Source organism: Pipistrellus hanaki (genome assembly GCF_964339955.1).
Source record: "Pipistrellus hanaki genome assembly, chromosome: 5".
Taxonomy (NCBI): Eukaryota; Metazoa; Chordata; class Mammalia; order Chiroptera; family Vespertilionidae; genus Pipistrellus; species Pipistrellus hanaki.
Genome location: NC_140507.1, coordinates 89,041,735 through 89,179,476, shown reverse-complemented (window position 1 = coordinate 89,179,476; position 137,742 = coordinate 89,041,735). Strand labels below are relative to the sequence as shown.

At 52.8% G+C, this 137,742-nt stretch overlaps 10 protein-coding genes across 20 annotated transcripts in view; 5 read left to right on the top strand and 5 right to left on the bottom strand.

The window, feature by feature from the left end:
* The window catches only part of LOC311623222 (uncharacterized protein), a 54,164-nt gene extending 50,937 nt beyond the window's left edge, over positions 1-3,227 (bottom strand). For 2 of the 5 annotated variants that reach the window (XM_084885175.1, XM_084885171.1), the window contains exon 1: positions 2,978-3,179. The gene's annotated coding sequence lies outside the window, so the exon portion shown is untranslated. Of the gene's footprint in view, positions 1-2,977 lie in introns of all 5 variants that reach the window. The other 3 variants (XM_084885174.1, XM_084885172.1, XM_084885176.1) reach the window with 3 other exon arrangements.
* Positions 3,228-14,730: 11,503 nt separating this feature from the next.
* LOC311622900 (CD209 antigen-like protein C) lies at positions 14,731-17,813 on the bottom strand. Its single transcript, XM_084884391.1, has 8 exons — positions 17,668-17,813; positions 17,440-17,517; positions 17,229-17,315; positions 16,919-16,978; positions 16,573-16,638; positions 16,172-16,323; positions 15,651-15,763; positions 14,731-15,287 (listed from the first exon to the last, which is right to left on the bottom strand). Exons 1-8 carry the CDS (start codon positions 17,786-17,788, stop codon positions 15,146-15,148), a joined length of 819 nt encoding a protein of 272 aa, XP_084740517.1. The 5' UTR covers positions 17,789-17,813; the 3' UTR covers positions 14,731-15,145.
* Positions 17,814-39,167: 21,354 nt separating this feature from the next.
* EVI5L (ecotropic viral integration site 5 like) lies at positions 39,168-71,886 on the top strand. Of its 2 annotated transcripts, XM_084884807.1 has the most exons (20): positions 39,168-39,344; positions 50,729-50,913; positions 54,884-55,073; positions 55,492-55,716; positions 55,830-55,904; positions 56,541-56,666; positions 58,055-58,198; positions 58,318-58,407; positions 59,437-59,534; positions 59,611-59,671; positions 63,798-63,851; positions 64,701-64,733; positions 65,734-65,874; positions 67,671-67,799; positions 69,389-69,529; positions 69,613-69,768; positions 69,860-70,006; positions 70,089-70,184; positions 70,261-70,356; positions 70,470-71,886. In XM_084884807.1, exons 2-20 carry the CDS (start codon positions 50,762-50,764, stop codon positions 70,746-70,748), a joined length of 2,433 nt encoding a protein of 810 aa, XP_084740933.1. In that variant the 5' UTR covers positions 39,168-39,344; positions 50,729-50,761; the 3' UTR covers positions 70,749-71,886. The 2 variants fall into 2 exon arrangements, with proteins under 2 accessions (XP_084740933.1, XP_084740934.1); XM_084884808.1 differs by lacking the exon at positions 64,701-64,733.
* A 2,323-nt stretch (positions 71,887-74,209) lies between these two features.
* PRR36 (proline rich 36) lies at positions 74,210-78,118 on the bottom strand (the record flags this gene model as incomplete). The annotated part of the gene is made up of 6 exons (XM_084885380.1): positions 74,210-74,991; positions 75,227-75,631; positions 77,146-77,258; positions 77,513-77,572; positions 77,688-77,965; positions 78,050-78,118. The coding sequence occupies 6 exons, from the start codon at positions 78,116-78,118 to the stop codon at positions 74,480-74,482; spliced, it is 1,437 nt and encodes a 478-aa protein (XP_084741506.1). The 3' UTR covers positions 74,210-74,479.
* On the top strand, positions 76,117-93,329 carry LRRC8E (leucine rich repeat containing 8 VRAC subunit E). Of its 2 annotated transcripts, none has more exons than XM_084884188.1 (3): positions 76,117-76,201; positions 88,761-88,903; positions 90,201-93,329. In XM_084884188.1, the coding sequence occupies exons 2-3, from the start codon at positions 88,766-88,768 to the stop codon at positions 92,442-92,444; spliced, it is 2,382 nt and encodes a 793-aa protein (XP_084740314.1). In that variant the 5' UTR covers positions 76,117-76,201; positions 88,761-88,765; the 3' UTR covers positions 92,445-93,329. The 2 variants fall into 2 exon arrangements, with proteins under 2 accessions (XP_084740314.1, XP_084740313.1); XM_084884187.1 differs by lacking the exon at positions 76,117-76,201 and adding an exon at positions 84,916-84,980.
* Positions 93,330-94,866: 1,537 nt separating this feature from the next.
* Positions 94,867-105,029, top strand: MAP2K7 (mitogen-activated protein kinase kinase 7). Of its 4 annotated transcripts, none has more exons than XM_084884793.1 (13): positions 94,867-95,094; positions 96,782-96,829; positions 100,408-100,549; positions 100,703-100,769; positions 100,878-100,991; positions 101,075-101,194; positions 101,348-101,455; positions 101,531-101,710; positions 101,809-101,889; positions 101,992-102,134; positions 102,663-102,708; positions 102,824-102,954; positions 103,041-105,029. In XM_084884793.1, exons 1-13 carry the CDS (start codon positions 94,971-94,973, stop codon positions 103,219-103,221), a joined length of 1,485 nt encoding a protein of 494 aa, XP_084740919.1. In that variant the 5' UTR covers positions 94,867-94,970; the 3' UTR covers positions 103,222-105,029. The 4 variants fall into 4 exon arrangements, with proteins under 4 accessions (XP_084740919.1, XP_084740921.1, XP_084740920.1 ...); XM_084884795.1 differs by having other exon boundaries at positions 103,033-105,029; XM_084884794.1 differs by lacking the exon at positions 96,782-96,829.
* Positions 105,030-105,164: 135 nt separating this feature from the next.
* Positions 105,165-109,017, top strand: TGFBR3L (transforming growth factor beta receptor 3 like). Its single transcript, XM_084884798.1, has 6 exons — positions 105,165-105,529; positions 106,355-106,491; positions 106,587-106,877; positions 107,775-107,892; positions 107,984-108,142; positions 108,270-109,017. The coding sequence occupies exons 1-6, from the start codon at positions 105,460-105,462 to the stop codon at positions 108,404-108,406; spliced, it is 912 nt and encodes a 303-aa protein (XP_084740924.1). The 5' UTR covers positions 105,165-105,459; the 3' UTR covers positions 108,407-109,017.
* A 782-nt stretch (positions 109,018-109,799) lies between these two features.
* On the top strand, positions 109,800-112,087 carry SNAPC2 (small nuclear RNA activating complex polypeptide 2). Its single transcript, XM_084884797.1, has 5 exons — positions 109,800-110,044; positions 110,555-110,665; positions 110,800-110,868; positions 111,093-111,351; positions 111,440-112,087. The coding sequence occupies exons 1-5, from the start codon at positions 109,862-109,864 to the stop codon at positions 111,769-111,771; spliced, it is 954 nt and encodes a 317-aa protein (XP_084740923.1). The 5' UTR covers positions 109,800-109,861; the 3' UTR covers positions 111,772-112,087.
* Positions 112,088-114,632: 2,545 nt separating this feature from the next.
* Positions 114,633-116,285, bottom strand: CTXN1 (cortexin 1). Of its 2 annotated transcripts, none has more exons than XM_084884866.1 (2): positions 115,956-116,285; positions 114,633-115,641 (listed from the first exon to the last, which is right to left on the bottom strand). In XM_084884866.1, exon 2 carries the CDS (start codon positions 115,599-115,601, stop codon positions 115,353-115,355), a length of 249 nt encoding a protein of 82 aa, XP_084740992.1. In that variant the 5' UTR covers positions 115,602-115,641; positions 115,956-116,285; the 3' UTR covers positions 114,633-115,352. The 2 variants fall into 2 exon arrangements, with proteins under 2 accessions (XP_084740992.1, XP_084740993.1); XM_084884867.1 differs by having other exon boundaries at positions 114,633-115,621.
* A 240-nt stretch (positions 116,286-116,525) lies between these two features.
* On the bottom strand, positions 116,526-135,575 carry TIMM44 (translocase of inner mitochondrial membrane 44). The gene is made up of 13 exons (XM_084884832.1): positions 135,418-135,575; positions 129,080-129,181; positions 126,850-127,020; positions 125,844-125,924; positions 124,811-124,939; positions 123,213-123,352; positions 122,838-122,923; positions 122,091-122,183; positions 121,859-121,983; positions 120,430-120,480; positions 118,294-118,383; positions 117,417-117,527; positions 116,526-117,066 (listed from the first exon to the last, which is right to left on the bottom strand). Exons 1-13 carry the CDS (start codon positions 135,460-135,462, stop codon positions 116,947-116,949), a joined length of 1,344 nt encoding a protein of 447 aa, XP_084740958.1. The 5' UTR covers positions 135,463-135,575; the 3' UTR covers positions 116,526-116,946.
* Between the last annotated feature and the right edge of the window lie 2,167 nt (positions 135,576-137,742).

Sequence of the window (137,742 nt, the reverse complement as noted above, 5' to 3'; positions counted from 1 at the left end):
ACCTGCCGGCCTGGTCACCCCTAACTTCCCCCACCTGCTGGCCTTGTCACCCCCAACTGCCCTCCTGCCAGCCTGGTTGCCCCTCACTGCCCCCCCTGCCAGCCTGGTTGCCCCTCACTGCCCCCCTGCCGGCCTGGTCATTTCCAACTGCCTCCCTGCTGGTCTGGTCAGCCCACACACCCTGCTGTTCAGTCGTTTGGACATCCCTCACTAACGCCCCTGCTGGCCTGGTCGCCCCATGCAGACTGCTGTTCAGTTGTTACTGTGACAGTGTCCTGGACAATTTGCATATTCCTCTATTATTAGTATACATGGGGGGGAAGAGTCAATGGAACAAAAAATCCTAACACAAACAGTTCAGGAAAAAAATTATATATAAGAATTCAAAATAAGAAAAAAGTGAAATTCAGCCGAAACCGGTTTGGCTCAGTGGATAGAGCGTCAGCCTGCAGACTGAGAGGTCCTGGATTCGATTCCAGTCAAGGGCATGTACCTTGGTTGTAAGCACATCCCCAGTAGGGGGTGTGCAGGAGGCAGCTGATCAATGACTCTCTCTCATTGATCTTTCTGACTTTCTATCCCTCTCTCTTCCTCTCTGTAAAACATCAATAAAATATATTTTTTTTTAAAAGAAAGAACGAAAGAAAGAAAGGAAGGATTATTCAATAATTTGGAATAAGAGCTTAATGTTTGGGAAAGAATAAAAGTTTACACATAAGCCAAAACTGGTTTGGCTCAATGGATAGAGCATCAGCTTGGGGACTGAGAGGTCCGGGATTCGATTCCGGTCAAGGGCATGTAACTTGGTTGCGGGCATATCCCCAGTAGGGGGTGTGCAAGAGGCAGCTGACCGATGACTCTCTCTCATCGATGTTTCTAGTTCTCTATCTCTCTCCCTTCCTCTCTGTACAAAATCAATAAAAATATATTTTTTAAAAAAAGTTTACACATAAAATGCAACTAAAGAACTAGAAGAAAATGCAGGTGAGCATTTTTGTGATGATAAAGGACTATGAGGCCTAATGATGCTATAACCCCAAATATGAAGAGAAGGTATTCTTGTCTGACCACATGAAAATATGACATTTGTGCACAGTAAGGAAACACCTGTGCATCAGATAGAAAATTTTAAGACAAAAAGCAAATTGCATAAAATAGTTATTAATATTCAAAATGCAAACTTAAACAAACCTATCATTTCCACCTCTCAGAAAGTTAGAGAACAGTTAAGTAATAACCAGGTTTGGGGTGGATCATTCTGGCTCAATTGCATTGCAAATTCTTAAAACTGCTACTTTTCTGGAAAAAATAAGATAAGAGGTAACAAAAACCCCAGCCAGTGTGCCTCAGTGGTTGAATGTAGACCCATGAACCAGGAGGTCACAGTTTGATTCCGGGTCAGGGCACATTTCTGGGCTGCAGGCTCCATCCCCAGCGTGGGGCATACAGGATGATTCTCTCTCATCATTGATGTTTCCATCTTTCTCTCCTTCTCCCTTCATCTCTAAAATCAATTAAAATATGCATCAATACATATCCTATCTAATAAAGGGATATGCTAATTGACCATCATTCCATCACAAAGATGGCTGCACCCACAGCTGAAGCGAAGTTACCATAAGGAGCCTTAAAGAGCAATCAGCAGGGACCTTAGGCTACGCCCTCCCCCATCCCCACAGGGCTTGACAGGGGACCTCAAGGCACACCCGTTTGGGCTGGGGAACTTCAGGCCATGCCCCCCATCCTGGCACCAGGCCAGGGGACCTGAGGCTACATCCTCTGCCTGGCAGGGCTTGACAAGGGTAGGACTGGCCAGGTCTGGATCTAGCCCAATGGGGGTAGGGGCCGGCCAGGTCTGGGTCTCACGTGATTTTGAGGCGCTTGTGGGTGGGAGGGGACTTGACCCTGGGTCCCATGGTGCGCCCCAGACTCTTGACAGGAGGAAGGTTTTCATATACATTTTACTAATTTTCTTTCATCTCTGACACTTCTATTATAGAGAAAGGGAAAATAGCAATATTAAATTATTTCCTCTAATAAATCCCCTTTTAATGTGCATGAATTTTGTGCACTGGGTCACTGGTATATACTATAAAGTCCCAGAAATTTCACTTTAAGGGATTTATAGAATGAGAAAAGAATGCAAAGATATATGTAACGGGGTGACCCGTGTTGTTTATAATCCTGAAACAAAACAAAACCTAATACCAGAAAAGCCTAAAGAAAGAATTCAGACATGCTTTTCCTCACACTCATTAAAATGACAGTTTAGCTATTTTTAAAAACTGCTATATGTAATGCTTTCAATATTAACTTCTTTTAAAATGTATTCTCCATGTTGATTGAGGGGTACATTCATGGACAACAAATACATAAACCATGGAGCTTAAGATCTGTACACTTTAAATTCCATACCAAATGGATTTCACAACTCATGGAGAAAAGGATATTAATAGCCATAGCTTTAAGAACAAAGAGTTTCGATGTTCAAACACATATATACGTCGACATGCAGATTTTGACAGTTTGCAAATAATTTTTCCCTTTTGCTCCTCGGAGTTTTCTGGATGTGAACATTTTTTTTTCTTTGTAAGATTTTTTTTTTTTTTTTTAATGCTTACATAAAAAAAGAAAGAGAAGGGGATTCTCTGAGGTAAAGAACCTGCACAGGGTTGACCGCCCGTTCTTAGGAAGAAATGGGTCCCGGAGAGGCCACGCCGAACGGGAACTCAGTGGGCGCACTGAGTGCTGTTTACACAAAGGGCAAAGGCTGGAGCCGGCGCCCCGCCGGAGGCCAGCATCCCCCGGCTGCCGAGCGGGTCCCGGGGAGAGCCCGCGGCGGGAGGGCGCAGCCGGGGACCCGCACTGGCCCTCGGACCGCGGCCGCTCCTGAGACCGGAGGGGGAGGACCGCGTGCGGGGACCTCGGCGGGAGCCCCCCACCCCCGGCCCGGCTCCCGGGGCGCGATGGGGCGCACCTGGAACCAGCGGCCCGGCGCTGCGCAGGGGCCCGTCCGCGCCGACCTCCCTTCGCCCGGCGTCCAGGGCTCGTCCCATCCGGGCCACCGCCCGGCGCCCGCCACCCGGCCAGACGCAGCGCGGCCAGCCGCTGCCCGCACTCACCCTCACCCCGGAGCTGCCTAAGCCGAGCGCCGTCCCGCCCGCCGCCTCCCCGGGGCGCCGGACTACATTTCCCACAAGGCAGCTGGGCAGCGGCGCGGCGTGGAGTGCGCCGAGCCTGAGGGTGGGGGCGGAAGGGAAGGGGCGGTGCCAGCCGACAGAGGGACTGATGGACAGCGTGGGTTCCCACGGTGGGGTTGCGGCTCGCCTCGCCTGGAGAGGTCTGTACCGAGATCTTATCCTGACTACCCTAAAGCAGCACCCCCGTTAGAGTCTGAGGTTCCTGATCCTTGGGGAGGGCGAAGGAGACAGCCTCGGCTAAGCCTCACTTTCCTCCTCTGCAGGAAAGGGAGCCCAGAAGAGCCTCTTGCGGAGCTGTCAGAAGAATGAGAAGAGGTAGTAACGTCTGGAGTGATAGTGAGCACTCCATGAATGGTGGTGGCTGTGCCCACTCCCCTAGCCTGCTCTTAGGGCTTCAAAATCATCACTGTATAGAAGGCAGACAAAATCTTCAATGAAATATGTGGCCAGAGTTAGTTTCAGCTAATTCTGCTGCTGGAACTTGGAGAAGACATGACTTTGGGGGCAGAACAATATGATAAAGTATAATACTGTGTTTTCTAAAATTAACCTCTGCCTGTTTCTGTTGCTGTGACGAAGACTGTAACCTTGACCAAACTTTAGACAGGTTCCTCAGAGCCCTCTTTTCCACTATTCCTGGTTCCTGGGCCCTGTCCTTGGCCTGTGGGGCTCCGTTTTAGCAAGAATCCTGCTAAGCCGAAACCAGTTTGGCTCAGTGGTAGAGCGTCGGTCTGCGGACTAAAAGATCCCAGGTTCGATTCCGGTCAAGGGCATGTACATTGGTTGCGGGCACATCCCCGGTGGGGGGTGTGCAGGAAGCAGCTGGTCGATGTTTCTCTCTCATCAATGTTTCTAGCTCTCTATCTCTCTCCCTTCCTCTCTGTAAAAAATCAATAAAATATTTTTTTAAAAAAAAAAGAATCCTGCTAAATGAGCCTCGGTAGAATCCCCACTCTTTTTGTTACTGTGAGGGTGTCCTGACCAATTTGCATATTACCATTTTATTAGTATAGATTAATTTAAATTACTATTTAATCTGCAATTTTCATTTTTCTAAATTTGTTTTGTACAAATTTGTATAGTTTTTCAACATTAGATAGAAATCTTAAATGTATTCGAAAAAATTAGACCTCAAACCAACACATATCGTCAAATCTACTGGGATACTGTTCAAGAAATCCACTGTAAGACTTGGTCCTCAAAACAACACCAAAACAGTAGATATTGTGAACTAATTACAAAATCAAACTGGCCCATTGATTGAAAGCTTCTTCAATGAGACTTTGAATCAAGAATGCGCTTAAAAGACAAAAGTGATCCAATCCCTTGACTTCAAACCCAGTAGAGTTTATGTTTAGAAACACTTTTAAAAAAAAACAAACTGTTTCATTTACAAATATAGAAGGAATGAAAACATCACTGCATCAAGCCACAAAGAATTTTTTAAAAAAAGTTGAGGACAAGAATACAAAATTTAGTCAATTGCTGTTTTCTAGTCTACTTAAATCTCATAGTATTTGCAAATATAGCTAAAAATGGCAACTTTTGAAAGCCTTTATTTCTAGTCATTTCCCACTGGCCAATTGGAGTTGTGTATGTTTTTTTTAACATATATTTTATTGATTTTTTACATAGAGAAAGGAAGAGGGATAAAGAGTTAGAAACATCGATGAGCGAGAAACATCAATCAGTTGCCTCCTGCACACCCCCTACTGGGAATGTGCCTGCAACCAACGTACATGCCCTTGACCAGAATCAAACCTGGTACCTTTCAGTCCGCAGACCGATGCTCTATCCACTGAGCCAAACCAGTTTCGGCTAGAGTTGGGTATGTTTTGTTTTATGGACAGCATTCTGCTTCACTGTGCATGTCTGAATAACCTGAACAGTTCTCATGCTGGTCATTCACAGGATCCTCTGAAGTTATGGTGAAAGAAACACCCCCAGTAAGAGGAACACATAAAGTCAGAACACTACATCACAAAGTCACAGAACTTCAAGCACAAGACGGCAAAGATATTGATGCCACTCTGAAATAAAGTTTATGGTATATTATTAATGCCAAATAGTGGAAATGGCTCCTAAAATAAAAATTAAGGTGCATGATTTTATTTGACTTACTGAAACCAGTACAACCTTTATCTGAAATTGCTAATAAATTTAGTATAAAATTTCTTATTCTACTGCTTAGCAAGTTAGTAAAGACATGGTCCTCATGATAAGCTAATATTATTTACTGGAAAGCACAGAATGGCATACAGTTCCCTTATAGTTCTGCCAGTATATTCTAATATTAATCTGCATATCTTCCTTGCTAATCAACACTAGAAATTTGTTTTTGTTCACAATCTTCTAAAAGAGCCAATGCCAATAAAAAAGAAGCCAAACTCCTTTGACCTTAAAAGAAAATTAAAGCCTAGGGCCCATCCTCCTGCCCCCTCTGGGGTATAAGATTAGCTTAAACCCACCATGTAACAGAGTTGCTTTATTGGGGTGAGGTTGGGAAGGAAGATGACGAGGAGTAAAATTGATAAACCATCAGGCAAACTCATCAAGAAACAAAGAGAGAGGATCCAAATAAATAAAATCAGAAACAAAGTGGAGGAGTGACCACTGACACCACAGAAATACAAAGGATTGTAAGAAAATACTATGAACAATTATATGCCAACAAGCTGGACAGTGTGGATGAAACGGACAAATTCCTAGAAAAATACAATCTCCCAAAACTGAATCAGAAAGAATCAGAAAACCTGAATAGGCAAATAATAACTGATGAAATAGAAGCAATTCCCAGCAAACAAAGGCCCAGGACCGCGTGGCTTTACAGGGGAGTGTTACCAAACATTCAAAGAAGAACAAACACCTATACTCCTCAAACTATTTCAGAAAGTCCAAGAGGAAGGAACACTGCCAAGTTCTTTTTATGAGGCCAGCATGATCCTAATTCCAAAACCAGAGAAAGACACTACAAAGAAAGAGAATTATAAGCCAATATCCCTGATTAGCATAGATGCTAAAATCCTCAATAAAATATTAGCAAATCACATCTAGAAATATATTAAAAAGATCATACACCATGATCAATTGGGATTTATTCCAGGAATGCAAGGCTGGTACAATATTCACAAATCAATAAATGTGATACATCACATAAACAAATTGAAAGACAAAAATCACATGATCATATCAATAGATGGGAAAAAGTTGGATCAACAATATCCAACACCCATTTTTGATAAAAACATCTCAGCAAAGAGGGAATAGAGGGAGCATATCTCAACTTGATAAAGGCCATATATGACACACCTACAGTGAACATCATACTCAACGGGCAAAATCTAAAAGCATTTCTCCTAAGAACAGGAACAAGACAGGGATGTCTGCTTTCACTACTCTTATTCAACATAGCACTGAAAGTCCTAGCCACAGCAATCAGACAAGAAGAAGAAATAGAAGGCATCCAAATTGGAAAGGAGAAAGTAAAACTTTCATTATTCACAGATGACATGATATTGTACATAGAAAACCCTAAAGACTACACCAAAAACTACTAGATTTAATAAATGAATTTGGCAATGTAGCAGGATATAAAATCAGCACCCAAAAATGTACGGCTTTTTGGTACACTAATAGTAAATTTCAGAGAGAGAAACTAAACAAATAATCCCATTTACCATTGCAACAAAAAATTAAGATACTTAGGAATAAACTTAACCAAGGAAGTAAAAGACTTGTATGCACAAAACTACAGGACAATGAAAAAAGTGGTTAAGCCAGTCTGGCGTGGCTCAGTAATTGAGCATCAACCTATGAACCTGGAGATCACGATTCGATTTCCAGCCAGAGCACATGCCCGAGTTGTGGGCTCAATCCCTAATGTGGGGAATGCAGGAGGCAGCCAACCAATGATTCTCTCTCATCATTGATGTTTCTATCTCTCTCTCCCTCCCCTTTCCTCTCTGAAATCAATAAAAACATTTTTAAATAAAAATAGATAATGGAAGATATAAACAAGTGAAAGAATATACCAGGTGTAGTGGATTGGTATAATTAACATCATTAAATGTCCATACTACCGGAGGCAATCTACAGATTCAACACAATCCATATTAAAATACCAATGGCATATTTCACAGAGCTAGAATACATACTCCAAAATTTTTTATGGAACCAAAAAGACCCCAAATAGCTGCAGCAATCTTCAGAAAGAAGAACAAAGTTGGAGAAATCACAATACCAAGTATCAAGTTATACTACAAAACCACTATAATCAAAACAGCCTGAGACTGGAACAAGAATGGCATAGATCAATGGAGCAGAACAGAGGCCCCAGAAATCAACCCAAGCCAATACGCTCAATTAATATTTGACAAAGCAGGCAAGAGCATACAATGAAGTCAAGAGAGTCTCTTCAATAAATGGTGTTGGGAAAATTGGACCAAAAAGAATGAAACTAGATCACCAACTTACACCATACACAAAATAAACTCAAAATGGGGGGGTGGGGGGGAGACTTAAATATATCTTTTTAATACTAGTATATTGCTGGATTCAAGCAGCAAAATCTCAGATATCTCTTGTAGTAATATGTTTATGAATACATCTCTTAGGGCAAAGGAAACTAAGGAGAAAATAAACAAATGGCCGAAGCCGGTTTTGCTCAGTGGACAGAGCGTCGGCCTGCGAACTGGAGGGTCCCGGGTTCGATTCCGGTCAAGGGCATGTACCTTGGTTGCGGGCACACCCCCAATGGGGGGTGTGCAAGAGGCAGCTAATCGATGACTCTCTCTCATTGATGTTTCTGGCTCTCTATCCCTCTCTCTTCCTCTCTGTAAAAAATCAATAAAAATATATTTTTAAAAAAAGAAAAAATAAATAAAATAAACAAATGGACTACATCAAAATAAAATGCTTCTGCATAGAAAAAAAAAATGCCTTCAACAAAAAAGAGAAGAGAGCCCACTATATGGGAGAACATATTTGGCAATGATACATTTGATAAATATATAAGAAACTCATACCACTTAACAAAAGGAAGACAATCCAATTTAAAAAAAAAAAAAAAAAAAGGTAAAGGACCTCTTCTCCAAAGAGGACATACAGATAAATGGCCAAGAAACGTATAAAAAAAAATGCTCAAAGTCACTGATCATCAGAGAGATGCAAATTAAAATGATGATGAGATAACTCCTCACACCAGTCAGAATAGCTATCATCAACAAATAAACGAATGACAAGTGCTGGCCAGGATGTGGAGAAAAGGGAACCCTAGTATACTGCTGGTGGGAATGAAGACTGGTGTAGCCACTGTTGAAATGATTTTTGGAGTTTCCTCAAAAAAATGAAATATGGAACTGCCATTTGACCCAATGATCCCACTTCTAGGAATATATCCCAAGAAACCCAAAACACCAATCAGAAAGAATGTATGTACCCTCATAACAGCACAATGTATAATTGCTAAGATCTGAAAACAGCTCAAGTGCCCATCGGTAGATAAGTGGATAAAAAGCTATGGTGCCGAAAACCGGTTTGGCTCAGTGGTAGAGCGTCAGTCTGCGGACTGAAAGGTCCCGGGTTCGATTCCGGTCAAGGGCATGTACCTTGGTTGCGGGCACATCCCCGGTAGGGGGTGTGCAAGAGGCAGCTGGTCGATGTTTCTCTCTCATCGATGTTTCTAGCTCTCTATCTCTCTCCCTTCCTCTCTGTAAAAAATCAATTAAAAAAAAAAAAAAGCTTTGGTATATTTATACCATGAAATACTATGCAGCAATAAAAAAGAATCTCTTGCCCTTTAAGACAGCATGGAATGAAAGGACCTTAAAAGTATCATGATAAGTGAAATAGGTCAGTCAGAGAAAGACAAGTATCATCTGATCACACTCATATGTGAAATCTAACAAAATAAACTGATGAACAGAGTGGGCCCAGAGACATGGAAGCATGGAACAGAGTGCAGAATCTTGGAGTGAAGGCAGGGGAGGATGGGTCGATGGGAGGTAATCAACCAAAGACCTTGTATGCATATATGCATAGCCCATGGACATACACAATAGGGTGGTAATGGCCAGGGGAGAGGAGGTGCGGGGGCAGACAGGAGGGAGTCAATGGGGAAGACATGTGTAAAGAAAAAAAAAACAAAAAAAATTTAAATATATTGTATTTTACTGATTTTTTACAGAGAGTAAGAGAGAAGGATAGAGAGTTAGAAACATTGATGAGAGAGAAACATTGATCAGCTGTCTCTTACACACCCCCTACTGGGGATGTGCCCGCAACCAAGGTACATGCCCTTGACTGGAATTGAACCTGGGACCTTTCAGTCCACAGGCCAAAGCTCTATCCACCGAGCCAAAATGGTTTCGGCAACAACAAAAATTTCTTAAATGGGTGTTGGATTTTGTCTAATGCTCTTTCTGTGTTTATTGATATGATCATGTGACTTTTGTCTTTTAATTTATTTATGTGATGTATCACATTTATTGACTTATGAATATTGTACCAGCCTTGCATTCCCAAAATAAATCCCACTTGGTCATATTGCTGGATTCAATTTGCTAATATTTTTGTTGAGGATCTTAGCATTTGTGTTTATCAGGGACATTTGGCCTGAAGTTCTCTTTCTTTGTGGTGTCTTTATCTGGTTTTGGAATTAGGATCACACTAGCCTCATAAAAAGAACTTGGAAGTGTTCCTTCCTTTTTGATTTTTGGGGGAAGTTGAAGGGGAAGACAGGCAGTTGTTTGTTTGTTTGTTTGTTTGTCTCCCTTAACAAAGAAGCCAGCCATCTCAAGGTGCTTCTCATTAAAGTAAAAAGGGAACTTGAGAATTTGATACCTATATTCAGCAGGGTATATAACACCTTGAACCCCCACCCAATTTGCTCCTCAGATTAGCTGATACCTATCTACACTACAAATGAAATAGATTCACTTGCCTTCCTTTTTTAATAAATTGCTTGCTTTAATAAGTTGGCATTATCACAGCACAATCAGAGTCTATCATTTAAATTCATTTGTTCAAGAACCGGGAGGGGATATGCCTCTCCCTCTGACTCGGTTGGCTGTCCAATGACACCTTTTCTAGGGTCTCTGGGCTGCCTGTACCAAAGCCATCCTATTGCTTACTTTAGGTCTTTGAGTTTGTAAGGCTGCCATGCAGGCCTCCCCGAGCTTGTCAAGTTTAGTGTGTGGCCACACTATCTTGCACGCAAGTTACTGCTGTTGTTCCAGAACTTAAGGAGGAGGTTGGGGAGAAGAGAGTACAAGGAAATGATTAGTCACTCTTAAATGTCCCAATCTGGGCCCCAGTCACTGAGCCACTGCTGGGAACTCAGCAACCTTCCCCTTCAGGCCCCCCCCCCTTCACTTTCTGCCTGCTCCTTCACACACACACACACACACACACACACACACACACACCCTCTGCTGCAGCCTTCCGCCAGCCGTTTCTACCGAGGAAAAGGAATCATGTCATATGTCCGCTAATCCAGAACCTCCACTCTTTCAACCCCTTTGCTGATGCAAGTAAGGGCAATACACCCAAGTTACTGTTTTTGTTCCAGAACTTCCAGCTAGCCCTGAGGATTATATTCATACAAGAATTCAACAGAGAAATCGCAGGAAGACCCTTACTATTGTCCAAGGGCTCACTGATGACTACAATCAAAAGAAACTAGTTGAGGCATTTAAGAAGAAAATTGCCTTCAATGGTACTGTAATTGGGCATATAGAATATGGAGAAGTAGTTCAGCGACAGGGTGACCAGCATAAGAACATATGCCAGTTCCTCGTAGAGATTGGACTGGCTAAGGACACCAGGTGAATGTTCCAGCTGAGTTTTAAGTACTTTTGGCTCACAGAAGCTTAAGTGAGGATTTCCTTGCAATGAGTAGAATTTCCCTTCTGTCCCTTGTCAAAAGTTTAAAAACTCACACCTTGTATAATGTAACCATTTAGAGTCTGCTTTTAACTTGAACTAGTGTAACTCCTTCATGCAATAAGCTAAAAAGAGCCATAAAAATAGATAGATAGATAGATAGATAGATAGATAGATAGATAGATAGATAGATATCCCAGTCTGGAAATGACATGGTTCATCCAGTCTCTGCCAATCCATTCATCAGGCAGATCCTTTCATGGTTCTAGCCCACCATTCAAAATGAATCACGAGAACCCCCAGCCTGGGCTGAACCCCCGAACAGGCAGCGCTGAGCCCCAAGTTATGGGCCAGACCCTGGGGACCCAGGCTCCGGCAGGGGGAGACGGGGCTGTGAGGCAGAATTCCGGGGGATGGCGAAAGGCGGGGCCCCCGGAGTCGCGCGCACTTGGCGCGCAGAGGACTGAATGTTGACTCTGATGCTGGACTACCCTAGCCGGAAGAAACAAAGCCTCAGGCGGTGGCGCTGAGCCTCAGTCCAGACCGCCCCGAACTCCAGGTCTGGGCCAGTCCCTGGGGACCCAGGCTCGGGCAGGGGGAGACGGAGCTGTGAGGTGGAGTCCTGGGAGCGCGGCGAAAGGCCAAGCCCCCGGAGTCGCACACACTGCGCGCAGAGGACAGTCTGTTGACTCTGATCCTGGACTCCCCTAATGGGAGGGAGAAAGAAAGTTCCAGTCTGGAGGAACGCGATGAGGAGCAGGAGCCCCTGCCGGACACCGACCAGCCGGGCGCCAGCAAGGAGCCGGGCGACGGGGCCCCCAGGGGCGGGGGGTGCCCCTGAGCCTTCGACTGCTGAGCGCGGGCAACGGAGCCAAGGACGGGGGCTGCTTCCTGGGCGGCGCCGACCCTGGTAACAGGCTGAAGCAGCGCAGGAGCCTGCAGAGAACAAAGGGGTGCCACAGGCCAACCTGCTGAGCTCCCAGGACAAGGAGGAAGAAACCAAAGAAGTTCTTAATGTGAAGAAATCAAGTGAGAGCAAATGATAGTAAAATTACTTAAGAATACAAAGAAGATCTTGAAAAATCAAAGACTAAGTCAGAACTCAACGCACCAGCCAACATTGCAACATAAATGCGTTGTTTTTTTTTTTTAAAAAAAAAAAAAAAAAGAAAAAAAAAGAGAAAAAAGGGACAGAATGTTGGAACAGCGGCGACCAGGCCTAGAGTGGCCAGGCACAAGGCAGTGGCAGCTGGGCCCGGAGCAGCAGTGGCCAGGCCCCAGAGCAGCAGCAGCCAGAACAAGAGCATCAACGGCCAGCACTGGAGCAGCCAGACCTGGGGCAGTGGCAGCCAGGCCTGAGGCAGAGGCGGCCAAGCCCAGGGTGGCCAGTCCAGGAACACCCAGACACGGAGTGGCCGGGCCCGGAGAAGCCGGGCCCAGAGCAGCCGGGTTGGGAGCAGCCAGGCCCAGAACAGCAGTAGCCAAGCACGGAGCATCCAGGCTGGGAGCGGCCAGGCTCGGAGCACCCGGGTCGGGTGCGGCCAGGCCCGGAGCAGCGGCTGCCAGGCTGGGAGCGGCCAGGCCCGGAGCAGCCGGGTCTGGTGCGGCCAGGCCCAGAGCAGCCGGGTCTGGTGCGGCCAGGCCCGGAGCAGCGGCTGTCAGGCTGGGAGCGGCCAGGCCCAGAGCAACAGCTGCCAGGCTAGGAGCGGCCAGGCCCGGAGCAGCCGGGTCTGGTGCGGCCAGGCCCAGAGCAGTGGCTGCCAGGCTGGGAGTGGCCAGGCCTGGAGAAGCGGCTGCCAGGCTGGGAGCGGCCAGGCCCGGAGCAACCGGGTCGGGTGCGGCCAGGCCAGGAGCAGCGGCTGCCAGGCTGGGAGCGGCCAGGCCCGGAGCAGCCGAGTCTGGTGCGGCCAGGCCCGGAGCAGTGGCTGCCAGGCTGGGAGTGGCCAGGCCCGGAGCAGCAGCTGCCGGGCTGGGAGCGGCCAGGCCCGGAGCAGCCGGGTCTGGTGCGGCCAGGCCCGGAGCAGCAGCTGACAGGCTGGGAGCGGCCAGGCCCGGAGCGGCCGGGACCGGAGCAACCGGGCCCAGAGCAGCCGGGTCGGGTGCGGCCAGGCCTGTAGCAGCAACAGCCAAGTCCAGAGCAACTAGGTCGGGAGTGGCAGTGACCAGACCCGGAGCAGCTGGTTGTGGAATGAACCAGAGCAACAGAGGCCAGGCCCGGAGCAGCCAGGCCCGAAACAGCTCACTCCTCGCCTATCCCTGCCCACGGCTGCCTCTCAGACATGGCTGGAAACTTTTGCGGGAACTTGAGGGTCTGCTGAATCAAGTGATGAAGGCTTAGATCTGGATGTGTTGAGTTAGTATAGCGCTGGGGTGTTGATCTGTGAGTGCCTTGGGTGGGGCCTGGATGAGGCTGGTTGACCTATTTGGAAATGTCTTTTGTGTGAAATGTATCATTGGGCATGTGGAGGTATTATTGATATGAGAAAACGCTAAGTAACAGATTTACTATCTGAAAAGGGATTTACTATCGGGGAAAGGGAGGGAGGAAGAGACTGAATATAAACTGTGCACCTATGGATGAGGACAATGGGGGATGGGGAGGGGGCAGAGGGTGGGGTGGGAACCTGGTGGAGGGGGGAAGAAATGAGGAACCTTTGTAATAATATGAACAATAAAGATTGATTAAAAAAAATAAATAAATAAATAAAAAATTTTAAAAAAATGAATCACATAAACAACCTGAATTTGCTTAATTTCCCCTGGATACTAAAGACAGGATTTCAATGCAAACAGTATCATCCTCAGACAACACCAGGAAGGAAGTGGGAAAGTAACACAGGGAAGACAAGGACACCATAAGAAAGAATTGGCATTGTTAAGCAGGTGGCTCCTAAAGGCCTCTGGGGCAATCATGTGGAATAGGCCTCAGAGTTTTCTAGGCCAAGAGCAGAGAGTGTTGGGTTCTTGTCCTCTAACTCACATCTGTCATTGAAATATATCCCATTCAGCACAACAATAATAACACAATATGGTGAGCAGAATAATGTCCCTTTAAAGAGGCCCATGTCCTAATCCCCAGAACCTATGGATGTATTAGCTACGTGGAAAAATGAGAATGAAGGTTCCATATAGAAATAGGGTTCCTGATCCACTGACCTTAAAATAGTAAGGTCATATGAAATTATCCAGGGGCCCCAAATGTAATAGCAAGTGTCCCTTAAATGTGGAAGAGGAGACAAAGGGTCAGTATTTGAGCAGTGCAAAGAAAGAAAGATCCCTGTCGCTGTTGGCTTCGAAGGTGGAGGAAGGGGCCACCAGCCAAGTAGTGCAGGCCACCTCCAGGAGCTGAAAAAGCAAGAAAACAGAACCTCTGGAAAGAAACACAGCCTTGTCAACACCTTGATTTCAGCATTATGAGGCTTGTTTTGGGTCTGACTTCCAGAACTGTAAGATAATAAATTTGAATTGTCTTATGTCAATAAGTTTGTTGTGATTTGTTACAGTAACAAATTGAAAGTGAATGCACATACCTGAAATAATGTTTTTTCAAAATGCATATGAAGAAAATCATAAAATTTTGCTGAAGAATATTTTAAAGGTACCTGAATAAATAACTGGTTCATGAATGAATAATAGACAGACAGACAATGTATATACACATGTATATTCCCAACCAAAATTACAAACTGACTCAGAATTGTATCGAGGCAATAAAATGCACAGTAATAGAAAGAAACATCGAGAGAAGACAATGTCATGGTGTAAATCAACCATCTTATAGAACTGTAGTAACTAAAGCATTGGCAAAGAACACAGTAAGTTCAATGGCAGGCTTAATGCAGTGTGTGACTTTATTAAGAGGATATCATGGGGGCTGAGTTGGGGCACTAAGCCTTTGGAGGGAGAAAGGATTCTCAGAATCTCAAGATCTCAAATACTTCAGTTCAGGAGGAATAAAATCAGAAGTGGGTGGGACCAGAGACTAACTAGCAGAGGGCATGACCAAACTGCCCAGTCCTGAAGAATGCACAGGGGGCAGGGGTGAGAGTGGGGGACAGTGGCCCTCAGAGGCCTGGGCACAGAGCTGAGGGCTTCTCGCAGATCCAGAATTGTTCTTCATTACATAAGCTATCATTCCAGCCATCACCGGACAGTTCCACACAGTCCTCATCTCCAACATTGTTAGGTTCCCCTTCTTTCCAGAAGCTGTGAACACCATCAAAGCTATGAGTTCCCTCCCTGACCCAGAGCCACCCTTGGACCAGTTGGTCTATGGCCTTTGGTAGCAAATTTCTAAGGACCAGCTAGAGAGGATGGTGAATTCAGAGACAGAAATGTGGGTTCAAATACCACCTCCCTCAATCAGTGCTAGCAAAATAAAAATACGAATTCCTATGCTCATACATAGACTTAGAGAACCAAACCCCCTATGCCACCACTCAGGATTCTGCATCTCAGCCTATTTTCTCGGGTGATACTTTCCAACCCCAGAGTCTGGGCAACCCTGGCTTTAGGTACAGGTCTTTTCCCTACCCTCCCCCTCCCAGGCCATTGTCGCTGGCAAGTCACCTGATATGTAAGGAGCTGTTGTCCACCCATTTCCAGGACCCTTCACTGTGCTCATCACTGAGACCAATCCAGGCGTCCTTGTTCTTTCTGATATCCCAAGATTTCAGGAATTTCTGGGGGTGGGGAAGGGATGGGTTATCAAGAGGAAGATTGGTGAAGGCCACCCATCCCATGTCTGCCCACATTCTCATGGTCCCCTGCCTCCCACCGAAGTCTTTCTGGGTCCTAGACTGCATCCCCTACTTAAGTTGTATGTGTTCACATGTGCATTAATGCTGTGAATGTGTGGGAATGTATTAACTTATGTCTCAGTTCACTTATATGTCAAGAGAGAAATTACTCTGAGTTTCCTTTCTTTACATACATGGGTTCCTTTTACATGACCTTCCCAGGTCCATCATGGTTTCTCCTCCAGGAAGCCTTCTCTGACTGCATCGCCCCCAAACCTCCATCTCTTAGAGAGCAGAGGAGGATGGCAGAAGGCTTTTTGTTGACCCAGACAGGAACCATGCCTGGCCTACCTGCTCCTCAGCATTGCTAATGACCACCAGCTGGGCCCTCATGTCCTCGCAGGCAGAGACAGAAGCTTTCCAGGGGCTCTGAATCTTGGAGAAGAAATAGCAGCTTCCCTGGAAGAAGTCCCAGTTCCAGGGGCAGTGACGGCACAGGCCAGCTGGGGAGCAGGGACGAGATTGGAACAGCTGGGGAGACAGGCTGCTAGGTTCCCAGGCCCCCAACACAGGCATCAGATATGGGAAACCCAGGGCCAGGCCCCTGTTCAGCTATCAGCGCAGTCTCCAAGAAGCCCACGAGAAAGATCCCATTCTGCCATGCCATTTTCAGAATGGCAGCCATGGGAGGTGAGCCTCAGCCCCACCAATGACTCCACATCTCCCTCCTGACCTTGATGCTTGAACCTTACTCAGGGTGGCATTCATCCTGGTCAGCTGATGGACGATCTCCTCCAGGTCTGATTGCAAAACAGCCACTGGAAGAAGACGACTTCAGTTATTAAGCACCTACTGTGTGTTTGGTGCAGGGAGGGCCCATGATTTCTGCATCTCATGGTAACCGCAGCAGCCCATTAGGCAAACAAGAAGTGTGAGCCTTTGGCAGTGACTTGCTTGGCATCCTGGCCCCTAGGGCCTCACACAGGGGTCTGGTCTCCTCCCCCAGTCCTGCCTGCCCTCCACCCCACAGCAGTGACTCGTCCAACGTCACCCAGCTCAGAGCCCTTCCCATTCCAGAACCCAGCCTTCAGCCCTCACCCGGGTTGTGGCTCTCCTGGTCTTCCACCTTTCTTGGCAGAGATTGTTGGATCCTGGAGACTGCAACAGAGCAGAGAATTCCCCTTAACTGAGTGCCGACAGTATCTCTGATCCTGTGCTACCTTTGGTTTCAAGATCTGAGAACCTAACCCTTGAGAGAAGTAGTAACCAGCCTACCGTCACACCGGAGATGACAGAGTCCAAATATCCCAGCCCTAGTGGTTTTGAGGGCTGTGGAAAAGGGCAAAGACCAACCCAGAGGGAAAACCCCAAGAGGCTCAGCACTCCCAGCCCCTAGCCCGGAACTCACCTTGAATCAGGGTGATCAGCATGAGCATGAAGAGACCCAAAGAGAAGAGGACCAGTATCAGATGCAGAGGGGCCCGGGTTAGACACTCTGTTACAGAATGGGCAGAGCTGGGAGTTAGGGACAGAACCTGCCTCAACCCACCCATGCTAGAGGTGGCCTCCCAGCTGCCCTTTTCCCCGGGTACTTGTTCCTGAACCACCCATCCCAGTACCTGGCAAACTTCTTGAGCTCCTCGACAGCCAAGGGTCTCTCTCAGATGATCTCTGGCTTTGAAATATCTCCCTCTCCTCTGAACAGGACAGAATGTATTCATCTGAGCTTCAAAGCCCTGATGGAGACCAGACCCTCTTCCCTCCTTGCAGGCTGGAGGCCAGACCTGGACTCCCCCAGGACCCTGGAGCCCTGCCCTCCCCACCATTACCCCATAATGGGGGCTCACCTGGTTCTTTGGGAATAAACATCTCTGCCATCTTCTTCTCTTCTCTGTTCTGTCCAGCTCCTCCCTGGACTACGGTTTTTATAACCTCATGTATTGTCCTAGGCACCCCTCCAGGGGACATTCCTCCCAAACTCAGGAAGAAGAATGAGGAACTATGTGGGGAAACCCACTTCCTCCCAGAAAATTTGGGTAGAGATGAAATGCCTGACACAGCTATGAGATAAATCATTTAGGGTGGGACAGAAGTTTGAGGTCATGCTAGTTGAGGAGGCACTGCTCCAACCCCCACATAATTCTGGAAACTTCGGCCCCACCTTATCAGAGCCTCAGTTTCCTCAGCTGTAAAATGGGACAATTACCCTGCTTTGTACTGTAATGTGAAGTCTAATACAGTGCACTAGTAATGGTTATGAATTTCCGGTCGCAATGATAAATACTCAGCAGTAATGGCACTTAGCGCACACACACCCCAGAACCCTGTGCTGTGCTGTGCATTCATTCTACCTTGCTGCAACAAATAAGAAGCCACAACTGTGCCCCTGGTGGTCTTTGGCTGAGGAGCACTGACAGAAAAGGGTAGTTAGGCCAGGATCGGTTTGGCTCAGTGGATAGAGCGTCAGCCTGCGGACTGAAAGGTCCTGGGTTCAATTCCAGGCAAGAGTATGTACCTTGGTTGCGGGCACATCCCCAGTAGAGGGTGTGCAAGAGGCAGCTGATCGATGATTCTCTCTCATCGATGTTTCTAACTCTCTATCTCTTTCTTCCTCTCTGTGAAAAATCAATAAAATATTTTTTTTTTTTTTTAAGAAAAGGGTAGTTATTATCCTGCTTTAGAGCTGAGGACAGAAACAGAGAGAAACTGCCTGGGGTCACACAGCCTGGAAGTGATGGGCTGGGAGCTAGACCAGGCAGGTGGACCTCTGAGTCCCTGCTTAACGACTGCACGAAGCGGGTACCCTTTCTCGTTTGCAATTACTATTTTGTAGAGATTTACTTTGAAACTATGTGTACCAAGTTTTGAATTTATTTATGTATGGACGCCTGCCTTCCTATCTGGTTCAAGTCAGTTTTATGTTACTACCTTTAATTTTTAAAATATACTTTTATTATTGATTTCAGAGAGGAAGGTAGAGGGAGATAGAAACATCACTGATGAGAGAATCATTGATAGGCTGCCTCCTGCATGCCCCACCCTGGGGATCAAGCCCACAATCCGGACATATGCCCTGACTGGGAATTGAACCATGACCTCCAGCTTCAAAGGGTGATGATCAACCATTGAGTCATGTCAGCAGGGCACTCTTTAATTTTAATCTAAAGTGAATTTCTTTGTCCAATAGTGGGGTAAAGATGTAATGACTACTCTAAGGAGAAGTTCTCTTCAGACCAAAAAACAAAGCAGGAAACTCCATAGAAATAACAATTTATTATAGGGTTATTTACTTACGGGAAGATTGGGCTAGAGCAGAGCAGACAACCCAGAGGTCTGTGCAAATTATTCTTTACTACTAGACCCCTGTCACAGTGCTTTTTTATGGTATACTCAGGTACTGATGACTGACAAGACAAAGGGACAAAGAATGCAGTAGTGCCATATCACCTGATGGTCTTGGGATAGGTGATTTCTTAAATCAGCACTATCACCAGTTGATATTTATCTCAGTTGTCATGCCATTGTGGCCATTACTAGCAAAATTTTATGGCTACATTTTAAAGAACACATATAATCATCAACTAGAAGGCTTTGATATGCTTGCTAAGGATAGTGAGGTTGGTCACAGCATGAAACTTAAAAATGAAATGAAATCTGGCCGGGACCGGTTTGGCTCAGTGGATAGAGCGTCGGCTTGGGGACTGAAAGGTCCCGGGTTCGATTCCGGGCAAGGGCATGTACCTTGGTTGCGGGCACATCCCCAGTAGGAGATGTGCAAGAGGCAGCTGATCGATGATTCTCTCTCATCGATGTTTCTAACTCTCTATCCCTCTCTCTTCCTCTCTGTGAAAAATCAATAAAATATATTTTATAAAAAAAAAAAAAAAAGAAAGAAAGAAATGAAATCTGGACACAGAGATGGAATTAATTTTGTTCACATCTAAATCTATATACTCTATAGACAGCATATAATTAGGTCATTTTTATCCATTCTGTCAATCTCTACTTTTAGAGAGTTTAATCCACTTATATTTATTTTTTTTTATGTATATTTAATTTTTATTGAGGTAGAATATACAGCACATAACATTTACCATTAGAGATATTTTGTACATTCACAGTGTTATGCAAGTATTACCACTAGTTCCAGAACATTTTCATTATCCTTAGGCTTTTCCAGCTCCTCCGTGCTTCCTTCTGGTTTTCTCCTTGCTTCTTGTTGTAGGATTTCCAGTCAGTCGACTTTCCTGTAGTTCTGGGTAATGTCCATTTTATATTTTAGTTGTATTTTATTAAAATTGTTGTGTGCGGCTGCGGCTAGTTGCCTACCCGAGCAGCCATCTTGGATTCTCTAATCCACTTATATTTAATGTTATTACTGATAAGGAAAGGTTTATATCTGCCATTTTGCTATTTGGCTTTTATATCCCCTACTAGCGGCCCGCTCTGCTGCATGAAATTCACATCTGGGTAGGGTCCATTGTGTAAATGTACCACAAGTTATTTTTATCCACTAATCTGATGGGCAATAGGGCTGTTTCCAGATCTAATGCTGCTAGGAACATAGGGGTACATATATTCTTTCTAATTGGTGTTTTGGGATTTTTAGGATATATTCCTACAAGTGGGATTACTAGATCAAAAAGCAGTTCCATATATAATTTTTTTTTTGAGGAATCTCCATACTGTTTTCTATAGCAGCTGCACCAGTCTGCATTCTCACCAGCAGTGTACTAGGGTTCCCTTTTCCCCATATCCTCAAAGGCATTTTTGTTGTTGTTGTTGTTGTTGATTTATTGATAGTAGCCATTCTGGCAGGTGTGAGGTGATATCTTATTGTGGGTTTTGATTTGCATCTCTCTGATGATTAGTGATGTTGAGCATTTTTTCATGTCTATTGGTTATCTCTATGTCCTCTTTGGAGAAGCATCTATTCAAGCCCTTTGCCCATTTTATATATATATATATATATATATATATATATATATATATATATATATATATATATATATATTTTTTTTTTTTTTTTTTTTTTTTTTTTTTACAGAGAGGAAGGGAGAGAGATAGAATTAGAAACATTGTTGAGAGTCATCAATCAGCTGCCTCTTGCACGCCCCCTACTGGGGGTGTGCCCGCAACCATGGTACATGCCCTTGACCGGAATCGAACTCAGGACCCTTCAGTCTGCAGGCTGAAGCTCTATCCACTGAGCCAAACCGGTTTCAGCCCTTTGCCCATTTTTTAAATTGAGTTGTTTGTCTCTCTAGTATTGAGTTGTATGAGTTCTTTGTATATTTTGGGAATTAACCCCTTATCAGATGTATCATTGGCAAATATGTTCCCCCGTACAGTGGATTCCCTTTTCATTCTGAGGATGGTTTATTTTGCTGTGCAGAAGCTTTTTATTTTGATATATTCTCATTCGTTTATTTTTTCCTTTGTTTCTCTTGCTTTAGGAGATGTATTGGTGAAAATTCTGCTACCGTGTTTCCCCCGAAAATAAGACATCCTCCAAAAATAAGACCTAGTGCATGGAAAAATAAGACATCCCCTGAAAATAAGATCTAGTGCATCTTTGGGAGCAAAAATTAATATAAGACACTGTCTTATTTTCGGGGAAACAGGGTACATGAGATGTCTAAGATTTTACTGCCTGTGTTTTCTTCTAGGTTTCTTATAGTTTTGCAACTTACATTTGTCTTTAATGCATTTTGCATTTATTCTTGTGTATGGTGTAAGTTGGTGGTCTAATTTTATTTTTTTTATTTTTTTTTATTTATTTTTTTTTTTTTTGCATGTAGCTGTCCAATTTTCCCAACACCATATATTGAAGAAACTGTCTTTACTCCATTGTTTGCTCTTGCCACCTTTGTCAAATATTGACTATGGTGGCAGGGGCCAATTTCTGGGGTCTTTTTTCTGTGCCAGTAGCAGGCCTTCTTGCATTCATTATCTTAACTGATATAAAGCATGGATTTTCCTCTGGTTTTTTCCTCTTGTTTTTTGTCACCATGGAAGTGAGAGTCTTTGGGTCCTTCTACATTCTAACCAGAAACAGAAATTCCACCAGCATTCCTCGAGCACTTCTCTTGTGCTGAATGCTTTTTGGACGTGATTTCAGTTAATCCCCATGACACAGCTATTAGTGTCCTCCTTGTATCTATGAGCAAACCGGCCAAAGATTACTTCACGTGCCCATGGTCCATCAGCTTATAAACGCTACAGCTGCGTTCAAACCATGAAAGCACATTGTTTTTCATTCACCTCTATGCCCCCAACTCAAACCAGCTCAAAATAAAGTGGGGGAGAGGTAACAGTATTGCCTCTCGTATTTGGGGAGTCCAAGAAAGAGGGAAGGGCCCATATTCAGGCTTAAAATTTATCTGTTTACTATTTGTCTCCCCCATAATGCAACCTTCTCTAGACCAGTGTTTCCCAAACTTCTCTCATGATGAGAATCACCTGGTGGAGTTGTTAAAACACAGATTCCTGAATCCCAACTAAGAAGTGCTAAACTAGAATTTTTGAGAACATATAGGTAAAATTGCATACCTAACTTAGTGCTCTGTATATAAAATCTGTCTTAGAGCACTAGTTAAGTATACAATTTTACCTATATGTTCCCAAAAATTCAAGTTTAGCACTTCTTAGTTGGGATTCAGGAATCTGTGTTTTAACAACTCCACCAGGTGATTCTCATCATGAGAGAAGTTTGGGAAACACTGTTCTAGACCAAGAGTTGACAAAAATTTCCTGAAAAGAACCAGATAACAAATATTTTTTGGCCTTGTGGGCCATACAGTTTCTGCCACATCTACTCAGCTTTGCCACTAAAACATGAAAACATCACGAATATATCAGTGAATGAACAGGGGTATGTTTTACTAAATTACAGTTGGCCCTTGGATAATATGGGCTTGACTGCATGGGCCCACTTATACATGGATTTTTTTTTTCAATAAATACCTGTAGTGTTTTTTTATCCACAGTTGGGAGTTCACAGGGGCAGAGGAATGACTGTATGCAATGATCTATGCCATTATTTTTATTATCAATTCCTTTTTTTATTGATTTTAGAGAGAAGAATGAAAAGAGAAAGAGAGAGGGGGGGGAAATCAGTCAGTTGCCTCCCAAACATGCCCTGACCAGGAACTGAACCTACCACCTTTGGTGAACCGAATAACACTAACTAAACCACACTGGCCAGGGCAATCTATGCCATTTCATTGTATATAAGAGACTAGAGGATCTGTGGATTTTGGTATCCACCAAGGATCTTGAAACCAACCCCATGGATATTTAGGTGCAACTTAAGTTTTGGGAAAGTCAAAGTTACCCGTGGATGTTGACTATGTAGGTGTCAGCACCCTTAACCTCTGTGTTGTTCAAGGTCAACTGTTTTTATAAAAAGAGCTGGGGACTGGCTGTTCAGAAGGAAGAGACTGAGTCTATTTTCTTCACTGCTACCCGCCCCCCAAGTGTAAAGAACACTGCCCACCACATAGTAGGCACTCCATCAGTGTGTGTTAAATGAGTGACTAAAAGAATTATTTTTGTTTGTACGTTCTTGGTGGAGAAGAGGTGACACGGCCAGAGTGACTGGTGCTGGTGGAATTTTTGGACAGTGCAAGATCCAACTTGGAAAGATGTTACAGGTCTTTTGGAGGAATTTTATTCCTTAAAGAAGAGGGAAAGAAACAATTTTTATTTGGCATCTGTTTGGTGCTAAGGACCTGTTCTATCTCATGGCAGCCCTGTGAGGTGGTTTTATGCCATACATCAAATGTTTGTGTCCTTCAGAATTGCTATGATGAAGCCTAATCCCCAGTGTAATAGCATTTTGGGGGTGGGGCATTCTGGAAGGGACTAGGCTGTGAATGAGATGGCTGTCTATGAACCAGGAAGAGGATTCTCACCACAAATGGAATCTGCCAGTGCCTTGATCTTAGACTTGCAGCCTCCAGAACTGTAAAAACTAAATGTTGGTTACTTAAGTCACCTAGTTTATGTTATTTTGTTATAGCAGCCTGAACAAATTAAGACAATCTGTGTCCCATTTCACTTAGGGGAAACTGAGGCTCAGAGAGTTGAGAAGACCTGCTCCTGGCTGCATGGCTTGAGGCAGGGCTAGGGTCCCCAGCCTGATTTGGCATACTCTTTGTGCTCAGCTGAACTTCCTGAGGAGGTAGTGGCTTTTCCATCTCCAAAGGCACATCAGCAAAACTGGAACATCCATCCCTCAGGAAGGCCAAAGATGATACTCTCTCTTGGGTGTGCTATTCCTACCAAATTTATTATTAACCCTTCTGCCTGGTATTCCATACCTTGTAATTAGATCCCAAACTAGCATTCTCGTTTTCCTTCCTAAGGCCCTGGTGTCCTGATGAAAACTTTCAGTTCCTCTAGGGAAGTCACATTCTCATTTCCTAATCTTTGCAAGTGCTGATCAATCTAATAGAAACATTCCTTCCTCCACCCCATTTCATCTCTGCTCCAGCACTTCATTCTTCAGAATGTAACCCTGACCCTAGACTGTAACCTTCTGGAAGCTCTGGCATGTTTCCCTATATCACCAAGCAATTCTAAAATTCTAGGCCATCACTGACTGGATGTCCTATAAATGTAAGTCAAGTCTGACATTATCAACTTGGATATAGTATCAGAGCTATTTGAAAAATTCAACTGAGCTGAGCCCTAGCCAGCTTGGCTCAGTGGATAGAGCATCGGCCTGGGGACTGAAGGGACTCAGGTTTGATTCTGGTCAAGGGTATATGCCTGGGTTGTGAGCTGGATCCCCAGTAGGGAGCATGCAGGAGGCAGCCAATCAATGATTCTTTCTCATCATTGATGTTTTTTTCTCTCTCCCTTCCTCTCTGAAATCAATAAAAAATAAAATAATAAATTAAAAAAATCACCTGAGCCCTAGCCGGTTTGGCTCAGTGGATAGAGCATCAACGTGTGGCCTGCAGGATGCCAGGTTTGATTCTGGCCCTGGGCTCTGGTCAGGGTGCATGCAGGAGGCAACTAATTGATGTGTTTCTTTCACATCAATATTTCTCTCTGTCTTTCCCTCTCCTACTCTCTCTAAAAATCAATGGGAAAATATCCTTGGGAGAGGATTTAAAAAAAAAAAAAAAAGTTCCATTGAGTGAATTTTAGTAATCTTGTTGGTTTTATTCGATGATTTGTGACTCAAATGGCATCTAATCTAGCAGTTAGAGCTCTGAAAAACTATGCAAGGCAAGAGATTTTAGAGAGAGGGGAACAGAAACAAGGAAGTTGTACAATGCAGAAAAAGCAGGTTGGTTATTACAAGGTTACTTTCCGTACAGGGGATGGCTAGTGCTGATCAGGCGATTCTTGATTAAGATTCCATTTCTGAGAGAGACGAAACTATTAACTTAAGTCTCAGTTTGGTGACATAATGCTTAGCATAAGCAACTCCATTTGGGGTCTATTGTCTTGTGTGTGTTTTTAAGTATATTTATTGATATTTACAGAGAGGGAGAGGGATAGAGAGTTAGAAACATAGATGAGAGAGAAACATCGACCAGCTGCCTCCTGCACACTTCCCACTGGGGATGTGCCCACAACCAAAGGTACATGCCCTTGACAGGAATCAAACCTGGGACCCTTCAGTCTGCAGGCCAATCTATCCACTGAGCCAAACCGGTTAGGGCTGTTGTCTTGTTTTTAACAGATCCCACAGGTTAAGGGCTCAGTCCCATAAGACTGTCCCCAATTTCAGACACCAGTTGAAAGTCCAGGCCACCCATATTTCTGATGGACTGGGTATAAATCAGGGGTTGTCATGTCACCCTCCTCAGTCCAATAACTTGTTAGAACAACTCATAAAACTCCAGGAAACATTAACTAAACTTATGTTTATTGGTTGTTGTTTTTTAATGTATTTAATTGGTTTTTAGATAGAGAGGAAGGGAGAGGGAGAGATAGAAACATCAATGAGAGAGAAACATCCATTCTGCATGCCCCCTACTGGGGCTCGAGCCCTAAAGCCAGGCATGTGCCCTGACTCAGAATCAAACCAGTGATCTCTTGGTGCGTGGGATGACCAAGTGCAATTCATGAGCCACACCAGCCGGGAAAATAATTGGTCTTATTCTTTTGTTTTTTAATGTATTTTTATTGATTTCAGAGAGGAAGGAAGAGAGAGATAGAAACATCAATGATGAGAGAGATTCATTGCTTAACTGCCTCCTCACCCTCCCTACTGGGGATCGAGTCTGAAACCCCAGAATGTGTCCTGACTGGGAATTGAACCATGACTTCCTGGTTCATAGGTCAACACTCAACCACTGGACCACACCTGCCAGTTTATTACAAAGGACATGCTAAAGAATACAGATAAACAGCCAGATGAAGAGGTACATAGGATGAGGTCCAGAAGGATCCCAAACACAAGAGCTCTGTGTCTGTGGAACTGGAATGCTTCACCAATTAGCTTATTAACTCATATTTCAAGAGTTTTTGTAGAGCTTAATCTCCAACCCTGTAATCACTTGACCAACCTAACACTATAAAGTGGCCCTACTCTGGCTCATCTCATTAGCATAAACTCTGGTGTGATCAAAAGAGACTTCTTATGCCCAGCAAGTGTGGCTCAGTGGTTGAATGTCAACCTATGAACCAGGTCATAGTTCAATTCCCAGTCGGGGCACATGCCTAGATTGTGGGCTCAATTCCCAGTGTGGGTCGTGCATGAGGCAGTCGGTCAACAATTCTCTCTCATCATCGATGCTTCTATGTTTCTCTCCCTCTCCCTCTCTGAAATCAATTTTTTTTAAAAATTTTTAAAGAAAGAAACCCCATGCTTTACATCTGTCTCCCCCTCTAGACTGTGAGTTCCATGGAGAGACTGAGTTCAACAAATGTCTAGTGAACAAATGAAGTGAGTGAGCAAATGTTGGCTCATTTCACTGCCCAGTTTAATTTTATATACATCATATACAGACACATCTTTTTTAAATTTTTTTTCTTTATTGATTTGAGATCGTGAGAGAAAGGGTAAAAAAAAAATCAATTTTTTGTTGTTCCACTTTTTATGCATGTATTGATTGATTCTTGCATGTGCACTGACCAAGAATCAAACCAATTGAGCTACCTGGCCATGGCCCAGACACATCTTTTTTATTATTATTATTGATTTTTTACAGAGGGGAAGGGAGAGGAATAGAGAGTTAGAAACATCGATGGGAAAGAAACATCAATCAGTCCCCTTCTGCACACCTCCTACTGGAGATGTGCCCACAACCAAGGTACATGCCCTTGACCAGAATCAAACCTGGGACCCCTCAGTCCGCAGACTGACGCTCTATCCACTGGGCTAAACCAGTGAGGGCAAAGACACATCTTTTAATACCACCTCCTCCAGAGTGGCTTCCTCCCCTATCCACTTGGAGCTCTTTTCCAAACTACTTGAGCTGCACAGACTCTGTCACACCCCGTAAACTTTGATTGGCAGCAGGAGTTTTTTCCAAGTCAAACTATTAAGGGCAGAAATAGAATATTGGGGACTAACTATAATTATAAGAAATGTTAATCATGCTCTATTAACCATGATGGTTCTGTTCTGATTAGCGAAAGCACATTCTCACCTGGTTGAGAGTTGCACGCCATGGGACATGAGAGCTAAAATCAGAATACAGTCCATCCACCGAAACCGGTTTAGCTCAATGGATAGAGCGTTGGCTTGGGGACTGAAAGGTCCCAGGTTCGATTCCGGTCAAGGGCATGTACCTTGGTTGCGGGCACATTCCCAGTAGGGGGTGTGCAAGAGGCAGCTGATCGATGACTCTCTCTCATCAATGTTTCTAACTCTCTATCTCTCTCCCTTCCTCTCTGTACAAAATCAATAAAATATATTTAAAAAAAAAAAAAAAAGAATACAGTCCATCCGCCTGTCCCAAGAATTGCCTATCGTTATGGAGAGACCTACAAGCTCGTGGCTGAAACAATCTAGTCCCAGAGATGCCTGCCCTCTGCGACCCCCACCAGCCCACATGACTTGTAACCTGTAATGATTACACTGTGCCTACTTTCCATGCCTGTGATTCCTACTTTCCTGTGTACTTTGTCCTTCTACCCAATAAAAGCAGCTGGCGAATGGGGAGAGGCAGAGCAGATTTTTGTGGATGACCTGCTGCTTTCCCATATGCTGCTGGCTTTATTGGAATAAACGCTCATATATGATTCAACTCTGACTCTGCTTAATTGGCTCAAGTAGTGACAGACAGCCCAAACTCCTCAGTTATCCAGTTACAAGACCCCACTTACCTCCTCAATTCTTAGACACAAGCCACCTGCTGCTTTAAGGGTATGTCTCTCCTTCTTTGAAATGTGAGCCAGGCTGGGCTGGTCTATGAGAAACTTGCCCGCAATGGAAGTACAAAACCTCAGCTAATATCCGCAGATCAGAAAGAGACCCCATGGGGCTGTGGACAGGAATCAAAGAACAGCAGCCGAAATCAGCTTGGCTCAGTGGATAGAGCATCGGTCTGCAGACTGAAAGGTCCCAGGTTTGATTCCGATCAAGGGCATGTACATTAGTTGCAGGCACATCCCCAGGGAGGGGGGGAGGGGCAGAAGGCAGCTGGTCAATGTTTCTCTCTCATCAATGTTTCTAGCTCTCTGTCCCTCTCCCTTCCTCTCTGTGAAAAATCATATATATATATATATATATATATATATATATATATATATATTTTATTATTTTTTTTTAAAGAAGTGCAGGACAGCAGTGGAGCCAGCCCTTTCACCGTGGCAGCCATTGAGGAGCAGGAGCCACAGCTTTGTGCTACCCAATGGCCTTGGGCCTCAACAAGGGTCACATGGTGACCAAAAACATGAGCAAGCTGAGGCACAGCCACCATGCAGGCGCCTCACCAAACACACCAAGTTGGTGCAGGGAAATGATCCAAGAGGTGTGTTTGTGACTTTGCCCCCATAATAGGCACGCTATGGAGCTGCTCAAGGTTAAGGACAAGAGGGCTTCAGAAAAGGGGACACATGCCCTACCAGCAAAGCTCAGTGGTTGAGCATCGGCCTATGAACAGGAGAGCAAGGTTTGGGCACATGCCCTGGTTGCAGGCTCGATCCCCAGTATGGGGCGTGCAGGAGGCATCTGATCAATGGTTCTTTCTCATCATTGATGTTTCTTCTCTCTCTCCCTCTCCCTTTCTCTCAAATAAATTTTTGAAAGAAAGAAAGGAAGGGAGGGAGGGAGGGAGGGAGGGAGGGAGGGAGGGAGGGAGGGAGGGAGAAGAAGAGAGGGAGGAAGAAGAAGAGAGGGAGGAAGGGAAGGAGGGAAGGAGAAGGGAGGGGGAAGGGGGAGAGAGGGAGGGAGGAGAGAGAGAGAGAGAGAGAGAGAGAGAGAGAGAGAGAGAGAGAGAGAGAGAGAGAGAGAGAGAGAGAAAGAAAGAAAGAAAGAAAGAAAGAAAGAAAGAAAGAAAGAAAGAAAGAAAGAAAGAAAGAAAGAAAGAAAGACATGTCAAGAGGAAGAGAGAGGAACTGAACAATGTCCTCGCCAGGACAGCAGCAGCCAAGAATGACTGAGCCCCATCCCCTCTGTGTGTAATAAAACCTGTACAGGAAAAAATAAAATAAAATGCAGGCAGCCTGTTTGGGTGTCTCACCAGGCTAGACCGCGCCATCCAGAGGTTTGAGGTGGTTTCAACACAGGTTTACAGAACAAATACCTTTCCTACTTCCTTGCCTTGGCACTGGCTAGCGTCTGGCCGCTAGAACCTCAGCCTGGCCAGCCACCCTTCCCCCACCTCGCCGACCTTTTACCTGTTCTTGGTAGTGACGTCACGGTCCCCCAGATTTGCTCATTTTCCTCGTCTTGGGTCTTAGCCCCTCCTCGTCACTGCTGCCGTGGAGAGCCCGGGGAGGAGGGGAGGAGACACCTGCCCTGCAGCAGTTGGCTCCTGCGTCAGCTGTTGTTTCAGCCCCAAAGGCTCCGCCGTTCCTGAGGTTGCAGATGGGCTGTGCCCCGCGTGTTGGAACAGGGAAACTTCTAGGAGCTTGGTTATGCTTCTCTCATCTTTGGGGAAAAACCTGCCCAGTCCGCTAGGTGTCACCAAACATCTCAGAAAAGGGCTGTCCTCATTCCTGCCTTCACCTCCTCTCTCTTTCCTTCTCCTGGCTGCTCCGCCTCCCACCGCTCTCCAAAAATGACCAGTCACAGAACCTCCCTTCCCCCTGAGCAAACCGACAGAGGCATCTTTGTCTTGGTCCAACCCTGATAGGCGTGGCCATTCCCTTCTCCCTGATTGAGCCCTACCCTCACCTGGACAATTCCTACCTGCCAGGCTGCTCCTGCTCCACCTCTTTCACAGGCTCTTCTTCTGCCTCACAGCTAACATCGTATTTCTTAAAAAAGAAAAACAAAGTCAGAGGACTCAGACTTTCCAATTTCAAGAATTAATATATATTCGGAGTAAAATCTTGGACATTTCTTTTTTGAATATTTTTATTGGTTTTTTTACAGATGAGGTTTTTTTTTTTTTTTAAAGGAGAGGGATATAGAGCTAGAAACATCAATGAGAGAGAAATATCGACAGCTGCCTCCTGCCCACCCCCCCACTGGGGATGTGCCCACAACCAATGTACATGCCCTTGACCAGAATCAAACCTGGGACCTTTCAGTCTGCAGACCGATGTTCTATTCACTGAGCCAAACCGGTTTCAGATGGACATTTCTTACAGCAATATTTTTTTTTTCTGATATATCTCCCTGATCAAGTGAAACAAAAGAAAACATGGGGGGGGGGGGGAAATGAGACTAGGGGAGAAACCAAGCTGGCGGCGTGGGTAAACGCCTAACTTCAGCCTCACACAACAATTTCTTTTTCTTTTTTTTTAATATATTTTATTGATATTTTACAGAGAGGAGGAAGGGAGAGAGATAGAGAGATAGAGAGATAGAAACATCAATGACAGAGAAACATCGACCAGCTGCCTCCTGCACACCCCCCACTGGGGATGTGCCTGCAACCAATGTACATGCCCTTGACCGGAATCAAACGTGGGACCCTTCAGTCTGAGTGCCTGGCTGGTGTTCCCTAGCGGGAAGGAGATAAAAGCTCCGGACTGTGCCGACCCCCAGTTCCAACAGCACTGAACCCCAGTTTTGGGCGGGACCCTGGGGACCCAGGCTCATACGGAAGGAGTCTGGGCCAGGCTCATACAGAAGGAGTCTGAGCTATATGGCGGAAACTCAGGGAGCGGCGAAAGGAAGTCCCAGAGGCGCGCACATTGTGCGCAGAGATTGTGCCGCTAGATCACCCTAGAGGGAAGGAGACAAAAGCTCCAGACTGCTCTGAACCCCACTTCCAATCCCACTTCCAACTGCACTGAACCCCAGTTCCGGGCTCATTGGGGGAGAGCCTAGACAGTTTGGTAGCGGGCGAAACTCGAGTGCACCTTTCTCTCAGAGGTGCTTGCAGCAGAGTACCGAGTACTGAAGGACCCTGAGGAACACTGAGACTCAGGAACCTCATAGGGCGGGGCTGACAGAAGCCAAGGCTGTAGGCTCCATCCTGAAACTCCGCCCCATCCAAGCTTAGCAGAGGCTTTTGCAATTTTTTAAATCTAGTAGAATAAGGTTGTCTCCTGGCATAGATACAGCTGATTCTCACAGCCAATTGGCCTGGAGATCAGTTCCTCCCAGTGATACCAACAACAATCAAGACTTAACTACAACAAGGCTGTACACACAGTTCACAAAAGGGGGCACCAAGAGTGCCCACTAAATCAAATAGGACACCTTAGCACACAAAGCCACCCTACCAACTCAGAGAAGCAGCAAAAATGCCAAGACAAGGAAACAGATCACAAACGAAAGAAATGGAGGACAAAAGCGACTGGATATAGAGTTCAAAACTACGCTTATAAGGTTTTTCAAGAATTTCCTAGAAAAGGCCGATAAAATAAATGTAGACCTATGAGGATATGAAAAGGACTCAACTAGAAATAAAAAGGGATCAACTAGAAATAAAGAATACATTGTCTGAAATAAAAAATATTATACAGAGACTTAAAAACAGAGTGGAAGATCGCAAGAATCAAGTCAAAGATTTGGAAAATAAAGAGCCAGAAGACACTCCTCTGCAGAAGCAAGAAGACAAGAGAATCCAGAAAGTTGAAGATAATGTAAGAAACCTCTGGGACAACTTCAAGCTAACAACATCAGAATTATGGGGTTCCCAAAAGAAGAGAGAGAGCAAGATATCAAAAACATACTGAAAGAAATAGTGACAGAAAACTTCCCCCATCTGGTGAAAGAATTAGACTTACAAGTCCAGGAAGCACACAAACCCCAAACAAAAGGTACCCAAAGAGAACTACACCAAGACACATCATAATTAAAATTCCAAGAGCAAAAGAGAGAATATTAAAAGCAGCAAGAGAAAAGCAGGTATTTACCTATAAAGGAGCACCCATATGATTGTCAGCTGATTTCTCAACAGAACTATGCAGGCCAGACAGGAATGGCAAGAAATATTCAAGGTGATGATGCCGAAACCGGTTTGGCTCAGTGGTAAAGCGTCGGTCTGCGGACTGAAAGGTCCCGGGTTCGATTCCAGTCAAGGGCATGTACCTTGGTTGCAGGCACATCCCCAGTAGGGAGTGTGCAAGAGGCAGCTGGTCGATGTTTCTCTCTAATCGACGTTTCTAGCTCTCTATCTTTCTCCCTTCCTCTCTGTAAAATGTCAATAAAATATATTTTTTAAAAAAAAGAAAGAAAAAAATATTCAAGGTGATGAATAGCAAGAACCTACAGCCAAAAATATTCTACCCAGCAAAGCTATCACTCAGAATCGAAGGTCAGATAAAGAGCTTCACTAATAAAAAATAAAAAAAAGCTAAAGGAGTTCATCACCACCAAACCAGAATTATATGAATTGCTGAAGGGGGTTCTCTGTGAAGAGGAAGAATAAAAGATAAAAATTATGAACAACAAATGCATAACCATCAACAAGTGAATCTAAAAACCAAGGGAATTAAAAAAATCTGATGAACAACATTAACTGGTGAATATAATAGAATCAGAGGTATGGAAGGGGAGTGAACTGACAATTCTCAGGGAAAAGGGCAGGGGGGTGTGCAGGAAGAGACTGAATATAAACTGTGCACCTATGGATGAGGACAATGGGGAATGGGAAAAGGAAGAGGGTAGGGTGGGAACCTGGTGGAGGGGAGCAATGGAAGGGGGGGTGGAATGAGGAACATTTGTAATAATATGAACAATAAAAATTTATTTTTTTAAAAATGAGACTACATCAAACTAAAAAGTTTTAGCATAACAAAGGAAACCATCAACCAAATGAAGAGACAACCAACCCATTGCCTGGGAGAACATATTTGCCAGTGGTACATCTGATAAGGGGTTACTATCCACAATTTATAAAGAACTTATAAAACTCAATACCAAAAAAAAAAAAATCCAATTTTTAAAATGGGCAAAGGGGAGAATCCAAGATGGCTGAACAGGTAAACACTTAGCTGCAGCCGCACACAACCATTTCAATAAAATACAACTAAAATATAAAATGGACATTACCCAGAACTACAGGAAAGTCGACTGACTGGAAATTCTACAACGAGAACCAAGGAGAAAACCAGAAGGAAGCGCGGAGGAGCTGTAAAAGCCTAAGGTACGGAGACACGTGGGCGCGCGCGAAGAGGTCGGAGCCAGAGAGGAAGGGTGGGGAGGCTGAGTGCCTGGCTGACGTTCCCTAGCGGGAAGGAGATAAAAGCTCCGACTGTGTTGGGCCCCAGTTCTGACTGCTCTGAACCCCAGTTCTAGGCCAGACCCCGGGGACTCAGGCTCATCCACAGGGAGCTGGGCTGTAAGGCAGAACCCTGGGGGAGCGGCGAAAGGAGGTCCCAGCAGAGCGCACATTGTGCGCAGAGAAGGGACGGTTGGCGGTGCTGCGGGATTGCCCTGGCGGGAAGGAGACTGGGGCTCCAGACTGCTCTGAACGCCACCTCCAACTCCACTTCCAACTGAACTGAACTGAACTCCAGTTCTGGGCTAATTGGGGGAGAGCCTAGACCACATGTGTCAAACACAAGGCCCGCGGGCCAAATCCAGCCCGCCAGGCCTTGCAATGTGGCCCGCACCGCGCTGTCATCACTGCACTCCGCTGTCAGTTTATGACATTGTCAGTTTATGACTGTTCAGTAAACCATTCGGCCTGCGGTTTAGGCTGGATTTTAGATTTTGGCCCCTTCTCTGATTGAGTTCGACACCCCTAGCCTAGACTGTTTGGTAGCAGGCGAAAATCGAGGGCACCTTTCTCCCAGAGGCGCTTGCAGCGAGTACTGAAGGACCCTGAGATGCAGGAGCCGCATAGGGCAGGGTTGACGGTAGCCAAGGCTGTAGGCTCCACCCTGAAACCCCGCCCCATCAGGGAAGCTGCGAAAATGCAGAGACGAAATAGATCACAAACGAAAGAAATGGAGGCCAAAAAGCAACTGGATATAGAGTTCAAATCTACCCTTATAAGGTTTTTCCAGAATTTCCTAGAAAAGATGGATAAGACCCAAGAGGATAGGAAAAGGGATCGACTAGAATTAATAAGGAATCAACAAGAAATGATAAGGGATCAACAAGAAATAAAGAATACATTGTCTGAAATAAAAAATATTATACAGAGTCCTAAAAACAGAATGGAAGATTGCAAGAATCAAGTCAAAGATTTGGAACATAAAGAGCCAGAAGACACTCCTCCACAGAAGCTAGAAGGCAAGAGAATCCAGAAAATTGAAGATAATGTAAGAAACCTCTGGGACAACTTCAAGCGAACCAACATCAGAATTATGGGGGTCCCAGAAAGAGAGAGAGCAAGATATCAAAAACATACTGAAAGAAATAGTGGCAGAAAACTTCCCCCACCTGGGGAAAGAATTGGACTTACAAGTCCAGGAAGCACACAGAACTCCAAACAAAAGGAATCCAAAGAGGACCACACCAAGACAAATCATAATTAAAATTCCAAGAACAAAAGACAAAAAGAGAATATTAAAAGCAGCAAGAGCAAAGCAGGTAGTTACCTTTAAAGGAGCACCTATACGATTGTCAGCTGTTTCTCAACAGAAACCATGCAGGCCAGATGGAAATGGCAAGAAATATTCAAGGTGATGAATATTAAGAACCTACAGCCAAAGATAATCTATCCAGCAAAGCTATCACTCAGAATCGAAGGTCAGATAAAGAGCTTCACTAATAAAAAATAAAAAAAAGCTAAAGGAGTTCATCACCACCAAACCAGAATTATATGAATTGCTGAAGGGGGTTCTTTCAGAAGAGAAAGTAAATAAAGATAAAAATTATGAACAACAAATACCTAACTATCAACAAGTGAATCTAAAAACCAAGGAAATTAAAAAAAAATCTGATGAACAATATTAACTGTTGAATATAATAGAATCAGAGGTATGGAAGGGGAGTGAACTGACGATTCTTGGGGAAAAGGGGAGAGGGGGGTGTGGGAAGAGACTGAACATAAACTGTGCACCTATTGATGAGGACAATGGGGGGGTGGGGAAAGGGCAGAGGGTGGGGTGGGAACCTGGTGGAGGAGAGCAATGGGCGGGGGGAGGGGGAAGGAACATTTGTAATAATATGAACAATAAAAATTTATTTTAAAAAATAATAAAATAAAATAAAATAAAATGGGCAAAGGAACTAAATAGACACTTCTCCAAAGAGGACATACAGATGGCCAGTAGACATATGAAAAGTTGTGTAATGTCCCTAATCATCAGAGAGATGCAAATCAAAACCACAATGATATCACCCCACACCTGTCAAAGTGACTATTGTCAATAAATCAACAAATAACAAATGCTGTCGAGGACATGGAGAAAGGGGAACTCTATTGGTGGGAATGCAGATTGGTATAGCCACTGTGGAAAGCAATATAGAATTACCTCAAAAAATTAAAAATGGCCTGGCCAGTGTGGCTCAGTGGTTGAGCATCGACTTATGAACCAGGAGGTCACAGTTCAATTATCAGTCAGGGAACATGCAGGGGCTGTGGGCTTGATCCTCAACAGAGGGGTTGCGGGAAGCAGCTGATCAATTATTCTCTGTCATCATTGATGACTCTCTCTCTCTCTCTCTCTTTCTCTCTCTCTCTTCCTCTCTGAACTCAATACAAATATATTTTTTAAATTATAGCTTAATTTGCTCTCTATGCAACAAATATTAGGTGCAATTCACATTAATCAATATTGACAACAAATGAATTTTGAGTTCTGAAAGTTTAACCCAGAAAAAAAAATTGATTGTGCTAAAATTTGTTATGGCTGAATACTGAGAGAGAGAAAAGGTATTTCAATAAACTTAAATGTGCAAAAGTTGACTCAGAAGAAATGACAATCACACAAAACATCACAGTGATAGAATCAATAGTTGGTAAAAATTGGACAAAGGAGCCTGCTTGATAAATCAAATATTTACTTCAAAAATCACATGGGGGGGAAAAACATTCCTCATAAATATTATTTCAATCAAGTAAAAATGAACTTTGAGAAAAATTGAGACTCCTTTAACTGCACTGAATAGAAAAGTGATCTAGAAATTGAATTGGCTAAGTGCAAGTTATGATTCAAAAGTATTTTACAACAAAAATTTGCTGGATTTTTTTCCCCATCATGTTTATAAAACTGGAATCAAAGTGTCCCCAGAATTAAACTGTCCTTTGTGTGGAAATGGCTGTATAAGAATGAGGGGGTTAAATATCCTGTGCATCTTCCTGGTGTTTGACTTTTCAAAATATATTTTTATTGATTTCAGAAAGGAAGGAAGAGGAAGAGAGATAGAAACATCAGTGATGAGAGAAAATCATTGATGGGCTGCCTCCTGCACACCCATGGGATCGAGAACACAACCCGGGTAACCCACCAGAAATCGAACTGTGACCTCCTGGTTCGCAGGTTGACACTCAACAGCTGAGCCACACCCACCAGGCTGGTGTTTGATTTTATCTCCTAGCCACTAGATGTTCCTATCTCCTAGGCAAGGCCCAGAACAAACTGGTTATGACCTCTTTCCGGGGGCCCTTGTACCTCTGCAGTTCCCACATCCTGGCTACCAGTCCAGGTTTCTCTGTTCCTCTGAAGTTGTATCTCATACCAAACTGTTCTTTCCTGAGAGACAACCTTTGGGAACAAGGGCAAACCCCGAGACTTCGGCCCTCATGATGGCACCTCAGTCTTCCATGCTCAGGGATCGTCCTTCGCTAGTTCCTTGGCCCTCGACACATCCTGATGTCACCCTTGTCCTGACTCAACACCCATGTCCCATCTCCAACCTTGTCCATGGGGATCTGTGACCCCCCTCTCCTAGGCCCACCCAGAAATCAGGGGACAGTGTCCGTAAATTCATTTCAACTTCTAACCCACTAAATCCAAAATCACCTTGTAACTGTCAGGACTATAGAATGCCCAACACAAAAGCGGACTTTTAAAGGAGAGAGGCAAAGATCTCTTCTTTCAGGAAAAAAATAAAAAAGAAGAAGAAGAAGAAAGAAAATGAGGGAGGGAGCTATGGGCTTGTGAGGAAAACAGAATGCATATTTATCTTTTTAAAATATGCTTTATTGGCTTTTCTACAGAGAGAAAGGAAGAGGGATAGAGAGTTAGAAACATTGATGAAAGGAAAACATCGATCAGCTGCCTCCTGCACACCCCTTACTTACTGGGATGTTCCAGCAACTAAGGTACATGCCCTTGACCAGAATTGAACCTGGGACCCTTCAATACGAAGGTAAAACACTCTATCCACTGAGCCAAACCAGCCAGGGCTATTTTTAGCACCTGAGTTTTTAGAAATATGTTTTGGGGCTTTGCTTAACAGTTCCAGAACTTTCATAGATACAATGTAGGTAGTAAGAGAGAGGGAGAGAGATAGGAAAGTCATAAAGAGGCAAAGGAAGAGTAGAGACAGCAGCAGAGAAAGTATAGACAGAAATAAAATGTAGATGGAACAGAGTGTAGAAAGATGGACAGGGATAGGGAGCAAAGGATGTCAGTCATTGTTCCCCAAACCAGACAGAACTTCGAAGGTTGAGATTTAGACCTTGGAAGGTCCTGCAGCATCCCACCCTGGTCCCAGTCCTCCTGTTTCCAATTAGCAGTCCCATTCTGAATTTATGATGTCACTCTCCTGTGACAGGGTCATTCCCTGCCTCACCCTTGCAAGGCCTATCCCTGCATCTTGGGGTGAAAATATGTCCTTTTTGCTAAGTCTTGCCTTCTGTCAGTGACTGTCCCTACATATCCTCCCCAGCTGAGTGATCCCCTCCACCCCACCTCCACCCTTCCCTTCCCTGTTTAAAGAATCTTGGGCCCACTATTCATTTGATCATTCATTCAGCAAGCATTTATAAGCAGTTCCCATGTGCCAGGCCCCTGATCAACAATGCTGGTGAGACCTGACTTGGGCCCTACATGTCCTCTAATCGCCTCCCTCCCCCCATTCCCTGCAGCCATCAGTCTGGGAGGGTGGGGATGGGAGGAGTGTAGCAGTGATAACAGCCTGGGGAACATAAGGCAGTGTGAGCCTCAGAGAAGATCCTTAACGGGGCCAAAACAGACTAGGGCAGGGGACCAGCCTGAATCTTCCGTGTGACCCCACCCCCTACAGCCCCGCCCCAGCACTGAGTCAGCCTCAGAGACGACGTGTCCCATCATTTCTCCTTCAGGGATTTGGGGCAGCGCCTCTCCTCAGACCCAACCCCTTAGCCTCTCCCTTATCTGGCCCCGCCCCGTCGCTGTCTAGGCCCCGCCCCCAAGCCCACCCCTCCCCTATGTCATTCAGTGTAGGCTTCAAGCCCCACCTCCCGGAGGATAACCGCACACCAATCTCACGATCCCATTGGCCACAGAGTGTTACCTCATCGCCCTTCTTCAGTCGTCAATCTTCTTTATATAGTCCCGACAGTTGCCAAGGCTTGGTTTGAGGGACAGACGATAATGGACATATCAGGACGTCTCTTCATTGGGGAAAAGCCCGGTTATGGGCGGGGCTTAGTGCCGAAAGCTTGGCTGCCTCAGGAGGGGGTTCCTCAGGGCCGCAGACTTCTCTCGGGGACACGCCCCTCTTTCCTCGCTATTGGCCACGACAGGCGTAGATCAACAGGATCACGCATTTCGATAGGCAAAAGCACCCATCCTTCACTACTTCCCTAATTTCAATTCGCTCCGCTCCTCAGAGGCGGCAACCTTCTGGCCTTCCTCCGGAATGGTCAAATCGCCCGTCACTCCTGGCCTGTGGGCGGAGCCATGGTAACTGGGGGCGGTGAATTGGCTGGCTGGGCTCTGGGGGCGGGGCAGCGGCTCCTGTCAGCGGGTGAAATGGCAGCGGCGAGCCGGCCGGGGCAGCGGTCCCGGGGGGCGGCTGAGGGAGCCGGGCCAGGGCTGCTGGGCTGGCAGCTGCGGGGCTAACGGGACGGCGCGGCTCGGCACGGCGATGGAGGCGCGCTCGGCGCAGGTAGGGAGGCGGCGTGGCCCGGGCCTCCCGGGCCCCTTCACAGGCAAGTGGCTTCTCGCTGCGGCCCGCCGGGGCCCGGCATGACCGGGAGTCGGGCTGCCTCGCCCCGGAACCCGCGCTGGGAACCCTCTGCACTCCCAGCACGCACCCTGGTGGTCAGTCTCCTGCCGGACCTCCGCCCACTCCCGTTCCCGACGCTACCCGACTTCTCGGGGCCCTTTCTCGGACCCTTTCGGGCGCCTCCCACCCCACCCACCCCTCCCAGGGAGCGCCCCTCCGGCCCGTGACCCCCGCCCACCCTCCTCACTGACCTTCAGGACCCCTCCTAGGACCTTCCAGGGCCTCCCCAGCCCCGATCCCGCAAACGCGCCCAGGACACCACCCACCCCTCTGTCCCTTAGGATGCTCCATCTGCAGACGACCCCTTACCACCCTGTCCCTCCTCTCACTTCCCATCCAATCTCTGGGCCTAGACCTACCCCCGTCCTGGGGGATACCAGCCTCAGAGTCCTCCCTGCCCTTCCCTTCTGACCCCGCAGGACCCTTGCCTAGCCTCTGTAAATTAGGGTTCCTGTCCGCAGGCCTCACGTCAGCCTGCTGGCCCATCCCCTCCTCTCAGCACTCCCGGGGGCCTCTGGGCACACTCCAGTAGCCCCACACATTCCCCTGATCTTGACTCATCTTGATCCCTGTTTCCTGGAAGTCCACCCTCACCTGGTGCTCAGCACTACCCCCAATTGTTCTGAGAGCCCAGCATAGCACACACATACTGCCAACAGTTCTTACAGAGAATACCCATGAAACCCCTCCCACCCACCCACCCCCCAACCCCCAGCCCCCCACCCACCCCATCCCCCGCCGCAAAAAAAAAAAAACAAAAAACATTCAGGAGCCCTTGACATGCACATACTCACAATCAGATACTTGGATCCCCAACGTACACAGAGAAACTCAGACCTCCAACACAGACCAGGCAATGGTACCACACACACGGCTCTTCCACACCCCTTCCTGGACCCTACCTTCTCAGGTCCTCCTGAGGTCCCCAGTGCTCCCATCTCTGGCAGAGACTCAGATGTGTGAGCTGACTGCCCTGCCCCAGGCAGCCAGTCTGTCCATCCGCACCAACCTACCTGAGCCAGCACCCCCACTGGAACCTGGAGGTGGTGGGTGACCCAGAATCTCCCAACACCCGGTGGACACCTGCTGCAGGCTTCTTCCCCTTTATCTCTCTCTCCCCACTTTGCCCTTCTCCCAAGAGAAGGACACTCTCACCTCCACCCGTCCCCCTAAAAGAGCCGCTGCCTAGCCCCTGGTTTATGCCAGTTCACACTGCTCCTGGCCCGGGCCCTGAAGCCTGACCAGACTGGTAGGACCAGCATGCTGACCCCATCACTCCCACCTACTGGTCTCAGATGGCAGGGCCAGTGCTGCTGCCCAGGGGCAGCCCAGTCCCTGTGAGTTCTTTCACCCACAACCAGTATGCCATGCCAGAATGAAACCGCTTCCTCCTCTCCTGGCATGTGGGACCCGTGTGTCTGGGTTTGGCCGTCAGAAGCAGGCAGCTCTTTGTTAAGGAATATTTTCAGAAGGGGAAAACGGGCCGTTTTTTCCCCTCAGCTAGGCTGCGATGGAGCTAGAAGCCCCTGTGCTGGTGTCTTTCTGGGTTGTGTTGTCTCTTCCTGTCTGTTCCGCCACCCCACCACCCTCGCCCTTGGGTCCAACCTGTGGGTTCCCCCGAGCTTCTGCGGTTAACTGCTGGTGGTTTGAAAAAACTGCAGGTGGCTTGGCCCTGGCACAAGAATGAGGTGAGACGGAGAAGAGAGGCGATTACAGAACTGGCAAGCTGGCATGGCCAGACTGCAGGGAGTAAGGAGGGACCTCGCCCCGGGCAGATTTCCAGATCCGTCCAGCCCTAGCTTTGCCCATCCAGGCTCCTTCAGCCACATAAGCATTCCTCGGCAATCCCACCTGAACAGGACCAGGCTTCTCTGTGGATGTTCACTGGTGTCTTCTGGATGGCCTAGAGAAAAAGCACATCTTGGCTTAGGACCTCAACTTCTCCATCTGGAAAATGGGGGATAGATTCTAAGAACAGTAGTTGTACTGCAGGGAGCCAGGAAGATTAGGATGTGGCTTTCACTGTCCCTGGGCCCGGGGTGGAAGGAGTCAATGGAGTTCAGGAGGGCAGCCACGCTTTCACAGGCGCTAGAAGAAGCACTAGCCATCCTGGTCCCCTGGCTGTAATTAGTTGATGCCTCACTGTATAATGAATATCTCTGTGGCCATGCTGCCCTCAGGAAGCCAGCTTGAATCAGGGCTGAGAAATAGTCCATTGTGTTGGGGGACAGAGAGCAGTAGGAGGCCTGCTTGCTGGCAGTGTCCACACACACACACACACACACACACACACACACCACTTGGACCCCTGACGCTGGGTAGGAAGAGGTTTGCTCTGCTCACTTGCTGAAGGGAGAAAGTGAATGAGAAGATGCTGAAGGTCAGGAGGTACACAAGAAATGAACCCCTCAGGCTCCCCAGGGTGAGTCCTTGTGTGGAGGCAGTGGGGGCGGAAGACTCCCCAGGAGAGACTGTGAACTCCTTAGGAAAACACAAGAAGGCTCCCTGGGAGGGCTTGTGGACAATATCAACGCACTTTTAGCCTAGACTGGAATACAGGGCTGTGTTTTTGTGTATGTGCTTTGATGGTTACAGGGGCCAAGGGGGGACATGATCTCAGCTTCCTTGTGCAGAATATAGATACGGATCATTCTGGGGGAAGCCCCATCCTGGAAACTGAGTCAGATATTGGGGTCTGAAGGAATGTCAAAGGTAGTCCCTGCTCTGCCTCTAAAGACCCTCTCTACATCTCAAGACAAGAGGTAGAACCATGCCGAAACCAGTTTGGCTCAGTGGATAGAGCATCGGCCTGTGGACTGAGAGGTCCCAGGTTCGATTCTGGTTAAGGGCATGTATCTTGGTTGCAGACACATCCCCAGTAGGGGGTGTGCAGGAGGCAGCTGATTGATGTTTCTCATTGATGTTTCTAGCTCTAGCTCTATCCTTCTCCCTTCTTCTCTGTAAAAAAAATCAATAAAATATATCGCACCACTAGTGCACAGTGATCAGGCCCATGCCATTTCCTAGGCCCTGTGCCAAGTGCCATTTACATAGTATCTCATTTAATCCTCCAGACAACCTGGGATTCCGGCACCATGCCCTTATCCTGCTGTCTCCCGTGTAGAAACTTGAGACAGAATTGTGTATAGTGTGCTGCTGGGGGAGAGCAGAAAAGGGCCCTGAGCATTTCTGGGGTGTTAGGGAAGGTGGAGCAGGTATGATGTATGGAGCATTGTAGGCAGCCAGAGTGCTTGGACAGAGGCCCAGGAAGCAGGAGCAAGCAGGATGCATTCAGGGAAGCATGCCTCATTTGGTGGGCCTCATCCTATAAGCCTTCATGTTTCAAAGGCGATCCATGAGACATACACGATGGAAACTCCGTGGTCAGAGCAATCCATAGTTGAAAGAATCGGAAAGGCAGCAAAACCCACCTGCCTGGGGGAGTCCGCGGTACATCTGCTCTAGAAGCCAAACGGAGACCGTGGAAGGAAGGAGGTTTAGCTAGGAGGACTAACCCCCCAGAGCCAGGGAGAGATTGACCCTTGGGAAGATTTCCAAGGCCCTGTTGGCATGACTCACTACACTTTTCCTCCAGTTTACGGTGAACCACATATGTCTGTGAGATTGTTCCATCTGTGTCTGTCTCGCATTCCAGCCCATGAGTCCCACAAGAGCAGGGCTCATGTCTACTCACAACTGAGTTTTAGGCGATTCTAGGGCATATAGCAGATACTCAGTAAGTGCCTAGTTGGTTTAAAGCTGTCAGTCTTCTCTACTCACTTGCTTTTGAATTCCAGCTATTGTCCATGTTACCTTGGAGGGGGGGGGGGGTGGCTTTTGGCCCATCAATTGCCTACTCCCTGCCAAGGAAAAGGATCTGAGACACCAGGACATTTCCCCAGAGTTAGAGCCATGGTGGTCTGCTGGACAAATGGAGTCAGCCGGCATCTTTCAAGGGTTCAGATTCAGAAATGATTCTGTGTCCTCATAATCATTAGAGGTGGAAGAGCCAGGGGAGAGGAGAAGGGAGCCAAAATTAAAGGACACTTGACGCCTTTATTCCTGCCTCTGAAAATACCAAGCTCTGAACGATGGTGCATACACACTCTGTTAAAAGGTAATGACTGTGGCCCTGGCTGGTCTGGCTCAGTGGATAGAGGATCGACCTGCCGACTGAAGGGTCCCAGGTTCAATTCCAGTCAAGGGCTTTCAATCTCCACCCCCAGTAGGGGTAGTGCAAGAGGCAGCTGATCTATGATTCTCTCTCATCACTGCTTGCGTGCTCGCTCTCTCTCTCTCTCTCTCTCTCTCTCTCTCTCTCTCTCCCCTGAAATCAATAAAAATAAATAAATAAATGTTGAATTTTTTTTTTTTTTTTAAAGGTCCTGGGTTCAATTCAAGTCAAGGACATGTATTTTGGTTACAGGTTCCTTCCCGGCCAGGGCCCTGGTTGGGGCATATGCAGGAGGCAACCAGTTGATGTGTTTCTTTCACATTGATGTTTCTCTCTGTTTTTCCCTTTTTTCTTCCACTCTCCCTAAAAATCAATGGAAAAATATCCTTGAGTGAGGATTAACAAAACTAGTAATCGTATATAATAAAACGGCAGCCACCATAAGCATAATCACCAAAATGACCAAAGACCAGAACCACCATGGCCCCTGCTAAGCTGGCCCCACCCCCAAGCAAGTGGTTAGGGGCAATCAGGCAGGCAGACCAGCGGTTAGGGGTGATGAGGCAGACAGGCAAGTGGTTAGGGGTGATCAGGTAGGCAGGTCATCAGTTAGGGGCAATCAGGTGGCAGAGGGCCCTCATAGGGTTGGCCCCGCTCCCCAGCAAAGAAAGAGGGAAGCCCACTAGTGATGGCAACTCTGTGGCAGTTGTGTGGCCGTCCAGCAGTCGCCCCACAAAGGGAGGCCCAGGCCAGCCAAGCCATCACACCCCACACCTGTCCCCTGCAGAGGGAGGCCATCGGTGGCAGGGGAGTGGGGAACAGTACTGCACAGATGACAAGCAGTGGCAGTAGCAGGGGTGGGGCCAGCTGCCTGCAACCAGGGGAAGGAAAGCCCTGATAGGCCCTGATCATAGGCCAGGCCTAGGGACCCTACCCGAGGGGTCCCAGATTGTGAGAGGGTGCAGGCCGGACTGAGGGACCACCCACCCAGAGTGCACGAATTTTCGTGCACTCTAGTAATATTAATAATTATTAATATTAATAATTATTGCCATTCTAGTAATATTAATAATTATTGCCGTTCACTGAGTGCCCACTACACTCAACATGTATATTATTTCTAAAGTAAAAGGACTCAGAGAGATTGGCAGCACAAAAGATCAATGTAGGACAAAGGCTCAGGAGTCAGAAATCCAAGTTTGAATTTTTCTTCCCCTACAGCCTAGTTAAGTGATCCTTTGAGTGACCTTCTGCCCAAGATGGCACATCTCATGTGTTGGACCTGTCCTTTACTTTTCTGTCTACACTGGTATATGGTTACTTTTTTATCTTTAAAATAGACTTTATTTTTTTAGAACAGTTTAAGATTTACAGAAAAAGTCAGACAATAGTCCAGAGAGTTCCTGAAGACTCCACACCCAGTTTCCCCTATTAGCAACATCCCAGGTTAGTCTGGTACCTTTGTTATAATTAATGGGCCAATATTGATTCATTATCATTAACTATAGTCCACACTTTATTCAGCTCTCCTTAGTTTTTTCCCTAATATCCTTTTTTCTTTTCCAGGACTCCATCCTGGATCCCACACAACATTTCATCATCACATCTTAGGCTTCTCCTGGCTGGAAGAGTTTCTCAGACTTCCCTTGTTTTTTATGACCTTGACAATTTTGAGGAGGACTAGTCAGGAATTTTCTAAAATGTTCCCTAATCAGGATTTGCCACCAAATTTTCTCATAGTTAGATTGGGTGATGGGGGGAGAGGGGGAACATGAGGTCAACTGCCCTTCTCATCTCATCTTATCAAGGGTACATATTCTCAACATGACTTATTACTGTTGATGTTGACCTTGATCCCCTGCCTGAGCAGCACAGATATTTTTATCTTCATTTATTCAGCAGACCTTTATTGAGCACCTAACCAAATGTCAGTTGCTGCATTATGAGCTTGGAGTAGAAAATTAAGAAAACAGACCCTTATACTCAGAATGTTCATGACCCAGTAGGGCAGGCAGGCCTATATAGAAGTAATTGCCATAAAATATGTCTTGGGCTGGGGTGTAGGGAGTAGGTATTTTCAGGGAGAGAAAAGAGAGAAATGAGCCAGGACACCAGAGGCGGGGTGTTGGCAGGAAATATTTCACAGGGGAAAAAACCCTCAAACCAAGTCTTGGAGAATGCCTTTCCGGTCAAAGGAAACAGCATGTGCAAAGACGGGCAGGAAGAAGTAGGTGCTCCTTGTGGCTCAGTGTGGAGGGTCTGCGAGATGGGAGGAGGTGAGGTTAGCAGGCCGTGTGCACCATGCAGAAATGTTGGGATTCCAAGTCATAGAGGGAGTAGCTAACGGGTTTAGACCAAGCACCAGGAGGGTGGTACCAGGCCTTGCCTGAGCCAATGGATGGCAGCATCAGGGACCCAGGTAGGCCCACCTGCAGCAGAAGGAGGGGCTAGCTTTAGTCAGGAGAGAGTTGGCTTGGAGCAGCATCTTCACACTGCAGGTCAGGAGGATTTTCCTAAAATGCAAGCCCACTCAGGCCCTGTGGGGTTCTGGCCCCTGCCTAGTCCCTTTTTGAGTTGCACCCAACCCTCCCCCACTGCTTCTGCACCAGGTCCCTCTGCCAGCCCACCCCATCCCTTACCTGGGGTATAATTCACATATCATAAAATTCACCCTTTTAAAATTAACAATTCAGTGGATTTTAGTATATTCACAAAGTTGTACAACCTCCACAACTTATTCTAGAACACTTCATTACCCAAAAAAAATCCCATAAACAGTTGCTCTCCCACACCATTCCTCCCACCCCCACGCTCTAGTTCCTGGCAACCACTAATTAACTTTCTATCTCTAAGGGTTTACCTATTCTGGACATTTCATATAAATGGAATCCTATCACTTGTGGTCTTTTGTGTCTGACTTCTTTCACTCTGCATCATGTCTTCGATGTTCATATGTACCCAAACTTCCTTTTTTTAAATTATTCCATTATATGGATGGACCACATTTTACATATCCATTCATCTGCCAATGGACACTTGGGTTATTTTCACTTATTGGCTATTGTGAATAATGCTGCTTGAACAGTCATGGACAAGTTTACATGTGGATGTGTGTCTTCCATTCTCTTGGGTAGACACCTAGGAGTAGAATTGCTGGGTCATGTGATAATTCTTGTTAAACTTTTTGAGGAACTGCCAGACTGTTTTCCACTCTACCTTATCTTTTCTTTTTTTCTACCTTATCTTTTATTCCAAGCATTTGTCTCCATATGTAGTAGGAAGTTTGAGTGACCCTGTGTACTCTGGGTGGGAAGGGGCTCTTTGCCCACCGGCCTTCAGTCCTCAGCATAGTACCTAGCACCTGGTAGACATTCAGTAAATATTGGTGGGTGAGCAGGTTGGTTCAATTCCTTAAATATTTATCAACTCCTAGGTTGTACCAGGTCCAGCAGGGGATATTGCAGTAGCAGGGACTCAGACAATGGCGATTCCTGCCTGGCCAGGGGTATGATGGAGATGTTCAGGAGTCATTTGGCGATCTGGCAGGTGCTTAGGAGAAAGGAAAACCTGGGAATGGAGGTGTCACAATCACTAACATATATTCAGCCATTTAAGCCGAAAGAGTGAGATCACCAACAACATGAAGGGACAAGGGCCCAGCAGAGCCTATGGAGGAAGAGGCACCATGTCTAAAACCCCGTAGGCAAAGAAGCAGGAGACCCAGGAGCCCAGCCTCTTGGAAACTAGATGGGAGAGAACTTCAAGGAGGAAGAGGCATGACCGACAGTGTCCAAAATTCCCTAAGAGAGAGAGGGAAAAGGAGATGGGAGATGTCCAACATCTGGACTATTCTATCCCCATGCTCCCTGCCCAGTTCACCAGCAGAATCTTCTTCCCACTCCTCTTGCTTGGCTCAGCTTCCTAAGCCATAGACCACCCTATGGGATCAAGGTGAATGATGGTGCCAGCAGGAGCAGGGTTAGGTGGCTCATTGCCCACTCTGCAGGAGCCAGGATCCCCCTTCAGGTGGCTGAGTTAGAGTAGGGGCAAATGGCATTGAAGTTGGAACCCCAGACCTAGAGGGAGCTGTGTGTGGATTTTAGAGGTATGGCCTCTTGGACCTCTCTGCATCTCTGAGCCCATTCAGCAAGGGAGAAATGGCTGCATACCCTGTGGAGCTGTATTCTCGTCACCTCGTTCCACTCTATGCCTAGCCCTCAGTAAGTGCCAGGAAAGGAATGGTTGAGCCAGTAAGAGTCATGGCACTCTGGGGCTAGAGGGGACGTTGCTCACAAAGCTAGGACGGCAGCAAGCCAGTGTCCATCCCAAGCTACTCAGTTCCAAGGGTGGCAAGGTCTTGTCAGTGCAAGAAACATGCATGCCTGTGTGTGTGCAAGAGTGTGCATGGGTATGAGATAGTGTGTGCATGTGAAAGTGAATGTGTATGAGTGTGTGTTTACCTGTATATCAAGTGTGAGTTATGTATAAGTATGAGATTGTGTGTGAGTGTGTATATCTGCCTGTATGACTGTGTGAATGTTCATTCATCAGGAGATGGCTTCCAGGGCAAAGCAGTGTTTACAGTCTTGGGATGAGTCAAAAGAAAGCTCTTGAGGGATCATTAGTTTCTACCTTCAGGCTGCAAATTTCAGCCCAAATTGAGTCAACTTTATTTTCTGAATGAAATACACATTACTATATGATAAATTGCTGAACACCCTCTCCTAATGGATGGTTCCTTGTATAGTTTTTATTTTTAACAGAAACTCAGACCTGAATCATTTTATCAGGCTCTTTAGGGGAGAGGGTGGGCCCAGCAAGGAAGAGGCATGACTGAGAGAGTGTCCCAGGTCATGACCCTAGCTTCACATGATCTCTTTCTCTGAGGCCTCCACTGCTCCCCAAATCCAGGTGTGTTTTTGAGGCTCCTTCCTAACTCCCAACTCTGAAGCTGGGAAACCCATGCAGCCTTCCCAGCTCCTCCCTGCCCAGAGAGATCTTTCTAGGTCAGCACTTCTTGTCCACAGACTTTGACTCTGCAGGAGGCCCTGGTGCAGCCCCCATGGTTCCTCTGTCAGGAATGATTAACCCCTGGCTAGGTGGTGCATGTGGCTTGATCTTTGGAGCAGGTGGTCCCTGGCCAGCCGGTTCTGCCAGGACCTCGAGTTCATACCACTCGCCGAAAGCCAGAGCCCTTAGTACCCAACAGACTAGAGGAGCTCTCAGAAACAAGCCCTGGGGAGTCACAGAGTCCTGGGGAGGGAGGGTTCTTGCCCCCCCATATCGAGGTGAAAGAAGAATGGTACCCCCATGACAGGGCAGCATGAGGGAAGGCAGCCACAATCAAGTGCATGACCAGGATCAAGTCCAGCCAACCCCTGAGCCCTTGGGTGTTGGCTGGGGGCTAAGCTTAGGCTGCAGGGAGGTGCCAGTGCCCTGAGGTGGCCAGGCAGATGCAAGGGGTCTGCTTTCTTCCTGTTACTATCCCATGCTGCCGAGGGGACCAGTTCCCACCTCTCCAGAGACCAGGCAAGGGCTCCTATGCAGGCTGAGCTGTCAGAGTCAGGTCAGGTGGGGCCCAAGAGCACATAGAGGACTCCTGGTACAGAGCAGGCAGGAGAATGGGTGGGCATGAAGGGACTGCCCACAGTGACAGTAGGGGAGCAGGATTTTCTTCCTGCCACCATGACCCTGGGGATCACTATCTTCTTAGACCCTTTGAGCTAACCTGGGCTCACCAGAAGCAGAATGACTGAGTAGAAGGAACACCACCCCCAGCTCCTAGCAGCCTTCCCTTTCCTAGCCATTTCTGATGACTAGAACCTCCTACAGATGTGATGCCAACCCCACAGATATCCCACAACAGGCACATCAAAAACACGGAGCCCTGGTTCCCAGCTAGCCCTCAACCTTGGCCCCAGGATGGATAAAATAATTGCAGATGTTTATGGAATGATCACTAAGTATCAGGCACTGTTCTCACACACCACATGCAGTAGCATACTCAGTTCTCACAGTCACCCTCTGAGGTCTGTGAGGCTCAGAGAAGCCTACACAGTTGGTTAAGAGATGCCATGCTTAGTAGTGGGCACGCAGGCGGCAGCCCGATTGATGTGTGCTCTTGCACTGATGTTTACCTCTTCCGTCCTTCCCTTCCTCTCTCGAAAAGTCAATAAATTATTCTTTAAAAAAAAAAAAAAAAAAAAAAAAAAAAAAAAGAGATGCCATGCTTTAGGTACAGGTCTATCTGAGTCTGGAGCTGGAGCTTCGGGTATGGTGCTGAGCTGCCTCTTATGATACTGGCAGAAGGTGAGAGGTCAGTGTTTTTGAGCACCCCAGGAGGGGGGTCCCCAGGAAAAATAGGAGAGATGACCTGACGCCTGCATGGCACATGGCAAGCCAAGATCAGGATACCCATCAGAACTTACGGCTCTCACTCTGTATCCACCAGGGCACAGACTCCCAGCACTTTGATGCATCCCTGGCTTCCCAGCCCAAGTGTAGTCAATTGGCAATTCTGTCAATTGGCAGCACCAGACAATTAACAGGAGAGAATAACTGCTTCTGGCTGTGCTAGCAGCCCACTCTGGTTCATGAGACAGGGAAGTTCAGAGGCTGAAGCAGGCCTCCCAGGGCAGACCACAGCAGGAGACAAGGACCAAGGCTGTCAGAAAGGGCCACCAAAGTAGGGGCTCCTGCACCCCAAGGTCCCAGCAGGGGTCTTGAGTGACGGAAGCGTTGGCCTCAGGCTCTGCTGAAGACTCCAGGGTGTGGAGATGAGCCTTGGCCTTCATGCCCATGGACAACAGGACACCTTGGGTCCTGCTGTGGTCCTGTTGTATCTGTCCAGGCATCTGGAGTACACAGGCAAGAGTCCTGGTAGTCAGCGTCTGGAATAGAAGGTGCTGGCATGGCCATCAGCTGAGTTGGGGTGCATGGGGATGAGGGGTTCACCAAGGGTACAGAGCAGAAGTGGGAGCCCAGAGTGAGAAAATGTGCACAGGTGAACAGCAGGCTCAGCTGGCCCAGAACTGGCAGAATGAGGTGGAGACCCAACCCAATGCTGACCATGTGTGTCTCTGGTCCCCAGACAGAGCTGTGACGTGGCCCACACTTGCAGTTGATGAGCCTGCCCACCATGGCAAGCCCCACTCTGAGCCCTGACTCCTCATCCCAGGAGGCCCTGTCAGCCCCCACGTGCTCCCCCACCTCTGACTCTGAGAACCTCAGCCCCAATGAGCTGGAGCTGCTGGCCAAGCTGGAGGAGCAGAACCGGTGAGTTGGGGCTTGGGGTAGGAGGAGGGTGTGCAAGGGTACAGCTTGGGCCCCAAACAGAAGCTCCTGCTGCTCCCTCACATTCATGTCTGAGCCTAGCCCTGGGCAAAGTAATAACTCCACCAGAGGCAGTGTCATCCTCCTAACCCTGAGTGAACAGAGTTCCCCATTCAGATGAGGAGACCAAGGTTTCTAGAGGCAGAGTGAATCTGAGACCTGGCTACGTTTCTCAAGCCATTGTTAGACAGAGGAGCAAAGCCTCTGACTCTGGAGTCAGGCCTTTCCACCTTTTTTTCTGGCCCTCCCCTTGTTTTAAAATGTTGGTTTATTCCCTACTAATTGGAAAGAATATATGCACCCCTATGTTCGTTGCATGGTTATTTACAATAGCAAGATATGGAAGTAACTCAAGTTCCCATCAATAGATGAGTGGATAAAAAAGCTGTGATACAGCCGGTTTGGCTCAGTGGATAGAGCATCGGCCTGCGGACTGAAGGGTCCCGGGTTCAATTCCGGTCAAGGGCACATAGCCAGGTTGTGGGCTCGATCCCCAATAGGGGGCGTGCAGGAGGCAGCTGGTCAATGATTCTCTCTCATTGATATATTTCTCTCTCTCTCTCCCTCTCTGTTCCTCTCTGAAATCAATGAAAATACATATATATGTACAAGCTGTGATACATATATACAATGGACTATTACTCAGCCATAAAAAGAATGAAGCCTTACCATTTTTTATAGCATGGATGGATTTAGAGGTTATTATGCTAAGTGAAATTAAAGTCAATCAGAAAAAGACAAATACTGTATGATTTCACTTTATATGTGAAATCTGAAGAACAATGTAAACAAAACAGAAACAGACTCATAGATACAGAGAACAGACTGATGGTTGCCACAGGGAGGGGAATGGGGACTGAGTGAAAAAGGTAAAGTGATTGAGAAGCACAGATTGATCATTACAAAATAGTCATGATGTAAAGTATAGCATAAGGATTTGGGTCAATACTATTGTAATAACTGTGTATGGTACCAGATAGGTACTGGGAATACTGGTGGGAACACTTTCTTTAAAAAACAAAACAAAAACAAAAAACCTGCTGAAACTGGTTTGGCTCAGTGGATGGAGTGTCGGCCTGCGGACTGAAAGGTCCCAGGTTTGATTCCAGTCAAGGGCATGTACCTTGATTGCAGGCACATCCCCAGTAAGGGGTATGCAGGAGGCAGCTGATCAATGTTTCTCTCTCATCGAAGTTTCTATCCCTCTCTCTTCCTCTCTGTAAAAAATCAATAAAATATATTTTAAAAATAACTATTTGGGGGGGCATGGAGGGATAAGGACACATATGTAATACCTTAATCTAGTGTTTCCCAAACTTTTGACATATGTGTGCCCCTTCTATAATTTTTGTAACACTGAGTACCCCTTGTACTCATGAGAACGTAGAATTAGGTGCAGCTAAGCACGGTGCAGTGCATATCCCCACCAAACTCCGGTGCAACGCGTACCCCCACTAAACTCTTCCCTACCCCTGGGGGGACGCGTACCACACTTTGGGAAACACTGCAAGAAAACAATAAACAAATAAACTCATTTTTATTTTTTTAATATATTTTATTGATTTTTCACAGAGAGGAAAGGAGAGGGATAGAGAGCTAGAAACATCGACCAGCTGCCCCCTCCTGCACACCCCCTACAGGGGATGTGCCCACAACCAGTATACATGCCCTTGACAGGAATCGAACCTGGGACCTTTCAGTCCACAGATCAATGCTCTATCTATCCACTTAGCCAAACCGGTTTCAGCCTTAACTCATTTTTAAATATGTTTTTATTGATTTTTAGAGAGAGAGGAAGGGAGAGGGATAGAGAGATAGAAACATCAATGAGAGAGGAACATCTTCGATTGGCTGTCTCCTACATGGCCCTTACTGGGGACTAAGCCCACACCCAGGTATGTGCCCTGACCAGGAATCTAAACAGCAACCTCTTGGTTCTTAGGTCACTTTTCAACTGCTGAGCCACACCAGCCATACACTTTCTAAAGTATATGATTGTCTAATCACTATGCTGTACACCTGAAATTAATGTAAAATAACGCTGAATGTAAGCTGTAATTGAAAAAATAAAAAAAAATTTAAAAAGGGAATCATATTGATGCTTAGCAAACAAATACTCCTCGAAGCCCTTTAAATCTGCTCTGGCTTTCCTCCTTTAGCATGTAAGTACTTTCAATTTTCCATAGAGTTGTAGAAGAAGAATTATATTCATGAATATGAGTATTTATTAAATGAAAGATGACTAAAAATAGTAGCACTTTCTCGGTGTGTGCTTAGTGAACTTTTCTAGCTGGAACAGAGGCAACAAATGAACTACTTTTAAATAATGGTTTTTGAGCTTTTGAAGTGAGCCTGTTATATTACTTCTTATTTTAAGATTTTTTTATTGATTTTTAGAGAGAGAAACATCAGTATGATAGTAAAACATCAATCAGCTGCCTCTTGTATGTCCCCTCCCTGGGATCAAGCCCACAACCTGGGTATGTGCCCTGATCGAGAACCAAGCCAGCAACCTTTCGGTCCACAGGACAACACCCAACCAACTGAGCCACATTGGCCAGGGCTGACCTCTCCTTTTTCATAAACAATGTCTTCTTTGTTGTTGCTGTTAATCCTTATCAGAGGATATTTCTTCCATTGATTTTTAGAGAGTGTGGGAGGGAGGGAGGAAGGGAGGGAATGAGAAAGGGAGGGAGGGAGAGAGAGACATTGATGGGAGAGAAACATATCGATTGCTTGCCTCCTGCATGTGCCCCGACTGGCCCAGGGATCAAACCTATAACTCAAGTATGTGCCCTTGACTGGGAATTGAACGTAAGACCCTTTAGTTCCCAGACTAACACTATAACCACTGATCCACATCAGCCAGGGCAACAATGTTTTATAACAAGATAAGTTTGTAATAAAAGTTACTGTATTAATTTGTGATTGAAATTTTAATCAGTTATGTTTTCTTGTTTTTAAAACATGCGCCTTTTTTTCCAGAAGTATAGCTTTGAATTTAAAAAATATTTTTTTTCAAATATTAAAAAATAAAATAAAATGTAGATTTATTACCATTCAGCTATAACAAAGCCAACAGATCAGGAGAGGACTGCCACTAATGAGACAGAAGCAGGAGGCAGGACCACCAGACAGGGCCACTCGGGGAGGCTCCAGGGTCAGGCAGGAGGCAGAGGGAGCCAGGGGGAAATGCAGGCAAGTACTTCTGTTGTGGTTTCTGAAAGAAGGAGTGGGCAAGGCAGGGTGAGCAGGCCTGGGTTGGGCTGTTTGAATAGTTTCAGCCTGCCCCAGGGCACAGGGGTGGCCTGTGGCGATCAGGACACATAGAAGCCCTGAGTGTGAGAGCCTGGTGATGGAGAGGAGGGGGGTTTTGGGTTCTGGATTCATTGATTTGCACATGAAAGATGCACTAGCAGGTGAGTCCTTCTCTATCCTAGGAATTAGCTAGGTCTGGGAGCGACAGGCCCTCTAGAGTCAGCCAGGACCTCGCTGTCCAAGCATCAGAAACCCAGGTTTCATAAAGCTTCTCATTGGCTGAGTTCTCCCAGTCACCTGCTCTGAACCTCATCCCTAAAACATGATTTTTCACAAAGCCTGCCCTTCAGGGGTGGTGCAAGACTCAGTGAGCTAATCCTATGCTTCTCAGCCCAGTACAGAGCACAGAATGAGACAAACAAATGCAGCCTCTGCAGAGAACCAGGGAGATGGACCATAGCTCAGAGAAGTTAGGGTTCTGGCCAAGGTCACTAGGCAAGAACAGTTAGACCAAATCCCTGGTGGTCTCTGGAATCCCCGAGGAGAGGGGCCAGGCTCCTCAGCAGCTACCTGTTCCCGAGGAGTCACTGAAGCCAGGGACCAGCGTGGCGATGCCTGCAGCCCAGAACTGCCTCTACCCACCCTCCCTACCTAGGCTTCTGGAAGCCGACTCCAAATCAATGCGCTCCATGAATGGCTCCCGGAGAAACAGCGGCTCCTCTCTGGTATCCAGCTCCTCGGCCTCCTCTAACCTGAGCCACCTGGAGGAGGACACGTGGATCCTGTGGGGCCGAATCGCCAATGAGTGGGAAGAGTGGCGGCGTAGGAAGGAGAAGCTGCTTAAGGTGGCAGGGATGGTGGAGGTGGGTGGGCGGTGGGAGGACCAACAAGGACAGACAGCAGGTCACTCTGCCAGCACCAGGGTCCCAGCACGGGCAAAGGGACAGAAGTGGAGTTGTGCAGGCACTTTCAGGGGGCCTTGCCAGAGCAGGGGTGGGGGGAAGAGTGTGTGAGTGGGGCTGGCCAGGTAAGTAGCTGTCACACTGCCGTCTCAGGCATCTATTTGTTTCCTGCCCCACTGTGTTCTGTGACAAATGGGGGGGTAGTACCTTAAGCAGTGTGGACTCTGTCTGCAGTGCAAAGGCTCCGCGGAGCTCTTAGCCACATGCATGGCGTAGGCAAGGCCCATGGACTAGGTAGTCGTGGGGAGACTGCACTGGGACAGCATCCAGTCTGGCCTTCTGCTGCCCACCCCATCCCCAGGAGCTTATCCACAAGGGCATCCCGCACCACTTCCGGGCCATCGTGTGGCAGCTCCTGTGCAGCGCTACGAACATGCCAGTCAAGAACCAGTACTCAGAGCTGCTCAAGATGTCCTCGCCATGCGAGAAGCTGATCCGCAGAGACATCGCCCGCACCTACCCAGAGCACGAGTTCTTCAAGGGCCAGGACAGCCTGGGCCAGGAGGTCCTCTTCAATGTCATGAAGGTGAGGCCCCCCTGCTGAGGACCCCCCAGCCCCACATGAAGAAGCACTGCCACATTGGCCTGCTGTCTCTGAGCCTGGCCGGACCCTGCCCTGACACTCTCATTCCCTTGCAGGCCTACTCTCTGGTGGACCGGGAGGTGGGCTACTGCCAGGGCAGTGCCTTCATCGTGGGCCTGCTCCTAATGCAGGTAGGTGGCCTGGGCCAGGCTTATGGCAGGGGCCAGCCCATCTAGGCTCTGCTTCCAGGAGTGGACAAAAGCAGAATGTAACCCTCTATCCAGTGTTCTACCGTCAGAGCCCACCCCTGCGTCCAGCTGTGCCCTCCGGCAGTCCCAGGCCAAGCCCCAGTGGGTGCACACAGAGGGGCTGACTGCCGGTTCTGTCCGCGGTACTGTCCAAGGTCTAGAGGGGCAGGCCATCCTACTCGGCTACCTCTCAGGGGTGGACAGGGAGCTTACATTAGCCAGTGCGGAGTTTATGGGGCTGGGTTTGTCCAGAGAATTCAGCAGCTTAGGAAGAGGAGGACAGAGACACAGAGAGTGGACCAGATGGTGTCCCAATCGTGGGCTCTGGAGGTGGCCACATCTGGGGGTCAGGCCCCTGCCAGGTGGCCTGTGGTAAGTGACTTCAGCCTCGGGAGATTTTCCATCAGTAAACAGAGTGACCAGAGGTTCATTGTGAGAGTTCTGACAGGCCACACAGTCCGCGTTCATTAAGCGTAAATAGAGCAGAAACGGGCCTAGCACAGTACTCCAGGTCCAAGTATGCGTCCTCCCCGCTCCCTGCCCGCACTCACAGCCCCCTGCCCCCTGCCCATCCCCCAGATGCCGGAGGAGGAGGCTTTCTGTGTGTTTGTGCGGCTGATGCAGGAGTACCGCCTTCGGGAGCTCTTCAAGCCCAGCATGGCTGAGCTGGGGCTCTGCATCTACCAGTTTGAGTACATGCTGCAGGTGAGTGGGGCCGGGGTGGCCATCAGCACCCCCTCCTCTGCAGCCCGCAGCCAGCCCAGTGGGTCTGCTTCACTGAACATTCCAGGGCTGAGAAATCCTACCCAGAGGTCCCAGCTCAGAAAGGGGCTCTAGTCTCAGGGGGCCACGTGGCCCTGCCCCCAAGCACACTTCCCGGGAGAGGGCAGGGCCAGCCATGTATAGTGGGGGCTCCTGAGAGCTCTGGGCTTCCAGAGCCCAAGGGCAGAGGGGTCAAGCTGGCTTTTGCCAGACACACCCATAACGCCCTCACCGTCTGCTCCCGCCGTGGTCTGGCAGAGGAGGGGAGGTATTGTCTGCCTGCCTCTGATGATTACAGGAGCCGCAGACCTTTCTGTTTATAAATAGCAGCCCCCACAGGGCACAGGGGGCACTCTTGGCTGGCAGACAGCACTTTCCCTGTGCATGCAAGAACACACACACACACACACACACACACACACACACACACACACACACAGTCTGCTCCAGAAGTCTATCACGGGTGGGGCTGTAAAACTGTTGGGGGTGAGGGTTGAAGGGGGAATGGGAGGTGGGCCCTGGGACAAGCCTGGTCATGAAAGCCCCATTCCTCAGGCCTGGAAAACTGGGAGGGGCTACTGTTCAAGGGCACCTGGTAGTGCCAACAAGCAAGGGGCCCGGGGCCTGCAGAGAAGAGGTGGCCCTGCCCAGGCTGGGTAGCTGAGAGCCGGACAGAGCCAGGGAGCCCCTGGGTCTTGCAAGGAAGCCTAGGGGAGGTTGCAGAGGGGGCACCAGAGTCCCTTCTCCCAGTAAATGACATCAAGGGCGTCCTAATACTTCCTCCAGCCTATGTCTCCAGTTTCTGTCACTTTTCAGCAATCAGACCGGCATCCCCTGAGCATTGCTGGGCACAGAGCATCATGAGGGGGCTGTGGGGAGGCACAACGCCTGGCAAGTCAAGGAATGCAGGTTGACCAGCAGTAGGTTTACACCGCACCCCATTCCACCTCTCACTCTCTGGGTGACCTTGAGGAGTTATGTAAGCCACCCCAAGCCTCAGAAGCTCCTGTCGGGCTGATCGTGAGGAGCCTGTGACCAGAGAGGAGAGCAGATAGGCCACTTCCTGCCCAAGGTGTACATCCAGCACCCATGAGCTGCTGCTATTACTGTCACCCCTGCCTGTGTCCCCACCTCATGCTGCTCAGAGTTCTGGGGTTGTTTCAGCCTCACCCACGCACAGTGCTGAGGGCACACAGACCAGAGAGGGCTTCCTGGAGGCAGGAACACCGAGACGGCACCTCCAGGTGGAAGGAGCCTGTGGGCATGGACAGCGGTGCCTGGTGCCCTCGGGCTCCTCCTCAGTGCTGGGCCTCCTCCTCCAACCCCCCCAGGAGCAGCTCCCGGACCTGAACACCCACTTCCGCTCCCAGAGCTTCCACACGTCCATGTACGCCTCATCCTGGTTCCTCACACTCTTCCTGACCACCTTCCCACTGCCTGTCGCCACTCGTGTCTTCGACATTTTCATGTATGAGGTCAGGACCCCTTCACCCTCTCGTTCTCCTGAAGGCCCCAAGCTGGAAATAAAGGCCAGCCACGGAAGGGCCAGGGTCCGGGGAGGGATCGGGAAGCACTGTCCCCGCTGCCTTTGCAGGGCCTGGAGATCGTGTTCCGGGTAGGCCTTGCGCTGCTGCAGGTGAACCAGGCGGAGCTGATGCAGCTGGACATGGAGGGCATGTCCCAGGTGGGCCAGGGCCCAGGAAGGGTGGGATTGCCCCCCCCCCCCCCGTAGGGGCACCTGGGCAGGTGAAGTGAGACGCTCGGAGCTCCTGAGCAGCCTGATCCTTTTCTATCCCCTGTGACCCCTGAGGCTCCCTGGAGAACCAGGTTGGGCCCTAAGGAGCCCCAGGCTCTGCCAGACACAGTCCAGGGCCAGCAGCCTGGGGAGAGAGGAAGGCCAGGCCCTGGCTCTGGGAGGTTTCACCCCTCCTTTCTCTTGCCCCAAAAACCTTTGTGGTAAATAATTATACTAGCCAAACCACGGGGCCTTGGGTGTGGTTTCTGGTCCTAGGAACTGGGCCGGGTGAGGGCACAGGAGGGAGTGAGGGGTCTGGGCAGCCTCACTGGCCTACCCCACCCTGGCTTCCCTGCTTCTCACCGCCATGTCCCACACGCAGGCCCTGCCCCCTCCCAGTGTCCTCCAGCTGCTACTTCTGAGAAGAATACACAAAGGCCACGGTTGTGTCCACAGACACGAATGTTCGTTGTCTGCAGCTGCCAGAGGGGGCCAGTTGGGCTGGGGAGCAGGAGCCAGCCTGGCCCCAACCAACAGCAAGCTGTGTGCACCAGTGGCTCACGCTTAACCCTTTGTAGAGGCCCCAGGCCAGCAGACCCACTGAGGGGTCTTCCCTCCAGGTTGCTCCTGGCTGTTCCAGTTCTACAACCTTTTCCTTATCCTCTCACTGCCCTGGGTGCAGCACGCCTCCCCCTTCCTCTAAGAAGGTGCCCTGTGCTCAGACCCTACCCCAACACACGCCCGGGTCTCTGCCCTCAGGAGCCTCCACAGCCTGCAAACTGAAGTCCTGGCTGCTGGCAGCTTCTCCCCAGATGCCTTCTCACACTCACTCGCTTGTCCGACAATGATGGAGCTCCCACAACAGGCAGGCCAGGCACTGCTCTCCCCCCCTCCAGGGCAATGGGCACAGCAAACACGGAGGGGCTGGGGCGCCCCCCTACACACCCTTATAATCAGTGACTGCCTGTGTCCCCACAGTACTTCCAAAAGGTGATACCTCATCAGTTCGACAGCTGCCCAGATAAGCTGATCCTCAAGGCTTACCAGGTCAAGTACAACCCTAAGAAGATGAAGAGGTCAGTACCCAGGGCTCTGGTGGAAAAGGGGTCCCTGGTGGAGGGATAGTGACCATGTCAGCCTTCACCTCTGCAGGCTCGAGAAGGAATACGCGGCCATGAAGAGTAAAGAGATGGAGGAGCAGATCGAAATCAAAGTGAGTTCCTAGGGAAGGGGGGCAGGAACCAGAGGCCATTAGGAGCTTCTGTCCCAAGGCAAGAAGTGGGTGGCCACTAGGGGGCATCCCTGCCCAGCACATGAGGCACACCAGCCTGTCCTTAAGCTCTGAGGGTTGACTACATGTGAGCAAGGGCTCGCCTGGTGGACAAGGTGGACCTGCCCTGTGGGGCTCCCATTGCAGTGAGGATGCAGTCAGTGAACCAATAAATACAGAGTATGAGCTCTAGAAAGATCTCTGGAGAAAATGTGTAGGGGAGATTGCTGCAGATCCAAGGAACTGAGCGCTAAAGGCCTGAGCCGCAGCGGGCCTGAGGGGCTGGCACATGTGTCAAACACAAGGCCCGCGGGCCAAATCCAGCCCGCCAGGCCTTGCAGTGTGGCCTGCACCGCACTGTCATCACTGCACTCCGCTGTCAGTTTATGACATTGTCAGTTTATGACTGTTCAGTAAACCATTCGGCCCACGATTTAGGCTGGATTTTAGATTTTGGCCCCTTCTCTGATTGAGTTCGACACCCCTAGGAGGGACATCAGGAATGCTGCCCTCAGTGGTGGGAGCCCTGAGGTCAGGGGTAAGGGGCAGCCCTGAGGTAGGCAGGGGCCATATGCAGGGAGGATAGGCCAGGGCACTACACTCATAGCCCCCGGTGCCTGGCCAGCCAGCCCTACTAGGTTTGGGGGTATAATTCTGTCAGCAACTCCAATGCGTGAGATTTTTCCCCTCACCCGCAAGCAATTCTCCAACACCAGCTGGGTGTCCTACAATTCAGCTCAATTCTGACACCATCTCCTCGGAGATGAAGTCAGATCCCACAGGTTAGGGGCATTGTCCCACAAGACTGCCACTCCCCCCTTCAGAAGCCAATCTCAAGTCCAGATTGTCACCTATGCTTCTGGCCAGCTGGCTACAGATCACAGGTTCCTGTGATTCCCTCCTTGGGTTTGATTAATTTGCTAGAGTGGCTCACAGAATTCAGAGAACTGTTAGGACTGGATCACTGGTTTGTTATACAGGATATAGCTCAGGAACAGCCAGATGGAAGAGATGCATGGGGCACAGAGCTCCATGCCCTTCCGTCTGTACCACACTCACAGCACCTCCAACCATTCAGCAACCTGGAAGCTCTCCAAACCCCATCCTGTGGGTTTTATGGGAATTCATTACACAGGCATGATTGGTTACATGATTTGCCATCAGCACTTTATTCAACCTCCAACCCATCTCCTCTCCCCTCTGGGGAGAGGACTGAAAGTTCCAACTCTCTGACACATGGTTGGGTTCTCTGGAACCAGCCCCCATCTGTCAGTGGCCAAGGGACTTTCCAAAAGTCCTCATTAACATAACAAAAGACACCTTTATCTCTCTCCTCACTTAGAAAATTCCCAGGGCTTCAGATGCTCTGTGCCAGGACTGGATGGAAGGCAAAAAAAAAAAAAAAAAAAAAAAAAAAAAAAAAAAAATATATATATATATATATATATATATATATATATATATATATATATATAATTTTTTTTTACTATAAATTGTAATATTACAAGGGTTTTTTTTAGTGTGCAGAGTCTCTGAGCCCAGTCTTCCCATCCTCTCTCTCTGCTTTCATTCCTCCACACATGATTTTAGTTATTCATTAAACAAAAATTTATTGAGCACCTACTTTGTGCGAATCACAGCAGAGAGTGAGGGTCTCCAGTCCAGTGGGGTTAGGTGGATAGACATAAACACAAACTCCAACACAGCCTGGCTCTGTCCTCTGTCTACAGACTGGCAGAGTTCCACAGTGGCTGAGACTGGAGTCCACAGACCACAGTTCAAATGCCAGCTCTTCCACAGACCAGCTGTGTAACCCAGGAAAATGAATTCACCTCTCTGATCCTCCCAGTGTCCCCTTCTGCAAAAGGGAAATGATACTGTCTCTGCTGTTCCATTTATTATTATCACTACCACCACCACTATCATCATCATCCCCTCATCCCCACATCTTCTAGAAAGGCAAAGGCAGGACCTAGGTTAGAATCCAGTCCTGCCACCCATTCCTGAGTGGGAAAGAGAGCAGCATTGTTCTGTCCCCAGTTGTAGGATTTCCAGAAATAGTTTTGTGTCTTGAATTTTTAGCATCTCTTTCTCAGAAGTGGCAACCTGACTGATGCGCCAGTCTAAGCTGTGTGTTTGTGTGTGTGTGTGGTGTCTTGCTCATACACAGACAAGGCCTGCTCCCTCTGAGGACTCTGAGGGCCCAGCATTAGGTAGGTATACAGCAGACCATTGGACCACATGTTCAGCTTGGAAATTTTTCGTGAGAGGAGGTCTTAAAGGATTCAGGCAGGTGCCTTCTCACTTAGCCCTGTCCTTTGCTCTTTCACCGTTAGCCTGTTTTAAAATATACCTGGGATTTGTTTTAACTGCCTTTGAAAGAAGAGTTTATTACAGTTTCAAAGAGGCAGGGCACACCAGGCCATATGGGGAAGCATCAGGGTTGGTCAGGAGGCAGAGAGATCAAGGGGAAAACAGGGGCCAGAGCCTTTATTGTGGTTTTCAAACAAAGGAATGGGCAAAGCAGGGTGGGCAAGTTTAGGATTGACTAGTTTGAATAATTTCAGGGGCTATGGGAGTGGTCCCTAGTTGTCCTGTGACAATTTCAGAAGGGAAATATTGGCTGGTATATGAGAATTAGATAAAGGAGGTGGGGAGGGGAGCTTTGTCACACTGTGGATTGGCTGGTTTGCCTTGTCAAGTAGCTTGTTTACTATCTGTAGGAACTAGCTAAATCCTGGGATAGGAAGTCTCTCCAGGACTAGCAAGGCCTCAGAATGTCCAAGCATCAAAAATACAGGGGGAAAAATTTAAATTTTAAGCTCTTTTTTTTTTTTTTTTTTAATATATTTTATTGATTTTTTACAGAGAGGAAGAGAGAGGGATAGAGAGTTAGAAACATCGATCAGCTGCCTCTTGCACACCCCCTACTGGGGATGTGCCCGCAACCAAGGTACATGCCCTTGACTGGAATCGAACCTGGGACCTTTCAGTCCGCAGGCCGACGCTCTATCCACTGAGCCAAACCGGTCTCAGCAATTTTAAGCTCTTACTAGTACATAGCCCCCCATAGTTTTTGTGCACGCTCTCTCTCTCTCTCACACACACACACACTCTCTCTCTCTCTCTCTCTCTCCCTTTGGAGTAAGAGAAGAGAGGTGAGTTGTCTGCAGGGCACATCCAGCTCCTCCAAGGATGGCTGTGTTTATGCCAAAGAAACCCAAAGGTCATGGGTCAAGACTCGGTTCCAGATCACTGGGAGGGACCGAGACCTGCCCTCTGAAACAGTTTAGGAGGCTCAGGCACAACACTGCCTCATTCCAACTCAGTTTCCCCATCCACGATGTAAGTCAGTGGCCATCAATCAAATCTGCCATCTCTCCCAGCAGTTGCTTCATAGGAAAACCTAAAACCACAAATATGTAACCAGAATCCACGAGCACAGGACGGAAGACAAAAGCAAGGGAGGTGGCCTCCCCTGGCGGGGGGGAAGTAACGGTTGTGGGGCACAGCTAGCTGGCTGTCAGTGGGCCAGTGGGTCACAGAGATGTAGCTGTCGAGCCGAAGGAAGTATGGGTGTTCAGCAAGACCTCCTACCCTGGGCCCAAATTCTGAGAAGTTTGTCAACTGAAAATTGAACTCGGGCTGGAGGCTAAGCAGTGAAGGATGGGGCTGTCTGATAGCAGCTTCCCCCGAAATGCAGAAGCCTTTGCCCTGTGGGAAGTGGACAGGCCCACACATAGGTAGAGACCACCCACCTCACACACATTGTGTATCCACAAAAGCGCTCGCATTATTTTTACTGAATTAAGGCTTATCAGCTGATCAGTGATTCGCTCTCATTGTTGATGTTTCTTATCTCTCCCTCTCCCTTCCTCTCTGAAAAAATAAAAATATTTTTTAATTTATGGGCCATTCTGAATGGGAGCTGGCCCTGTTTTCTGGGATCACTGACCCAGAATGTAAGCCTCTAGCTCTGTCCTGAGCGTTGGCCTGGCCCCTTGGGAGACAGACCTCTGTATGGAAGTGGAAGGCAGGATCTGATGTGGTCTCCCCTCTCCCCACATAGAGGCTTCGAACAGAGAACCGACTTCTGAAACAGCGGATTGAGACCCTGGAGAAGGTGAGGGTATGGGCACCTGCCTGTCAGACACTGAACTCTCCGGGCCCCACGCAGGACCCAACAGCCAGAGGGCCAGCGAGCCCCCTGCCCGAGGCCTCCCCATGAACCCCGCTGATGTTTGAGCTGCCATATTCTAACCGTGGGGAAACTTAGCTTGGGGCTGGAGGTTAAGTGCCAACCCAGTTAACTGCAACCACCACAACCCATTTGTGTCCGGTGCCCTCCAGGGCCGTCTGGGTGGGGCGGAGGAGGTAGAACTGCTACTTTGACTGAGGTGCCTGGAACTGGGCCACAGATACCCCACCCTATAATTTGAAAGCCTTGCCCTCAAAGGGAAGGAGATGGGAGTGAAGGAATAGGGGGTGGCCTTGCCACTGGATCCATGACGGGGTGCCACAACCTTGACCATGGCCCCAGTCTTGTTTTTAAAGGTGAAAGTAGAGTTGGAGGGCCCTCTTCCTGCTCTCCCCTCATTTTCACTTGACCCTGCATGGTCCACAGGATTTTATTGCCCTTGCCCCAAAGCCTCCATTCTTGTTCAGCCTCCAAATCAAAGTTACTGCGTGTTCCCAGTTGGCCTTAGCTGGCCCCAGTCTTGAGTCCCCTGACTTCCCACTCAGCTCACACGCAGACCCCTCTCCTGGAAGGAACTGGCTCTAGCTTTGGTCTTCCTCCAGGTCCTGTCCTGCTGGTTTTCTGGTTCTCAGGTTTCACTCCTGTCTCCCCTGCTTCTAGACATAGTTCACTGCGTTAGTGACAAGTGGTTCTTGTCTGTCTCTCCCCCTCTCCTGTCCCCGCACCTTCTGCTCTGCTCCTCCCCCTGTTGCTGGGAACCCCCTCGCCGGGTAGGAGAGCGCTGCTCTGGCTGATAGGTTAATCCAGGTACTGTGGCTTTTCTTCTGACTCCTGTTTCCTTCCCCGTCTCTACACATGATAGCCAATACTGCCTCCTCCCTGGCTGCTGCCGTGGGTGAGGGGGACAGGCCTGGCGCCATGCATGGGGGTGGCTGGGGACTGCTTCTCAAGAAAACAGAGGTTCCCTCTAGAGGAGGTGGCTGTGCGTGTGCAAACGTGGCAACTGAGGGTATGTCCCTGTGTCTGAGAGTGTGTGTACGCACACGGGGACACAGTTTCCTCCCTCCAGGGGATACAGGTGGGGACCAGGAGGGCTGAGGGTGCATCAATAGCAGGCCTTCGTGTGTGCACTGCTGAGCTCCCCCACCCACACATACACACCATCCCCTCCGGCCTTTCACGCTCTCTGCTTCCACCTGCAAGGCCTGCCATGCTCTCTCACTCACCTGCTTCTGCTGCTGCCTCATCTTGAATGGCTTTATCGGGAAGCGTCTGCCTGCCACCTGGTGGCTCCAAGCATGGAATGGGGGGGCCCGAATTGGGTGGGGTGAGGGGATGGGGCTGGGTGGGGTAGATCAGAACCGAGGGTGGCCAGGGGAGAGGCATATTCCACCCCCAACCCCGCCCTGGGGAGCCAGCCCGCAGCTGCTGTCCAGCCCTCCCCAGCAGAGCCTGCGCTCTGGGGTGCAGTCACCCTGGATATGGACAGAGGCCAACAGCCAGAAGTCAGGAGGGGACAGAGCTGCCAGCAGCCCCCGCCTGTGGCCCCGTCTCCATTTAAGCCCCACGGAGCCTGAACCCGGGTTGGAAACCGGTGTCTTCCTCCAGGCTCCTCCTGGTGTCCTGTACCTCCCTACCCCTCACCCTTGTTCCGAGGTCCCGTGGGGCGCCCCATCCCAAATTCTGAGTGAAGGAGGCCTCACCCCTCTCCCACAATTCCTCTGCCCTCCTTGGACTCCCTCTAAGGTGGCCTGAGGCAGGGCCTGGCGTGTGAGCAGAGGGTCACGCCCTATCCTCATCGGCTCAGGGGCAGGTGACACGGGCGCAGGAGGCCGAGGAAAACTATGTCATCAAGCGGGAGCTGGCGGTGGTGCGGCAGCAGTGCAGCTCGGCCACGGAAGACCTGCAGAAGGCGCAGAGCACCATCCGGCAGCTGCAGGAGCAGCAGGTACCAGCAGGCCACTGTGGTGAGGCCACACTCCGACCCCCCGCTTGGCAGCTACTGTCTGGACTCACCAGCAAGTGCCTGGGGATCAGCCCTGCGGTTCCTAACTGGCTGGGTGGGGAGAGCACCCAGAGCTCAGTGCACACTCTCCCCCAGCCCCACCCTCAGCAGTCAGCCCCGGACCCGAGGGAGAATCCTGCAGTTTCCATGCTCCAGCACCCTCGGGGGTGCTTGGCAGGGCCCTCTTCCTGGCACAGGCATTGGACCTTGACTGACGGGCCTGTGGTTCCTTGTGTCTCCCCAAGTTCTTCGGAGCTATTGAGCTTCCCCAGGGGTCAACCATGAAGGGTAGGAGCTAGGATGAGGGACAAGGGAGGGGCTCCCTTCTCTGGTACCCAGGACTTTGCCCTCAGAGGAGAGTCTGGTCTATGCCCACTACTATGAACTGGCAGGGTTGGCATGAGTGGGCAGTGCAAGTCTGCTATGGGATCTTGACCTCAGTGGTGGGGAAGGCTCACAGGCTAGAGCACTGTGCAAAGACCTGCAGACCTTTCCTTCAGATTTACCCAGCAGGCTTCTTCCTTAGCTACTGGCCTGCCAGCAGCTGCAGCCCCGAGGTTCAGAGTACACATGTGCACATGCGCTGGAGGGGCAGAGAAAGATGCTGTAGGTTCCCTGGGGCCCTGCGATCCAGGCCTGATCCCAGCAGAGCCTGGCAGTGAAGTGGGCTCCTGATTTGGGGAAACCTCGGGTGCCCAAGAAGCCATGGGTGGAGAGAAGGAAGGGCAGTTCCCTGGGAGTTCTCACCCAGGCCTGGAGACCTGGGCTCAGGCTTTGGTTCAGGAATTTGAGTTGGTTCAGGAATTGGAGACAGGGTTAGGGAGCTTCGCCATTTCTCACCTGTGTTTACCTCCCACCCCTCACCTGCCAGTGCTGTGGCCCCCAGCTTGCTCTGAAGCAGCTGGGCCAATGGAGAAACTGAGGCTGGACTCATCCCACCACTGGCATGATGCCCTCTTTCAGGCCAAAGAGACACCTGCCACCCCTGATCTCTGGCCTTAGGGGATGCAGAGATGGGCGAGGCAGGTAGTGCCATAGACACTGGCCCTTGAGCACCATCTCCTTGGGTGTGAGCAGAGGGTCGGCCTGGCAGGGCTGGAGCTTGGCATGTGGCCTGAAGCCCACTTGGGCCAAGGGAGGGCCACTGGCACCCATGGATGTCAGAGGCCCAAAGTGGTCGAGGGCAGCAAGCAGGCTGGGTAGCTGGACAGAAGGCCAGGGGGTGGGGTGGGAATGAGGGGCAGAGGTCATCTTCCAGAGAATGCCCTGCCAGGCCACCAGGGAAGGGGACCCAGCAAACTCTTTTCCCACCCTTTCCTGTTTAGATATGGGGAGGAGAGAGGAGAGGGGTGAAGAAAGAGGGCCCGGAGTGCCATAACCCAGAGCCCCAACCTCTCCACCCCCATCCCAGCAGTTCTCTCAGCCAGCCATTAGATCTCTCAGGGAGTATCATCCTGCCCGCACATTCCCTCCAGGAGGTTCCCTCTGTGTGGCTTTCTCAGAAAGGGGGCTACGCCTAGCCATCAGGGGTTCCACTCTCGTCCCGTGAAGGCAGAAGGCACCGGAAAAGGATCCGGGGTTTCTCCTGATTTCTCACTCTACCCACAGCCTGAGCCGCCTCCCAGCCCTGGGGCTCTGGAGAGGAGGGGGCAAGTCCGGAGCTCACAGCCAGCTGCCAGGAAGGCTGCCCACCCTCCAGCTGCAGCCTGGGAACTGATGCAGCCTCCGTCTGTCCCCAGGGTAACCCTCGCCTCACCGAGGACTTTGTGGCCCACCTGGAGACTGAGCTGGAGCAGTCACGACTGCGGGAGATGGAGACACTAGGGGCCCTACGGGAGATGCAGGACAAGGTTCTAGACATGGAGAAGGTGCAACTTGGCAGGCCGGTGTTTGGGACACTGTGGGGGAGGGGCGGTGGGGTGCTGCATGCCCTTAAGGGGATACATATCAGACCTGAGCCAAAGAAGAGGGGCTGCCTGGGGAACCATGGGGAGTGTCCTGGGGTCAGATCCTCCTGCCTCAGCAGTCCTGAGATTGCTTCTTCCATGATCTCTATGGGCAGGTCTGGCCAGATAGGAAGTGGGCCTCTCACCCCTAAGACCTTCCCACGTCCTAGAGGCACACACACACACACACACACACACACACACACACCAGGGTACGCCCACCATCTTGCACCAGGTAGAGAAAGCAGTGTACTGGCTCTCATGGGCTTCCTGGACAGTCTGTCCTCCCTGTGTGTCCCCCAGGCCCTGGTTCCAGGAGAGAAGGCGGGGAAGGAACATCCCAGGTCCAGCAGCACTGCTCACCCAACCCTCTCCTGCCTGCAGCCCTGAGGGGACCCAGGCCTGGGTCAATCCCCAGCTGCTTTCACACTGACTATTGACTCAGCTTCTACAAAGCTGCCAAAAGAGGGCGGGCAGAGGACTTACTCTGGCAGAAGCCGCCCACCCCCTGGAGCTGCACTCTTCTGGGTGCCTCCCCCGTATCTCTGCCACAGCCCTCAGTCCCCTCAGCCATCCAAGAGCTGGGCTTCCCTCCATCTCCCTCCCCATTGGAGGAAAGGTGCGCCCAGGAGATCCTGGCTCCCTCCCCCGATTCCGACCCAAACAGGATCAGGGGGGTCCCAGGGTGGCAAACTGGGTTTTGTTTCAGAAGGCCAGAACCCAGATCTCTCATCCCTGACCCTTGGAAGCCAAGACAAGGCCTGGGCTGACCCTGAGTGGGTTCCCAGAAAGAGGGACTGCCTGGGAAGGAGTGAGGTACAAGGTGCCAAAGTCCAGTCTTCTCAGCTTCGGCTGGGGCAGGTCCGGCTCTGGCCCCATAGGAGTGGACCTCAGATTCCCAGGTGGAAAGGCACTGGTCCTCACCCAGCCAGCCTGGTGTCCTCAGCAGTAAGATTTATGGTGTCCCTAAGCAGTGCTTCCTGGATCCCCCCGTTCCCACCCCCACCCCTGTTTTTACAGCCATTTTATTTTTATTGATTTTAGAGAGAGGAGGGAGGAGAGAGGGAGAGAGAGACAAACACTGACATAAGAGAAAAATCTATTGGGGGTGCAGGGTGGAGGGAGTCAATGAGAAAAAAAAGAAGGGACATCTGTAATACTTTAAACAATAAAGGCAAATTTTAAAAAAGAAAGATCAACCTGGTGCATGCACCCCAACTGGGGATGGAACTGCAACCTGGGTATGTGCCCTGACCAGGAATCGAACCCATCACCTTTTGGTGTATGAGATGATGCTCCAGCCAACTGAGCCACACCGGCCAGGGCTCTGGCAGCCATTTTATAGGTGAGAATCTACAGCTGGGGCAGAGAGGTGGATCTGCTCCCCATGGGCCCTCCCGGCTGGCCCACCCCAAGAGGAGCCCACAAGAAATGAGGAAAGGCCTCTTGGCCCTCAGGAAGGGGGTGCCTGGCTGCCGGCTGCCCCAGGCTGACCACTCCTGTGCCCTCAGAGGAACAGCTCCCTGCCTGATGAGAACAACGTGGCCCAGCTGCAGGAGGAGCTCAGGGCACTCAAGGTGCGGGAGGGCCAGGCCGTGGCCTCCGCGCGGGAGCTGAAGCTGCAGCTGCAGGAGCTCTCGGACACCTGGCAGGTGAGGCGCTCGCCCGTGGACCCAGGAGGTCGGCCACCCTCCGTGCGTAAGAGCCCCGGCTGACCACCGGCCTCTCTCGGCAGGCCCACCTGTCCCGCGGGGGCCGCTGGAAGGAGTCCCCGCGGAAGCTGGTCCTGGGCGAGCTGCAGGACGAGCTGATGAGCGTGCGACTGCGCGAGGCCCAGGCCCTGGCCGAGGGCAGAGACCTGCGGCAGCGCGTGGTGGAGCTGGAGACGCAGGTGGGCCGCAGCCGCCCTTTCAGGGTCTGGGTGCTCACGGCTGCCTCCTTGGTAGGCCGTGACCCCCGCCCGCACGTCCTCCCTCCTCCAGGACCACATCCACCGCAACCTTCTGAACCGCGTGGAGGCGGAGCGCGCGGCGCTGCAGGAGAAGCTGCAGTACTTGGCCGCGCAGAACAAGGGGCTGCAGACACAGCTGAGCGAAAGCCGCCGCAAGCAGGCCGAGGCCGAGTGCAAGGTGCCCCCTTCCCGGGTCCCGCCTTCCCGCCCCCACCCCTGCCCGCCTCGCCCTTGACCCGCCTTCTCCCCACTGCCCTCAGAGCAAGGAGGAGGTGATGGCGGTGCGCCTGCGGGAGGCGGACAGCATGGCCGCGGTGGCTGAGATGCGGCAGCGCATCGCGGAGCTGGAGATCCAGGTGAGGGGTGAGGGCGGGGCGGAGCGTGCTCCAGGCCCGGATGCTGCCTGCCCCCCTGAACCTGGCTCACCCACAGAGGGAGGAGGGCCGCATTCAGGGCCAGCTGAACCACTCGGACTCCTCGCAGTACATCCGGGAGCTCAAGGACCAGATAGAGGAGCTGAAGGCCGAGGTGAGCCCTGCGTGTCCTCATTGGGTGACCAGCCAGGAGTCGGTGTCCGCCTGGGATGTGGGCGAGGAGGGTGCCCGGGGGCAGGGTGCCATCCATGTGCCATCCCGCCCCAGGTACGACTGCTGAAGGGCCCGCCGACCTTCGAGGACCCACTGGCCTTCGACGGGCTAGGGCTGGCACGGCACCTGGATGAGGACTCGCTGCCATCGTCCGATGAGGAGCTGCTGGGCATGGGCGTGGGCACAGCCCTGCAGGATACACTCTACCCGCTGTCCCCCCAAGACGCCCGCTTCCTCCGCAGCCTGGAGCGGCCAGCCAAGGACAGCGAAGGCAGCTCCGACAGCGACGCCGAGGAGCTGACCACACCCTACAGTCAGGGCCTGGACAACTGAGGCCCCGCCCTTGAGCCTAGAGCTGGGGGTGGGGGAGGGCCTCCGGGGCCACACTTAAACTCCAAGCCCACCCCAAGCGACACACAGTGGGATGCAGAGGGTAGAGCTGGAGCCTGAGGACCCTCAGGGTACCTGTCACACGCGCCCTCCCCAGCACTGTTCAACCCCTCTAGGCCCGGCTACCTGGAAGTCTGCCCCTCTCAACAGAAAGGGCAGGAGAGGACACAGGTCACAGGACTGGTATCAGAGAGCTCCCTCCTCCCACCAGGCCCGGGGGCAGGAGAGTAGCCCTGCTGGGAAGGGCAAGGAGCTGGAGGAGCCTGAGGAAGAAGGGGCCGCTCTGGGCTGGACGTCAACACCTCACCATGCTCCTGGGGGCCCCTGGCTTCCAGGGACAGATGGCCAAGCGGGGCTTTCCTGCCTGATGCAGGCCTCATGGCCCAAGCAGAAACCAAAGTCCCGCCTACTGTGTGCAGGGCCCCCTGGGGGTGCACAGCCAGCAGGAACCGGGCCAGGCAGTGTCCGTCCCTGCTTCCTGGGAGGAGGGGGGCCAGAGCAGCTGCAAGCAAGTCATGAGCCCCAAGTCCCCAGGGCCCCTACATCTTCCTCTGCGAAGCACCCATCACCCCATCTTGACCACTGATGGGAGGGCTCCGCCCCCCAGGCTAGCCTCCTCTCCAGGGGTCCCCAGCCTCCACTTCCCTTCCTTCCCTGGCTTCCCCGGCCCCACCCTTTTGCCAGGTCCAGGCCCCAGGAGAGGGGGCTGCCCAGAGGGGTGGCACCCATGCCTCCTTCCTCACGGTGGTCCTGTGATCTCTGCAGTCAGAGCCAAGAATGGTGCCAAAGTCCATCAACGCTCCCAGACCCCTTCCCTTCCGGGGCCTTTGGACTCCTGGGGCTCCTGGAGCCTGAAGCGGCCTCCTCAGCGCCTCCTGGAGTGGGGATCCATGCTCAGCCCCCACCCCTTCCCACTCGCCCACGTCTCAGTGTTACAAAGCCTGGGGACCAGGGTGGGCATCGCGGGGCTCTTCCATGTGCCTCTCACACTGCCCACCCCCATTTTGCACACTGCCTGTTCACACTCCACATGTCGCCCAGGTGGGGATAGAAAATAAAATGTATTTACAGTCACAGACAAGGGACACTGAGTAAGGGGACTGCAAACAGCCTCGGGGCCACAACAGTCGGGAGGGGAGCAGGCTGTCCTTGTCCGTGGGAGCCTCCCAGAGAGGGGGAGGCTATAGCAGGAGAGCAGGGGGGCAGGAAGTGCCCAGGTTGGGGTGCAGCAGGAAGAGGAAAGAGCATTTGCTGGTTCAGTGTGAGCAGCTGTGTTGGTGTGAGAGGGATGGTTAGTATGAGGGGAACAGGCCACCGAGGACCTTGGATGTCAGGCTCACAGATGGACCCTGATGGCTGGTGTTTTCACAAGGGTGGCTCTGGAGGTGGTGAGGACAAGGGGCATGATTTCCCTCCTGGGGGACCCAGCTTGGGCCTCCCCTGAGAGAAGTGGAGCAATTTGGGGTCTGGGAATCTGATTGTGTTCATCATGCCATACTTCCTGAGGCCTTCCCGGTGCTCTGCTCTGGGCCTGGCTCTAAGGGATCCCCGGGGTAGTGGAGGTGACAGACACTGGTGCAGGAGCAGGAGCTGAGCCTTCGTGCTGATGTGACAAGTGATCAGTAGATGAATGAGCAGGGAGATCAGGGAAAGCCTCCTGGAGGAGGGTGCCAGGTCAGCTCCAAGGGCAAAAGCATAAAGGCAAGGCACAGCAGGACCGGCAGGAAGCACATGATAGAAGGAACAGGAGAGAGGGCATGGCCAGACCAGGAAGGGGTTTCTCTGGTCAGAAGCCAACGTTTGCTATTTGAAGTGAGGGCACTGGGGAGCTATGGAGAGCTGAGGTGAGGGGAACAGCATCAGATGGACCATAGTGTTGGGGATCAGTGAGGAGGCCAGGGCAAAGAAAGACCAAGCTGAGCCGGGCAGTGGGGAGAGAGAATATGAGCTCCCCTCAAGGAACTGGGACTGCTGAGCAGCAGGGCAGGATGCTGGTTATGCACTGGGACAGCCAAGTTCCCCAGATTGTGCCATCACTTAGCAAACAGCTCCTGTGGGCCCATGCACACTCCCATTACACAGAATTAACACCGAGACCCCCGCAGTGACTCTGTCTCCTGCTATCATAGGGTAATTCCACCCCACCGGCTTCCAGGGCGGGTAGGGCCCAGGGAAACTCAGGTTCTGCCCTGCTCCCTCTTGGGGCTGGCTCTCGGTCCTGACTGCACAGCAGGTAAGGAGCCAGCACCCACCTTTGGGTTCGTCTCATATTCTAGAAAGGAAGACTCATGGGCCCTTGCCAGGGCTCAGAAAGAGAACCTCTTTTTTGCCATGGAACTCGACCTTGAATGAGAAAGCATGCTGTGTGCCCTCAAACAACACATTGACTCTCAGGGTGGAGGTGGTAGTGTCCTGCTGAGATAGGATCAATTTCTCCTCAGGTGCTAGATTGGGAGGTCCCCATATCTGGGGTGGGGACAGGCAGAACTGGGTGATCTGTGTGTGACAGGAGCCTGGCTGCAGGCTGCACTGTGAGGACTGGGTCTCTGGGCACAAAAAAGGCTGAGGACCCAACAGGGAGTCCTGCTCTGTCCCTTTACCTGCCCAGGGGACTGTGGTCCTTGCCAGGCCTCCATCATTCTTGGTGTGAAGCAGGAGACCCTCATGGAGGGAGGAAAGGCCTGGGAGTGTGTCCTGAGGTGCAGTTGGGAAGAAGGGCCTGGGCTGGGGCTTGAGGAATCCAGCGTCAGGATGACTGGCTATGGGAGGAAGGGCAAGGAATTGTGATCAGGGGACACAAATGAAGATACTGGTTGGCTCTGGTGAGGACCCCTGGTTTGGGGAGAACACCCTAAGTTGGGAGGGTAAGTGAGGTCCATGGGTTGGGTGCCATAAAGGGGCATGGTGAAGACTCCCTGATCTCCCACCCGGCCTTGGAAGAGGTTGCTCCTTCCCTACAGGCCCCTCCCATCCCCTCCCAGGAGGGTCCTGCTCCCTACACTAGGTCCTTCTGAGGAGGCCCCTGCACTGCAGCCTCATGGGTAAGCAGAGGGCAGTATGCCCTGGGTAGGGAGTCCCCAGGGGAAACGAAGTGACCCCTCTCTCCCTCTAACACACCGGAGCATGAAAGGAAAGGGGGTGCACACTGGGCGGGGCCCTCCACCCCCAGCGAGCCCCTCCCACGTGTCTTCCCCCTCTCCCCAGGAGTGCTGGCTCCCCTGGCCCAGGGTGGGAAGAGCTTGCACACACTAATTCGCGCATTGGGACCCTCCTAAAGTTTCCAGAAGTCAGACCGGAAAAAACCTACATTCACGCACGCGGGTAGGTGTGCCCGGCTAGACCAAGCTCCGCAGCGCCCAGTCCCACTGCAGCCTCGGCCCCCGCAGCGACAAAGACGCCCAGGCGGCAGTGTCCCGGCTTTATTGCAAACTATACACGTGGGATGGGGGCTAGGCTGAGAGAGGAAGCAGGGCTCCAGGGGAGCGTGAGCGTGTCCCAGGCCAAAGGGGCTAAGCTCGAGGGGAGGGCCTTAGCAAAAGGTGTGGGTGGGTGGCGAACCTGGGCCAAAATTCTACGAAGATCTGGATTCCAGAAGGAGGGGACCAGAGTCTAAGACCGAGAGGAGTAACGGGAGGGCGGACCCTAAGGTGGGGGTGGAGTTAAGAGAATCGGACTCAGTGGAAGGTCTCCACCTCCACCACGGTCCAGTCACCCTGCGGGGAAGCCACGTCGTCCGGGGAGAAGCTGGTGACGGAGGTGATACTGGCGCGGGACTCGTCCAGAGGAGACAACAGTTCGGCCCAGCGTCCCAGTTCGGCATCGCTGAGCGCAGTCCGGGCGCCGCCCGCGCCGCCACCGCCCCCAGCGCTGCCCGGGCCACAGCCGCTGTCGCCGGCCGCACCTTCGGTCGCCGCCAGCAGCAGCGTCCGGCTCAGCAGGTGCTGCACGACGCTCGCCTGCAGCGCCCCCAGCGGCAGCTCGCCCAGGCGCGCCGGCTTCCCGCTGCGCGAGGCCGCCAGCGTCCCGGGCCCGGCCGCCACCTTCCCGCCACCCGCGCCGGGCCCGGGCCCGGGCTCCAGCGCTCCCTGGGCGGCGGTCGCCGACTCCGGCCTTTCAGCCTCGTAGATGGTGCACAGGCCGTCCGCAGCGCCGGACCCAGCGGCCGGAGGCCAGGGCAGGGGCCCCCCTGCAGCGAGGAGAGCCGAACTAGCGGGAGGGAACGATAAGCCCCGCAGCCCCGCAGCCCCGCAGCCCCGCAGCCCCGCAGCCCCGCAGCCCCGCAGCCCCGCAGCCGCGCAGCCCCGCAGCCGCGCAGCCGCGCAGCCCCGCCCCGAGCGGCGAAGCCTCGCCGTCCACCCCGCCCACCCACATTCCAGGCCTTGCCCCGCCCACAGCCCCGCCGGGTCCCAAAGCCCGCTCACCCGGGGCACCGCGGCCGGCCAGCGGCGGGGCGGGCCCTCGGCTCCAGGCGGCCGGATGGCAGGCGGCGAGCTCGGCGTCGGCGGGCGGGGAGGCGGCGGCGCCCTCGGGGCCGCTGTCGTAGCCGCGCAGCTCCTCCGGGGTGCTGGTGGCGCTGCTGCTGTGGCCAGCCAGGTCCGGGCCGCTCAGCGTGCTGGAAGGGCTGCGCGAGGGCGGCGGCGGCGGCGCCGGGGCCAGCGCCAGGGTCAGCCGCGGGCCGGGGATCGGGGCGTCGGGGCCCGGGGTTGGGGGGCGGCGTGGGGTCTGAAGAGGGGGAGAGGCAGGGGGAGAGGGAAGGGCCTGCAGAGGGGACAGGACTAGAGAAGGTGGAGCCGGGGGAGGGGGCGTGGCCATTGGAGGGGGAGGGTCTGGCAGAGAAGGCAAGGCCAGAGTTTGGGTTTGCACAGGGGCCATAGCTTCTAGGAGAGGACTGGACGCAGCGGGAGTGGCCTGCAAAAGTGGTGAGGCCAGAGGAAGGGAGACCTGTGGAGGGGACAGGGCCTGAGAAGAGGGAGAGACCTGCAGAGAAAGTGTGTCCAGAGCAGAGGGACTCTGTGGAGGGGGCGTGCCCAGGGGAGGGGCTTGCAAAGCTGGCGAGGCCAGCAAGTGTGGGGCCTGCAGAGGAGGCAGGACCAAAGAGGGAGCGGCCTGCGGAGGGGACGGGACCAGAGGTGGGGTCTGCACTGGGGGCGTGGCCAGCGGGGAAGGCGGGGCCTGCGGAGGGGACGGGACCAGAGGTGGGGTCTGCGCTGGGGGCGTGGCCAGCGGGGAAGGCGGAGCCTGCGGAGGGGCTGTGGCTGGAGGAGGATCCTGCGGGGGAGGGGCGGCCAGGGTGCAGGCCGGGGGCTGAAGATGGGGCGGAGACAGAGGGCCGGCTGGCGGGGCGGGCGCGGCCAGCGCAGGAAAGTCCTGCCGCGGGGCTGTGGCTGAGGGAGAGGGTAAGCTCTGCGGAGACCTTGCCTGAGGAAGAGGGGCTTGCGGAGGGGGCGTGGCCGGTGGCAGACAGGCTGACAAAGGTGGTGTGGACCGGAGAGAGGGCAGAGCCGGCAGAGAGGGCAAAGCCGGAGGAGCCTGGGCAGGGGACGCGCTCTGCAGAGGGGGCGAGCCTGGAGGAGGGCCTGGAGCTGGAAGAGCGGCCGTGGGAGAGGCGGGCGCCGCCGGAAGGGATGCGCTCAGGTGGACGAGGGGAGCTGGCAAGGGGGGCGTGGCAGGCGGGGAGGGGAGGTTCCGCTGAGGGGGCGGGGCAGAGGGAGGGGCCAGTGGGAGGGGCGTGGTCAGAGGGCCCGCCGGGGCCCGGGAAGGAGGCGTGGGGGGTGCAGAGGGAAGGGGTGTGTCCCGCAGAGTAGAGGCAGCGATAAGGCTGGGCGGTGCCGGTGGTGCGGTCCGAACCCGCGGAGACGAAGTGGCCAAAGGGGGCGAGAGGCTCTGCAGGCTGGCTGCGCCCTTCCTGGAGGGTGCGGCCTGTGGGGGGCGCAGAGCCTGCAGCGCTTTCGGCTTGGCCTGCGAGGAGCGCCCCAGCGAGGCCGGAGAGCGAGCCGGGGAGGACAGCGGGGTGGCGCCGGAGCCCGGGGGGCGCGGGGCCGGCCTCTGGGCGCCGCCGGTGCCGGGCCCTCTCCGGGCCGCAGGGCTTGGCTCCGCGGCGCTGCGCTCCGGGGCATGGCTCGCTGGTTTCCGGGGGGCCTCCGCCAGGGGGCGGGGCCGGGCACTGGAAGCTGGCCGGGGGAGCCCCACATCAGCACCCCCACCCCGAGGCCGAGGGGAGATGGCGGGGAGGGGAGCGCCTGGCAAAGAGTCTAGGGGCAAAGCAGAAGGCAAAGGGTCATCGACACTTACAGGCTGGTCCCCCCCAAGCCCAGGAGCCCCATCCTCTCCGGGCACATACCTCTCCGCGCCTCCACACTCAGGGCACTCGCTCTGGGAGTTTCTGGGGGTTTTCCTCTGCCCTTCGGCTCCTCCGCTGGCGGCCGGAGTGCCTTCTGCCCCAGAGGGCCTAGCCTGGGGGTGAGGGGGGGCATGCTCAGGGCAGAGCCCGCCTCCCCACCTCCAAAGTTCACATTGTCTTCCTCATCTGTGAAATGGGCACATGGACCCTCTGCCGCCTTAGAATGGCTTTCACCCAACTTGCACCCAGTCACCTGCAGGTGTTCCCACACCCCAATTCCAGAGAGTGACCCTGACCCTTGCCTGGGGAGGTGGGGGGGGGGGGTACCTGGTGGCACCGCCGGCTCGTCCGGGGCTGGAGACTGAACCTGGGCCGGGGGTCCTGGCAGCGGTCCGCGCCCCTCTGGCCGCCGCTGCGGGCCTCGCAGCTGCCGGGAGAGGGCGGTGAGCAGGTGCCGGAGGCAGAGGGAGCGGGTAGCTCAGGAGGAGGAAGGTGTAGGGGGACGGGCTCGGGCTCGGGCTCGGGGGAAGAGGCTGGGGTACCTGGGCTGCCGGGGCCGGTCCGGGGGCCCCTCGTGGGCTCCGCTGCGGGAGGAGCGTCCGGAAGGGCGGCTGGCCGGGCGCCCGGCGCTCGCTCGGTCGGGGGCCCCCGCCCCGCAGCTCCCGCGGCCCCCGGAGCCCTGAGGGCTGCGGGGGTGACAGGTGGCGGGGCCCGAGGAGCCGCTGGGGGTCTGGGGGCTTTCCGGCGGCCCGGGGGGTGCGAAGCCGCGGTCCGCGCAGCGGCGCCCGCCCTGGCCTTGTCTCTCCGGTCCATCCCGCACCTGAGGGGAGACAGCAGGGCTTGGACCGCCCGGCAGCCTGCGGGAGCCGGGCTCTGGCACCTCGCTGCCCACGGGCACTCACACCTCGGCCTCGATCTCCTTCCCTCCCACCCGCTCCCCAGCCGGGCTGCTCCAGGCGGTCCCAAGTCCCATCCCATCACCCTCCCCCGGGCCCTGCCGCCACCGCCCATCCCCCTTGTCCGGTCCCCGCTCCCTCTCAGACCCCGGATCCACGCCTCTGCCCCCGCCCCCTAGGGATCCAGACGTCCAGCCCCGGGGACAGGGGGACCCCCGGACTCCAATGGGGTGGGGGGACGGAGCGCACCCCCGGGTCCCCTCGCCAGCTTGGGGGTGGGGGTGGGGGGACGCCAGCACCTGCCGGAGGAGGAGCGGCCCCGGCGCCCGCGCACCAGCTCCGGGAGACAAAGAGCCGCGTCCCGAGCGGGATGCCCGCGCCCGCCCGCCGCGTCCGCGCCGCCCACTCCACCTGCTGGCGCCGCACTCACCTCCGGCCCGGCCTCCCGCACCCGCGCGGGGCCCCTCGGGTGGGGTGGATGGCAGCGAGGGAAGTGGCTGCGGGCGGCGGCGCCCGGAGCCCGCCCGCCCCTGGGCCGCGGGCTCGGAGACGAGGGGCGCACGCGCCGGAGCGGCCGGGGAGGCGGCGGGAGCGCGCGGAGGGAGAGGGAGGGGCGGCCTCTCCGCGCGGCCCGGAGCTCGGGAGACCGAACCCGCGAGGAGGGGGGAGGGAGGCGAGAATCCCCACCACAACATGCACGGGCCCTGGCAGCCAGGGGGCCTGCCCGCACCTCCGGCCCAAGGACCAATCCGCAGTTCAGTGTCCCTGGTCTCTGTCCAGGCCTTTGGGACCCAGGAGGCAAGGCCACCCTGGTCCCTGGAGGCACCCGCCCCTGGCATACCCAAAGGCTCTCCCAGACCCCGCAGCCCTGGGAATTTAGGGACAAACCCTGAATTTGGGCAAGAGAGGAAGGGAGGGAGAGAAGGAGAGAGAAACGAAATATGGTGAGAGGTGGCCCAGTCTTCTGCAGGACAAGGCACCCCAACCTCCATACCCACCTAAGTCACATGAAGGGGTGAGGTCAGGTCAGCAAAGGCTTCCTGACATATAGGATTGGGGGGAGGAAGAGCGTGTCAAGACTATGGGAGGTTATGAGGTGTCAAAACAGGCACGTGCAGGGGCTGAGAAGATCCTGTCCAGGCTGCCCAGCTGGCAGGAGGTGTCACCTGGTGACTTCATCAGCTGTGCACGTGGTCTCCGTCGGGGAACTTGGTAGGGGGCTGTGGCGTGGAAGGCACAGGAGTATGAAGAGGGGATGGCCATCCTCAGGTGTCCTGTGTTGCCCAACGGATGCCACGTGCCCTCCCACACCTCTGTGCTCCCCCAACGTACATCCTGTACCTTCTGCCCTTTGCCTGATCTGTCCAAATGCTTAGCCCCATCCCAAAGAACCAGCTCCCTCTGCTCCATTCCTTTCCCCGTTACATGCCTGTGTGCCATACACACACACACACACACACACACACTCACACACACACTCACACACACACACAGAGACACATACACATTCACACAGACACACACTCTCTCACTCACACACTCAAACTCACACACTCACATTCACACACACACACACAGACACACACAGACACACACTCACACACACACACTCACACACACACACTCACACACACTCACACACACACTCACACACACACAGAGACACATACACATTCACACAGACACACACTCTCTCACTCACACACTCACACTCACACACTCACATTCACACACACAGACACACAGACACACACAGACACACACACACACTCACACACACACATATACACACTCACACACACTCATACACACATTCACACACATGCACACACTCACACACATATACACACTCACACACACTCACAAACACACTCACACATACACACACACACACATACACACACACTCACACACACTCACACACTCACACACTCACACACTCACACACACTCACACACACTCATTACAGAAGCAGCTCATACTTGCCTGGGACTTAGGAGGCTTCCAAGCACAGGACCAGGATGGGTGGCACTGGCACCAGGGTGAACCTGCCATGCGGTGAGGGGAAGATGATGTGAGCCATGAAAGTTGGATTTTTAAGTTTTTTGTAATGCAAAGGCTAGTTAAACGTCCATTGTAGAGGCAGCCACCGCACAGGTGGCCATCTCCGACAAACACACTGCCAGCCACACAGCAGGTGGAGAGCAGGCTGTCTTCCCCCGAAGGGTCCTTTGTCTCAGAGATTTTGGTTGACCATGTGAGTCATTTTTTTCCCCATGCTTTAAATTCACCAATAAAGAGTGGGCTCATGCCTCAGCTGGTTTGGCTCAGTGGATAGCTTGGCCTGTGGACTGAAGGGTCCCAGGTTCGATTCCAGTCAAGGGCATGTACCTTGGCTGCGGGCACATCCCCAGTAGGAGGTGTGCAGGAGGCAGCTGATCGACGTTTTTCTCTCATCAATGTTTCCAACTTTCTTTCCCTCTCCCTTCCTCTCTGTAAAAAATCAATAAAATATATATTTTTAAAAAGAGTGGGCTAGTGAAACCCTAGGCACCACACTCTACCCCAATAAAAGAACCCAGGCCTGCCCTGGCCGGTGTAGCTCAGGTGGCTGAACGTTGTCCAATGCACTGAGAGATTTCAGATTTGGTTCCGGGTCAGGGAATATGCCCAGGTAGAGGGCTTGATCCCCAGTAGAGGGCATGCAGGAGGCAGCCTATGGATGTTTCTTTCATCGATATTTCTTGCTTTTTAAATATGTTTTTTTTATTAATTTCAGGGAGAGGCAGGGAGAGGGAAAGAGGGATAGAAACATCAATAATGAGAGAATCACTGATTGGCCACCTCCTGCACAACCCCTACTGGGGATCGAGCCCACAGCCTGTGAATGCGCCCTGACCAGGATGGAACCGCAACCTCCTGGCTCACAGGTTGACGCTCAGCCACTGAGTTACACCAGCGGAGCTCTCATTATTGTTTTTCTCTCTCCCCTTCCCTCCTTTTCTCTCTAAAATCAATAAAAACATATTTAGCCTGGCCGGAAGCAGAGGTTTGCATTTTCTTGCTTCAATAGTTGTATCCACAGTTGAGGTTCAGGAAATGGAAGAAAAAAAGAGAGAAGCCACTGTCAGAACTGAATACCCTACTTTGGCTGGTGAAAGCCTATCTCAGAACCCATCCTTGCAATGAATCCTCCCTTCAGCCTGGAAGAGGTGCTCCTCAAACACCCCTCTTCCATACCTCTCCCCCTCCCCCCCACACACACCGATTGGATCATTCCAGGCCTCACCTCATCCCCAGGTTTATTGAGGATCACTTGTGTGAACACCTTCTGGCAGTACCCCAGCCTGGGTCTCTGCCTGATTACCACTCACCAGCAGTGCCCTCCTGAGTCTCAACTGCCTGCCCAGAGCCCTGCTCTGCTGTCTTCTTTGGTGCCAGGGTCCCTCCAAGGCTAAACTGACTCCATCCTGCATTTCACTGAGATCTGGATTCTGCCCTGATGTAAGACCATTTCCCAAATTGGTCCAGCAACAGAGGGATGGATTACACAAACCAAAACAAAACCTGCAATCCCTACAATGGAATACTCTTCAGCAATAAAATAAAATAAACAAAGAAAGAGAGAAAGAAAGAGTAACAGAAAAGAAAATAAGAAAGAAAAAGGAGCCAAAACCGGTTTGGCTCAGTGGATAGAGCATCAGCCTGCGGACTGAAAGGTCCTGGGTTCGATTCTGGTCAAGGGCATGTATCTTGGTTGTGGGCACATCCCCAGTAAGGGGCGTGCAGGAGGCAGCTGATCAATGATTCTCTCTCATTGATGATTCTAACGCTTTATCCCTCTCCCTTCCTCTCTGTAAAAAATCAATAAAATATATTTTTAAAAATAAATAAATAAACTACCAAGACACTCAAAATACATTGGGGCAAATCTCAAAAACATTCTGCTGATGAAAAGAAGCCACACACAGACACACAGGCTTCACTGTATGATTCCATTTACAGAACATTCTGAGAAATGGGAGCTAATCTAGAGGGACATAAAACAAAACAGTAGTTGCTGGGAGCTGGTGGGGGAGGGAGACTGTTGGTCCACCCTCTGTAGCACTCTCAGGTTCCTGACCCTCAGAAACTGTGAGACAGTGAATGCTTGTTTCAAGCTGCTAGGTTTGGGGGGTAATTTGTTATGTACAAATAGCTAACTACCTCAGGTTCACAAGACATTAGAAGCTGGGTATTGAGCACAAGTGTTGGTGAAAATGTGGAGAAATGGGCAATCATGGGTACCGTTGGTGGAAATGTAAAATGATGCAGCTGTTGTGAAAGAACAGTGTGAACGGTGCTCAAAAAAATTAAACAGAATTTCCATATGACCCATCAGTTCCACCCAAAAGAATTGAAAGCAGGAACTCCAAGAGATGTTTACATTTACACACTTGTGTTTAATTATTCACAACAGGCAAAAGAGGGAAGCAACCCAAGGGTTTCTCGATGGTGAATGGTTAAACAAAATGTAGTCCACCCATACAATGGGAGATTACTCAGCCGTAAAAAGGAAGGATATTCTGACACAGGCTAAAATATGCATGAAATTTGGAGATATTATGCTCAGTGAAATAAGCCAGTCCCAAAAGAACAAGTACTATATGATTCTACTCATATGAGGTCCCTAGAGGAGTCAGATCCACAGAGACAGAAAGTAGATGGGGGGTGCCAGGGCCTGGAGGGGGAGGAGGAGGAGGAGTAAGTGCTTAATGGGGACAGAGCTTCAGTTTGAGAAGATGAGAACATTTTAGAAATGGATGATGGGGGTGTTTGCAGAACATTGTGAACGTGCTTAATGCCACTGAACTGTACACTTAAAAATAGTCAAGACTGCCAAAACCGGTTTGGCTCAGCGGTAGAGAGTCAGTCTGCGGACTGAAAGGTCCCAGGTTTGATTCCGGTCAAGGGCATGTACATTGATTGTGGGCACATCCCCGGTAGGGGGTGTGCAAGAGGCAGCTGGTCGATGTTTCTTTCTCATTGACGTTTCTAGCTCTCTATCTCTCTCCCTTCCTCTCTGTAAAAAATCAATAAAATATATATATTTTTAAAAATAGTCAAGATGGTAAGTTCTGTTATCACCTGTTTTTAAGTTGGGTGTTATTGATGTGGGAAAATTCACCCATTCCCAGTGGGAACATAAAGTGATAGTCTTTCTGGAGAACAACATGAAAGATTGTAGGGGTGTCCTATGACCCATCCATTCCACTCAAGTATCGATCCGTGCGGCAGGTGCCCTGAAGCCTCCTCCATATCTCCTGAGCACCCGCGATTCCCACATGTCAGGGAAATCAGAAGTTCCAGGGAATTAACGCCCCTCCATGTCCCTTCTGCAGAGCAGCCCTCAGCCAACACAATCAGGATCCGGTCTATTAGTACTTCAACTCCCACAACTGGGAGGTGTCTTCCACCGTCTCCCAGAGTTCCCCAGGAGAATGGAGCCCTGGTTGCCCACAGTGTCAACCTGCTCATTCGTCCTCATTGATGTACCCTCATTAAAGCTTATTGGCTTCCTTCCCTGCCCACTCTCGTCTCCCCGCTGTCTCACCATTAGTGCTTGTTGGGATCACTTCTCAGATAAGCTATTTACATCCTGATTCCTTGTCTCACAGTTTGCAACTAGAAGAGCCCGAATTAAGATAACAGCTCAATCGTCCACCCGCTCATCATTAACGGAATGCTCACCACTGTGTGCCTGGCACCATTCCGAGTGCTGGGGACACTGAAGGGAGCAGAAGAGACCCCTGCCTGGAGCCAATGGGGCTGCCAGCCCAGTGACCGCAGACTCTTGCATAAGTGTGCCAAGCTGGATGCTTATTCCAGAACAAAGCTGGGAACAAGCCCCAGGGAATGGATCTCAAGGAGCTTCTCGGGAGGCAGGAAGAGACCACGGAAGAAGAGGGAGGAAGTACTTGGTCTCCGATGGCTCCTTAGAGGGAGCCCAAGACTTATCAGAAGTGGAGTGCCAGAGAGTGGAATGCAGCCCAGGGTCTCACAGAGGAAGCTAAGCTAAGGGGGTCCCAGCCTTCAAGGTTTCAGGGTCTCAGGAGCCTCTACTGTGGAGAACTCGGGCTTCTTTGTCCCAAGTTAGACCACTCCCCATTCTAGTCTAGATTCCCTCCCTTGTTTTGTAGTCAAAGCAGATCAAGGTTCAACTGCCCATGCCCCTCAGGCTGAATTGGGCAATTGGCTGGTCTAAGACCCAACCCAGGCCTCCCCGGGGGAAGGAAAGGGTGAGCATGGGGAGACCGAGTCGTCCTTCTAGAATCTGGCCGCCCAGGCTGGACTCTAGCCCCAGCTCCCAGAGCCTCTGACCCCTGCACCTGTCCATGGACCACGCAAGGAGCTGGCAGGGGAGGGCCAACCTCAAGGCTGGGCAGGGTCAGACGTGTAAGCACCCCACTCTACTTGGCTCCCTGACCGGATGGACCTTGATCACTGGTCCCTTGGTTGGGCCTCAAAGCCAGGTGGCTGCACCTTGGGGTGGGCGAAGGAGGAGACCCCTCCTCGTTTTCTGACTCCATCTGTACAGCGTGGCTCCAAGGAGAGCGGCCCCGCGGATGCGCGATGCCTGATCCTCATCTCTATGCCTCAGGCCAGGTCCCAGCCAAGGGCAGCCGGGCCCAGAGGTCAGGGCCCTGCTCCTAAGGCCGGCGCTGGGCCACCTGGGGGAGAGCAATCACCCTTTCTGCGATCCCCGATCCCGGCGCCAGGAGTCAGGGGCACCTGGAAGCACCGGAGGGAGGCAGGGCTGAGACGTCAGGTGGGCGGGGCAGGGCGGGGCGGGGCGGCTCCTGGTTGCGGGCCCGCCCGCCCTGATTCACCCAGCCTGGCCCGGGAACTAACTCTGCCGGAGCGGGGACCCAGGAGTTGGGCCCAGCTCCACCCTGAGCGGTGAGTAGGTGGCTCTCTCCACCGCTGGGAACCAGGTTGCTGGGTGGGGGTCGGGCCCACAGGAGGACTGGCCCAAATGTGGCTGGCACAGTGGCCTGAGCCACCGCCACCGCCTGGGGCACAGGGCGCTGAGGAAAGGAGGGGGCAGAAAGAGGCTAGGCCCTGCTCAGGCCAAGGGTGCAGGGCAGGAGGGCAGGGAGGCCTGGCCAAGGACAGAGTGAAGATCCACAGGCTGTGGGCGACCTGGGAGGAGGCGAGGGGGTCCTTCATGATGTTTCCCTCTCCTTGACCTCTGAGACCACAGCGGCAACTCATCTCCGAGCTCCATAAGTCCCAGAAACACCATTTGGGGTCTCCACCAGGCTGCCTCCTCTGGGACTCTTGAACCTCAAGATTCCCTAGAACCCCAAGTCCTGGCAGGGCACCTTGGAAAAAGTACTCGGTTGGGAGTTCCCAGGTGTGCCCCACTCCATCTGCTACCAAGCCCCATCCTCTCCCACCAGGGCCTCAGTTTCTCCCTTATGCAAAAGTCAAAAGGTTGGACCTTGTGCCCTCCAAGAACCGTTCCAGCGCTGACAACTGCTGCTGTGTCTTCCTTTCCTCTCAGCATGGACAGGGGCTAGCTCAGGAGTCCTCACCACCACCATGTTTTTGGAGGCAGGTTGGGGGGGGGGGGCGGGGGAGAGCCTAAGAGAGGAGAGAGAAGGGTCAGGTGTGGATGGTGGAGCTAAGACTGGGTAGGGGGCATGCACCTATCCCAGGCTGACAGAGACCCCTTCTTCAGTCTGGCATGCAGAGCAGCCATCCCTCCATCTCACCCCTACATTCCCCTACGGAGATTCTTTTGGCAAAGATACTAGTCTCTGCCAGAGGTTTTCTCTCAAAATGAAACTGGATGCAATCAGTGGGCTGGCTGCTCAGTCCTGTCAGAGCTGTGAAAACTTGAGCAAGTTATTTCTCTCCTTTTGAGGCAGGAAAACGAGAGCCCAACACACATGCTCACTGAGACATGCTGGCTGTAAGTTGTGTGTGTGGCCCCCTTGTTGTTTTCTTAAGGTTTCTCCCATCCCAAAAGTCCTTTTCTCTGGACCCTCCCACCAGCCCTGCTCAGACAAAGGGGGGGCATTGTGTCTGTGGAAGCTTAATGGCAGGTTCCAACAATCAAGTCTGAGTCATGGAGACACATAATGATAACCCCTCACGTCTGTCTCTGATGGTGGTGTATGGGCACCTTGTTCCGTGGGAACCACTGAGCCATCTGCTGGGACCTTAGGGTCCTTGCCTTTTTGCCTCTGATTGTGGGCCCCAGGAGTGAACGTCCCCCATTGTGAGATGGACCCTGGAATGTGGCAGGAACTCCGGGAGGAAGTCCCCTCCTGCAGCCTCCAGAGTTAGTTCTTAAGAGACTGAGCAGTGTCTCTGACAGGGACAGGTAGCCAGGGCAGGGGAACCACAGTGGCAGGACTGGAAAAGAATGTGTGGTGTCTCCCTGGTCCCAGATCTCCCCTCAGCTCAGTGTTGGTGCACTCATGCCCACATGCACAAATGTGCACACTTCGAAATGCCCCAAGTGACCCTTTTGGTGGCTGCAGTGTGCTTTTGGGCACTTGGGGCTAAGATGCCCTGGGTATGTTTCTCTCAGATTCCCTAGTGGCCAAGACTGGGATGCACTGAGGCAATTTACTTGGCTTTTTGTTGAGGATGGTAGGAAACTGAGTATAAGGAAAGAGCCATTGCATAAGGGATCTTGTGTTCTTTGTGCACCTCCTTGCGTGTGCCTGGTGCTGGGTGAGTCAGGGCCTGAGTCAGGGAGCCTAGGAGAATGGGTGTGAGCACACATGTACCCATTTTGCTAGCCTAGCCCCACCTTGGTACCTTGGTAGAAGCCTCTGAGGGGATTAAGTGGGTGGGGCCTACATCCTCTATCCCCACCCACTAAATCCCCAAGGCTTCCAAGGGGATGGGAACCGGAGGTGTGGAGGTGTCAGAGCCTTTGGTGCAGGTGTGGGACTGGTCAGGTTCCCCCTGAAGATGGGTAAAGGGCTGGAGGACCAGCTGGTGGCCCAGATGCTCCTTTCCTTACCCAGCCTGCACCATGAGGCTACCAGGATGAGGAGAGCTAGCTCCAGCAAGCCTTTGGGAGAAAATGAGGCCTAAATATTGGGAACCATGGGTGCTGGGAGAGGTGGGTGGCCTCGGAGCCCCCTTGGAGGCAGTGGCGGCCTTGCTATCTCCCTCTCCTCCCACCTCCAGCCTCAGGGAGAGAAGAGGGGGCTCCTGGTCCAGGCTTGTGGCCTCTGTGTGATTTGCATCTGGCCATCTGTATCTGGAATAAGGATACCTTGGTCTAAAATGAAACCCAGGGACAGGCCGCTTGGTCCTGTCTTAGTCGTAGATGTCACACTGGCTCTTGTTAACATAAAAAAGCCATTGAAACCTGTAAAGAATTTTTGTGAGTTTATTTGATCCAAACTGTCGACATATGCCGGGAAGCACAACCTCAAGGAATTGAGATAATGCTCCAGAGAATGGAGGGTTACATCTGTATTTGTACATTGCAATCAAAGGAGGGATGAGGTGGGTGACATGAAATTCATTGGTGATGGATTAAGGAGGTGGGATAAAGCAAAGCAGTGGGATAAAAAGTAAAATGATGGACACATACTTAGGCGAGTGCAGGAACAGTTAACATGATAATGAAGGAATTTGTGGTATCTGTCCTGGATCCATTATATCTGGTTGTGCCCCAGGGGCCCCAGAAAAAGGCAAGTTACAAGTTACCCAGACATTTCAAGGGTATGTTATCGTAGTTGCAAAGACAAATAGGCTCAGTTAAGGTAAAGGTTGACCTTGTCAGTGGAGATACCAGCCTAGGACCTAAATGCCCACTATAACTGCGTTTAGTTAAAGTTTAATTTCAGACCATACCTTAGGTCTCTGAGTTTGCAAGACCGCCATGCAGGCCTCCCCTGAGCCTGTCAGGTCAGCATGTGGCCCCTTTCGTCCACAATCCCCTCCTCCCCCCATCCCGAGTTTTTCATTTCCTGATCCTCTGCCAAAGTCTCACTCACCCTGGCACCCCCTGCCCTACACTGTCAGAGCCTAAGTGTCTTTTTCTGCCTCAGATTCTGGGCCCTAGTCCCTCTGGAAACCCAGGTGTCCCAGCCACACACCCCGAGGGCTGACCAGCCTTCAGTTTTGCCACTCCCTGTCCCTGGGGCCTGTAATCGGAGCCAGGCTCCAGCCGGCTTTTCCGGTTGGAGTTTGGAGGTGGTGCCCTGAGCTCCCCTCAAGGCGGTGGCAGGGCCCACGCCCCGGAAGTCCCAGTCCCTCCCAGTCCCGAGCCTTGAGCCATCCTCTGGTCCAGTGGTGGGGAGCCAGTCCTGACACTCAGACACCAGTGTCTGGAGTCACAAGAGCAGCAGAGGAACTTTTGCCTGGCTCCTAGTGGAGGGTAGGGGATGCCCAGGTTCTGAAAGAAGGACACACGGGCCAGCTGGGCGACAGCGGCGCGGGGACAGGCCTTCCTGAGCCCTGAGAGGGCAGGCAGGTTCAGATTGGCGCAGGGGTCCCGGGAGCAGACGTCGTGAGAACGTTACTCGCTTGGCTCCAGGAAGGAGGTGAGGTCGGGGAGAGGGGAAGGGAACACACAGCTCCTGGGTTCTGCCAGGTTTCCGCAGGGTGGAGCGCAGATCCGGAGCAGCGGCTGGCTCCTAGGGGGCCCCACCAGCAGGTGCCACTGCCCGAGGTCTCCACACCACACCTCCTGCTCTCTCACAGGCAGGATGATTCCAATAGCCGAGTTCAAGCAGTTCTCGGAGCAGCAGCCTGCCTTCAAGTTGCTCAAACCCTGGTGGGACGTCCTGGCCGAGTACCTCACAGTGGCCATGCTCATGATCGGCGTCTTTGGCTGCACCCTCCAGGTAAGGGGAGGGGAGGGCGAGGCCTGAATGAGGGGTGAGAGAGGAGTCTGTATAGGGGCGGGACTTTAGAGGGTGTGGCCTAGGGAATTTCGGAAATCTTCCTCTTATCCAAGGAAGGGGAAACCAGAGCCCCCTATACTCACAGACCAATTCCGAAGCCTTCCCATCTCTCCCTCACTGGCAGCAGCACTGAAGTCCTGCACACAGTTGTGGTAGTCCATATTTTTATAATACTTCTGTCCCCAGAACCTAGTAAGAACTGCAGTTAACCTTATTAATTTGCTAGGGCTGTCATAACAAACTATCATGAACTGGGTAGCTGAGACAGACCTTTTTTATCGTACAGCTCTTAAGACTAGAAGTCTGAAATCAAAGTGTCAGCCTGGTTGGTTTCTTCCCAGGGCTGTCAGAGAGAATATGTCCCATGCCTCTTTCCTAGGTCCTCCTGGCTTGACTTATAGATGATATTCTCCCTCTGTCTTCATAGCATCTTCGCTCTATGAGTGTGTGTCTATGTCCAGATTCCCCCTTTTTAAAAGGACACAGTCAGCCCGGCTGGCAGGGCTCAGCAGTTGAGCTTCGACCTATGAACCAGGAGGTTATGGTTCGATTCCCACTCAGGGCACATGCCCAGGTTGTGGGCCCAATCTCCAATGTGAGGCATGCAGGAGGCAACCAATCAATAATTCTCTAGCAAAATTTCTTCCTCTCTGAAATCAATAAAAGTGTGTGTATATATATATATATATATATATATATATATATATATATTTTATTGATTTTTTACAGAGAGGAAGGGAGAGAGATAGAGAGCTAGAAACATCGATGAGAGAGAAACATCGACCAGCTGCCTCCTGCACACCTCCTACAGGGGATGTGCCCGCAACCAATGTACATGCCCTTGACCGGAATCGAACCCGGGACCTTTCAGTCTGCAGACTGACGCTGTACCACTGAGCAAAACCGGTTTCGACTAAAATTATATTTTTAATCAATAAATAAATCAATAAAGGCAGTCATATTGGTTTAAGGTCCACCTTAATGACCTCATCTTGACTCCATCTGCTCTGGAAACATGCTACACTCATGGGTATTGGGGATTAGGACTCCGACATCTTTCTAGAAGACACAATTCAACCTAACTTTTTTTTTTCAGACAGACTGAAGCTCAGGTTTAGTGACTTCTCAAGTCAGAGCCAGCTGGGGACAGTTAGGGATCAGGACCTTCTACCTCAGCCTACTTTCTCCCAATTTCCCAGATCCCTCTCCCTCTCTCACCCTCCCCCCTATTCCATAGGTGACACAGGACAAGATCATCTGTCTGCCCAGTCATGAACCCCCGGAGAACTTCTCTGAGGCCCCGTGTCAGCAACTGTTGTTGCAGGGGGTCCCTGAGCAGATGGAGGGTCTCCAGGAAGTGAGCGGCCTCAAAAACAACCTGGACCTGCAGCAGTACAGCTTCATTAACCAGCTCTGCTACGAGAAGGCCCTTCACTGGTACCCCAAGTACTTCCCCTACCTGGTTGTCATCCACACACTCATCTTTATGGTCTGCACCAGCTTCTGGTTCAAGTTCCCTGGCACAAGCTCCAAGATCGAACACTTCACCTCCATCCTGGGCAAGTGTTTCGACTCACCGTGGACCACACGGGCTCTGTCTGAGGTCTCGGGGGAGAACCGTAAGCGCCATGCCACTCGACAGGCAACAGCAACTGTGGCTGCTGAGGCAGGGCCAGGAAAGGTGGGGGAGGGTGAAAAAGAGAAGGTGCTGACAGAGCCTGAGAAGGTGGTGAGTGAGCCGCCAGCTGTTACCCTGTTGGACAAGAAGGAGGGGGAACAGGCCAAAGCCCTGTTTGAGAAGGTCAAGAAGTTCCGTGTGCATGTGGAAGAGGGGGACATTTTATACACCATGTACATCAGGCAGATGGTGCTCAAGGTCTGCAAGTTCTTTGCCATCCTGGTCTACAACCTCGTCTATGTGGAGAAGATAAGCTTCGTGGTGGCCTGCACAGTGGAGACTTCCAGGTTCACGGGCTATGCCAGCTTCTGCTGCAACCACACTAAGGCCCACCTCTTCTCCAAGCTGGCTTTCTGCTACATCTGCTTTGTGTGCGTCTACGGCATCACCTGCCTCTATACACTCTACTGGCTCTTCCACCGACCCCTCAAGGAATACTCCTTCCGCTCCGCGCGGGAGGAGACTGGCATGGGTGACATTCCCGACGTCAAGAATGACTTTGCCTTCATGCTGCACCTCATCGACCAGTATGACCCGCTCTACTCCAAGCGCTTCGCCGTCTTCCTCTCCGAGGTCAGCGAGAGCCGCCTGAAGCAGCTGAACCTCAACCACGAGTGGACGCCCGAGAAACTTCGGCAGAAGCTGCAGCACAACGCCAAGGGCCGGCTGGAGCTGGCGCTCTGCATGCTCCCAGGACTGCCTGATACGGTCTTTGAGCTCCGTGAGGTCGAGGCACTCCGCCTGGAGGCCATCTCTGATATCACTTTCCCTCCAGGCCTGTCACAGCTGGTGCACCTGCAGGAACTCAGCCTGATCCACTCTCCGGCCAGGCTACCCTTTTCCTTGCAGATCTTTCTGCGGGACCGCCTGAAGGTCATCCGTATCAAGTGTGAGGAGCTCCGCGAGGTGCCTCTCTGGGTGTTTGGGCTGCGTAGCCTGGAAGAGCTGCACCTTGAGGGGCTCTTTCCCCCAGAGCTGGCTCAGGCAGCTACCCTTGAGAGCCTCCGAGAGCTGAAGCAGCTCAAGGTGCTGTCTCTTTGGAGCAACGCCGGCAAGGTCCCGGCCAGCGTGACCGATGTGGCTGGTCACTTGCAGCGGCTTAGCCTGCACAACGATGGGGCCCGCCTGCTGGCCCTCAACAGCCTCAAGAAGCTGACGGTGCTTCGCGAGCTGGAGCTGGTGGCCTGCGGGCTGGAGCGCATCCCCCACGCAGTCTTCAGCCTGGGCGCCCTGCAGGAACTCGACCTTAAGGACAACCACCTGCGGTCCATTGAGGAGATCCTCAGCTTCCAGCACTGTCGCAAGCTGGTCACGCTCCGGCTATGGCACAACCAGATCGCCTACGTCCCCGAACACGTGCGTAAGCTGCGGGTCCTGGAGCAGCTCTACCTCAGCCACAACAAGCTGGAGGTCCTGCCCACCCAGCTGGGCATGTGCTCCGGCCTCCGCCTGCTGGATGTCACCCACAATGGGCTGCACTCCCTGCCTCCTGAGCTGGGTCTCCTCCAGAACCTGCAGCACCTGGCTGTCTCCTATAACGCCCTGGAGACGCTGCCTGACGAGATCTTCTTCTGCTCTAAGCTTCGGACGTTCCTGCTGGGCTACAACCAACTGACTCAGCTGTCCCCCCAGGTGGGGAACCTCAGGTCCCTCAGCCGCCTGGAGCTCAAGGGCAACAGGTTGGAGGCTCTGCCAGAAGAACTGGGCAACTGCAGAGGGCTAAAGAAGGCTGGGCTCCTGGTGGAGGACAGCCTTTATGAGGGGCTGCCAGCAGAGGTTCGAGAGAAGATGGAAGAGGAGTAAAGCCAGGGAGGGGCAGGTTGCAGTAGAGGCTTTCTGGATGTTTCCGTGCCAAAATCTCTACCAACGAGGTGGCCAGGTGGGCCCAGGCCAGGAGAGGAGAGGAGCAGACATGTCAGCCCATGGGGCCCAGGCAAGAACTTGGGACTGGTTTATCTGGGGAGACGAGAGGCTGTGGGTTTGGGGTGGAATGGCACGGAGAGATGAACTCGGTCATAGATTCTCAGACCAAAACCACATCTCGGTCTTGGCTGGCTGTCCTGCCTCAGCCCAGGGCCAGAACTGCTGCCCTCCCCCTGGACATTCTAGCCCAGTCAGTGCCACAAAAGGGGGTGAGGACACATTCCGATAGGATTTCAATCCTCTCCCCCATACCAAAGCTTACATCTTGGGTTCTCTCCCAAGAAGGTGTCACAGACACAAGGGACCAGCACACACTGCCCTGGCTTGTTGTTAATTCTCTTATTTGGCAAGGTATCAAAATCAACATTCCCAGAAAACATCACAGGCCCCACCCCTGAAAGACTGACTCAGGAGCTTTGGCCCGAGGCCAGGAACTTGCCTGTCAATAAGTGCTCCAGGTAACCCTGATGCAGGTGGTCCTAGAGCAGCATGTTGGGAAATGCTGACCTCCAGAGGTGTTCTCTAGGGCAGGAATTCTGAACCCTTTGTAGGTCCCTAGACCCTCTGAGAATCTGATGAAAGCAGGGCACCTCCTTCCTCAGGAAAATGCCTGTGTACACATTCATGCACAATTCTGCAATTTCAGGCAGTCAACAAATGCCGTCAACTCCCAAAGGACTCTTCATGGCTGCCCTAAGTGTTGCAGACCCCAGGTTAAGAACACGTGCTGTGGAGGGTACATTTTAAAAAATAAATAATACTAATTATCAGAACTATCATTCTGATTTCCTGTGTTCACCCTTGTTGTCTAAGCCATTTCACAAGACCAATTATAGGCCCATAGCCACAGTGCCACAATAAAGGGTATGTGTCTCTGTCCCGGAGACCTCAGGTAAACAGGAGAAATTAGGTTGCATCTCCTGTATACCTTTTTTTCCTGGAAAACTCCTCCTCTTATACCTTCCCTGTTATTCTCCTGACTCTATACTTTTAAAAAATATATATATATTATTGATTTTTTACAGAGAGGAAAGTAGAAGGATAGAGTTAGAAACATCGATGTGAGAGATACATTGATCAGCCGCCTCCTGCACTCCCCCTACTGGGGATGTGCCCGCAACCAAGGTACATGCCCTTGACCGGAATCGAACCCAGGACCTTTCAGTCCGCAGGCCGAAGCTCTGTCCACTGAGCCAAACCGGTTTCGGCTGACTCTATACTTTTTATAATTTTTATTGATCAACTTGAGAGGAAAACATAACTTTTGCTGTTTCACACTTTTATGCGTTCATTGTTTCTTGTATGTGCCCTGACTGGAGATAGAGCCCACAACCTTGGTGTGTCAGGAAGATGCTCTAACCAACTGAGCTACCCGGCCAGGGCTGACTCTATACTTCTGTATGTGCTTCACCTGTCAGTCATCACCAGAGGGGCCCCCTGCCTGACCCTGACCCCGACCCCCTGGGCTCGGCCACCTCCGAGGTGTCTGCTAAATGCCACCTCCGCCTGGCCCCTAGAACAAAGACAAGCCACTCTCCAGGGATCCAGCATTTCAGATGGGGCCATGTTCCCAGCACCTCCAGACCAGTGAAAGGAATCTTCAGGCTGCAAGGACACCAGGCAGAGGCACGCTAATCCCAGGGCCAGTCTGCATTGTCAAGGAGGAGGGCTCACATTCTAGGGGGAAAGACTTAAAACGTCCCAGGCTAGCATGACCTGGAACTCAAGCCTTGACTTTTGGCCAGGAGTCACGCCGCCGCTGGGTTCCCAGGGCCCCCATCTCTTCCTACCCCTGCCTCTTCCTCCTGCCCTTGGCCCATCCTGAGCTTGCTGAAATGGAAGGGGCTTCCCGCGGCTGCCTAATTATGAGGAGGCAGCAATTATGCATAACGGATCATCATGAAATCTGTCCGAGGTGAGAGAGGAGTTCTGAGAGGGCATGGGTGTCAGAAACGGCCAGCCAGAAACGACCAAGACTAAGGACACAGCCGCGGTGACCACCCGCGACAACGCCAGAGCCAGAGCCTACACCGCAGCCCTCATCTCCCCGGTGTTCGCTCCGGCGTCGCTCCCCCACCCCCCAGCCCCGGCATCGCCGTGCAGAACGCGGGATGTGGCTTCCGTGCAGCGCGGCTCCCCAGAGCGCCCGGGAACTCGCACCAGAGCTCCTCGGCGGGAGGCTCGCACGCTGCCAGCCTCGGGCTCTAGGTGGCGTCCTCGCTCCGGCTGGGGCGCCGCACGCACGCGCGGAGCTCCGCACGCGGGGCCGCGGGCATGCGCTGAGCGGGCCGGGACGGCGGCTCGGCGGGGTCAGCCGGGCGCAGGCGCAGTGCGGTGTTTGTCTGCCGGGCTGACGGGCGGCCGGGCGGCCGGCGGTGCGCGGCGGCGGCGGCGGCGGCGGGGAAGATGGCGGCGTCCTCCCTGGAGCAGAAGTTGTCCCGCCTGGAAGCGAAACTGAAGCAGGAGAACCGCGAGGCCCGTCGGAGGATCGACCTCAACCTGGATATCAGCCCCCAGCGGCCCAGGCCCAGTAAGCACGGCGGCGTGGGGGAGGGGGCGGGCGGGGGCGGGGCGCGCTCGGCGGGAGGCCCCGCCCACGTCCCCAGGCCCCGCCTCCCCTTCCGGAGCGCGCTCGCTTCTCCTCGCCGCTCCCCCCAGCTGTCTGCTCGCGTGGAGAGGGTCACGGTGACCCCGCGCCTAGGGGCTGGCGGGCTCCCGGACGGTGCTCCCCCCCTGGGGGAATGCACCTTTCTGGGGCCTGAGAGGCTAGTGACCCGGCTCCAGGTGATGTTACCCCACCTGATGACCTGCCCCCATCACCGTGACCTGCGGAGCCTCAGTCACCTACTGTGAGCCGTGCTTCCTCCACCCCATGCGACTGTGACTGCATCCAGGTCCCCCAGAAAACTCGCACTCATCCCTTTTGACCAGATGGTTCCACTCCCTCCATCGCAGTGACTGTTAAGAGAACCCTACCCCCCCTCCACTCCTGGGTCCTTGTCATCGGCTTCAAGGGGTGATCCACTCACACACTCACACCTGGCCTGGGGACACCTGAGGTCACCTGACCACATATAACCCCCCTTTCCCCTCTGACCTGATGATTCTCCCCCTCCCTCCCTGTGACTTGGGTGCTCCTTCTCCCCAGTTGGACTTGGTCATTGCTCAGCAGCCCCCTGCCACTATCCACACACACCAGGCCCCTGCATACTCCTCTGGCCAGTTTCACTACCACCATCTCAGTGACTGTGTCTAGCTAATCAAAAATGCACACCCAGCCTCCAGTCTGAGGACTTTTGGGCTCAATGACTTCTTCCCCACACACCAATACCGACCCGACCTGGGACACCTAAGGCCATTATGGTAATATCTGGCATCTCAGCACTCACATGTCTCTTTTGATTCCACCATCTCCGTGCCTACCTTCCTGGCATCTTGTCCTGCCCCGGAATCACCATGCTTACATTTAGTCTGTGTCCCACAGAACCCCTCCTCAAGTCCTCTCGCAGCTGGAGGGCATCAGATTTCCCTCTCCCACAAAGGCCTTCTTTAATGTCCTCTCTGATGTGACCCTTGTAGCTTATGTAGCTCCCATGGCATCATCCTGGCAGAGGAGGAAGACACCCTATATCTGGGTACTCCCAACTACCCGCTCCTCACCCAGCCTGACCTTCACAGCCTGAAACCCACCCCAGCCCCTGTGTAGGGCCCACTCCCCATCCCTGCCTTCTGGGTCAGCTTGGGTTCCTCCATGAGAGGGTCTCCTGGGGGCCCAGAGAAAGCCTCAAAGCGGCGATGCTGGCATTAGACACTCGTGACCTGGGCAGGAAGCCCAGCCGGGGCTGGAGGTCCACACTGGGCTCTGCAGTGCTGCACGGTCCCTCCCACCCCTCATCCCCAGCATGAACAAGGCAGACTTGGGTATGGGACCTGAGGAGCCTTATGGGGTGGCTGTCCAGTTGCAGAATGAGGCACAGTGAGGCCCAAGGCGGGCAGGCCCTTGAGAGCCCCACTCTAGGCATCTGTGTCTGTGTCAGCTCCATCCCATCCTTGCAGTCCGCCCATCTGTCAGTTTCTACCCATCTCTGCAGTTTGGTGCCTTGCACCTCCCCCTCCTCCTCATTATGATTTGATTTCTTTTCTTTTGGACAAATCGGTTGTTTCTGTTGTGATTTATTGTCGTGTTGTGTTTTTTTTTCTTCCTTCTCCCCATCCAGTTATTGTGATCACTCTAAGCCCTGCTCCTGCCCCGTCCCAACGAGCAGGTACCAGCCTTTTTATCGTCGCTGCTTGGACATCTGCACCATTGACTTAACTGCTGCCCAGCTGCAGAATCCCATCCCTCATCCCCCTATGCCGTGTGTGTGTGAGTGTGTGTGTGTGAGTACATGTGTGTATGTGTGCGTGCTAGTACTGGTGCACATACTAGTACATACCTCCTTGAGCTCTCTCATTCTCAATCTTTCTCCCTCCATGTGATCCACATCAGGCCCATTCCACCTCTTCCTCTGTTCTCTCACCCCCCTTCCCCTTCCCTTTCTCTCAGAGGCAGGTTTGGGCTCCCTGGAGGAGGAACTGGGCTCCCTCACTGACAAGTATATCACTTGTGAGGGAGTCATGTGTGTGTGCAAGTGTGTGTGCATCAGTGAAAAGGAGAGAAAGTGGGACCAGGTGGTCAGCTGAGCCTATGTATCCACTTCAACAATTCGGGGAACGTGCTTTGGCCCCTGGGAGCTATGTCTAGGCCCCAGGGCACAGAGTTAATAAAATGGACCAAGTGCCTCTCCGGTGCAGCTGATGCTCCAGTGAAGATGGGGTGGAGCACGAACAGTGCGCAGACTCTTAGGGAGGCAGGAGGAAGCTATGAGCCTTGGAGGAAAGGCGGAGTAGAGTAGGGATGAGGGCTCCGCAGCAGGGTGGTCGGGAAAAGCCTCTGGAAAAGGCAGGATTTTTTTTTTAACAATTTAAAAAACACCTGTAGTAAAGTTCAAAACATGCTCGCCCTGGCGGGTGCGGCTCAATTGGTTTGACATCATCTCATGCACCAGAAGGTTGCTGGTTCCATTCTTGGTCAAGGGCACATGCCTGAGTGTGGACTGCATCCCGGGTAGGGGGCCTGCAGGAGGCAGCTGATGGATGTCATGCTCTCACATAGATGTTTCTCTCTCCCTCTCCCTCTGTCTCTAAAAATCAATAAACTATTGTTTTTTTTTAAAAAATGATCAGAAAATGAATCAGCACAGGATTATAGATGACAAGCCCTACCGTGTCATGGAGGATTTCTCTGTTCCTGGATCCATGATGATAAATAAAACCACTTCTATGTTACTCAGTGAAAATTTATGCAGAGCCTCAGGTTATACCTTGGTGCTGGGCTGTCCATTATTTTTGGTGTCTTGTACATGGTTCCAACTGCCTGTCACTCGGGGAGACCGTAAAATGATTTCTTCTGGAAGCAAAGTCTTGTGGGAGGTGAGGGAGCAGCTGAATGGAGGTAGCAGAACGGCCCTGCCAAGGCCTGAGGGTAGGTGCCAGTGGGTCTGGGAATGGATGTGTATAGCACAGGCCCAGTGTGTGTATGGGGGGGTGAGAGACCAGGCTGGAGGCCTGGTCCTGTTGGCCCTTGTGGGCAAGTGGCACTAGGTTGGGCAGTTGTATGTGTACCACCTCGTGTGTGTGTGTGTGTGTGTGTGTGTGTGTGTGTGTAAGATGGTGTTGGAGGCTCTGTTGCATTGTCTGCCTGGCTGCATGTCTGTGTGGGTTTGTGCCATACCCCCCTGTGTGTGTGTGTGTGTGTGTACAGGCGCGCACTGGCTGACAGCCTGGTACATCTATGATTTCTGATAGCTGCATGCCCCATGTTCTCTTACTCTCTCTAATTCATTCACCTCCCCCCCTCTCCCTCTTTCTCTTTCTCTCTCTCTCTCTCTCTCTCTCTCTCTCTCTCTCTCTCTCTCTCTCTCTCTCTCTCTCTTTCTCTCTCTCTCATTCACCTTCATGATCTCCCTCTGTCCTCCTGACCTGCCTCGTGGCCCATCACCACCTCAGAGCTCACTGACCACTCTGGGACTTTATGTGTCTCCCCCTCCCACCACCATTTCAGATCCCACTGTGCTTCAGGTTGCAGGGCTGGTGGAGGCCTGTTTCCTGGCAGCCCTTTCTGGGCAGCTCTGAGGCCCAGTGGCCTGTGTGAGGGAGGGGACCCATGGGGCACCAAACATGTGGAGAGGGCAGAGATGTGGTCCTCCCCGCAGGGAGCTGGCCGTGCAGCGCAGGAAAAGGATCCAGGCACTTCTCCGGGGTGAGAACCGGACACTGTCTCAGGAGGTTCCGTGTGCCGGGGGAGTGCACAGCGGGGTTGTTGAGCCAGAGGGAAGGCTTACGACCCTGGTCCAGGCCATGGCAGGGCGGAGGTGTAGGGATGCTACAGGGCTGGGTGGGATGGGGGACATGGGAGCCGAGGGTTCTGGGCTTGACTCTGTCTCTGGAGTCCCCAGAACTCTGTCTTCATTCCTGCCAGGCCCTAGCGGGACCTGCACCCTGCAGGCCAGGGTCACATACTTGTTCCCTCACTCTGGCTCCCTCACATCAGGGTCCTGGGTCAACAGGGCAAGGAAAGTGCTTGGCCACCAGCAACTCAGACATACCCATTGGTCACTGGGCCATGTTACTAGATGCTCACAGACTGTGGGAAGAACAAGTGGGCTGCAGTAGGAGGTGTGGGGAGAGGAGGGACAGCAGCTGGAAGCAGGCCCCATGGGAAGGTGAACCTGGGAGGGTGCTTGTAGCCAGTGCCCTCCCAAGCCCCTTCCAGAGTGCCAGGGCCTCAGGTATGAGGATTCGATGGAGGATTGTGTGTCTCCTCCGGGGGCCACAACAGCCTCTGCTCCTCCACCCTGGTGCCAACCCGCTAGGGAGGCTCCCACCCCCGCAGGGAACCTACTCCTGTCCGGGCCCCTCTGGCCTGTCTCTGCAGCACCCCAGCTGTTGGGTAGCTGGGCTCCGGTCTTGGCTCCCGTCTGTCTGTCTCCTGCCCTCCCGTTCCCTAACGCTGCCTGCCTGTCCTGGGCTGCCCGCTGCCTGCCCGCTGCCTGCCCGCCTGCAGCATGTTCAGAGCCATCTGCATGCAGGCTGCTGGAAAGAACCAAACCCTGCCTGGCCTACCGCCCCCTCCAAATCCCACCAGTCCTATAGGGGCTGTGCCAGCCGGAACCCCTCATCAGCAGGACACAGGCCCAGCTGGGGTCCTGTCCCTGCCACTGTCCCTGTTGGCCTCAGCTGTGCAAGCCAGGCTGGGAGGCTCACAGATGAGCCTGCTGGCCAGAGGGTGGCCTTCCCTTACTATGGAATGGAACATGGGGTGGGGGAACCCTGGGTCCCTTGCCCACTGTCTTCCCAGGGGGGTCTGCCTCATTTTGTTAGCCAAGTTCATTGCAGCCCACAGGACCAGAGCTCAGGCTGATCCTGGCTGGCAGTCCTGAGCATGGTCCTGAGCATGGGCGCTGGCCCTGGGCAGACGGGGAGGAAAGGGGCATGCCAGGGAGGACGCCTGTCAGAGGGATGCCATCAGCCTCCAGGACTCATTTTTCTGTCAGCATTGACTTGGGGATGAACCGTTGGTCTCTGGGGACCACCATTCCCAGCCAGCCCACTCCTGGAAGGAGAGGTACCCTGAGTGGTCCCAAGGGTGAGGCGCCAGCTCTCCCACCCAGCAGGCAGGCGCTGTGCTAGCCTATCTGAGGATCCTGGGAGGGAAAATCCAGGTCTGAGCCCCCAGATGCCAGCATTGGAGGTGGGGCCAGCCGCGTGCCAGCCCCCTCCATGCCCCTGCCTCTCACCCCAGCTCTCCAGCTCCCACTGGCCAACGATGGCGGCAGCCGTTCCCCGTCTTCCGAGAGCTCCCCGCAGCAGCCCACGCCCCCGGCCCGGCCCCGGCACATGCTGGGGCTCCCGCCCACCTTGTTCATACCCCGCAGCATGGAGAGGTGAGCCTTCAGAACGGCCACTGGCCTTTGGGAGGTCGGCTGGGAGAGGGCTGCTGGCCAGCCCAGGGGGGAGGTGGGCGAGTATGGGGAAAACCCTGTGTGTTGGAGCTGGGGTGACCCCCCTCCACTCACACCCTCACCCTGTTCCTCCAGTATCGAGATTGACCAGAAGCTGCAGGAGATCATGAAGCAGACAGGCTACCTGACTATCGGGGGCCAGGTACCACCCTCCCCCCGGCCCCTGGGCGGCGGGAGCGGACACAATGGGGTAGGTCCACGTGATAGGGCAGAAGCTGGGCAGACCCTCAGTCCTGATCCTCTTCACCAGCGCTACCAGGCAGAAATCAACGACCTGGAGAACCTGGGGGAGATGGGCAGTGGCACCTGCGGCCAGGTCTGGAAGATGCGCTTCCGGAAGACAGGCCACATTATCGCCGTCAAGGTGAGCACCCGCCCGCCCAGGTGAGTCCCACGCCTCTCGGCTCTGGTGCTCAGGGCCTCCTCCCCTCCCCCTGCCGTCTGCAGCAAATGCGCCGCTCGGGGAACAAGGAGGAGAACAAGCGGATCCTCATGGACCTGGACGTGGTCCTCAAGAGCCACGACTGCCCCTACATCGTGCAGTGCTTCGGGACCTTCATCACCAACGTGAGCCTGGCTGCCCAGCCCTGCTGTTCTGTGCTCCCTGAGTCTCTCGCCAGAGAGTGTGGCCCCCCCCCCCCCCAGCCCCTGTTCTCTTCCCCTGATTGGGGTGGGCAAGAGGGTATGGCCGCCCCCAAGCCTTGCCTGCTGCCCTTGCAGACGGATGTCTTCATTGCCATGGAGCTCATGGGCACCTGTGCTGAGAAGCTGAAGAAGCGGATGCAGGGCCCCATCCCCGAGCGGATCCTGGGCAAGATGACGGTAGCGGTGAGTGGCCAGGCCGGGGCAGGAGGCTAGGCCCGTCTCCCCCCTGCCAGTCACAGTGCTCCCCTTTCCTCGCAGATTGTGAAGGCGCTCTACTACCTGAAGGAGAAGCACGGTGTGATCCACCGGGACGTCAAACCCTCCAACATCCTGCTGGACGAGCGGGGCCAGATCAAGCTCTGCGACTTCGGCATCAGCGGCCGCCTGGTCGACTCCAAAGCCAAAACACGGAGCGCTGGCTGCGCCGCCTACATGGCAGTAAGTGGGGGCCTGGGGGGCCTGGGCAGTGCACCCGCTCCAGCCACAGGGTCCATTCCCCCTTTCCCTGCCTCCTCTTCCCCACCTCTTCCCTGCAGCCTGAGCGCATTGACCCCCCGGACCCCACAAAGCCAGACTACGACATCCGGGCTGACGTGTGGAGCCTGGGCATCTCTCTGGTGAGCTGGGGCCCCTCCTCCTGAGCTGGGTGAGCCGTTTCTGGGAGGACAGCAGCGAGGGCAGGAGTCTGTTTTCGACCAATCCAGCCCATGTCTTCTCAGGTGGAACTGGCGACGGGACAGTTTCCCTACAAGAACTGTAAGACGGACTTCGAGGTCCTCACCAAGGTCCTGCAGGAGGAGCCCCCGCTCCTGCCCAGTCACATGGGCTTCTCGGGGGACTTTCAGTCATTCGTCAAAGACTGGTGAGGAGCCCTGCCCGGGCCTTCCAGGAGGGGGGCAGATCAGGTGTGGCCCCAAGCTCCAAGCAGCCAGGGAGGTTTGGGGTGGGAGGATGGAAAGCCTGCCCTCATGGGGCTGGTCAGAAGGGGCTTAGGGCAGGGGCTGCAGGCAGGAACCAAAGCTTTGGGAGCCATGACTTGGGTTTGGACTTGGCCCGAGGTGCCAGCTGGCCCCAGGGCATTTGGCTGGTGGCCTGGGGCTTCACCTCAGGAGGTTTTAAACAAGCAGAGGGGGAGAGCTGTGAGCATCCTGCACCAACTAGCAGAATTATGCAGGCAGGACGGTCACATTGGATTCTCCCTCAGGGAAACCCTCCTACTGGCACCTTACAACGGTTCAGGCCCCGGGTCCTCTGAGGTGTCCCAGTGGGTGACACGGGGCAGGGCAGATGCAGTAGCTCCTCCCCACAGGCTTTGCAGACCCCTGGCTCAGCAGGTGGACTGGCTGAGCCCTCCAGGTGCTCACTTCCCTTTCCTTCCTTCTCTCCCCAGCCTTACTAAAGATCACAGGAAGAGACCAAAGTATAATAAGCTACTTGTGAGTACCTGAGGCCCCTCCCCACCTCCCTCCCCACCGCCTGCTCATCGGGACACCGGGGCCTGGGTGAGGCCAGCAGCTGCCCTTGTTCTAAGCTCCCCCTCGGGCCCCGCAGGAACACAGCTTCATTAAGCGTTACGAGACGCTGGAGGTGGACGTGGCGTCCTGGTTCAAGGATGTCATGGCGAAGACCGAGTCACCAAGGACTAGTGGAGTCCTAAGCCAACACCACCTGCCCTTCTTCAGGTAGCTGCGTGGCGGTGGCCAGCCCCACTGGGGGGAGGGGCCGGAGAAGTGGCCACAGGTCCCCTCTTCCCTACCCAGCCACCCAGCTGCCCGCCAAGGGAGACCTGGGAACTGGATGGCCGCCGAGGGCTGAGGACACAAAGTAGGGGATGCCAGCCCGACCCCGACTCCCTACCCAGCAGCCACGGACAGATGGGCCCACCAGGCCCTAGCCCTTCCAGTCCTGGGGTCAGCCGGCTGCACAAGTCCCCCCAACAGACACTGTGAACGGAAGACAGCAGCAGGCCATGAGCAGACTCGCTATTTATTCAGTCGTAACCCCTGAGCTGGGGTGGCCACCAGGGGCCAGGAGAGAGTCACCCTTCTTGCATCCTCCCACGCTGTCCCTTCCACCTTCGTGGTACACATGCTCCCTGTCTCTGTCTGCCTCTGTCGCCTCCCTGATGCCTCTCTGGTTTTCCCTGTCTCCCTTCCTGTATCTGCCTCTCTCCTGGCCCAAGCCCAGGCTCCGTTACCCACAGCAGGACCCTCGGTCCGCTTCGGGCTGTGGCGAGCAGCGAGTCCTCTGGCTGTCCTCTCCCTGTCCCAGGGAGGCAGGCTGGGCATCACGACTGCAGCTGGCCCAGACGGGGCTCTGGCGCTTGCGCGCTCTCTTGCTCTCTCTCTCTCTTTCTCTCTTTGATCTCAGGGGGTCCTTTTTGGAATTTATTGTATTTTATTGTACTTGGTGGGGTGTTTGGGGGATGGGGAGGAGGAAGAGCTTGTTCTCATGGGGTTTGTCAGTACCTTCAGGAACTGTTACCAAAGTCATGTTTAGCTGCTGTGGAATCGCCCCCAACTCCTGTGGGCATTGGGGGGCTGGAGCCAGGTCGGGGCCTGGGCCGCTGTGCCTTGTCAGCCTGTTCTGGAGAGACTGGTCCCAAAAGTGGGTGCTGGGGCGGGGCCCCTCCCTTGGGGCTGGGGACTGGCCACAGCGTGGGGTGAGTTGAGGACCTCAGGCTGTGAGGAGGGAGCCCAGGGGCTGTGGCCACACAGGGTGGCCTTCAGGGAAGGTGGGTGTGGGCATGTGGGAGGCAGTAAATGCTGGTGTGGAGGAGAAGGGCGTGAATGGCAGTAGTGGGGTCACAAGGCCCAGGGAGGCAGGGATTGAGTGTATAGGGAATGGATGTGGGGGTTTGAGGATGTGTGACAGGGACAGAGTGGGGCAGGCCTCGGGCTGGGGTGTAAAGGCAGTCATGCCCTCACAGTGCCCCTGAGCACCCCTCAACCCCCCCAGAGCTGGCCAGTCCCCAGCCCACCTTGAGGATAGGCCATGGGGCCCCTCTTCCCCCACCCCCCTCAGCAGCGGTCAGCAGGAAGGGGGGGTGTTCCTTTTTTGTTGGTGATGCATGCAAATCAGTGGACAAACACACAACCAGCCAACGCCAAAGGTGATGAGCTCCCTGGATGTAGCTGGAGCCACGTAGACTCAGCATAGGTGTCACTGTAACTCTCACTATCCTATGGACTCTGTTACTCTTATAGTCACAAAGGTCGCATGTTTAAACAGTACTCCTTGTCTTCTCTCTGCTCCCCGGGGGGCTGGGGTGGCCATCTTTCTTGCCCAAATCCCCCTTGTGACTGGATGGGGCAGGGCAGAGGTAGGTGGGCAACAGGCCTGGCTCCACCCTCCCGGGGTCCCAGCCAAGGGGGCTTTTGCCCATAACCAGAAGGTCAAATGGCTGGTTCCAGGGCCAGCAAAGGTCAGAGGCCGGCTGCCGGTTTATTTTATTTAACTTAATTTTGTTTATGAGTGTGTGTCTGCCTGTCCCTCCCCTTCAGTGTTAATTACGTGGGAGCCCCGGGGGAGCCTCTCCCCCCCCCCCCCCCCCGCGTCCCCTCCATCTCCAGTCACCAGCCGTCCTCCGGAGCAGGCAGGGGCCGCGGGCAGGCAGGAGCCCGGGGCGACGTGGCCCAGCCCACCAGCCCATGACCCCTCTCAGGCCGCCAGTATTGCCCCTTCCCTTTTTAAAATGAAACACCCTCGTTTGTAAATCCTTAGATGCTTGAGAATAAAACCCCTCCCTTTTCTTCCACTGAGTCTGTGGTGTGATGTGGCCTGAGATGCGGGAAGGGTCTGTAAGCCCTGACCGTGGGGTTGGAGGACTGGGAAGTGGTGAATTCTGGTGGATAAGGTTTCTGCATCAAAAGGGAAACTGAGTCAGGGTTGTGGCTGGGAGGGTGGTCTTGGCAGTGATTTGCCCAACATCAAGCAGGCAGTATGGAGAGACACACACCCCCCCCCCCCCAGTAGCCAGAGGTCCTGCTGGAAAAGAGCTCTTAATCCCTGGCTGGCCTTGGGAGAGGGCTCTGGTGTCAGCCGCTCAGCCTGCCCCCCCGCTCTTGGCTTCCCGGAGTGGCTGCCCAGCCAAGGACAGGGACACCTGCTTACCTGCTGGGCCTGGGTGCTGCCTGGACTGGTGCCGCTGCCTCTGGCCCCCACACGCTTCCCACGGCCAGTCCAGCATGCTGGGCACCGCGGTCCTGCTGCTGGCCCTGCTCCCAGGGATGCCCACCGTGCCCAGCGGGCCGCCTGGTAGGTATGGATTGGGCAGTACATGCGCCTTCGCGCTCCCATTCCTGTGCCACCTTTCTGAACCTGCCATCTGCCTTGCCTTGGGGAATGGGAGGGTGGGCAGTGGGGTCCGCCTCTGCCCCCCATTTCCAGGTTCTCTGGGATCCCTAACTTCAAAGTTCCCAGCAGCCACGTGAGGCCAAGTACTGGGGGGGGGGGGGGGGGGTCCGTGCAGATATTTTTAGGGGATGTGTGTGGGGCCATCATGAAGCAGACGTGTGCACTGCATGTGCATGTCCTCACTGGTGAGAAGACCCTGTGGGCGTTCCTGGGCCTCTCCCTTTACTGTGATGCCCTCGGCCTGAGAGGGAGGCCTCTGGACACAAGGAGAGCCTGGTGGCCTGGCCGGGCCTGGGCTGTGCCGAAGGGCTGTGGGAGGCACCCCTTTCCCTTCCCATTGCTTTGATGTCAGCACCCGCTCCCCTCAGAAAGGGAAGGGTGGGGCCCCACCCCTGGCCCTGCTGCGGCTCCGGGCTCCTCGGCCCCTTCCCAGCCTGGACTTCCCTGGCTCTCTGTGGGAGTCCAGGGAGGGGAGTCCAGGGAGTCCAGGGAGGGGAGCCCCTCCCGGGGCGCACAGCTTGGAGCACAGCCTCGCTGCTGGGCTGCGATGCCCATGGGTCCCCGGGACTACATCACAGCTGGTGTCCCGCCTGCGCTGGAGGAGGCGCCCGGCGTGAGTGAACTCCCCGCGCTACACCTTCCAGAGGAGGCTGGGAGATGGAATCCTTTGCTTGAGGGCCTAGGGGGCAGCCCGCACTCCTCTGTGCCCTCTTTCTGCCCCGCCAGCGGCCCCCTTCCCAGTGGCGCCCGGTCCGCGGCTGCGCCGACCCCTTTTCCACCTAGAGCTGGCGGACGCCCAGGACGCGTTCCGGCGCCGCGCGGGGCCGCTCGAGGTGCCCGCGGACAGCCGCGTGTTCGTGCAGGTGCGGGTGGACCGGGGGCGGCGGGCAGGTGCGGGCGGCCCGGGGCGGCGGGCGGCGGGCGCGGCGGGGTCCTGAGGGCGACACTCCTCCCCCAGGCGGCCCTGGCCCGGTCCTCGCCGCGCTGGAGCCTGGCCCTGCACCGCTGCTGGGTGACGCCCTCCTCGCGCCCGGCCCCGGGACCCACCCTGGCGCTCCTGCGAGGGGGCTGCCCCGCCGACTCCTCCGTCACCTTCCCGCCGCCACGCCCGGGGGCCGCCCGCTTCAGCTTCCGCCTGCACCCGGTTTTCAACGCCTCCGTGCAGTTCCTGCACTGCCAGCTGAGCCGCTGCCGCCTGCGGGGAGCCCGCCGCGCTCCCGCGCCTCCGACGCCGCCGCCCCAGCCTCCGGTGTGCGGGCAGGACGGGGGTCCGCTCCCGAGGCCGGTGTGGGGCGGGCAGGAGGGGGGTGGTCTGCTCCCGAGGCCGGTGTGGGGCGGGCAGGAGGGGGGTGGTCTGCTCCCGAGGCCGGTGTGGGGCAGGCAGGGTGAGGCCGGTGTGGGGCGGGCAGGGTGAGGCCGGTGTGGGGCAGGACTGGGGTCTGCTCCCGAGGCCGGTGTGGGGCGGGCAGGGGGTCCGCTCCCGAGGCCGGTGTGGGGCGGGCAGGACTGGGGTCTGCTCCCGAGGCCGGTGTGGGGCGGGCAGGGGGTCCGCTCCCGAGGCCGGTGTGGGGCGGACAGGGGGTCTGCTCCCGAGGCCGGGTGGGGCGGACAGGGGGTCTGCTCCCGAGGCCGGGTGGGGCGGGCAGGAGCACCTCCAGCATTTGGAGGAGGAGCCTCTCGGTGGGGAATCTTGGGGTCAGGGCGCTTTGGAGCCTGGGGCGCGGGTCCCTGGAGCTGGGGGAGGTACTGGGGCTCTCCCAGGCCGGCACGGGGGCTCCGCACAGGGTTCCTCAGTGAACGTGGTGTAGGCCCTGAAATCCTTCCCGGCCAGAGCACCAGGACCCCGTGGGCGGGCCTCTGAGGTCCCGCCAAGGCGGGTGGGTGGATAAAGAAAGCCACTCAGGGGCCAGATCTCTGGGCGCTAAAGTTGGAGTCCACAGGTTAGATGCTCAGAGCCGGTCCTGTGACTTCGTGGGCTGACATTTGGAGTCTTGGGGGCTGTGCGGCCAGCTGCTTGGATATCTAACGGGCTGGGCTCGGGGACCCCCACGGGGTCGGATTCACAGGGATCTAGTGGTGGGACACTTAGCTCTCTCGGGAGCCCGGACCCTCACATCCTGCCCCTTCCTTCTCCCCCACCCCGCAGTGTCTGCCTCAGGATGAGGGGTGCGCCGGCGGCGGCGGCGGGAGCCTGGGTGCCAGCGGCCCCCACCTGCACACCCTGACGCAGCCCATCGTGGTCACGGTGCCGCGGCCGCCCCTCAGTGAGCGAGCCCTCCGCAGGGTCCCCGGGGCAGGAACGCGGGGGGAGGCTTCGGGGGCCTGGGCCTAGTCTCCGCGTGGTGCTCCCCACAGGGCCACCCAAGGGCGCGCCCGGCAGAGCCGTCCGCCCCGAGCCTCCTGCGCCGGCCCCGGGGGCCCTGGAGCCCGGCCCGCTGGTGGCGCTGGTGGCGGCCGCCTTCCTGTTGGGCGCCGCGCTGGTCGCCGGGCTCGGCCTCGCGTGCGCGCATTCAGGTACCACGCCTGGCCCGCTCACATCTCCCGTCATCCCGGAACTCCCAGTGCTTGGGGGCCGCGGGTCACTGCGTGCCCAGCTTGCGGGGCCTGACCATCCTTAGACCTGCCTCCGTTATGCCCGTAGCAGCCCCCAGGGGGCGCCCCTGCACCGGGCCAGCGTTCAGCAGCCCCTCCTGCTCCGGAGCCTGCCTCTCACTCCCAGCGCCCCCACCTCCCAGCCCACCCCCGCCTAGCGACCCCCAGCCCAGAAGACCCCAGTAAGGCAGGTAAGTGTGTGTGTGTGTGTGTGTGTGTATGTGTGTGTGTGTGTGTGTGTCTCTGTGAGAGTGTGTGTGTGTGTGTGTGTGTGAGAGTGTGTGTGTGTGTGAGTGAGCGTGTGTGTGTGTGTCTGTGTGTGTGTCTGTGTGTGACTGTGTGTGTGTGTGTGTGTCTGTGTGTGAGTGTGTGTGTGTCTGTGTGTGTGAGAGTGTGTGTGTATGTGTGTGTGTCTGTGTGTGTGTGTGTCTCTGTGTGTGAGTGTGTGTGTCTGTGTGTGTGAGAGTGTGTGTGTATGTGTGTGTGTCTGTGTGTGTGTGTGTCTCTGTGTGTGAGTGTGTGTGTGTCTCTCTGTGTGTGTGTGTCTGTGTGTGTGTGTCTGTGAGTGTGTGTCTGTGTGTGTGAGTGTGTGCGAGTGTGTGTGTGTGAGGTGGCCTACATCGCCCCTTCAAGGATGGCGCACCCCAGCAGAGCCCCGGGACGCACCCGCCTGGCTTATGTCGGAGAAGACGCACCAGTCTGGACCGCAGCCTTCCACCTCGGACCCCAGGGCACGGCGATCCCTGCACCCCGCCTCCTCCCTCCTCCCGCCTGGACTCAAAATAAACACCTGGTCTGACAGCACCGTTCTGAGGTCTGCTTGGGCGCAGGGTTGGGTGCGGAGCAGGAAGCGGAGGCTGGGCGTCAGACGGGGGTTCTGGGCTGAAGAGGCCCCGACTGGAGAGTTAGAGCTTGGGGGCGGGCTCATACACCCATAGCGGATCAGGGGAGAGCCGAGGGCGTTTTGTCCCAAACAGAAAGGGCACCAGAACACCCCTCCCCCCAGGTTGTTTTAAACCCGCTTTCTTCCTCCACCCCAGCACCGGACCGCCTGCCTCTTTAGACCTTCCCATCTTTCCAAATCCAGCCTCCTCCGTCTCCACTTGCACCGCCGGACCCTGCCCTCGCTAGGACCTCGACCTCCGGCCTCTGCTCCAGCCCCCTCTCCCCTCTGGCCTAGAGCCCCCTACATCCTTCCTGCCCGAGCTTCGAGCGCCCCTGGGCACTGACAAGTGCGAAACGGCTAGTTCCATTGTGCAGATGAGGAAACTGAGGCCGGGTGCAGCTCAATCACTTGCTCAAGGTCCCCGGAGCTGGCGACCCCACAGCCCAGGCTCTTGGCTACGACAGGGCGGGCAGCTGCCTTTCCGGCCTCTTCGAGAAGCAAATCACACAGCAGGGGTTCCACAAGACTCAGTCCAGACATGGCGAGAGGCACGCGATCTCTGTGGGCGCCAGAGTACAAATGAGATAAGATGGGGACCGGGGGTGGGGTGGGGGAAGGCCACGCCCTCCCTCCACCTGGCAACGCAGAGCCACGCCCCCGCCGACGTCCGCTTCCGCGGCGCTTTGGGCCCCGGCGGCCGCCGTAGCCCCGCCCCCAGGGGCGCGGCCCGGCTCGCCAACTCCGCCGTCGCCGGCATGAAGCCTCCCCCGCGGCGCCGAGCGGCCCCGGCCCGCTATCGGGGCGAGGTGGCCGGCGCCGCCGGCTGGAGCGCCCTCGAGAAGCGGCAGCTGCTCCGGCTACTGCAGGCGCGGCGGGGCCAGCCGGAGCCGGACGCCGCCGAGCTGGCCGGGGAGCTGCCGGGCCGGAGCGAGGCCGAGGTGACGGGGTCCCGGAGGGAGCGAGGCTGGACGCGGACCTGAGATGTGTGCCGGGAGGGGTGTGGGGGGGACACCGGGAGGAGGACGAGTGGCGGGGCGCGGCCTGGACGGGACGACGCGAGGCTGGGGGCGGGGCGAGCTTGGCGGGGCGGCCGGGCGTGGGCAAGGCATGCGGGAGGCCGGGGGCGGGGCGGGGCGCACTGCGAGGAAGACTGAATGGAGACCCAGACTGGGTGGACGTGGCGTACGGTGCAGCGGCGCTAGGCGGGAATGCGGTTGAAATGAGAATCAGGAATGGGGTGCAGTGGACGAAAGGGAGGTGAAGGAGGTGAATAGGATAGTGCTGCAGGGAGGTGCCGGATAGGCCTGGACCTTACATTTTTATGAGGTCACCTGGTCCTGGACCCCAGACCCTGGGCATAGTCTCTGTGACCCTTAACGTTGGGCTTTGGCCCTCACCCCGAGCCCTGGGTTTGTAGAAAGCCCATTTGGTCTCCTTTCTCTCCCCAGATTCGGGATTTCCTCCAGCAGCTCAAGAACCGTGTGGCCCGGGAAGCCATTCAGAAGGTGCATCCAGGTGGCCTAAAGGGTCAAAGGCATCCGCCCCCAGCTCCCATCGAGGTGAGGCCGGGCAAGGCTCTCTGGAAGATGGGTGGGAGTTGGGAGGATAGCTTGGTCAGAGGATCCTCAGGAAGCGGGGAATCCTGAGAGTTGATCCCTAGGCTGACCATGTATTTTCTGGTTGCCCGACCCAGGTGTGGATGGACCTGGCCAAGAAGATAACAGGCCCCCTGGAGGAAGCTCTGACCGTGGCTTTCTCACAGGTACAACCGTCCCCCAGGGAGGCGAGGGTGTCCCTAGGGTCAGGGTCATACACAAGAGCCTAAGAAAGGTGTGGATCTGTGTCCTGGACCCTTACACCTGAGCCTCAGTACCCCTCCTCTGAGGGCATCTTCTGTGAGCAGGTGGAGGTGGAGGGCTCAGCAGGTAGCAGGGCAGGGGCTGACTGGACTTCTGCTTTTCCCTTCCTGATCTGTTTGCCTGCCAGGCGCTCACCATCATGGCTGTGGAGCCCGTCAGCCTCCTGTACTCCAAGCCGTCCAAGCCTACGCAGGCGCGTGGAAAACTGCTGCCCCTTAACACCCCCAGCAGACAAGAGAACCCGAGCCCTGAGGCTGGTGGCCCCACCCCTGAAGCACCTGTTGGCCCCTCTGCTGAGGGAGACCTCGAAGTGGACTTTGAAAAGATCTACAAGTACCTGTCATCAGTCTCCCACAGCTCCCAAGGCCCTGAGCTTTCCCCAGCCGGTGAGAACGGGGGAGGGGGCTCTGGTGGTGGGGTTCAGGCAACAAGTCCTGACCTCCTCTCACCCTTCTCCTCGCCATCCACCACCAGAGTCAGCCGTGGTCCTTGACCTGCTCATGTCACTTCCTGAGGAGCTGTCTCACCTGCCCTGTGCAGCCCTGGTTGAGCATATGATGGATACATACCTACACCTGATGGCCCCCCAGTCTGACCCCGGCGGTGGGAACCTGGGGCCAGAAGCTGAGGTTTGTGGGACTGGCTCTAGGGCGCAAGAGGAGTCCAGTCAGGCCAACCCCCAGGCCTCCGAGAATGCCAGGCCCAGCAAACCGAGATCTGCCTGGCAAGTAGCTGGGGTTTGCCCCCTGAACCCATTTCTGATGCCCCTGGAGCTTCTGGGCCAGGTAGCTACCCCTGCAAAGTGAGGGTCCCAGCTGACCGAGCACACACCAGACATCTGTGGCTCCTGGCCGTCAGCACTGCTTGGGCTGGCACTGCGTCTTCACGAGGACCTGGTCCTGGTGGGAAGCCCCTCACTCGGTGTGCAGTGCCAAGTGGCCTTCAGGACGTTCTATACACAGGGGTCTCGGACACGGAAGTCCAGTTCATGTAGGAGTCCAGCCACAGATCTTAAGTGGGGGCAGCCAGGTGGCTGGGATAAAACCATCATCAAATACTGCCCCCTCCTTTCCTGCATTCTGTTGCTTTTGCCCTATAACTGAATAAAGTTGTTAATCTGTCTCTTTTTTTAAAGTTGATTTTAGACAGGGAGAGAAACATCAATTTGTTGTTCCACTTATTTATGCATTCATTGGTTGATTCTTGTATGTGCCCTGACTGGAGATTGAACCCGAAATCTCGGCATATTGGAATGACACTCTAACCAACTGAGCTATCAAGCAAAATTGTCTCACTCTTTTTTCTGTGACTTAAAGGTGACAGAGCCCTGGCTGGTGTTCTCAGTGTTTATAGAGTTGACCCATGCATCGAAGAGTCACGGGTTTGATTTCTGGTCAAGAGTGCCTACCTGGGTTGCAGGTTCGATCCCAGGCCCTGGTTGGGGGCGCGTGCAGGAGACAACCAATTAATGTCTCTCTCCCTTCCTCCCTCCCACTCTCTCTAAAAGTCAATGGATAAAATATCCTCCGATGAGAATTAACAACAACAAAAGTGGCTCAGAGTACAGAGGGAGATGTTGGAAGTAGGAGAGAGCTTAGGGTCCAGGGGACTGAGGGGCGTGCCAAGGAGGAGGGTGCAATCACCAAATGCTACCACTGCCAGGAGTGACCTCAGTTTGGCTATGAGGGGACCCTTGGTGATTATGTAGAGGTCAAGGCAAGCTTTAGCTTGAAAAGTGTCGGGAGAAGGTTTTCTGAGCAGGGTGACCTTTTATCATACAGATGGAAGTGGCTGGGGGAGCGGGGAGCAGCACCAGCAGAGTGAGAGTGTGTTAGGCAAAGTGAATCTTTGTACTTAATCCGACAGTCACTAGGACCACCAGTTCACCCCAGAAGGGGTGGGCCTGTATCACCTGAAAGGAATGTTCATGCATACACAAGTGGGTCTGTTGCCACTTGGCTATCTATATCACACCTCCCCCCGCTGCTGGTGTGAGCCACTTCTGTCCATAAGTTCCCTTATAAACTTTATATATACACATTTTTATTGATTTCAGAGAGGGAAGAAAGATAAAAACAACATAAGCATAACCAATGGACATAGACACCAGGGGGATGAGGGCATGAACGGGAGGTGGGGGCCAATAGGGGGATAAAGGACACATATGTAATACTTTAATAAAATAAATTGCTGGGCCTCAGCAGGGCCGGTGTGGCTAAGTGGTTGAGCATTGACCCAGGAACCCAGAGGTCACCTGTTCAGTTCCTCATCAGGGCTCATGCATGGGTTGTGGGCTTGATCTCCAGTAGTGGGTATTCAGGAGGCAGCTGATCGATGATGTTTCTCTCTCATTGATGTTTCTATCCCTCTTCTTCTAAATTAATAATAAAAAAAATATGAGAGAAAAAAAAAATATGAGAGAATGATCGGCTGCCTCCTGCATACCCACTACTGGGGATCAATCCTACAACCAGGCATGTGTCCTTGACCAGAATGGAACCCAGGATCCTTCAGTCCACACACCAATGCTCTGTCCACTGAACCAAACCAGGTAGGGCCCTTACTAAACTTTATATATATATATATATATATATATATATATATATATATATATATATATATATATATATATATATATGGGTGTGTGTGTGTGTGTGTATACACACACACACACACACACACATATATATTACTCATTTTCTACAGAGAGGAATAATTAGAAACATCAATGAGAGAGATTCATTGATCGGCTGCCTCCTGCATACCCCCCACTGGAATGTGCCTGCAACCAAGGTACATGCCCTTGACCAGAATCTAACCTGGGATCCTTGAGTCAGCAGGCTGACGCTCTATCCACTGAGCCAAACTGGTCAGGGCCTTACTAAACTCTGATGTTGCCCAAGGCTGAGGGGCCTGAGGGTTAGGGGTAGGCTGTTCCATGTTGCATGTTAGAGAGAGGGTCCTCTGAGGTAGCTTTGGGGAAGCAAGGGGAGGAGGAGCAGAGCTGGGTAGAGTAGGGAGTTGGAGTCCCACCTGTTGACAAAGGCCCCAAATTCCTGGAGGTGCTTTTGGGTTTCCTCTACAGCCTCCAAGGGTGTGGGTTCGGGGGAGGGCAGAACAGGAACCAGCGTCCTTCCATGGAGTGGCATTCCCCCAAGCCTAACTAGTCCACTGAGAGCCCAGAGTTTTCCCAGAGTCTGCATTCACTCAGCCTTCCTTTTATAGAAACCCTCACTTCTCCCCACACAGTGCACACGCTCTCCCGAAACGCACAGCACACTTCCCAGGTGGGTTGTGGAGCCAGCCCACTCCATGATCAGGACTCCACCACACACACACACACACACACAACAACCATGGGTTCCCAACGGCACGTGATGATGTCGGGAAGGAGAGACAAACGTCGGAGGGATTTGGAGCTGAAGATGTAGTCATCGTAGCAGGAGGCCATGCCAGGTCTTGTAGGGCTGGTTGAGGGCACCCCATCCTCATAGCCCACCAACTAAGTCCATTCCCCAGAGTCTCCCTAAATCAAGGGAAAGAGGAGGGTGTCTTGGCTGTGCCTAGAGCCAGGGGTATTGAGGTGGTAACACCCCAGCCCCTCAAGCGTGGGTCTGAGTGTCTGCAGCACTGGGCAGGAATGCTAACTCGACTTCCTGCTTGGCTCACGTAAGCGCTCAGTAATAGCTTTTATTATTACCATTTACTCAGAGACATGAAGAGTAAGAAGGCATGAGGAGGGCACGGGGGCAGGGAGATGGTGTGGGGCGTGGCAGGAGGGATCAGGGGTAGGTGTCAGTATTGCCAGTGACTGGCATACGGAGATGGTGACTGGGAGCGGTGTGCTGATTACTAACAGGCCTGGGTGGGGGTAGGGGTGAGTCTGGGGGCCTTTGCCCCACGGAAGGTGCCAAACATCCTGCCAGACAGCCATTGTTGCTCTTCGGGCTCGGTCTCAGGACAGGCTGCACTGGGCATATTCTACTCTGGGTCCAGGAGCCCAAGGAGGGGTTCAACACGGGGGAGGGGGCGATGGAGTGGTGGGATGGCCAGACATGGGAGGGGGGATACAGAGGAGTCCCTGCATCCAGGAACGCACATACCATTTATGCTGGAGGCTGGACAACAGCAGAGCCATCTACACGCTGGGCGGTCAGTGAGTTTTGGGGCGAGGACAGGGAGGGATAAAGGCACCAAGTGGGGCTCGGGCTTGCCCGGGAGGGATGATGGGAGAGGCCTAAGAGTATGGAAGGTGTCTGGGCAGGGAGGGGCTGGACTTCTCATGCACTCCTTTTTTGGATGTGCTCTGGGGTGGAATCCCGAGCGCGGCCAGGCCGGGTGGGCCCGGAACCGTGACCCGACAGAGGGCCACCGGAGGGTGCCTGGCTCAGACCAGCGCGTAGTCGAATTGGCCACGCTCGAGCGCCTCCTTGTGGTCGGTCCAGGACGAGGCGGGCATGCGGCTGTAGGGGTCTAGCAGGATGCGCACGCAGCGCACCATCAGCAGCACCAGCACCACGAGCAGGCAGAGCACGAAGGCGAACACAGTGCGCTGCTCAGCATCCAGGCCCACGCCCGCCGGCGGCCCCGTCGACGGCGGCAGCGGCTCCGGGGACAGCGTCCAGGTCGTGCTCATGGCTCACATTCCCGCGAGTCCTGCGGACAAGTAGTCGGCCCTGCGCGCAGGAATGAGGCTGTGCCTTCCCACATCACCCCCTCCACACACATCACCCCCTCCACCCACCTTGCCCGTCCCCCCTCTCCGGTCTCCAGGCAACGCCCACGCCCGCCAGCGGACATCCCACGCGGGGACCAAGCTCGCACAGGTGGGGGAGCTGAGCGGAGCCGGAGCCCCGAGCTGGCCAGCAGCACAACAGGTGCAGCGGCGCAGCCCTGGGGCGCGGCAGGGATCCTTCCCCGCGCCCCGCTCGCGGTCTTTGTTCTCGGCGTCCCCGGACTCCTTCGCCCACCGCCCTGCCTTTCCCCTCACCCTGGCAGCCGTGCTCTCCGGGACCCGCGCCGACTCCGCTCTCGGCTTCTCCCAGGCGGTGGTGATGGCAGTGGCGGTGGGACTCAGCCCACCCCACCCGCTCCTGAAGCAGCAGAGACCGAGGCGGGCGAGGCGCGAGTGAGCCTGGCGCCGCTGCTGCTGTTTCCATAGCGACGGGGGCGGAGGCTGCGCAGGGAGCGGCGCACGGCGGCGACCCCGCCCCGCCTCAGGATCACTTCTCACGCCCAGCTCGGCTGCAGGCACCCAGGATCCCCACCCCTACAGCACCCCAGATGCTCCTCCCAGATCTTAGCCCCTGCTCTCCCCCAGCCCTAAGGATCCCAACCCCCAGACACCCAGCCAGTTCATAGAAAACCTCCCTCGCTTTTCTTCTCACTCATCCTCTCACCCCCCCCCCCCCCCCCCCCCCCCCCCCCGCCCCAGGAGTGCAGGGTCCTAACCAGACAAGGCATTCTTCTGGGTCCACAGTTTCTTCAGTGACCTTGACTGCTTCCCGTGACCATCCTGCCCCTCAGCCACACCAGTGACAGACAACTCAGACCACCCAAGTTGCTCTCCTGCACTTTGGTGTTTTATTATCACTTCCAAATCTCAGTCATACAGGTTAATAAGGGCACTGTTATGAAGCTAAAACAGCCTGGAAATGGCCAGTGGGACCCACCACCTGTCCCCAGAGGAGTCCCTGGGCCAGAGCCTCTTCCTCTTGGCATTGTCTGGCCAGTGCGCCTTGTTGACTTTCCCTGCCAGCAACCCCTGAGCAGCAGAGGGGGTTCAGGGGCTGGCACTGTGGGGAGCAGCCCTCCACAGTTCCTGGCCATTCCCCGTCCAGCTGGCCCTACATCCACCCTAGCAGAGAGAGGTCGGAGCTGACAGTCTTGTCCCCAGAGGTCTATTGCCACAGGTGGACACTCCCACCCCCTGCAGCTGCCCTGCGATGCCCAGACTGGAACCTCCGGCGTGGCTGCCGGGCTCAGAGGACCTGCTCTGTGCTGGAAGCGGAGATGTCCAGGAGCCGCCAGGCCGCGTAAGGGTTGAGCTCATCCTGGTCCCGGCACAGTGCCCACACGTACAGCATGCGTAACACCTTGTCCTGCAGGAGTGGGAATGGGTATGGGCCTGGAGGCAGAGCGCAGCACAGCAGAATGAAGCTGCCAGGTCGGGACGTGGGGACCCTGGGGGACCAGGGAAGGGTGTTGGAGTGTGGGTGTGGGGTCCAGAACAGAGGCCGGGACAGCCTAAAACCCAGTACTTGGTAAAACTGGACAAGTCAGTCGCCTTATGACCTCCATCAGACCCAAAACAGGCCCTGGGACTTCTCAAGGTGCCATCCTGCTGTCTCCTCCCAGTCACAGAACTGCCACCAGTGCAGGTGGCTGGCCACTGCCATCCAACTGGTCCTGGGCTGGCAGCCTGCCCTGTCTAGCCCCCTCCCTCACTCACCGGGTTGCCCTCGACCACCTCGCCTTTGGCGTTCTTGATCACCATCACCAGCTGGGCATGGAAGGTGACGATCAGCACGGGGCCCTGCTCCATCATCTTGCCCATGGCCAGCTGTGGGGGGAACCAATGGGGTGGGTGGGTATCACTGAACAGTCCCCACCAATTCCCTATTGCTCCCCTTGATATGGAGACCCCTGTGTCCTGGGTGCTGCCAGGACGAGGCCCCCGCACCTCAACATCTCAACTCATCACCCTGGAGGGACTCTGAGGAGCCACCCCAATCAGTACTCCAGCCTGTCACCTCCCGCTGGCCTGTTTTGTGTAGGCATTTCCCAGGAAACCCTTCCCGTGGACAAATCCAAACCCTCCACTGAGACTGAGTCTGAACTTCTGAGAACCCATGAGGGCTCCCAACACCCTGGCAGCCTCTCGGTCCCCAGACCGGGGCTGTGCAGGGTGGGGGTTAGTGTACGCAAAAGGACCTCAGAGTTGGGTACCTCGTACACAGGTGGGGGAGGGAAGCTGGCGCTGGCATGCTTTCAGCCCAGAACGAGGAGGAAACGGGGGTGACGTGGCAGCCTAAGAAGTCCTGACAAAGCCCACACCTTCCTAGTGAAGGTGCAGGCATACCATCACCTTGGGGAGCCCTAAGACCCCGATATCTGGGCAGCAGCAGCCCTTATACCTACCACTTTCCTGCGAATATTCCAACCTCAGGACCATGGGAAACTTTCACTGAGAGGAACCCTTGAGGTCATTCAATCAAAGTGCCCACCTGTGATGGAACTCCTCCAGGGATGGGGAGCTCCCTCCTCATGCTGACCGGTACACCATCCCAACCCCAGGGTCCACCCAGCCCACCCAGAAAGTCACTTACATCAACATTGTCAATGTCCAAGATACGGGAGTGGAACTGGAGGCCCAGCGCCTTAGCCTGTTGGATCGGGTGGGCCAGCTGGCTGTAGGTCTGCAACAAGAGGCCAACGTGCCCATCTGAGGACCACCCAAGACCAAGCCACACCAAGGCGCCACGGCTCAAGAGGGCTGGTGCACCGCTAATGCCTGCCCACCTTGGGCAGGTGCCAGCATCCTAGAACATGCTTCCTGCAGGCAGCTCACAGAGTTTCCTGATTTCAGCTCTTGCACCTTTCAGAAACAGCCACAGGGCCTGGCTGTGCTACGCCAGGAGCAGCAGAGGCCAGGAGCATGGGTCCAAGTACAGAGGCCGGTGCCACCCATTTGCTGGCCCAAGTCACACAGTTCCTTCTTATTATAAAGACAGAGCTGTCAGGACTACCAAATGAAGATGGTATTAATCAGTGCAGTAGGTAACGCCTCCGGAAAGACACCTGAAAGGCACTCCAGGGTTAAGTAGAGGCATGCTTGGCTGATCTTAATGCTCCCACATTTATCTCACTCCAAGTCTTGGCCTGGAACCAAACGCTTCTAGGATTTGCCCTAACCCATGGGTGGCTTTGAAACGAACTGCCTTGTTCTCACTGACCAGCCCTTTGCAGGTAGCTGACCACACCGGCAGCCTGTTCTCCCTGCGGGACGGTGGGGACAGAGACACTTTGATCCCTCGTGCCTATCCCACACCCAAAACAGCCTCCGGGACATGCGCAGCCTCATATCACGTCAGGCAACTACAACGGAAGACATTCCAATAGAGAGAAAAGTATGGTGTCCACCCCACTTCTTGTGAGATTTCTTAAAGATGACATTGGAAAAACACCTCTGTGCGCAGCTATAATCTCAGCTGTGTTTTCAGGGGCACCAGCGGCTCTCTGGCAAACAGAATTTGCCATGTCATAATGGTTCCAAAGCAAAAACAAAAAACAAATAAACAAACAAAAAAAAATACCTTTTAACTGACTGCTGGATTAGTCACCATGCAGGGGTGTGTTTAAAAAGAAAATATAACAATTTCTCTGCTTTTTCCAAGTTGTTTTTGAGCCGGCACAGAACAGAATCGACCAAAAAAGCCTTTGGATTGCTCAACACAAAGAAAATGGAAGCAAACACCCCATGAAGACACAGGTCAGGAGGTGAGCAGGGAAAGGCGAGGTGGCGGGGAAGATGGAAACCGTGAGGAGATGAGGAGGTTGCCAGGAGCAGGGCGGACAGTGCGCTCCCGGTAACACCAGACCCGCCTCCTCATAGCCTAGCACCGCCTGTGGCCCCAGGACCCCCAGCCCTGACCCTGGGGGGCAGTGGGGCCTCGTCAGGACCCATGGCTCCTGCCCAGGCAGGAAATTTATCAATGTCTATTTTGATCTGAGTTCTGGGATCTTGAAGCAAGAATAGCTGATGAACTCATCTGGTGCTTTGTGTACCCTGGAACACTGCTTCTGTGCTCAGGCTGTACCAACGGTGTGACTCTGGCTCAGGAAAGGAAGATGATGGAGGCCACTGAGGCCTCCAACTGCTCTTTCTCCAGCACCCATGGGCTCCAGGGGAACATCTAATGCAACCCAGAGTTACTCACTGTCCATTTCCACCTGACCTAGCCCCCAGCCTATACCCCAGGCCATCCTAGCCATGAGACCTTGCTGTATGTCACTCAGGGCCACCTGAAACAGCACAGATAGGCCACACTGAAAACTCACCTTACTCAGATGCTTCTCTTATCATCCCTTTTCTCTCCTATGAGCCTTCTAAAAACAGAGTTAGGATGGAGGAAGGGTTCTGGATGACAAGGCAGGAGGACTGCCCTCGTCCCAGGCCATTAGGCTAAGTAAGGGAAGAAAGAGCAAGCTGGAAGGACCATCTCTGACTAGTTTACCCTAGAAGGACCACCACTACGCCCTTGGTGAGTCTTGCAGGTTGTGTGGTGTGATGTGCATAAGGTACAGAAGGATCTGTGTCTCTGAGCATGTGAAACATAAGAACCTCCCTTTAACCAGGACACAGGCCCTGTCATGTCTTTTCCAGACCAGCTGCTTAGCAGATGTCCTCCAAACTGTGAGTTCTGTTTAGGCCTAAATAGAAAAAAAAAAAAGAAAGTACTCACAGCTTCATAGCACCAGTCTTTGAGAATGTCAAGCTCTCCAGAAATCATGGCCTAATGAGGAAAAGACAAAAAAAGTAAGAGAATGAGAGTGGGCTTTTAAGGCAGAAGAATATTCAAGAATGTTCTCCAATGAGACCCTTTCCTCTGCAGACCCCGTTGTGGGGGCCTGGCTGAGGAAGGATGGGGATCTTGAGTCAGGCTGCAGCAGGGGGTGCCATCTCCCCAGACCCCTGGGAGCAGAGCCCCTGCATGTGGCCCAGGGTGGGTCCCCACAGACCTGGTAGAAGGAAGAAGGAGGTGGCAGCATGCCAGGCTCTCACCCTGGCAGGGAAATTGAACCAAGGAGGTGAGAAGCTGCTTTCTGCCTCCCCTGGGGATAAAGCTTTGGATGGCGAGGCTCATGAGCTGCTTCCACAGGAACCTGGAATCAGGGCTGGGAGGAGCCCAGAAAAGGGAGCGGGGCCAGGCGCCTGTGGGAAACTGCAGGCAGGCCGGTGCTGAGCCACCTTACCCTGGAAGAAGCTGTCTGAGCATGGACTGCTGCTTTCAGGAATCACCCCATTCCCGCCTCTGCCCAGCCCAGCCCCGCCCAGCCCAGCCCAAAGTGGCATGAGGGACCTGGGCAATCAGAGGAGGGAGAGGGACCATATGGAGGCTGGTGGGAGGGAGGTGACAGGCAGAGAGGGCAGGCATCCACATGAAGTTGAGGCTTTTCTTTCATCCTACAAGGGCCTCCCAAAGGCCTGGTTTGGCTGGGCTGGAGGTTAGGGGCTGTGAATGGGCAGAGAAAAGGCAACTGACAGAGACAAGAGCTTCATGGAGGGTGGGACCTTGAGCAAGCCACCCCATCCTCACTTCTGAGCCAAAAGGAGGTGCAAGGGGACCAGAAGATGGGATTCAGGATTCCTAGGGAGACCTACAGGAAGAGGGAAGAGCGCCCCCTACCGCTATAGTAGCCCTGGTCTGGCTCCCTGTACTGAGGATCTGGTTGTAGCTCACATGCATCCCCCAAGCCCTTCTCAGGGCTCACCCCAAGAGCCAGCAGCCAGCTCCTCCCTGACTCCTTCCTCAAAGGCCTCTAGCACCGGGAAGACAAACACCTGACCCCGGACAGCCAGAGGGAACAGCTTCAGGCAGAGAACACGAGGGAGATGCAGGGAAAGGGAGACACACACCGTGGGTCAGGGCCACCACTACTAGGACCAGAGGGGGCTGTGGGCAGCAGATGCCTTCTCACTTGACGGCCAAGGCCTGGGAGTGGGGGTGCTCATGCTCTGAAGACTGAAGCCTCATTTCTGCTGAGAAAACACTCTCCTTAGCCAAACATCCCCGGAGGAACTTTCTGGTCTGGTCTCAGGTTAGGGGTGCACAGAGGCAGGGCAGTGAGCACAGGACACCTGAGGGCCGGCCTTCGGGGTTGGACACCCACCTCCAGGATGTTGGGGATGATGTCATTCTCGCACTGCTGCAGGAACCGCTCCTTGTCAAAGGCAGGATCCACACGCAGGATCTCCGTGAGCACCTCAGACATCTCCGTCTTCGAAAACAGACCCCCTGGGGGTAGCCAAGCCCGGAGTAAGTAGGGGGGCTGGGAACCCCTTCCAGCTGTCAGCCCAGGGGTGTGGGGGTAAGGCAAGATGGTCCTGAAGCCGCCCACTCACCCAGCAAGTCTGTGACCTTATCTGTCAGTGCACGGGAGGCCCGGATGAATGTGTTGTCACTCTCGTCATACCTCATCTTCATCTCGAAGAACCCTGAGGAGACGGGTCAGAGGTCAGGCCTCCCTTCCAGAAACATATGCCACGGCCTGACTTCTGGGAGCTCCTCGTGGCCTGTGTGGCTGCTCCAGACACAGGCGGGTAAGTAAGACCACCTCTCTGAGCCTGCAGACTGGGCAGCCAACCTACCTCAGGGGCAGCAGAGACCATTCTGCTGTGGGCCTGGGGCGGGGGGGTGGGGTGCGAACAAGGAAACACAGCCTCTAGGATGGTGTGGCCCCACTATGTCAGCATCTGGGAAGCTCCACGCGCCAGGAAGAGCGGGTAACTCCAGGGCCCCGAGTGGGCTTGGGCTCCATCTGCACCAGGTTCCTGGCCTCCGGGCCTTCCTAACGCTGAAGTGTCTCTCCGTGTCCACAGCTACACCATCAAGGAGGCCTTAGTGCCTAATCACCTGCTCTGACAACGGCCAAGAGGGTGACCTTAATGGCAATGTCCCTGCACACTGGCCAGCTAGCGGCCAGTGCCCACTGCTCACTCAGAGTAACTGGCAGAAATAAATGGTCCTCTCTGATTCCTGTCTCCTCCTCTGTAAAATGGGGGTCGGCTGTGCCAAGCCTGAGGAGCGCTCAGTAAGTGTCCCCCGTCACAGCCTTGCTGTCAGCCACGTGTGGTGACATGAACACTCACGGTTGAACACCACGTTGTTGTCCCTGAAGTCCTTCCACTGCTGATACCACTTGGAGTCCTTGTGTAGCACAACTCCCAGGGCTTCCCTGGGGGAGATGGGGGGGTTGGTAAGCAGCAGCTGGGGAGTCACTGGGCCCAGTCTCGTTGCTGTGGGGAGGAGGGCCCAAGCTCAGGGGCTTTGGTGACCCCATCCTCATCTCTCAGCTTCCTGTCTTCTCTATTCCCCTTCCCACCTCCTACCTTCCCACAAATCCTCTCAAAGGAGCCAGAGAACCTGGAGCAGAAAATAAACTCAATAACTGACTGTGTGGAACTTTTGTGAGCCTGATGGGGAGGCAGTGAGGAGAATCCTGGGCCGGGCGGACTGGTACCTACTCATTGGGCTCAAACACTTTCTCTTCCTTGAACTTCTCTCCAGCAAACTCCTTCCTTTTCCTGAGCCGTTCGGGCCTGCGGTAGGGCCCGGTCTGGCCCAGGACACTTTCATCGATCTCCTTTTTCACTGACTCCACCCCCTGGAGGAGAGTAAAGCTTGGGGTGGGTACTGGGGACCTTCCTGACACCCACAGATCAGTCTCAGCCGGTGCAGTTGTGTCTAAAGTCAGGGAGTGTATGCTGTGGTACCCTGGGGCCTCCCCTCCCCCAGGTCTTTTGGTCACCTGGCCCACATCACCCACTGGCCTGGCAACATGAGCCTCCCAGGAGACGCCAGTTCTGCCTGACTTTGCCCCCTCCCCTTCCAGGAGCAGCAGACATGCCTCCCCCCGCAGCCAGATGACCCTCAGGTTCTAAGACCCATATCCCACTCTCCCTGGAACCGGGGGCATCCTAAGTTCTGCCTCTGCCCCACGCTCCCGATTCAAGCAGACCCAAGGTCTGTGGGTTCACCTCCCCAAACCTCTCAAACCCATTTCCCTTCCCTCCACCCCAAGGGCAGCTCCATTAAGGCCTCCCAAGACACTCTCAGGGCTCCTTTGTGCTGATACCAGAGTCCAGACTGGAAAGCTGTGCCTCCTCCACACCCAATACAGGCACACTTCAGTTTACTGCACTTCACACACATTGTTTTTTTATAAATTAAAGGTAAGCCCCTCTTACCTTTACCAGCAAAAAAGATTACAACTTGCTGAAGGCTCAGATAGTGGTAAATTTTTTAGCAATAAAAAATTAAGGTTTACACATTGTGATGTGAGATATAATGCTATAGCTCATGTAACAGATTACAGCACAGTGTAACATACTGTACTGGCTTTATTGTGGTATTCACTTTAGTCAATGGTCTGGAACCAATCCTACAGCATCTCTAAGGTCTACCTGTATCCTTCTTTGGCTCCTTGTCACTTTCTGGAGGAAACTCAAGTCCTTTGAGGCCTACAGGACCGTTCCGATGGTCCCTGCTTTCTCTTGGCCTCCCTCTGAGCCCCCTGCATTCGCTCTGACCATGCCAGTGGCGAGGCATATACCAAGCACACTGTACTTGCACAGGTCCTGCTCCGTCTGTCTACAACCCCTTCCCTGTGTTCCTCCGACACGTCACTCAGAAACTGCCTGAACCCTTTCCTGTCCCTCCAAACCCTTCAAGAGTCGGAACTTGAACTTTGTCTTCTGTGGCTTCCATGGCAGCAGAGGCCCTGGCATGTGAAACTATTACTGGAATGAATTCAGGACCCAAGTCACCCCCAGTGCAACAGAACTCTGGGTTATGGACATAGCTTAGGGCAGTGGTCGGCAAACTCATTAGCAAACAGAGCAGGCGAGAGGCTCTCTCAGGGCATTAACCTGCAGCTCCCTAGGGGCTGCGACTTGCCAAGGTCACCAAGCCAGGAGGGCAGCAGGACTTTCAACCTCGAGTGGATTCTCCTCACCAGTCCCACTGTGCAGGCAGCCTTCTCTAGGGTTGAGCTCTGAGGTGGGAGCTCTGGCTCTCAGCTTCAGAGGGCCAGAGCCCACGCAGGCCCCAGCAGCTAACTCACCTGGGAAAGGGCTTTGAAGGCCCCACCCTTGGACACCGACTCAGCTGACTGCTTGGCAGTCTTGGCTGCTTCCTCCACACCCTCCTTGATTTTCCGGCCAAGGTCACTTTTACTGACTTCGTCAAGACTCTACTGAGACAGAAAAGGGAGAGGGTGTCAGCGTAGTGACCTTGGAGACCCATGGGGGCACCTCTGGAACCGAGGCCAGCCCTCATTCTCCAAAGGGTGGGCAGGAACAGGCACTCTGAGCTCATATGGCTCCTCAGGCCCCAAGTCTGAGGCACACACATCTGAGAACACTGCCTACAATTTCTGGGGTGCTGTTCTCTAGGTCAACTGGCCTTTGTCCAGAATGCCACAAGAGCAGCAGTCCAGGGAGAGGGAGTAAGAAAATGAGGGGGGACCGAAACTGGTTTGGCTCAGTGGATAGAGCGTCGGCCTGCAGACTGAAGGGTCCTGGGTTCGATTCCGGTCAAGGGCATGTATCTTAGTTGCAGGCACATCCCCGGTGGGGGGTTGTGAGGGGGGCAGCTGATCGATGATTCTCTCTCATCGATGTTTCTAGCTCTCTATCCTTCTCTCTTCCTCTCTGTAAAAAAAAAAAAAAAGTGAGGGTGTGCCTAGTATTGGGCCTAGAACCTACAAAGTCCTGTTTTCCCTCTCCTGCCCACAACAACAGAACCACTAAGAAGAAGGACCCCACACTGTGGGTGGGTGGGAGGCGTGGGATTTCAACCTCATATCTACTCTCCCCTGGGGACAACCTGTCCCCTCCCCTTCTGCTTTTAGGCAGGCAGAATAAAACCTTTATTTTATCTTCGTGTCCTGGCTGGTGGACCATTCACTTCTAATTAAGTAGTAAACTGCCTGGCAGGTGGGCAAGTGTGACTTCCCTTCCTTCCTGAGGGTGCTGTGTATTTGAACTCTGGAAGCCACCATGCCAGGCTGGCTCTCCCCTCGTTAGCTCCCAAGTCATACCTGCACATGGGCCACGGGGCTATGGCAGGAAACTGAGGGACCCAGAGGCCATTACCTCCTTCACAGTGCCCGAGATAGCCCCCAGCTTCTTCTTGATCACCTCACTGGTCCGCACGGTTTCGGATTCAATGGTTTTCTATAGAAAGGATGTTATTTCCTTTTGTTACTATATAGCAGTTACCAGAGAGCCAAAAGACCAAAGAAACGTTTTCTCAGCTCCCCCAAACTTCACCTCTCGCATGGCCTCTAACCACCCCCACTGCCTGGCCTGTGGGTCTCAGCTGCTGAGGGCCTTGGTCCTGAATCTTTCTCTGGGTGGCAGGGGGTGGTCTTTCCTGTCAGCTTGTATTCTCCTTCCCCAGTCCCCCCCCCACCCCCACCCCGTCACCAGTCACTGCAGCATTTCTCACACCCAGTCACTCCACCCAATCTTAGCCTGCTGTACCCCCAAAGGACTCCTCAGCCCAACCCCGACTTTAATGAAAAGAGTGCTCTTCTCTTGGGTTGAATCCCCACACAGGTAGTCACATCCATCTGAGAGATTTGGGGGTCACTCAGAGGGAACAGGGCTTGTACACTGCCTGGAAGGGGCCCAAAAGAATAAAAATTAAGGGACCTGGGGCAGTGCACCCCAACTCAGTGCAGCTACTTGATAAGAGGTGGAAAGGGAAATTAGTAGTTATTCAACCACCCTGAGGCACATTCTATCCATATCACTCAGAGGACCTATGATTGGAGGCTCTTAGGAGCAGCTCACCCCAAACCCAGTGCTTGGGGGTCACAAAGGGGTCCATGGAGCTGGAGATTCTAACCAGCAGGTAGAGGGCCCTGCATTTCTCACAAACTCCCAGAAGCCAATGCTGCACCGTGTCCCTACAGAACTGGAAAGCTGGGTGACACATTCTTGAACCCTAGGCAGCTATCATCACCAAGGCGAACTCACTCCACAAAAGCGCTCTTCCCCGTCCACACTGAGCGCCTCGCACTGTCTGGGGCCAGGAGAATCCTGGCTCTGAAAGTCAGCGTGCCCACTGAGGGAGACTCGAAGCAAAGGGACTCACGTATTTCCTTCTGGCTTCCTGGAGCGCATCGGATTCTTCCAACTTCCGGGCCTCATCTCGGAATTTTTTAATACTTTCTTTCATTTCTTTGTTTTTGGCTAATTCTTGTTTGATATTATCTAGCAAGCCGGAGAGAAAGCCTTTTCTGTTTCCAGAAGAATAGGATTTGAACTGGAAAGATGTAAAAGGAATGAAGGATTTTTAATTTTCTCCTTTCTGTTTATACAGGTTTAACAATACAAGACAAATTTAAAAAGTACAGACATCCAGACAACAAAATATTATTCAGCAATAATAAGAAGTGAGCTATCTAGCCATGAAAAGACCTAAAGGAAATTTAAAAACATGTTACTAAATTAAAGAAGCCAGTCTGATTCCAACACTATGAAATTCTGGAAAAGGCAAAACTTGGGGTTTGGGATAAACAGGACTCCGGATTATTAGGGCAGAAGAAATTATTCTGTATAATACTATAACGATAAATACAAATGATTATATTTGCCAAAACTGAATGTTCAACACACAGAGTGATCCTAATGTAATCTATATACTTCAGTTAACAATGTATCCATATCAGCTCACCAATTGTAACAAATATTCCACCCTGATACAAGATGTGAATAACAGGGAAATTGTGTTGAGGAGGAGAGAAGGTATATAGCTGTCTGCATGGAAATTCTCTGCACTTTCTGTTCAATTTTTCTGTGAATCTAGAACTTAAAAAAAAAATTCTATTAAAAGTAAAACAAAATGCAAGGCTCTTTCTCCAACGAAAACTGGAGGAGCTTGGAATCCTCCTGGGGATTCAAACATGCTCACACAAGGCCAAGGTCAACACCAAAGGGGCTCATGACCCAAAACTGAATTTGAAGGATTCTGTGGCCCCTCATCCCAAAGGAGCTGGCACAGGGCCCTGCTCCCCAGGCTTCTGGGGCCAGTTAACTGCTTCATTTAGGGCCATCCCAAGTCCCCATTTGGGACTTACATGTCACCCAAAGGCCTGCACACTGGTCCAGATCTCCCTCTCTTGGCCCATAGGATCACAGTCAGAGAGCTCAAGCTCAAAGTTCCTCTCCACCAACACACCCAGAGGCCAGACTCTAAGAGGCCCTGCTCCAGGAACAGTGTGGTGCACTGCTTAAGACACAGGGTCAGACAGACCCAGGTTCAGATCCCTGCTTTGGCACTATGTAACTGAGAGCACGCTCAGAAAAGAGAATGCTTAAAGAGCGACCATGAGAGTCAAGTCACGGTGAAGTGGCCGAGTGTGCTCAGCTGCTCCTACCACTGCCACCGCAATGTGTAGGGTATGTTGCCATGGTTGGGGGCTCGCTTTACCGATTTCAAGAGCAACTGCCTCCCCAGCCCATTGAGCCCTAGGAAACGTTTGACAAGCTCAGGGCTACTCCACAGGAAGGCGGCCTGCCTTGTCCAGATGCACCCTGGCAGGCTGCTGTCTTGTCTTGAGGCACCCCGACCATCCTTACTCTCCACAGGACTCCAAGTTCTAAAAACACCAGGGGCTACGCCATCTTGCACAGCCCTGATACTCCCTCAGGGGCTATGAACTGCCGTTGGGACTGGACAAGTAAAGAGAGAGGCCACAGGGCCTGTCCCAGGCCTGTAACAGCACCAGGAGAGGATCAGGGAGTCAAGCCTGAGTGAGGCAGGCCCAGGAAACTAGCTGTCTGCATGGAAACGGCTGAGATGAGCCTGGACAAGGCTGCCCAGTGCAGACTGGGGAAGAGGGTCAGGTTTTGGGCTTTGCTCCCTGGGGTGGTGAGGCACCAACAGGGAGCGACAGGGAGGGCAAAAGCTCTAGAAAGTGCTTACTGTGAAGAACAACATAAAGAATGGGGGAGGTGTAGCCTGGAGAAACTAAGCCCCAGGATATGATGGGGGACACTCTGGAGTTGCTCAGATTGCTTATAAGGCTGTCACCTAGAAAAGGAATAGCCTTGAGCAGTGAAGGACCACTAGGAGAAACCACAAAGCACACCTTTCTAGCCATCAGTTGACACATTGTACTACTCCGTGAGGCAGGGTTCCTACCCTGACAACGCTGAGCACTGCTAGGGACATGGAGACCAGGTACGCTAGGCTTCGTAACTCCCAAGGCCTTAGATATGGAATGCCTGGCAATATGGGCAACACCCTGCAGCCCTCTTTCCTGCCAACTAGTTCTGATTTTTCGGGCCTCCCCCTCTGTCCGCTTGACCGGGTTACTCACCAGGGGCAGCTCTCCATTTGGCCTGGGTATCTGATAGGTTCCACGGGGCAGTGGCACTAGATTGTGGCTGGACAGAAACTGGACACCACCGCCAAGGCATCTCTAATGGGGGAGAAAAGAGAATAACTATTCAGATAAGAGGGTAACTAGGAAGTAAATAGGCCACACTAAAAAAGCAGGAGTTGTCTAAGACTCATTTACCAATTAAAAAAAAAAAATTTTTTTTTTAAATATATTTTATTGATTTTTTACAGAGAGGAAGGGAAAGAAATAGAGAGTTAGAAACATCGCCGAGACCGGTTTGGCTCAATGGATAGAGCGTCGGCTTGGGGACTGAAGGGTCCCGGGTTCGATTCCGGTCAAGGGCATGTACCTTGGTTGCGGGCATATCCCCAGTAGGGGCTGTGCAAGAGGCAGCTGATTGATGACTCTCTCTCATCGATGTTTCTAATTATCTCTCTCCCTTCCTCTCTGTACAAAATTAATAAAATATATTAAAAAAAAAAAAAAAAGAAACATCTATGAGCGAGAGTCATCGATCAGCTGCCTCTTGCACACCCCCTACTGGGGATGTACCTGCAACCAAGGTACATGCCCCAGACTGGAATCGAACCCAGGACCCTTCAGTCCGCAAGCCGACGCTCTATCCACTGAGCCAAACCGGTTTCGGCTAAAAAAAAGTATTTTTATTGATTTTTTACAGAGAGGAAGGTAGAGGGATAGAGAGTTACAAACATCGATGAGAGAGAGTCATCAATCAGCTGTCTCCTGCACAACCCCCACTGGGGATGTGCCGGCAATCAAGGTACATGCCCTTGACTGGAATGGAACCTGGGACCTTTTAGTCCACAGGCTGACACTTTATCCACTGAGCCAAACCGGTTTCGGCTCGGCCCAATTTTTAATATATATATATTTTTATTGATTTCAGAGAGGAAGAGAAACATCAATGATGAGAACCAATGATCAGCTGCCTCCTGCATGTCCACAACTGGGCATATGCTCTTGACCGGAATCAAACCCGGGACCCTCAGTCTGCAGGCTGATGCTCTAGCCACTGAGCAAAATCAGTTAGGTCTCATTTGCCAATTTTTATCCCATGCCTGCCACTTGCTAACCGCTCCACAATCTTCCCAAATTCTGAGAAGCCAGTGGAATCTGGTTGGAAGAGAAAACACTGGATCCCCAGCACCAGGGGGCATATCTACCCTCCCGCCTCTGAACCTAGGGGAAACCAGATTGATCCTAGGAAATGCCAATTTATGGTGGATAAGGCTAAATCCCCAATTTAATCCCTTAGTCTGACAATGGGCAGGCTGAGTCTCAATGCTGACGGCAAGCAGTCTTTTCTCACAAGCCCACCCACTCTGCTGGCCTTGTAAGACCAGAGACCTGCACATTAAGAGGTAAACAATGATAACCACCTAAGCTCAGGTGGTTAGAACATTGTCTCAATATGCCAGAGTTGTGGGTTTGAACCCTAGTCAGGGCATATATGAGAATCAACCAATGAATGCATAAATAAGTGGAAGAACAAATTGATGTTTCTCTATAAAATTTTAAAGAAGTAAACACTGATAACTTATTGTACCAGGCACAACCCTGGAAAAAACCTAACATGTCCTGGTCCAGGGTCAGGCTATAAGCAGGGCAATTTAGGGAGCCACTTTGGCAAAGATGCCGCTGAAGTAAGGGCTTATGCAGGTCCTGTTCAATGTTGTTTCCCAGAACCCAGCATGGAGCTGGGTACATTGATATCAATGGCCTGATAGAACCAATCTTTCGTTGTCTTCTTTTTTTTAAATAAATCTTTATTGTTGAAAGTATTACAAATATTCCTTTCCCCACCATTGACCTCCTCCAGCCCACCCCGGTCCCCCACCCTAGGCCTTCACCACCCTATTATCTGTGTCCATGGGTTATGCATAGATTCATACAAGGTCTTTGGTTGATTACCTCCCACCCACCCATCATCTCCTGCCTTCACTCCAAGATTCTGCACTCTGTTCCATGCTTCCATGTCTCTGAATCCACTCCATTCATCAGTTTGTTAATCAGACTCCACATGAGTGAGATCATGTGATACTTGTCTTTCTCTGACTGACTTATTTCACTTAGCCCAATACTCTGCAGGGCATTCAATGCTGTCTCAAATGGTAAGATTCTTCTTCTTTTTTTACAGCTGCATAGTATTCCATGTTACAAAAGTACCACAACTTGCTTATCAACTCATCTACTGATGGGCACTTGGGCTGTTTCCATATCTTAGCTATTATAAATTGTGCTTCTATGAACATAGGGGGTGTATACATTCTTTATGATTGATGTATTGGGTTTTCTAGGAGTGGGATCACAGGGTCAAATGGAAGTTTCATACTTAATTTTTGGGGGAAACTCCATACTGTTTTCCATAATGACTGCACCAGTCTGCATTCCCACCAGCAGTGCACTAGGGTTCCTGTTTCTCCACACCTCACTAGCACTCGCCATTTGTTGATGGGAGCCATTCTGACAGGTGTGAGATAGTACCTCATTTGCATCTCTCTGATGATCAGTGACTTTGAGCATTTTTTCATGTCTCTTGGTCATCTGTATGTCTTCTTTGGAAAAGTGTCTATTTAGTCCTTTGCCCATTTTTAAAAATATATATTTTATTGATTTTTTTACAGAGAGGAAGAGAGAGGGATAGAGAGTTAGAAACATTGATGAGAGAGAATCATCAATCAGCTGCCTCCTGCACATCCACCACTGGGGATGTGCCCGCAACCAAGGCACATGCCCTTGACGGGAATAAAACCCGGGACCTTTCAGTCCGCAGTCCAATGCTTGTAGGGGTGTCGAACTCAATCAGAGAAGGGGCGAAAATCTAAAATCCAGCCTAAATCGCGGGCCGAATGGTTTACTGAACAGTCATAAACTGACAATGTCATAAACTGACAGCGGAGTGCAGTGATGACAGCGCGGTGCGGGCCACATTGCAAGGCCTGGCGGGCTGGATTTGGCCCGCGGGCCTTGTGTTTGACACATGTGCGAGTCTATCCACTGAGCCAAACCGGTTTCGGCACCTTTGCCCATTTTTTAATTAGATTGTCTGTCTTCTTTTTGTTAAGTTGTATGAGTTCCTTATATATTTTGAATATTAATTCTTTATCAGATGTATCATTGCCAAATATGTTCTCCAATATAGTGGGCTACCTTTTCGTTTTGTTGATGGTTTCTTTTACTGGGCAGAAGCTTTTCATTTTGATGTAGTCCCATTTGTTTATTTTCTCCTTAGTCTCCTTTGCCCTAGGACAGTGGTCGGCAAACGGCTGCTCGCAAGCTGTTCTGTTGACTAATGAGCTTGCCGACCACTGACCTAGTTCATGGTTAAAGTTCAACTACTGAGCCACAGTGTTCCTCTTTTATTTTATTTTATTTATTTATTTTAAAATATATTTTATTGACTTTTTAGAGAGATGAAGGGAGAGGGATAGAGTTAGAAACATCGATGAGAGATCAGCTGCCTCCTGCACACCCCCTACTGGGGATGTACCGCAACCAAGGTACATGCCCTTGACCGGAATCCAACCCAGGACCTCTCAGTCCACAGGCAGATGCTCTATCCACTGAGCCAAACCGGTTTCAGCCAGTGTTCCTCTTTTAAATGCTAGGGTCAGTGGTTGGCAAACTCATTAGTCAACAGAGTGGCCACTGCGGCTTACTGACCACTGCCCTAGGAGATGTATCTATAAACATTGCTACCAGAGATATCTGAGATTTTGCTGCCTATGATTTCTCCTATGATTTTTATGGTTTCATGACTTATACTTAAGTCTTTTATCCATTTTGAGTTTATTCTTATGTATGGTGTAAGTTGGTGGTCTAGTTTCTTTTTGTTGTTGTTGGGTGGGGGCGGGGCAAGTATCTGTCCAATTTCCCTAACGCCATTTATTGACAAGACCATCTTGACTCCATTGTATGCTCTTGCCTCCTTTGTTAAATATTGAGCATAATGGCTGGGATTTATTTCTGGGGTCTCTGTTCTGTTCCATTGATCTATATACCTGTTCTTGTGCCAGTTATCAGGCTATTTTGATTACGGTGGCTTTGCAGTATAACTGAAAATTTGGTATTGTGATTCCTCCAACTTTGTTTTTCTTTCTCGAGATGCTGTAGCTATTGGGGGTCTTTCTTGATTCCATATAAATTTTGGAGTATTTGTAGAACCAATCTTTCATTTCTACCTTCCATGGGTCTTTCCTTTCTCTATTCCATACCCTAGGCAACACCCCATACTTCTATAGCTACTCTAAGTTAACTCTTGGGAGTTTAATTAACTTGTTTTACTTCTCTGTATGCCTACACCCACTGTTTCTGGAGGCACTGGCTTCAGCATCAGTCAGAAATTGAAGATGGCTTACTTGGAGAGAAATCCCGCAACAGGACCAAATCTGAGGCTGGTTCCCTCTTTGCCCAAATCCAAACACATGCAGATTCAACCTCTAAACCCTGATTCAAAAGACAAAGCCAAGGGAAAAAATCAGTCCAAAACTATTTTTCTCCGCACTCAGATTCCAATGAAATATTTTCCTTCCTCCAGAATCTGGCTCTAGAGTCAGAATGACCTACATAACATAACAGCTTTATGTTATAGCATAGTAAAAGCTAGGAAAATTCCAGAAGCAGAATAGGGAAACTGAGATAAACAGCAGTTTGTGTCCACCTAGTAAATCCTATCTCTAAACCCCAGGACATGTAAGAGTAAGCAGTTTGCACTTCTCTTCCCCAACCAGAGGGTAAACAGCTTAAATCACTTTACTATAATAGAAACCTAGTTAAGTGCCATTTGCCAACCACACTCAAGGACAAATTAAGAGAATAAATTTCATGTTGGTACATCAGCAAAAGCTGATGAATATTTTACTGCTCTACCTCTAAGACCTCCCCTAAAGGCCCAGCATTTAAAGCCCCTGCGAATGGAAGTCCAGGAAGCACCCTAGTACTACCATCCATTCCCTTCCCCTTCTCCTTCAGCACGCCCCGCTCCCCCCCACGTGTATCCCCTAACTTCTAAGGGACCCCATGAGATTTGCAACCAGGGGAGCAATGGGCAGCAGTAGCTCGTTTGGGCTAACCTCCGGGACCTGTCTCCAAGGCTCCCTCCCCTCCTTTTCTCCCACTTCTCAGGGAGCCCACGCAGCCAGCCTAGGCTCTCCTACTACTTCTATGTCCTTCCTTGTCTCTCTCTCCTGTCTATTTTTGCTGCGGTCAATACATTTTTGCTTGCTTTTTTCTACACTTTGTTTGTTTGTTTGTTTGTTTGTTTTTTAATCCCCACCCGAGGATTTTTCCCCCCATTGATTTTTAGATAGTGGAAGAGAGAGGGAAAGACAGAAACATCCATGTGAGAGGAATACATCGATTGGTTGCCTCCTCACCTACCCCGGCCCGGGAGGAGCCTGCAACTGAGGTACGCGCCCTTGACCAGAATCGAACTCCCGACCCTTGGAGGGGCTGGGGGAAGGGGGAGGGAGCGGCACGCTCTATCCACTGAGCCAAACCGGCTGCTAGGGCTCTACACTTTGTCTCTGGAAGAACCGAGGGCTCTTCTCATCTGCCCGGTAACATCCTTTTGGTTTAAACCACACAACCCAGGAGTTCGGGGCCGCTGTCTCTTGGGGTCTTGGCTTTCCTTTCCTTTTTGTTGACCTCAAAATCTTTTCTGCGGGGACGGGAAGGGCGGGAAGAACCGAGGTCCCCCCGGTAAGCCCCATGAGATGGGTCCACCACCCCGCTAGCTCAGACGGTGGCGGGCCGCTCCCCCAGGCTGTCCCCGGTCCTAACCTGGGACACAGAGGAAGCATCAGCAGCACCAGGTTCTGCTTCCTGAGTGGGTTTTACACCAACTCCTGCGACAAAGTTCTCAGCCGGGACAGGGTTTTCCGCCCACACCTGCGCACGGCCGGCCGGAGGCAGGGCAGAGGACCTGGCCAGGAACGCTGGCCACGCTGTCATGGATCTTCGCCTTCTCCTCGCTACTTTCTCTCTCCTGGGCGCCAGCCCCGTGGGGCCTGACCGGGAGGCGAGGCACCGCGATCCGCTCCCGCCCCGGCCGCGCGCAACGCCGTTCCCGCCCGGCCCGCCCGGCGCCCGCCGCAGGCCCAGCTCCGGGCCCCGGCCCCGGCCCCGGCCTCAGCGGCCCCACGGTCCGGCCCCACGCCGCTCGCCGAGACCTGGGAAAGGCCGCGGGGGCCAAGGGCCCGAGGAGAAGGAGAACCTAGGGGTCGGGGGCCGGGAGCTCCCTACGGTCAGCCCCCCTCCAGCTCCCTCTCCCCCGGCCCCACAGGTCTGCTCACCCGCGGGCAGCGGCACCAGCCTGTCCGCAGCGTCGCCGCCGCCATATTGGAGGACCCCGTGTGACCTTCCCGCCGCGCGGCCTGATGGTGTCATCCGTCGCGTCAGCCCGGAACGCCGGGGGCCTGGGACGAGCGGCCCCGACGGCGGTGTGGAGGAGAGAAAGTGACTCTGATTGGATAGCACTCCCAGGGAGGCGGGCCTTGGAGCTAGGGCTCCGATAGGGGCGAGGCCTAATGGGGGGCGGGGAATTCCCGAAGAGCGAGGGCTCTGTTAGGACAGAATTTCGAAAGAGCGGGGCCTGCCACTGGATGTGGCCCGGGAGGGGCGGGAACTCCTGTGAGGCAAAGACGTGGGATTGGATAAGACTACGAAGGGGCGGAGCCTGAGGGCTGGGATTCTGTCCTGAGCAGAGATTTCCCCCCTAGAACTCGCTGGGCCCCGGCGGCTGGACGCACACAGGGGCCGAGTGACCTGCCACCAGAACAGGTTCAGTTGGAATCTGGCTGGTTGACCAGCGAACCAGCCAGATAGTGATTGATTGGCTCTCACTGATAATGCCTGGTTGACTGACAGTGACCGCCAGATGGGCAATTGAGTTGCTCCACGAGCAAGAGCGGATGAGCCCACTTTTGTATGGCAGTCTGGGAAGGCTCCTGGGGCAGGACAGATGAGACCAGGCTGGTGGGGGTCACCTCTCCATCGATTCCGTGTGGATTGAGATACCTTGCCCGGAAGAAGCTCAGGCCAGCTGCGATTTCCCATTTATAGAATGCCGCCACCCAGCTCTTTGAGGCTGGGGAGAGGAAGGGATGGCCTCTTTGGGAGTTCATGGATGCTGCGTTAGTCCTATTTGAAGCTTTTTGCATTATTAAATTGTGATAAGGTCTGTGGGACTTGAAAGAGTGCATATACTCCCTGCTTCAAGGTTGGACTGACCTGTATAGCTGTCCCTCAGGAGCGCCACCTAGGGGTGAGCAAGAGATGTGTGTGCGCCGCTCTGGCTTTGAAAGGGCTTTATTCCAAGAGGAGCAAACTAGCTGAGAAGGTTTGCGCTTTCAGCTGGATTTGGGACCATGGAGCTGGACAAGGGCACACAGGAGAATGTGTCAAACAGGCCATATCAAAGGCCCAAAGGTAAAATGGAGGAAGAAGAGCCCTTATAGGATACAGGGCAGGTCTGCTCAACAGGGAGGAAGAGAACCTGGAGGGTCTTGGAGAAGGCAGATGGGGCAACCAGCACTGAATGCTGCCGAGAATGCAGGCAAGGCAGAACTCTGTCCATCATCCTTTTAACTCTGACAATATGGCGGTCCTTGCTGAGTTGAGCAAGAGGGTGTTGGTTAAATGGTGGCTGTGGAAGCCAGAGTTCAGTGGGTTAAGATTTTTTTTACAAGAGTGTGCTGAAGCCAGTGTGTACTGGCTGGTGAGAGCCAACTGTCACATTTTTAGAAATTTTAGCCCAGCTTGTGTGGCTCAGTGGAGTATCAATCAAGGAATCAAAAGGTCACTGAGTGGCCAGATTATTATGCATTCAGAGGTCATAATAATCTGACCACTCAGTGTATATACTAATATATAATATCATACATACACACACACACACTGAGTGACCAGATTATATACTAATATAAATATATATAGATTATATACTAATATGCATGTATATATACTGAGTGGCCAGATTATTATGACCACCCCATTAATACTTCATTGGGCCACCTTTTGCCTTCAATACTGTGGCGATTCTTCTTGGCATTGACTCCACGAGATGTTGAAAGGTGATGTGAGGAATCTGACACCATGCCTGATGAATAGCACTGTCCAGTTCTGTGAGATTTGATGGTTGTGGAACCAGCTGCCTGATGGCTCTTTTAACTTCGTTCCACACATGTTCAATTGGATTGAGATCTGGTGATTGTGGGGGCCACCTAAGCAAGGTCAAGTCTCCCTCATGTTCTTGAAAACACTCCTGCACAATACGAGCACCATGGCATGGCACATTGTCTTGTTGGAAGAAGCCATCTCCATTGGGATACACCATCAGCATGATAAGATAAACTTGATCAGCAACGATACTTAGGTATATTGTACTATTAAGACATTATTCCACACGAATTTTTTTTTTAAATTATGTTTTAACTTTTATTTTTTTTAATAAATTGTTATTGTTCATATTATTACAAATGTTCCTTTCCCCCCATTCTCACCCCACCCTCTGTCCTTTCCCCACCCCCCATTGTCCTCATCCATAGGTGCACAATTTATGTTCAGTCTCTTCCCACATCTCCCTCTCCCCTTTTCCCCAAGAATCATCAGTTCACTCC

Coding starts and splice junctions, on each gene's coding strand:
- LOC311622900 (XM_084884391.1), bottom strand. CDS start 17,788: ATGTCCCCTGGAGGGGTGCCTAGGACAATACATGAGGTTATAAAAACC. Junction 17,316..17,439: donor GAGCTCAAGAAGTTTGCCAG/GTACTGGGATGG, acceptor ATTCTGTAACAG/AGTGTCTAACCCGGGCCCCT. Junction 15,764..16,171: donor TTAGCAATGCTGAGGAGCAG/GTAGGCCAGGCA, acceptor CCCCACCCCCAG/AAATTCCTGAAATCTTGGGA.
- EVI5L (XM_084884807.1), top strand. CDS start 50,762: ATGAGCCTGCCCACCATGGCAAGCCCCACTCTGAGCCCTGACTCCTCA. Junction 58,408..59,436: donor ACATGGAGGGCATGTCCCAG/GTGGGCCAGGGC, acceptor GTGTCCCCACAG/TACTTCCAAAAGGTGATACC. Junction 69,769..69,859: donor TGGTGGAGCTGGAGACGCAG/GTGGGCCGCAGC, acceptor TCCCTCCTCCAG/GACCACATCCACCGCAACCT.
- LRRC8E (XM_084884188.1), top strand. CDS start 88,766: ATGATTCCAATAGCCGAGTTCAAGCAGTTCTCGGAGCAGCAGCCTGCC. Junction 88,904..90,200: donor TCTTTGGCTGCACCCTCCAG/GTAAGGGGAGGG, acceptor CCTATTCCATAG/GTGACACAGGACAAGATCAT.
- MAP2K7 (XM_084884793.1), top strand. CDS start 94,971: ATGGCGGCGTCCTCCCTGGAGCAGAAGTTGTCCCGCCTGGAAGCGAAA. Junction 101,711..101,808: donor GCTGCGCCGCCTACATGGCA/GTAAGTGGGGGC, acceptor TCTTCCCTGCAG/CCTGAGCGCATTGACCCCCC. Junction 102,709..102,823: donor CAAAGTATAATAAGCTACTT/GTGAGTACCTGA, acceptor CGGGCCCCGCAG/GAACACAGCTTCATTAAGCG.
- TGFBR3L (XM_084884798.1), top strand. CDS start 105,460: ATGCTGGGCACCGCGGTCCTGCTGCTGGCCCTGCTCCCAGGGATGCCC. Junction 105,530..106,354: donor CGTGCCCAGCGGGCCGCCTG/GTAGGTATGGAT, acceptor CTGCCCCGCCAG/CGGCCCCCTTCCCAGTGGCG. Junction 106,492..106,586: donor ACAGCCGCGTGTTCGTGCAG/GTGCGGGTGGAC, acceptor CTCCTCCCCCAG/GCGGCCCTGGCCCGGTCCTC.
- SNAPC2 (XM_084884797.1), top strand. CDS start 109,862: ATGAAGCCTCCCCCGCGGCGCCGAGCGGCCCCGGCCCGCTATCGGGGC. Junction 110,869..111,092: donor TGACCGTGGCTTTCTCACAG/GTACAACCGTCC, acceptor TTTGCCTGCCAG/GCGCTCACCATCATGGCTGT. Junction 111,352..111,439: donor CCCTGAGCTTTCCCCAGCCG/GTGAGAACGGGG, acceptor ATCCACCACCAG/AGTCAGCCGTGGTCCTTGAC.
- CTXN1 (XM_084884866.1), bottom strand. CDS start 115,601: ATGAGCACGACCTGGACGCTGTCCCCGGAGCCGCTGCCGCCGTCGACG.
- TIMM44 (XM_084884832.1), bottom strand. CDS start 135,462: ATGGCGGCGGCGACGCTGCGGACAGGCTGGTGCCGCTGCCCGCGG. Junction 123,353..124,810: donor CCTTCAAAGCCCTTTCCCAG/GTGAGTTAGCTG, acceptor ACTCTCCTCCAG/GGGGTGGAGTCAGTGAAAAA. Junction 120,481..121,858: donor TCATCCCCAACATCCTGGAG/GTGGGTGTCCAA, acceptor TTTCCTCATTAG/GCCATGATTTCTGGAGAGCT.